Genomic DNA, 144179 nt, shown 5'->3' with positions numbered 1-144179 from the left:
AGATGCGCAAGAGCGAGCCAGGCTAGCGTAGGTTTTCGTTAAACAACATGGCAACATTAAAAAAACAACATGGGGATGGTGGCGTCTTGTCTGCCATGGAAATTGTCTTCTACTGCTAGGTCCAAATGTGGATTAACTAGTTCCAGTAGCTACCGCAGGATAACAAAAAAACAGGAGCTTGCTCTGGGTCACGAGTACTGCACGAAGGGGTTGGGCGCGGGGGAGGGGGAGTGCAGTACGACCGTTTGATTGCAACTCGGTGGCTATGGAAATCATTGGCTGGAGTTTTTCGAGCCCTGCCCGTTCCACAGATGATTGACTTGTTTAATTTTCATGTCAGTACTTCTAACTCAGTGGCTGTAAGCGGGTTATGATAAGGATTTCAAGTAATTTTGCAAAAATGGCCAAAAAAGCAAATTCCGTACCCAACCTTTAATAGGACGGGAGGGGACAGGCTGTTAGATCCGGTTAGCCCTTTAACATCGAGCTAGCAGAGCTTCTGTCATTCAAATAACTCGGGACATGTTGTTTAAAACCTATAACACCCAATTTATTAAAATATCCGGATTTAATCGGGCTCTCTCCCATAAGTACAGTTAATAGGACGGGAAGAGACAGGCTCTGTTAGCCCCGGTTAGCGCGATGCTAAAGAGCAGCTCTACCGGAGCATGCCATCTCAACAGGTGCAAGTTAGCCTCCGGTTTGATATTCGCCAGATATTCGGTTTACCACCCAACTTATGTTGACTTATATTCATCAACATAAGTGCAATACATTACGGGCTTAGTATGTTGAGGACGGTTTAGGACACCGTATCGCGAAAAATCACAAACACATGTTGGCGCCATCGATGTCTGTGCAACAACGACATTTACGTTCTGGCTGCTCCCTGTTTTAGGGACCGTCAGCAAATTACACTCACCGACTGGTGGCAGAGACGTTACCATGGAATTGTTTCAGGAAATTAATCACACAAATATATTGCAATATAGTTTTTTAATCATAATGCAGTTAATAGTTTAATATTCAACAAAAATCGACTAAACTATATTTGAAATTATTAATTGCATCCCGTTTAACAATAATGCAATATATTAGCAAAGTTACCTGCAGTAAGTAGCAGCCCACCATTGGCAACTACTACTACAATCAGGTGACAAAATGTATTTTTTAGTGATTTTTATGTTATTTTATATGATTTATTTCCAGAAACAATTCCATGGTAACGTCTCTGCCACCAGTCGGTGAGTGTAACTTGTTGACGGTCCCTAGAACAGGTAGCAGCCAGAAAGTAAATGACGTTGTTGCACAGAAATCGATGGCGACAACATGTGTTTGTGATTTTCGCGATACGGTGTCCTAAACCGTCCTCAACATACTAAGCCCGTAATGTATTGCACTTATGTTAATGAATCCGAATGGGTGGTAAACCGAATATCCGGGGAATATCAAACCGGAGGCTAACTTGCAACTGTTGAGGTGGCATGCTCCGGTAGAGCTGCTCTTTAGCATCGCGCTAACCGGGGCTAACAGAGCCTGTCTCTTCCCGTCCTATTAACTGTACTTATGGGAGAGAGCCCGATTAAATCCGGATATTTTAATAAATTGGGTGTTATAGGTTTTAAACAACATGTCCGAGTTATTTGAATGACAGAAGCTCCGCTAGCTCGATGCTAAAGTGCTAACCGGAGCTAACAGCCTGTCCCCTCCCGTCCTATTAACTGTATTTATGGCTATGCCGTTTTCTCTTTTCAATATGACCATACACAATGGCCAGAGGACCAGCATCCTTTTTTAACTGATAAACAAAATAATCTTTGAGTTCTACATGTTCTAGAAATTTTCATTAATTGACAGTCCTAATGTTTATTTTCTTGTCTTCTGATTCTTTATTACAGTATGGAAGGGGAGATTTGGAGGTACCTGGTCAGGTCTTGGTCAGCCTTCAAATCCCAGCTGTGGAGACGGCAGGGATACCTCACAGAGAAGACACTAAAGAGTCATCTCTCATTCATTGAGTGGACTCATTGGTTTGCGAATGACCACAAAGATGCTCCCATAGGCAGATTGCTGCATGGCATTCACCACTTATTCAAATTGAAGAGGTTGAAGCAGTCTTCCTTGTGGTCACTTGCCATAACAATGGCATGTGTTTTATGAAAACACCATCAGTAACATTTAAATTGAGTTGATGTGGACGGCTCTTTTTTTTGTCCGATTTCTTCAGTGTTCAGTGCCTGTTTGTGAGATATGCATTGTTTGAAAGGTAAGCCTTTGATTTTGTTTAATTTTAATATGCCTTTCATCAACAGTGGTTTGGGGTTTTATAACAACAATTAAAGTGCTTAACTACTGGTGAACGATGTTGCAGAACATATATGGTTTGTGTTGATTGCATGGAAAAGGGAATAACCAGTTACAACTTATATGTAAGAGCCTGGTAATACCATGGAAACAAACAAGGGTTCCTTTTACAGTACAGTTTCAGCTTAATTACTGGGTAAATTGTCGTGTTTTACTTGGTAACGTCGCAGAACGTACATGGTACAAGTTTGTGTTGACTGCATGGAAAAGGGAATAATGTATTACAAATTATATGGTAAGAACCTGGTAATACCATGGAAACAAACGAGGCTTCCTTTTACAGTACAGTTTCAGCTTAATTACTGGGTCAATTGTCGTGTTTAACTTGGTAACATCGCAGAACGTACATGGTACAAGTTTGTGTTGACTGCATGTAAAAGGGAATAATGTATTACAAATTATATGGTAAGAACCTGGTAATACCATGGAAATAAACGAGGCTTCCTTTTACAGTACAGTTTCAGCTTAATTACTGGGTAAATTGGTGTGTTTTACTTGGTAACGTCGCAGAACGTACATGGTACAAGTTTGTGTTGACTGCATGGATAATGGAATGTATCTATTATAAATTATATGGTAAGAACGGGGTAATACCATGGAAACAAACGGCTTTGTACCCAGTATTTAAGAAGATGTACCATAACACTGGAGGAAAACTGTTCCTGCAGAGGTTGTTACCAGTTAAGTAATTCCATAGTGGTAAATCGAATAAACCCTTTCTAAATGGGTGTAGCTACGAATAATAACTAAGAAAAAGTATTTTATTGGAAAGCACTATGCTAATTTCTAGATAGTACATCATTAAACTTGGGCTGTTAACAACATAAACCTTGGATAATAGGTGTTTATAAGAATTGGTTGCCTAATTTCCTAGGAAGTACACAATATCGGAGTTATTACCAACCTAAAACAGTTACAACTACACGCTACTTAGTTGAGTTGATGGGTAATAGTGGACGTTTTACTCAGTACTTCAGCTGTTATTCCTCTGTATTTACCTTCTTATTACCAGTGGTAATTACACAGTAATACACTATAATTATCGGATAATTCCTCTGTATTTACCTTCTTATTACCAGTGGTAATTACCCAGTAATACACTATGATTTATCATGTATTTGCTGGGTAACTACCTCTGTATTTACCTTCTTATTACCAGTGGTAATTACCCAGTAATACACTATGATTTACCATGTATATACCGGGTAAATACCTAGTAATTAGGGGACTGTAAAAGGAAGGGTTACTGAGGAAGTTTCTTTTGATTCGAGCACCACCTTTTGACTGAAGCGGTAGTGTTTTCTACGACAGCAGAGCATTGATTTAATATTCGGATTCGGTAAACACATGATGTCCCAGTCTGCCCGCAGTTAATTGTTCCAATGAGAAATCGGACCTGTCCGAAGGCATAAGAAAAACTATATAAAAATAGCTTTCTTTCATCCTAATGATCTTGCTTGCTGTTAGAGGTCATTTATGATCATCAGAGAACACTCATTTTTATATCTCTGCCCCTTGTGGGTAAAAGATCAACTCAGCTGCCAGATCGACTCGGGGTCCTAGATGCGCAATAATGACGCACTTCCTGTAAACGCTGTCTTTTAAATTTGCATGCACGTTTCATTAATTCCCATGGTTATTCTGCTCTTTCGGGAAGTATTAACGACCTTCTTTTGTTTTCTAATCTATGAATAATAATCTAATGTACAAATATTGATCAGATAATATTTTTGGCTTTAGATTGATGGCTAACGTGAGCTTATAAATGTTAGCGGGGGGGGGTGGGGGGTGGCTTTCATCAATATAGGATTCGTTTTGAAGGTGATAATTACCCTATCCCTTATACCCCTGAACTACAACTTTCTGGCCTTAATTCTGAAAACTTTCTTTGTCCTTGTTTATTACATTTATTTTCACAGAAATGGAAGCGCTTTGTACCGAAGTAAAGCATTACCTGAAGCTAAACCAACAGCCTTACCACTACCGCCCTAAACCCAGAAGGCGGGAAGGGCTACATAAGGAAGGTCTCAAAGACCTACCTTCTGGGGTAAGACACAGTGTCTCAAAAGCATATGAGACAGTTTATCTGAGGTATTCTGTATTGGCACTATTCCTTTGCTTTTTTACCTTCCAAGTAGGCCTACTGCCCAAAATATTTGCTTGTATTTAACCTATATTTGTAATAATGCACTTTCCATTGAACAATTACCCGTTACCATAAATTGACAAATTTTATATGTAATCAAAATTCTCACACACCTAGCTGCATTCAGTCAATTTCACTAGATTTCCTGAAGCTACTTGTTGTCATAATGTTACCTACAGACACATTCATAATTTAAGTAGGGCAAATTAGGAGTTGTATTATAGGCACCAAAACCATACGAGGTTGGTTGTGTGCACCAACGAGTGGGCTTGTGATGTCCTCGTGGAGTGCCACGACAACCTGGGTAATGGAGGTCATCCAGGGAGGCGCAGGACATTGGACAAGATCATGGCATCCTACCACTGGGCAACCTTGCGAGAGGATGTAAACAAATGGGAGAGTTTTGGGACTTTTTTGAAAGGTGAGTTATAAAACTGAATTAAGATGGATTTATTTAAATATTTGTATGACATTCTGTAGAATTTGTATCTGTCTCCTGTACCCTCCTTAAATTGCAACAAATGTACAGAGTACTTGTTTTTTTGCTTTGTCATACTCATGCAATACCATGATACCAGTAGATCTTGATGGAACTTTACTTTAAAGGTTGATGAATGTCCCCGCTGTCAGTGACATGAGGTGATGAAGACTGTGGCACCTGTCCTTCATCCAATTGATGTCAGCAAGGTAGTATATGTATGTATATATAACATTTAGAGATAGTCAATGCAAAAGATTTGGTTCAAACGAAAACTTGTGACAGGGATGGAATGTCTGTTAACGATTATTACTACATTTATAACATGCATTTTATGTTGCAGATTTATTCTGACAGCAACAGGCTCGGACTTAGATTTGACTAGTTAAGCAGACGTAAAACATGCATAAATACGTCACATAACAGTCTAAAGCAAAGGGAAAAGTCGAAAAAGCATGATAGGGTGATAGGGCACCCCTTTAAAAGTATATGCTAGTTTTTCATCCTGTGTTCCATCCTCTCTCTGTTGCTTAGTGACGACACTGTGGCTGATTCTCCCTCTTCCTGTACCTGCGGCTACTCCCTGTTGGTAAAGCAGGGCAGTAGAATCTAGTAGTCAAGAGGTTGGTCTCCCAGCCCAAAGGTCCCCAGTCTACTTGTAGGAATCATTCAACAGTAAGTATGAGGCTCACCTCGCAGGCACCACCAAACACCCCACTGCGGACACAGATCAACATGTCTAAACTCAAGCACTCATCTCTGAGAAGTTGTCACCCGCTGATCTTTTACACTGTTGTACTTATTTTCCAATTTATTTTTTTACTCTAAAAGAAGAGGTCAGCAGTCCGGACTTCGTGGGTTCAGAGTTTGCGTGGTCGTGTTGGATACTGAATCACTGGATGTATTTCTAATTTACTTTGTATTGCTAATAACTGAATGTGTGCCTGATGACTAAGTATAATGCTTACTAAATGTATTGCTGAAATACTAAACATTTTGCTTAATTACTAAAATAATTTGCAGTTATTAATATTGAAATCTGATCGTGTTTCATGCCTTCTCTGAAAATCTTACAACACAAACGAATTCTGATAAATAATTGCACTTAAACAGTAAACATCCAGCTTGCCATGTGTTCCTTTGAATCCATCCATTGTCTGACAGCTTGTTTTCGAATAGCAATGGAGTGCTAACCAGGGCTCAGAGCTGGGTGAACACAGGCCTCCCCTCTCTCAGCAGCAGTGCTAAGCACGGCTTCAACGGGTCTTATGATCTTCTGGATAGTACAAGGGGACTGCCAGTCCCCATAATGACATCAGCAGGGGGTTTGACTAGGACGGGTTTAGGAGGAGAGCACCCTGGATGATTAATGTGTGAAGGGTAGGCTATATATGGCCAGCTCATTTAGAGTATACAAAACCCCATTACTATATTGAACGCCCCTTACTCACAATAGGTGTCAGACTGTGTGTGTGTGTGTGTGTGTGTGTGTGTGTGTGTGTGTGTGTGTGTGTGTGTGTGTGTGTGTGTGTGTGTGTGTGTGTGTGTGTGTGTGTGTGTGTGTGTTCAAAACGTGTAGTCTTGTGGGTTAGATCCTGCATGTGTGCGACCGTTCTTCGTCAACAGACAAGAGGACTGGATCCTGCCACACCTCCAGGACAACTGGTTATACACAGAATGTTCTTACACACAGATTACTGTGTGTGTGTGTGTGTGTGCGCACGTCAGAGAGAAAGAAAGGAAAGGACTGCTCTATACAAGGGCTCACGGGCTCATAGCATGCTGGATATCTCTTTCTTAACTTATGTCTTTTTCTTCTTTTTATGTGCTGAAGAGCCCCTCAGTTGTCATGGTTATATTTACAACCTCGATGACGGAGAGGAAATCGTTTCTAATGTTGATACAAAGGATGGGTAGGCTAGAAACACTAAAGGGGGATAGTGTTTGTATGCTGCTAATTTCCTCTCTGTCATCGAGGTTGTAAATATAACCATGACATAGGAGGGCTCTAACTGACGGGCTCTTCAGCACAGCAACCTAAAGGACCGCTAAGAAAGAGACATCCAGCATGCTACGGGACCGTAAGGTAATGTATTGAGCAGTCTTTTTATCATTCTTAGAAATTTCGTATGATGTTTTTTCCACACAAACATTTCCATAATTGTTTCTTATGTTGATACAAAGGATGGGTAGGCTAGACACAATCAAGTTGGCGAACATTATTCACAACTATATAACAAGCATATAGTCTAAATATCAAAGTTTGTGAGGCTTCCACCTGTGAATGATTGTATACCTCAGAGCAACACCGAACTCTGCCTTCAGAAAACATCTGTTCACTATGTATTAGCTGATAAGTACGCAGCTCATCAACAAAGAGGTCAGCTTCGTATTGCTATGTTAGCTGGAGATTTTTGGGAAACACTCGTACTTTGGCTAGTGCAATGTACAACTGGGCTTCGTAATAAATCGGCAAAAAAATGTCACTGTTCTATGCCCCCTTTACGAACCATTAAACAGAAACCAGTCATTATACAAACAGAGAGAAACACACACACACATACTGTAGCAAAGCCATGTACTGCACGCACCTAGGTGGCTGCCCCTCGTCCCTCGTCCCCCCCTCAACCCTCCCTCACCCCCACCTCCTTCCTGCCTCACTGCTGATGACTTTGTTAACTACTTTACCCAGAAAGTGAAGGACATTAGTTCCTCTTTTATTCCTGCCTCCATTCTCCCTCCTCCCATCCCCTCCTCTGTCTTTACCCAATTTATCCCTCTCACGAGGTCAACAGAATAATAACATCTAACCATGCCACCACCTGCCCCCTTGACGCCATCCCCTCCTCTCTCCTCCAGGATGTCTCAAGCGACATTCTGCCATTTCTCACATCAACTATCAATTCCTCCCTCACTTCAGGCATTGTTCCAGCGTCTTTCAAGACTGCCAGAATAAAGCCTCTCCTCAAAAAACCAACTCTTAATACCACGACATCCAGAACTACAGACGGTATCTCTTCTTTCGTTCCTGTCTAAAACACTGTAACGTGCCGTTGCTAACCAACTGTCCTCCTATCACTCATCTAACAACCTCCTTGACCCTCACCAGTCAGGCTTCAAGAAAGCACACTCCACCGAGACGGCTCTCCTCTCGGTGACTGAGTCCCTGCGTGCTGACAGAGCCTCGTCCCTCTCATCGGTCCTCATTCTGCTCGACCTGTCAGCAGCATTTGACACGGTGAACCACCAGATCCTTCTTGCCACTCTTGCCGAACTTGGAATCGCTGAATCTTCTCTTTCCTGGTTCACATCCCACCTGACGAACCGCATCTATCAAGTGACATGGAATGGCTCCTTGTCCAAACCTTGCACGCTCGAAACTGGTGTCCCTCAAGGCTCTGTACTGGGGCCTCTTCTGTTCTCCCTCTATACCAGGTCTCTGGGCTCGGTAATTGCATCACACGGCTTTTCCTATCACTGCTATGCTGACGACACTCAGCTATTTCTCTCTTTCCCCTCATCTGAGAAAACCCTGATTGCAACACGCATATCGGAATGTCTGGCGGATGTCACCTGGACAACTGCCCATCACCTGAGGCTTAAACTCAACAAAACCGAGCTTCTCCTAATCCCAGGGAAAGACTGCCCACACATGGACTTACTGGTCACCGTCGAGAACATTACTGTATCTCCCTCTCCAACTGCCAGAAACCTCGGTGTGGTATTGGACAACGAGTTATGCTGCACTGCAAACATCACTGCGGTCGCCCGATCCTGCAGATTTGCACCTTACAACATCCGCAGAATCCGGCCAAGGGAAGCAGCTCAGCTTCTAGTCCAATCACTGGTCATCTCCCGCCTCGACTACTGCAACTCACTCCTGGCTGGACTTCCTGCCTCTACGATTAAACCTTTGCAGCGCATCCAGAATGCGGCAGCGCGCCTCGTGTTCAACCTACCAAAGTTCTACCATGTGACCCCCTCTTCCGGGACCTCCACTGGCTCCCTGTAGTAGCTTGCATCAAATTTAAGACGATGGTACTGGCATACAAGGCAGTCGATGGAACTGCCCCTGCCTACCTCCAAGCATTGCTAAAGCCACACACCCCTGCTCGATCCCTCCGCTCGACTACCTCAGCTGGACGACTGGAATCACCATCGCTAAGAGCTAGCAAAGGTCGATCAGCAAAGTCACAACTTTTCTCGGTTTTGGGGCCTGTTACGACCCACCCCGTTGGTGCCCAGGGGGAAGGGGGGGGAGCAACAATGAATATAATAACGGGCGTTTAAAGAACAGAAGAGAGTAGCGGAGCTTCAAACAATATACCATTTATTGCATAAATGAGTCTTGTGTTAACACAGAAAAGAACCACAAACAAACAACACTAACCCTCCACTGAGGGAGCAACAAACAACACTAACCCTCCACTGAGGGAGCAACAAACACTACTAACCCTCCACTGAGGGAGCAATGCCACGACGAAGAGCCCACGTAGCTCAGACTCGCGTCCGACAGCGAACCCACTCGGTTCGCCTATCTGGCCCACTGGCCACGTCTGCTTTCATCCCTGCAGCTTTATAGCAATCCACGTGATTGCTGAGGGGCTGCAGGTGTGTCTGATCAGTCCGATGGGGAGGGTGGTACCTGGAACAGCACACCAAACAGCAGGGGTAAAACACACACGTAACACCCCCTCCCATAAGTGCAAACTAAGTTTGCTACATTAAGCACGATCCCCGCTAAAACACACTACACAGAATCAGGACCATCAGAATTTGAAATTGCCGTCTGCTGCCTACGTTTCCACGCATTGCAGTCGGCAACCAAAAAATAAAAAGGGCTAATGCCCTTTGAAAAGGACAGTTTTATTGAGCTTCTGTCGCATGTTGTTGCTCTAAGCTTAGTGTAGTCATTTGAGCGATGTGGTGTAGCCTTAGCTAAAAAAAACGCAGGTACGCACCCGCAGGTACGCACACACGCAGGCACGCAGACACGCCACAAACTCCTCCACACTAAACGCTGTCACACCAGCCATCACGCCGACAATGGCGCTTAGCCGCTAGGCTAAGCTACCAACACTTTAGTGTGTCACCAACTCACTCCGGGGCAGACGTAACAACTATTAACGCCGGATGCTGCACACACAAACAAACCCAACCTTACAATAAACAAACATCCCCCAGACCCTACCTAACGAGAACTAACCTGTCTATCTTTTGGAGCGTGCCGGGCTCGAGGCGACTTGAAAGGCAAAACTTCAGCGACCGGAGTCCTGAAACGCCTACCTCCGTCGGGGAACTCTATCCCCGCCCAGGATTTACTCCGAAAATAATAAAGGAAAAACAAAAAACAAGTGTCCGAAGGAGGAGCCGCTGTGCGACCCAGCTGGACACTTCTGTCTAACTGAGGGAGTTGTTAGTAACCTGTGAAGGCAGGAGCGTGCACACCCGGACGCCAATACCCACCGTGAACCACCGGAAGCGACTTTTCACTTTGAAAAACAAACTAGTCAAAACAACTACAAACATCTCTACTAATTTCTTTAAACCATCCCGGACGAGCCCCCAATTGTTACGACCCACCCCGTTGGTGCCCAGGGGGAAGGGGGGGGGGAGCAACAATGAATATAATAACGGGCGTTTAAAGAACAGAAGAGAGTAGCGGAGCTTCAAACAATATACCATTTATTGCATAAATGAGTCTTGCGTTAACACAGAAAAGAACCACAAACAAACAAACAACACTAACCCTCCACTGAGGGAGCAACAAACAACACTAACCCTCCACTGAGGGAGCAACAAACACTACTAACCCTCCACTGAGGGAGCAACAAACACTACTAACCCTCCACTGAGGGAGCAATGCCACGACGAAGAGCCCACGTAGCTCAGACTCGCGTCCGACAGCGAACCCACTCGGTTCGCCTATCTGGCCCACTGGCCACGTCTGCTTTCATCCCTGCAGCTTTATAGCAATCCACGTGATTGCTGAGGGGCTGCAGGTGTGTCTGATCAGTCCGATGGGGAGGGTGGTACCTGGAACAGCACACCAAACAGCAGGGGTAAAACACACACGTAACAGGGCCTCAGTGGTGGAATGAGCTCCCTGCCGCTTTCAGGACCGCAGAGTCGCTCACTATCTTCCGAAAAGGACTCAAGACTCACCTGTTCAGAGTTCACCTCGACTCTGCATAGCCACCTTTCCTCTTCTGACCACCATTGTACACTGTATTGTAGTGTATTGTATTGTATTGTATTGTATTGTATTGTAGCACTTAACTGTGTAGCAACTTCAGCAGCTGCTATCATGTCTGTAATACGAGGAATTGATTAACCTAGCGATTGTGGTACTTGCACTTGGTTCTATGAACATCCTTTCTGTACCGACAGCGATATATTGATGCACTTCTTATGACAAATGTACTTATTGTAAGTTGCTTTGGATAAAAGCGTCTGCTAAATGCCCTAAATGTAAATGCCCCTCCCAGGGTGGTGTGTTAAATCTAGTTCATTGTAAGTTCTGCAGGTAATGAACATGGCAAGGAGGAGAGACCCCTCCCAAGGGCATGTGGAGTTGGACGGTAAACTGTGCACACTGATAACTCAATGTGCAACAGATTTGCAGCCTCACCATGTCCCAGAGTCCAATGAGACTGGGCCAGGTGAGCTTGCTTAAATCAGCCATCATCCACACAAACTCCACACATACATACATTCAGACAGACAGACAATTTAGATAAAAAATAATAAATATAATACTTAAATTACAGTTATGTAGTGAATATGGTTAAAGGTACAAACTCAATAGTGTCCGTGGATTTTGTTTGTTTATTCGGTAAACCTGAAACGAAAATGAAAATAGAATACTGCTCCATCATGGTTTACTTTAGTGTGTGTATGTGTATTTTTCTGTGTGTCTGTATATGTGTGTTTGTTTGTGTGTATGTGGTGTTGAGTAAGTGTGAAGATTCAGAGCAGCTTTGTGCGCGCTATGCGACACTCACTCAGCATTGTAGAATAGTCCTTGATGTGGAGAGGAAATTCTTGATATGCTGTCATAACAAGACCATAGCGGGACATCTGATGGACACAACGTCTTGTTCTGCTGCTTCAACATCCCGCCGGTGTGTGTTGTGTTGTTGCGGGGTCCATGTACGTGTTTGTATGTGTCTATGTGTGTGTGTGTGCATGTGGGAGAAAGAGATACAATGTGTGTGTCTATGCGTGCTTATTGGCTTGCCTCATGATGGTGTTTTCAGCAGAAGGTTAATATGTGTTTGATTAAACAGCAGGAGGGGATCAAGCAGGAAGGAGAGAGTCAGCCTTTAGTTGTGTCTTGGGATGCTGACGACACACAGTGAGAAATAGGCGTTTTGTTTTCCTTGTTAACTCGCTCTGTGCCTCGTTCCTTCACTCACTCAACAAGCAGGGCAAGAGAATTCCCATCAGTCAAACACTTGAGCTAAGCTGTTTAGCAAAATAACATTTTGTAAATGAAATCCATCTGGTTTTCTCATATATCATTGACAACATAGAATCATGAGCAGTTGTGTCTAATCGTCTGTCGTCTTATTCATATATTCAGAGAAAATGGAAAGATTGAAACTTTGATTTATTCAGGTTCTATTCTGACACTCTCTTATCTTTAAGCTCATTTATAAAACAAGAGAGTTGGGTCTGTGTGTTGTAGGGAAACTCTCTGAGATGACTAGAGCCGACATGCTGTCGAGACCACTCCTTCACTTTCTGCTGACCGGGGAAATACCAAAATAGTAATATGTAACTTATATGTAACCTCTCAGATATAGTTCAGCAAAGGTTTTCTGAAGCATGCATAATGCATGCTTTTAAAGCTTGTATTGAACAAAATATAGTAATTATTATATCTATATGGTGTATATGTGATTCATATTTGTACTGTTCAATTTAACTTTAATTTTTAATTGAATGTTGCATTTCAGATTTTCTGATTTCCTAAAACACTATATGCACATAACTACATTCATATATGAATGTTTATACAACGGGGGACCTAAATCCAGTGATCTGATTGGTTCCCAACTGTTGTATAATGAGCGTATACATAACTGCTATGACGCCCGATCATTTTGTGAAAGTATCACTCCGCGCCTTGAAGTGGAAAGTGTCAAAGAATACAACCGTATTTTTACTAGTGTGTGTGTGTGAAGTCATTTTGCCATAATTTTAACAGTTGTATAAAAGCAATAGCACAGTTCACTGAAGTCTAAAATCGGCGAGTGAACTGCTCCATAGGATAAATTGCCGGCGAACCGCTCTATCGGAGCCTTCTCTCGGAGGGACGCTAAAGTGTGTTGCATAGCGACCGTCGATGCATAGCGGCAGCCAGGAGGGACTACTTTTTGGTAGTCTTTAATAAAACGGCTACTTTGACTTTCTTGGTTTCTTTTTAAATGTAGTGTGTCTATGACTTTCGTTTCGCCATAACAGTAACCGTTGTATAAAAGCAATAGATCACTTCAGTCAGTGGCATGTGCTCATTATACCACTGTGAAGGGGGTCGCCGGCCCTCCGCTGCGCGTCGGGGCCGGACAACGCCCCTTAACAGTGGTATAATGAGCACATACCACAGCCTGGCGTGATCTATTGCTTAAATATTGTAGGGTCCACACACAGCCCAGACTCAAACCAACGGCCAACTGCCTTTCATCAACCACTCCGTAGCCTCTCGTCTGACCTGTTCGGCAGAAAAGTTGCAGTGAAACACACTGCGAAGCCTACAACCAACGACACAGTAGCGTGTACATTCTGCGAGATTCAATAAGTCGGGTGGCGCTAGTCTCGTGGCACTAGTCCAGCCCTCCCACACACTGCGCTGATTTGCTGGTTTTGACCTAGCAGCAACCCCTCCGGGTACAGAAATTGTTTTCTTCTTTTAATGTAGCTTCATAATGACCGTGGGACAATGAGCAGTTATTAAGGGGAGATATCAGAGTGAATCTTCTGGTTTACATCATAAACAGCCATTGGATATTTTGATTGGTTGTTTGCTAGCAGCACTCAACAAATCAAAGTATACAATGGCTCCAATCCTCAGACTCCAAACACTCTCAGACTTTGCATGTTGAAAACGTGGATGTGTCGGGCAAGACACATCGACGTGGTTCAAAGTTTCCACACACAGATGAAAACACAGAACAGATTTGTTCCCGAATTCTTCCAAGTCTCCCCAAACATTTCAGATGGCCAAGGGTCGGGCCATTGTGTTCCACGCCTGAACCCGTCACTTATATGTGCCGGATATCTGAAGGATGACAGGGAAGACTTGGTAGTGCTCTGGGGTCTCATTTATAAAACTGTGCGTGGGATCGTTACTAAAAGTGTACGTACGCCCAAAAGCCAAGTTTTGCGTGCGCCAAAAAATATTCTGATTTATAAAACCCTGCGTACGCACACCGTACGCAATCTTTGCTTTATAAATCACAGAGTGCCTACAAGTGTGCGCAGCTGAATCAGCTTCACGTTCCGTCCTTTACGTGCCCCTTTTTAACCATAAATGGTCAATGCAAATGATCTCATGAATGCGATCTGCATATAAAACAGACTCAGATGCAAGTATTATGTATTGTATGAAACAATGGCAGAATTACTGAGAAAAGCAAAAAAGCAAAATTTCACGGAGGTTGAAGTGGAGACACTTGTGGGTGAGATGGAGGCCCGAAAAGTAGTTTTGTTCGGCGGTCACAGGAGTGAGTGGCAACATGTTGCTGCAGCAGTGAACTCTGTCAGTAGCACGGAGCGCACAGTCCCAGAATTAAAAAAGAAGTGGTCTGGCATAAAGTTACATATTTTTATGTAGCAATAAATCGTTATGGTCCCTAAATACCCTCTCCCTCCGAATCCTGCCATTTGCATGGTCCGCCAGAAGTGCCAGATGGTGCAGCATTACCATGGCGCTCACCTCTGTATTTGGTTACGGTAATAAGACTGACCGAGAACATCCTGGATAATCAGTTTGTAATCACCCACGTAAAATGTTCTTGAACATAACACCTGATTTGTCATGAAAAGTGAGTAACGGACAACGATTGTGATGAGGAGTGTGGCTTGTTTTCCAAACTTGGGATTTAATTGACATTTGATTATGTGTTTACAGTGTCACATAAAAATATTATGTTATTGACCCATGTTGGACAGATGCTTTATTCCATGCAGTCGCGCCGTCAGTGGACAGTATGGAGTGACGGTGTGTGTGTGTGTGGAGTAAGGAGATGTTTCTGGATTTATAACTGAGAAATAACGCAGTTGACTTAAATTATTCTGATTACATCGATTTAATGATACGGGTTGAAATTAAATTTATGAAGAGCGATGATGAAACATAATCGTTCTTCTCACTCTACAATTCTTCTGTCTGACTTCAGTTCACCACCACACCATCTGTGTCGCCAATTCTCCTTTTCCTCCAAACCATACGCATGGGTCAGAGTTTGCTTAGGGCTGCGCACATTCTTCCGTCAAGTTGTTTTTTTATAGATCACAACCTTGGTGTGGAAAGTCACGTACGCCAATTTCAGCCCCGTTTTGTGCGTACGCAACGGTTATAAATTAGACCCCTGAACTCTTCTTAGTCACTTTGTGGCGACCCCACAGATCCCAGGGTCGGAGCGAGAGCTAAAACAAAGAACTGGCTGGGGCAGTAAACCTCTCACAGGCAATCCCACCCCCCCACTAAACCAACTGAGGCACCTCTCCCTCCCCCCCTGACGACTAACCAGCCAATTTAGGCACCTTGTCGGTCTTGTCCACGCCAGACACAGGGAGCGTAACGTCACATACGAGACATGTAGTCTCTCATTGTGTTCTATACAGCCTTTAAACAATTGCACAATAAACGGTCAAACTCTTGACATGAAAAATTATCATTTAAATCCACAAACATGTGTAATCCGGGGCATATAAAGAAATAATTACTTTGTCATGGTTTGGTACACAGAAAGCTAGGGTGACTCAAATGCGAAGCAAAAGCAGGATTTAAGGTAGTTTTAAGGTATTTATTCCTCAGACAAATATAGTTCCAATAAAGCTCAGAAGATCCAATAACAAACTTAGTCCCAGAATCCAAAAAGGCAAAGCATATTGACCGTAAATCCAAGGTGTAATCCAAAAGGCAGGGTAAACATACAGGCAAAGTCTTCCTTGAGTCCATCATAACCTGGCCCTTGTTTGATGATGAACCCTAGGAAGGCCACCTCAGTGACATGAAACTCACAATTCTCTGGTTTTACATACAAGTGATTCTTTAAAAGTCTCTAGAGGACCTGTCGCACATGTTGGCAGTGCTCATGTCTCGAGAAATGAAAAAAATCAAAATGTCATCCAAATAAACAAACACAAAATGATTAATTATGTCACGCAAAACATCATTCATCAGGGCTTGGAAAACAGCTGGGGCATTAGTCAGTCCAAAGGGCATCACTTGGTCTTCATAGTGTCCAGAGGGGGTGTTAAAAGCTGTTTTCCACTCATCACCTTGTCTGATGCGTACGAGATGATAAGCATTGCGAAGATCAAACTTAGAAAAAATGGTGGCCCCTTCTAGAAGGTTAAAAGCTGTGGAGATCAAAGGAAGGGGTTATCGGTTGCGTATGGTGATTTTGTTTAGACCCCTGTAGTCTATACAAGGACGCAAACCACCATCTTTCTTCCCCACAAAGAAAAAACCTGCACCATCAGGGGACGTGGAGGGGCGTATAAAACCAGTGGAGAGGGCATCCTTGATGTAGTCATCCATGGTTCCCCTTTCCGGTAAGGAGAGAGAGAAGATCCGACCATGTGAAGGGCTGGATCCTGACAAGAGTTCTATGGAACAATCATAGGACCGATGGGGTGGAAGTGTGCAGGCCCTTTGTTTGCTAAAAACCTCCTTTATATCCAGATACTCGGTGGGAACATTGCTTAGCTCTGAGGGATCTGGAGATTTGGACACAGGGGAATTTCTAGAAAGAAGACAGGTGGCATGGCAAGTTGGACCCAACTCAAGGATGGACCCCGTCGACCAATCAATATGCGGGTTGTGACGGTTCAGCCTCGGGAAACCCAGGACCACAGGAAATGCAGGGAAAAACTCATTGTGGTTCCCGACATGAAGGCAAAGTTGGGTGGTGGCTGAAGTAACCTTACCATCTCCAATAGGTTGGCCATCTAAAGCAGAAACAGAAAGTGGACTCAAGGGCAGTGTCAATAACATTTCCAGCAGCACCAGAGTCTACTAATGCCTGACAGAAGTGGCTTAGCCCTCCCCAGGCCAAGGTTACTGAAAGGTAGACTCCTGCACCTGGGAGCTCAGGAGAAAGACTGACCCCTGTCACAGCCCTCCCTCGGCTGGACGGGGTTGATCTTTTCCCAGGAGGTCGGGAAAAAAAGGCTCTGAAATGTCCTGATTTGCCACAATAATTACACAATTTCTCTCTTCGTCTGCGATCCTTTTCCTCCTGAGAGAGGTGTGCTCGTCCAATCTGCATAGATTCTGTGGTGCCCGTGGGGGCAGGTTGGTTCCAGAGGGGAGTTGTAGCTGTGGGTCGGCTCTGGAAGCTCGGCTGCTGGCCGCTGGTCTGGTCCCGTCTACGCTCTCGGAGACGATTGTCCAGACGTATGGCCTGGGGGATGATGGACTCAAGATACTTAGCACACTCAGTTGCAGCTAAACAGCCTTTCAGTGATTCAGACAAGCCATTTAAAAAAGTGGTGACAAGGGCTGTCCCAATTCAGCCACTCTCCGCAGCCAAAGTACGGAAAGAGATGGTGTAGTCCGAAGCTCGGTCTTTCCCTTGACGAAGGAACAAGTGTTTTTTAGCAGCCTCTTGTCCTGAGGCAGACTAATCAAAAATTTGCAGCATTTCATTAGTGAAAAGAATGATATCCGAACATTCTGGACCCTGTAACTGCCAGATTGCAGTGGCCCAGTCAATAACGCCTTGTCAGTCCATAAAGTTATAATGTAAGCTATCCTGGATCTAGCAGTAGGGAACAAAGTAGGTTGCAGCTCAAAAGTCAATGGGCATTGTGTTAAAAAACCACAACAAGCACCTGGGTTACCGTTGTATCATTGAAGAGCAGATAGCCGAGGTTCTGCACGAGGTGGTGGAGCTACCGGTTGAGTCGGAGCCAGCGGATCAGCGGGGTAAGGCTGCCCACCTGTGTCTGGCGGGTCATGGCCACTGGGTAGAGTGGGGCTAGGGCTCCCCGCTGCCTGATTGAGTTGCTGAAGAAGGTAGTCATGTTAGGCAAGAGTCTGTTGTTGGAGACCCAGTACCTGTCAAGTATCCATAGTGGAACCAAGAGCTGGCATGATCTTTTCAAAGTCAGAAGCAGCCATTCTCGTAGTATCAGGTGCTCCTGCAGATGCCGTCGCTGGGTCAGTCATGGTTCAGACAGGCAAAGGTTGGCAACAATATCAATCCAGAGAGAGCAAACAAATCCAAAGGGTAATCCAAAACTCGGAGGAGAGAAACAGTCCAGGGTCAACATACAAGAAGGCCATCAGCAAATCCAAAATACACAGTTCAAGACTAAGGTTTACTCACGGGGGTTCAGTGAAGACTCAACCGAGACGGTGTGAAAAGATCAGGCTTAAATACTGTTAGACAAAATGGCTGACCAAATCACATGACTAATTAACAGGGGGCAGGTGAGTCTGCTTAACAAGAGACATAATTAGACGGAAAGACACAGAACAGAAAGTCAGAATTGGCAATATCTAGTGGTCTATGACAAAAGTCTGACATTGTGACACTTTCTGCTTTGAATCCCATTCATATTTTTCGATCTCATAGGTCCCATGGGCTCTACCGGACTCTATTGAGGGTGTATGGGGATATGGGAGGAGCGAGGGGCAGAGGTGGACAGAGGGTGTATGGGGAGGGGGGAGGAGGAAGGTGGAGGATCTGGGCGCCTATGAATCTCTGCCCTCCTCTGGCTCCAGGCGCTGCGAATGAACCAAGTAGGCGTGGCCTATGTGAAGTGGGCGTGGCCTATGTGACGTTTTAGCTGCGGCTTCCGCGTCTGTCTAAAAGATGCTGCCTTTTGTGGCTGGGGTAGATATTACAGCTTGTACATTTGATCCTGCTCCCTTGTGGCTGTGTGGGGGTAATGCTTTCGGTCAGAGGGTTGCAAGGGTTTGGCGTACCTCTGTCTGTGTGTGTGTGTGTGTGCGTGTGTGCGTGTGTGTGTGTGTGTGTGTGAGAGGGGGATGCGGGGGGCAGGCGTATATGGGTGAAAGTTTACCGTAATCATGTGTGTGTTTGTGTGTGTCTGTGTGCATGTGTGTGTGTGTGCATGTGTGTGTGTGTGTGTGGCTCAGTGTGTCTATAGGGGGCAGGTGGCATCATAAGGTGAGATGCAGCGAGCATGGGGGTTGGGGAGCAGTATAAGAAACCGAAGTAGCTGGGGTTGACAAGTTACCGGACTACTGCAAGTGAACGGGGCGTTCCACGGCATTGAGAAGACCTGTGTAATAAAGGCCAATAATATTTCTGTTTATGGCATAGATTTCTCTTCAGATTAGGCCAATAAAACAATGATTTAAAAGAAAAACACAAACGCTCGATCAAAGGCCCGGCCCGAGGATAGTGGTGGGAAATATCGGCCCGCGGATCGGCTCGGGCAGAGAGTAAACTCTAGTGGGTGTGTGTGTGAGAGCAGAGAGAGGGGTCATGTTTCCCGAAGCTCCGCTAGGCATTGGAAAAAACTACTTGATTCATCGTTCAGATCTACTTTATCTTATTTTATTTACCTAACAGTATATAGTTTGTTTCCGTCGTCCTCAATCGCTCGATTCAACAATACATTTTGGCACTTTTTACTCCCGGATCAGACCGCAGAAAAAGCCTTGGACTTTCCTATCGCCAACATGCCTCCGCATTCGGATATCTCAGGCACGGAGACTGGGAAATGCACAGACTGCGCCAAACTGGAAAAGACATTGGCTTTAATTGAAACGAGACTAGCAGCAGTAGAAAAATGCAAAGGACTCCTACAGGATACAGTGCCGATGGGTGAGTTTGCTGAGCTCACTCAGATACAGCAAGATGACCAAAGCTACACTGTATCCTTCCCGAAGCTGGACCAGAGAGTGACAGTTCCAGCTGCGTCTCACTGGCACAGAGTCGGCGCTAAACCAAAGCAACATACCAAAGTGAATCAACAAGTTCACTCAACGCCAAATAATAAGCTACCCAAAGCTAAAGTTACATGTATCAGCCGGATTAGCCCGTCAACCCTGCCACTGAAGAACCGGTTCCTGCCACTTCAAGAGTCCAAGAACGCGCCTGCCACCGATGCACCCCTGAGCCCCGAGATGCGTCCGGACGGACAGTGCGGAAAGAGACGGAACAACCAGTCGCCACGGAGGCGGGCTGCGCATGTGTCTGCCACCGTCCAACAAGGGCCCATCTCAGAGACAGATGAACCAGACACTCTGATTATAGGAGACTCAACTATCAAGGATATAACCGGTAAGAAGATCAAAACATGCATCTTCCCATATGGAATGGTTAGTGATGTCAACCATGAACTAGCCAAAATCATATTGGAAAACCCCAAAATCTCACAGATTATTGTGCATGCAGGATTTAATGATATTCAAAGAGAACAGTCAGAACTTCTGAAGAGGGATTACACTGATCTATTGGATACACTGGACAAAATACACATCAAGTCTTTCATCAGTGGACCCATACCAACAGTTGACAGGGGAATAAACAGATTCAGTCGTCTACTTGCACTGAATACATGGCTTTCCAGAGTCTGCAATGAAAGAGGAAGGGACTTTATTGACAATTTCAACTTATTCTGGGGGCGCAAATATCTTTTCAGAGCAGATGGCCTACACCCAAACAGGTTAGGCTCAAAACTGTTGAGGGACAATCTTCTCTTCTCGCTTTACGCACAGGCCACAATCTTGCCATGGTCTGACGCACAGGCCACAATCAGAGCACAGGTTGAGAAGCGAGACTACAGCCTCCCCCACACAACTACTCTGCCACTATCTGACACACAGATAGCAGACAGCCCACAGACCTTGAAGAGAGACAACAGCCCGCCCGACGCCATCAACACTGTGCCCTCCCCCATCGCTGATGCTGGCTTGGCGAGGAACGGCCCCCTCCTCTGCATTCCCCCATCGACGATGACCTCCAGCCTCATCTCTCCCATAGCCACAACAACAACTCCAGCTGGGATAGAGTCTCCGATGTCTCCCTTTGCGATTTTCCAGCCGAATTTAAGAAACAGGAATATGCTGGCATCAAACTTGCATCTGTGTCAATGATAGCATCGCCACGTCATGGCCGCAGGCTGCTAACACCCAGGAGGATGGCGCCCCCCTCCCACCACCGTACTGATAGTAGTCCTGAGTATTACTGAGACAAAAAAGGGTTCAGCCGTAGACACAGTATAAAGGAAGTTTCACATAATCTGCTGAACCCAAGGTTGCTTACGTCAAAGCAGGGCAACTTTCGCATTCATGCTGTAACCACTAAGAGAGTAAACAAAGGGAAACTTAGACACACTGCTAACCTTACAAATCTCATATCTATTGCCTCCAAACCAAAAACAACCTTAAAGCCTATCAACAGCACCATCAGGATGGCTCTACTTAATGTGAGGTCTCTTAATAACAAATCATTTTTAGTTAATGATTTTATTAACACTTCTAAACTGGATTTTATGTTTTTAACTGAAACATGGCTGGAACAAAATAACAGTGCAACCGTTCTGATAGAGACAGCTCCTCCCGACTATAACTTTTGTAGATGTAGATCTGGAAAAAGAGGTGGAGGGGTTGCTGCTATATTTAAAAATGTATTTCAGGGGAAACAGATGTTATTTGGTGATTTTCCATCGTTCGAATACCTTTGTGCTGTATTGAAATGCTCCCCCAGAGTTCTCCTATTAATTATTTACAGGCCACCCACATATTCTGCAAATTTTTTCGATGACTTCACGGAATTAATGTCTAGCATCTCCACAGAATTTGACTGTCTAGTTATAACTGGTGACTTCAATTTTCATACTGATGATTTGAATGACAAGTGTGCAAAAAAACTTTTTACCATTTTGGACACATTTGAACTGTCTCAACATGTGAAAGAGGCTACTCATTGTAAGGGGCACACTCTAGACCTGGTTATCACAAAGGGCCTCAATGTTTCTGATCTCTCTGTGACTGATCCTTCCTTGTCTGACCACTTTTGTGTTTTCTTTAACATATCTTTTATTCCCGACATACAGACAAAATCAAACACTGTCAAAAAACGGTATATCAATGAAGATTCTAATGTACTTTTTAAAAAGGCCATCTCCTTGCTACCACCTCTAAACCCATGTTCTGCTGATGATCTTGTAGAAAACTTTAATTTGAAAATTTTGAAAGTCATTGCACCTTATAAGGTTAAAACGATTTCTGGAAAGCAAAAGGCACCCTGGAGAAAAGCTGCTTCTGTAACAGCACAGAAAAAAGAATGCAGGAAGGTTGAACGCATCTGGCGTAAAACAAAACTTCATATTCACCATGATATCTATAAAGAGAGCCTCCGTGCCTACAATTTAGACTTAAAAAATGCTAGAGAAACATTTTTCTCCAATATCATTAAAACCAACACTAATAATGCAAAAACCCTATTTGCAACTGTTGACAGACTGACCAACCCCCCAACACAAATTCCACCTGATCTCCATTCCACGCAGAAATGCAATGAGTTTGCAGCTTTTTATACTGATAAAATTGAAGGTATCAGACGCGCCATCAATATCTCCACTTCAAACAAAAATGTTGGACTACCACCCTGTTCAGGCAAAAATAACGTGGCAAGGATGGCATGCTTTAATGTTATAGACTCTCAAAATCTTGTGGAAACTGTGACACAACTAAAGACATCCACCTGTTGCCTTGATACTATACCTACCAACCTCTTTAAGAATGTTTTCGACTGCCTAGCAGCAGACATATTGCAGATAGTTAACAACTCTCTCCAGTCAGGCAATTTCCCAAAAGCTTTGAAAACTGCAGTTATTAAACCCCTTTTAAAAAAGCGGCGCCTAGATGCCTCTGTTATTAACAACTACAGACCAATATCAAATCTACCCTTCATGAGTAAAATCATTGAGAAAGTTGTCCTCCAGCAACTTAATCACTTCCTGGCATCAACTGGTTGCTATGACACCTTCCAATCAGGATTTCGACCCCTGCACAGCACGGAGACCGCCCTTATTAAAGTTGTAAATGACATCCGTCTTAACACAGACTCTGGCAAAATCTCAATACTAATGCTACTTGACCTCAGTGCTGCATTAGACACTGTAGACCATACATTACTTCTGGACAGGTTAGAAAACTGGGTGGGGCTTTCAGGCACCGTCTTAAATTGGTTCAGGTCCTACCTACAAAATAGGAACTACTTTGTTTCCATTGGCGACTTTGTATCAGAATCAACCAACGTGACATGTGGAGTCCCACAAGGTTCGATCTTAGGACCCTCTTTATTCAACATCTACATGCTCCCACTAGGGCAAATCATGCAAAATAACAATATTGACCATCATTGCTATGCTGATGACACGCAAATCTATGTATCGCAATCACCAAATGACTATCGGCCCATAGATCTGCTGTGCCAGTGCATTGAGCAAGTGAAAGAATGGATGTGCCGAAATTTCCTTCAACTAAATGAGGACAAAACAGAGATAATTGTATTTGGTTCTAAAACGGAAAGGCTTAAAGTAACCGAACACCTTCACTCTCTGTCCCTGAAAACCTCAATCAAAGCCAGAAATCTAGGGGTTATCATGGATTCAGATTTACATTTCGACAGTCACATCAAATCAGTTACAAAATCGGCATATTATCACCTTAAAAATTTAGCAAGACTTAGAGGGCTCATGTCCACCGAAGACTTACAAAAACTTGTACATGCCTTTATCACTAGTAAGCTTGATTACTGCAATGGTCTCCTTACAGGTCTCCCAAAACAAACTCTGAGGAAGCTTCAGCTTGTTCAGAATGCTGCTGCTAGAGTTCTAACAAAGACCAAAAAATTTGATCATATTACACCAATTCTGAAATCGTTACATTGGCTTCCTGTAGGTCAGAGAATTGACTTTAAAATCATGTTGCTAACCTATAAATCCCTACATGGTTTAGGCCCAAAATATTTAACTGATATGCTTCCACTACATCAGCCTTCTAGACCACTAAGATCCTCTGAGACCAATCTGTTAATTATCCCCAGAGTAAACACAAAACATGGGAAAGCAGGATTTAGTTACTATGCAACAAATAGCTGGAATAAACTCCCAGAGGATTTAAGACTTGCCCCAACTCTGAGCACCTTTAAAACAAGACTGAAGACTTTTATGTTTGCTATAGCTTTCTGCTAAATCTTAAATACATTTAACTTTGCCTTTATTTTCTATTTTAATCTATTTTATGTTTGCTTTAGCTTTCAGAAATACTTTACCTTTATTTTACTAAAATGCCTTTTTAACTTTCCCTTTATTTTCTATTTTTACCAGAAAAATACATGATCTGATACCAGAGAGAAAGGATGTATCTGGGTTAGATTCCTGGAATCTGGGTTAGATTCCTAGAATAGGTGTATCTGGGTTAGATTCCTGGAATCTGGGTTAGATTCCTAGAATCTGGGTTAGATTCCTAGAATAGGTGACACGTGTATCTGGGTTAGATTCCTGGAGTCTGGGTTAGATTCCTGGAATCTGGGTTAGATTCCTAGAATAGGTGTATCTGGGTTAGATTCCTGGAATCTGGGTTAGATTCCTGGAGTCTGGGTTAGATTCCTAGAATAGGTGTATCTGGGTTAGATTCCTGGAATCTGGGTTAGATTCCTGGAGTCTGGGTTAGATTCCTAGAATAGGTGTATCTGGGTTAGATTCCTGGAGTCTGGGTTAGATTCCTAGAATAGTATCTGGGTTAGATTCCTAGAATCTGGGTTAGATTCCTAGAATAGCCTGAGAAAGGACCAAGTTACTTTAGGTCGGTTTGTAGTCCCGACTTGGGTTCCAGAGAGACTGTTGATCTGATCTTAAATACACTGCACTTTCAATTTTACTTACTAAAAAGCCTTTTTAACTTTCAATTAAATTTTCTCTTAAATACATTGCACTTTACTCATTTCTTGCATGTTTTCTCTTACTTATCTATTATTTTATTTTATTGTATGACAATGTTTATATGTGAAGCACTTTGAGTCTGCCTTGTGTATGAAAAGTGCTATATAAATAAAGTTGCCTTGCCTTGCCTTGCATGACATCCTCCGTAGGCGCTCCAAGCTGGGTGAGTTTCACCACCTCCTCATCATTTCAGCACACACTGAAACGATTACTTGGTCGTCGATGTTCTTTCTGCTTCTGTGTGTCATCCGTCTCCCTGCCAGTGACATCAGGTCAAGCTCAACGCTGATTGGCTAAGCGTCACACGTTAAAAAATAAATAAATAAAAGTTCCATATTTTGAACTCTGCGCATTGCTGCGTTGGTGCATTGGGCCCGTTATTTAGGTGCGTATAACGCGTGTAACGCACTGCTTTAGCGCGTGTAACGCATTTAAGCGCCTAAACCAATGGTTCCCAATGCAAAAATGCAGATTTTCAACGTCTTTAACGCGCGTAACGCGTTCAGTGTGGCCGTACCTTTAGTCCGTGAGTATTAATGTTTAAAGCATCATTTCTGTGGCTTATGTAACCCAGTTGGAAATTGGGCCCTGATATATTATTTTATATCCCATATTATCCCCTTATTTCTCATAAAGTTTCCCCTTTGTTCTTTTTCTGTTATATTCCCTTAAGCCTTATATTGTTTACCTGTTGGGTTATTAAGCTGTCAATCAGTGATTTTTCTCATACTGGAGTCTTATTGGCTGTATCTAAGAATACAGACCTCCCAATGGTTAGAGGGAAGTAAGCCCCGCCTCTTCACGTGCTGTCGTCCATGCGCAGCTAGAACGCTAACACAATAGTGTTGGGAATTTCAACTCTTTTTACTGACTCAGATCTTTAACTCTCGGTCAGTAAATTGAACGAATCTTTTTTTGAGTCATTTCGTTCATTTTTACAGCAGGTGGCGCTGTAGCCCTCTTGTGGGCGTTGTAAAAAAGGCTGCGGTTCTTAACACTTAACACTGAAGGCAACATGGTTTGCTTCAGCTGAGCTGCTGAATACACACATTGTCACAAGCAATTCAAACCATGTGAAAACCATGTCACGTGAAAGCTGGTAGAGGACAAGTGAATGTAAAACTCACTCATTTTGACAATTAGTAAGACAATTAAGTAAGACAAAAAAGTATAAATTAATAAGTTCCTTAAAATGTCACATGGTGCATTTATTGTGTCCTATTATTATTATTATTACATTTGTTATTATCATTATTATTATTATTATTATTATATTTTTATTATTTTATGGCAGAGTATAACACAAAATCAATATGTTGATATAATTTTTCAAAAGTATTTATTTATAAACAAATTGATAAACACACTTTACATTATATACAAAACACTATACACATCTAAGGGACATCAATGAAGTTACATAAAACCAATCCAAACCAACAACAACAATATTGCACAATTAAGTAAAAGTAACAAGTATATTAAGCAGTTTAAGGCCTGCTCTAAGGCAAGTTGGCATTGAGAAACACAAGCTTGCGGACCTTGGAGGGGCTGAGCCTGTTCCATCTGTCGGTGATGATCTGCCCAGTCTTTGAGAAAATTCTCTCAGAGGGCACAGATGTGGCCACAATGCACAGTCTTGTCTTCATCACAGATTTTTAAATACTGGAGAGCACATCCTCCACCATGCCAGAGGGTCTGATGTGCTGGGTAGGAGTGGCTCTGCAAGGTAGGCCCGCATCTCCATCATGGCAGCCGTTGAGATGCTTGATGTGGCAGAATCGGATGAAGTGGAAGCCCTGGTGTTTGCTACCCTCTCATCGAAGTCTTCCCAAAACATGGCCCCTGCGCTGGCAGCCGCAGCAGGATCTTGACCCTCCTCCTCCTCCTCACTGTGACCAGGGTGATGGTGTGCTGCAGTAGCTGTAACCCTCTTTACAGCATCATCTGCTGCCTTGTTGTTCACAAAGGCTTGCTTTTTGAACCTTGGGTCCAAACAAGTAGCTTCAGCAAGCTTCTCAATTTGCTCCACCTTGCTGAACCTCTTCTGCATCTCTGCCATCAGACTGTCCACCCGTTTTTGAACTGGTTCATTGATAGATGGATTCCTTTGATGGTTGGCAACAATCCTCTGAAGACCCCTCGCCATCAGGATCACTTTGGAGGCAGTCACAAACCTACAGACAGAGTTCAATTATTCAAATGTTGTTCTTAAAAGCAGTTCTAACAGTGTACTATTACAAAGTCAATGTCATGCTTCTTTGTTAACAGTAAGGATGCAGTTAAAAATCCATCACTAACTATAATTTTTGTTTAAAATATGAAGTTTGTGCTTATTATGTGCATGTACATTGAGAGCAAAGTTAGTTTGGAGTCAAATTAATTGAATGTGTACACTGATTTATCCAATAAAACTGATTTTAATTTAATATAAACATTAATCACTTTATCTACATACCTCTCAGCGCTCACTTCAACGGTGACATCCTCAAAAGGCTTGATAATGTCCACTGTTTCTCGGGCAATTCCCCATTCCTCTGTGGAGAGTGTGGATAGCGGTGCATTGATAAGTGCCAGGGTGGAGATGACTGGATCTTTCGCTTCAATGAACCTTTTCAGCATGTAGAATGTTGAATTCCACCTTGTAGCCACATCCTGCTTCAAACGCAGTTGCTCCTGGCCCATCTGTTTCTGTGTGGCCTTCAGCTTGTCCGAAGCAACTGTGCTTCTGTGGAAATATTCAACCACAGCTTTTCTTTTTTTAATTGTGCCCTAAACCTCAGTGCAGCTCTAAGAATGAGGTTCAACACATGTGCAAAGCATGGTATGTGGTCCCAGTGCAGGTGGTCTCTCAGGGCTGCCACAATGTTGCTGGCATTGTCTGTGACACAAGCTACAACTTTGTCACTGACACCCCATTCGGTTGAAACTCTCTTCAGCTCACTTGCCAGGTGAGCTGAAATGTGTCTGTCTGTCAAGGCAAAACAGTCCAGGAGATGGGAGGTCTAGCAAAATCCTGAATATAGTGGCAGGTCACAGACATGTAACTTGTGGTCGTCACAGATGTCCAGCAGTCTGTTGTGAGACATACAGCAGGAGCACTCTTGATTTTTTCAAATAACTCAGCTCTTAGCTTTCCATACATCTTAGGCAGTAGAGATTGAGACAGTGTTTTCCTGCTAGGCAGAGTGTATGAAGGGTCCAGGGTCTTTGAAAAATCTTTGAAGCCTTTGTCCTCAACGATGGAGAATGGTTGATAGTCACTAGCTAGTCTGGCTGAATAGAAGTGGACAGCGTCTATTGCCTAGCGTCGGATTTGGCCGCGACTCCTCCCCTTCCGGTTGCTGGCGTTCCCGTATTGTGCTCCCCCTCAAACTCGGAAACTAGGCAGTATGGCGAGTTTTGAAGAGGACTTTGACGGCGCTGTAAAGTTGGCATGTTTTGCTCTTTCCGTCGAAAATTGCAAAGAACTGCAAAAGATTTGCTTACAGCATTTGCTGAGGAAGAAAGATGTTCTATTTTGCATGGACACCGCTGCTGCTTCCCGGGCTTAGCCCCGCCCTAGACGATTGCGATTGGTTTAAAGAAATAAAAACAGGCCCGCCCAGTTTCCCCACGGATTGACGGCTCGAGGTAGCGTAGCTCCAGACCATTCTACTTGCTGTAGTTTGGTCTGGCTTTGCGAGACTAGTCACTAGCTATAATTTTTATCAGTGCTTCATCCAGTTTGGTCTGCCTGAGCGGATCCATTGGCCTTGTTACATAAGTGCCCATCATTGTTTGTTGAGGCCTCCGTGGCCTAACTGCTGCTTGGGTGGTGGTGGGTGCTGCTGGTGTACTGGATGTTGCAGAAGCTGTAGCCAGTGTTGCAGCAGCAGCGATTGGAGGTCCAGATGAAGTGCTGCTGGTGGAGATATTTGAAGCTGCTGCAGTGGCTCCATCGTCACTCTCCACCCTCACTTGTGCTAACAGCACAGATGCATGTGCTGCTTTCAGGTGCCTTCTCAAATTCAAAGTGCTTCCTCCTTGCACTGATAAAAGTATTTTGCAAATATTGCACTTGGCTTTGGTGGCTGAAATTTCACTAAAGTGGTTCCAAATGTCACTTATTTTCCTTCCCCTCATTTTCCTGACCTGCTCAGACCTCTGTTGTTTGTGTTCTGATTTAAGGCCCCGTCAACACGAAGCTGAAACGGGTGAAACCGTTACGGTTTCGATCTATCCGGTAAAGATCTGTAGAAACGCTGCAGTACACATTCCAGGCCCATAAGGAGCGCTGCTTCTGCTACAGAAATCCAGAAGAGATAGGGTGAAATCAAAGGGAGGCGGGGTTATGGTCTATCTGAAGGATTGTATCCAATGTAATGAATTACTGCTGTCAAACTGTGATTTGGAATTTATTGGCTTGAATATCACTCTATCACCACAAATGTCTTTTATTCTTATTGTAATGTATCGCCCACCCTCCTCAAATAATGATTTTTATGAAAAATTCCAAAACATGCTCAAGGAATGTCATTTTAAGAAAGAGGTGATAATAATGGGAGATTTTAATGTAAATTGGGAAGATAGATCAATTAGAAAGAACCTCAAACAAATAACCGATGGGCTAGATCTCTCACAGCTGATTAAAGGTCCAACAAGAATAACCCAATCCACCAGAACTCAGATTGATTTAGTGTTCAGTAACAGACCGGAGAGAACCTCAAAAACGTACAACATGATAACTGGGCTATCTGACCACAATCTAACTCTTGTGGTCAGAAAGTTAACAAAAAATAGATTTAGCTCCTCTAATAAGGAACATGAAAGCATTAGAATCCCCAAGAACATGCAAGAGTCTTTTAAAAACACTATTCATAGTTTTAACTGGAATGATCTGTTATTTGGAAAAAACCTGAGTGAGGGCAGTCAAATATTCTCAAGTAAAATTCAGAGTATAATTGCAGAATTTTCCCGTAGCATTAGGAGTAGGAATAAAAAGAACAGTCTTCCCTGGATAAATGCAGACATTTTGAAACTAATGAAAGAACGTGATCTTGCATTAAAAAAGGCCATTAGAACAAAATTTTATCATGACAAATATCACTTTGCCATGTTAAGAAATAAAGTGATAACAGGTCTGAGGAAAGCTAGGGCTGATTTCTTTATTGCTATAATTAGTGAGGCACGGGGTAATCCGAAAGTAATATGGACTCAGTTAAAAAAACTCATGGGACAACATCATAGCGCAGGAAGGTCAATTGAACTTGACTTGAATGGAAAGCTGACCAAGGACCCATCTGAAGTAGCAGTAGCTCTTAATCGATACTTTGTTGATTCTGTAGCAACTATTGCAAAGGGCTTTTCGACTGATCATGTGAATGTGTCTTCAGTAAACACAATGGAGCCAGCCTTCAGTATAAACACTGTCTCAGAAATAAAAATCACAGGTATTATTAGATCTCTCAAACCCTCAAAAGCTAAAGATTCATTTGGTATGGACTCAACGATGCTTAAAGATATCGGTTCATCATTAGCCAATCCCATCACTAAAATTGTTAATCTTTCAATATCCCAAGGGCAGTTTCCAAGTATTTGGAAATCTGCAATTGTCACGCCAATTTTCAAATCTGGTGATCATCATTCCGCCTGTAACTATAGGCCGATCAGCATCCTCCCTATAATGTCTAAAGTAGCAGAGAAGTGTGTAGCTGAGCAAATCATACACCACCTGAACAACAGCTCATTCCCCCTTCATCCAATGCAATTTGGCTTCAGATCCAACCACTCAACCGAGACGGCTAATTGTTTTTTCATTGAGAAAATTAAATCACTGTTGGATAAGCGTGGCGTTGTCGGTGCTGTCTTTCTTGATCTCCGCAAAGCATTTGACACTGTGAATCACAAGGTTCTATTATCCAAGTTATCCAATTTTAATTTTTCTGTTGAGGCACGTCAATGGGTTGAATCATACCTTTTTAACCGAATTCAAACTGTTCGAATAAATAACCAGCAATCTGACACCCTCTCCTTGTCCACTGGTGTCCCACAGGGATCCATACTGGGTCCACTTTTATTTTGTTTGTATATCAACGACTTGCCGTCTGTGTGTCCAGAGGCCCACATTCAAATGTATGCTGATGATACTGTGCTGTATGTGCATGGATTGACAAAAACCGAAGTTGCTGCCAAACTCACAAAGGCCATGCTGAAAATTACAGCATGGCTCAATCAGTGCTGTCTCCAACTAAATGTGTCTAAGACTGTTGGTATGTTCTTCTCCAAAACAAATGACTGTAGTGAAAACCCAGATGTTTTTGTGTCAGGAGAAAAATTAGAAATTGTTAAGGAATTTAAATACCTTGGCATTATTCTGGACTCGAACTTTAATTTCAGGGCACATGTAAAAACTGTCTGCAAAAGGATCAAATTCAATCTTGCCAATTTCAAATTTATACGAAACTCTATGTCCACCCAGGCAGCCATGATGTACATGCATTCAATGATATTCTCTCACATGAGCTACTGTCTGACGAGCTGGTCTCAGGCTAATCACACAACACTAAAACCACTACAGTCTTTGTATAAACAAACACTGAAAGTTCTGGACAAAAAACCAAGGCAATTCCATCACTGTGCAATTTTAAGAAAACACAATCTAGTGAGCTGGGAAAACATGATTAAGCACAAAAATGCATGTCTCTTTTACAAAATCATACATGGCATGGCCCCTCCTCCACTTAGAGAATTTGTAACTATTAGAACAAACCAACATCGGATCACAAGAGGAGTCATGAGAGGGGACTGCATTATTCCATTTAGGAAAAGTACCTTTAGTCAGTCAGCCTTCTCTGTTGCAGCCTCACGTGAATGGAATAACATCCCAACATGTATCAGAGACCTAAACACATATCGGTCATTTAGTTCTAATCTGAAACAGTGGCTGATTGATAATATGATCTGCCAGCACTAAACTTGACCCGCCTGCTCTTGCCTCCTTGTGTCAGCGTGTCTGTGAATTTGTCCTGCAACTTACTTTGTATGCTTGCTTGTTTGTATGCTTTTTGTAGCTCATTCTATGTCTCTCCTGTGCTGCTTCATGTACTATTGTCATGTCGACTTTTTGTTAGTTTGTTGTGCATGTACTGTCTGCTTTGGTGGGCTACTGCCTCGATGTCTAACACATATAGATGTCCTCTATAAGTCCTAGTCTACCTTTTCAATTTGTGTTTGTTTGATGCTGACTCTTGTTTGTCCTGCATGCTTCATGTATTTTAATGCTTGAACTACTGAATACTTGTATGTGGTTATAATTAATGTTTTATCTGTTGCTTTTCTATGTTCTTTTTTAAACTCTTTCTGTTATTTGCTTATTTGCTTTTTAGGGAGCCTATTGTTACATCTGGCCAAGGACTGCAGATGGAAACTAACCTTCTGGCTAAATCTGGCATATTTACAGAAATGTCTATTAATATGCACTGTCCCTGTCAAATAAACAAACAAACTAAAAAAAACCTAATTAAATAAGAAGAGGCGAGCATGCGCATAAAAGGTGAGTTTCCGCGGGCTTAACAGTCATGATCAGGGGGTGGGGTGATGACGTCATGGTTTACGGTTTCAGTCGGTTTCAGGCGTCCACACGAATCCAAAACAAGACCTTTGCGGTTTCGCCATGAAATCGGCTTCGTGTGGACGGGGCCTTATTAACCTGGCACCTAATGTAAATGTATGGGGATGGCCGGGGGATGGGTCACTGCCCCCGCATGGAGCCTTGGATGTCAGGAGCACTCAATTTGTGGGACAGGATCTCGTCACTCCTAGTAGCCCAGTCTGTGCGACATTTAAATGTGACGAGGTGAAAAGCTGTCTCATGAGAGTCAAACAATTGACACTTTTCACACCCTTTCATGCCAAACATCAATTAGCTCATGCAATGGAAAACAAATGTAAATAATAACGTCAACTCGCTACGTAAATCAGATTTGCACAGCCGATGCTGTGCGAACAGCGACTGGCATATGCCGTGACCGAGCGCCGGGAGTTTTATTGTTTTCGGCCGAGTCTTGGTGAGTTCATGAAGCTAAAAGCTAATGCTCATTGCTAACTGTGCTAGCCATGCTGTGTCTTACCACGAGGCTCATTAAGAATGCTTGTATTTTACCGCTGATGCTGTGTGTGAACCTGACTATGTTAACTGTTCTGAGCTACAGTAAAAGCAGCACATTATTTCACTGATAAGCTGATAGAAAATAGGAAGCTAAGCCATTTTACTTTGCTGCTCAATTGTTTGTACTTTACTTTTGTGGTGTTTAATGTTTACAACTCCAGCATGTATGCTCTGTTATGCACTACTTGTGCTAATGGTATGTAGAATGTTTAAAAAGACTGTTCTAGATGCATTATTATAGCCTTGAATTTAATATGTTGAGGTGAAGCCTGTAAGATGTTTTTTATGTTACATGATTAAATACGCCTTAACTAAGGCGTATTTAATCATATTTCATGGTTAAAAGAGTTGAAATGATTTGTAATTCATGATATAGTTAAAAATAGAATTCTGCATTACTGCAATACTATTGTGTTTCAACAGTATGTTTTTCATGGTATCCATTATGGCCATAAAGAGTGTTATTCTAAGACCCATGTATAATAGCCTGTTCTTATATAGGCTAGGTTTTTTGGAGTCCTTGGAAACACTTTGAGATCTGGATCTGGATTGAACCCTTGACGAAGGGGAGGCGAGCTAGGGAAGAAGATACCTCCTTATCCAAAGCAGTGGACCGAGATCACCTGTGCCCAGGAGGAGCATATCCTTAATTTACCTGCATCACTTGAGTATCTCAGGTGAAAGCGCTCTGAAGCGCCACACATGACCCTTGACTTTACATTTCCCCTTTTGACTAACGCATGCTGAACTGGCCGAACCGAAGAATCTAAGGAACACTTGCAAGGAATTTATTTTGTTTTAAATATTAAATTTTTTCTAATGGATATTTTGCAGCCATTCTATGGTGGTTAAAGATAATTGGGTAACCCTTCCTTTTACAGTCCCCGAATTACTAGGTATTTACCCGGTACATACATGGTAAATCATAGTGTATTACTGGGTAATTACCACTGGTAATAAGAAGGTAAATACAGAGGTAGTTACCCGGTAAATACATGGTAAATAATAGTGTATTACTGGGTAATTACCACTGGTAATAAGAAGGTAAATACAGAGGAATTATCCGGTCAATTATAGTGTATTACTGCGTAATTACCACTGGTAATAAGAAGGTAAATACAGAGGAATTACACCTGATGTACCAAGTAAAACCTCCACTATCACCCATCAACTCAACAAAGTAGCGTGTAGTTGTAACTGTTTTAGGTTGGTAATAACTCCGATATTGTGTACTTCCTAGGAAATTAGGCAACCAATTTTTAGAAACATCTATTATCCAAGGTTTATGTTGGTAACAGCCCAAATTTAATGATGTACTATCTAGAAATTAGCATAGTACTTTCCAATAAAATACTTTTTCTTAGTTATTATTCATTGCTACACCCATTTAGAAAGGGTTTATTCGATTTACCACTATGGAATTACTTACCTGGTAACAACCTCTGCAGGAACAGTTTTCCTCTAGTGTCATGGTACATCTTCTTAAATACTGGGTACGAAGCCGTTTGTTTCCATGGTATTACCAGGTTCTTACCATATAATTTATAATAGATACATTCCATTATCCATGCAGTCAACAAAAACATGTACCATGTACGTTCTGCAACGTTACCAAGTAAAACACGGCAATTTACCCAGTAAGTAAGCTGAAACTGTACTGTAAAAGGAAGCCTCGTTTGTTTCCATGGTATTACCAGGTTCTTACCATATAATTTATAAAAGATACATTCCATTGTCCATGCAGTCAACATAAACTTGTACCATGTATGTTCTGCGACGTTACCAAGTAAAACACGACAATTTACCCAGTAATTAAGCTGAAACTGTACTGTAAAAGGAAGCCTTGTTTGTTTCCATGGTATTACCAGGTTCTTACCATATAATTTGTAATACATTCCCTTTTCCATGCAGTCAACACAAACTTGTGCCATGTACGTTCTGCGACGTTACCAAGTAAAACACACCAATTTACCCAGTAAGTAAGCTGAAACTGTACTGTAAAAGGAAGCCTTGTTTGTTTCCATGGTATTACCAGGTTCTTACCATATAATTTGTAATACATTATTCCCTTTTCCATGCATTCAACACAAACTTTTACCATTTAAGTTCTGCGACGTTACCATGTAAAACACGACAATTTACCCAGTAATCAAGCTCAAACTGTACTGTAAAAGGAAGCCTTGTTTGTTTCCATGGTATAACCAGGCTCTTACCATATAAGTTGTAACTGGTTATTCCCTTTTCCATGCAATCAACACAAACCATATATGTTCTGCAACATCGTTCACCAGTAGTTAAAGGTCCCATGACATGCTATTTTATGTATTCTTTAATGTAGGTATTAGTGGGCAACTAACACAGTATTCAAAGACGTTCCCTAAATTCAGCCGTGGTGCAAAGTTACAGCCACTCCGAGCCAGTCGCACATTGAGCTTCCCCCAAATGCGCTGTTTCGGTGGGCGTGTCAAGGAGGAGGGTGGGGGTGTGGCCCTGAGCAGCTTGCAGCCACCATGCGCTCTGTTTACAGTGGATGTATCGCAATGGCGATGCGCACACAGCCTTTAGCCGTGTTCTGTAAATATTCTAGAACACACGGAGCTCTATATCTAAATATTATCATATAGCCTACACAGATATCTATATCATATAATATATATTATCACGGCCAAAAGCTGTGTGAGCCGATATTATGAATCTCAAACGACCGCGTTGGGTTCTCCGACGTTCCTTGTTCTTCAACGTCCACATCAATGTGAATACACACACTGTAACGCAAGTGTTTCTTGTCGGTTCTTTGACGTGTCTTGTATTTCCACAACGAGACTGTCGTGGGGGTTATCTGAGCCATGGTTGAGAAGGAATTGGGGGAAAGGAACTTTGGTTTGACTCGCTGAAGTACATGAACTGCGACATGCTGCCGGTTGCCGCGAGGCACCATCGCCCGGCAGCGGGCAGCCGGCAGCAGGCAGCGCGCGGTTCAGTCGACTTCAGGTTGATGTGAAAGTGGAAGAACCAGAGACGTCGCAGAACCCGACAAAGTCGTTTGTGATTCATAATATCGTCTGGAGGCGCACACAATATGTTGTATGATATAGATATCTATGTATTATATGATATTATTTAGATATAGAGCTCCAGGACTGTAACGCAAGTGTTAACGCACTTCCTTGTTATTTGGATAACCGTTCTGCCGTTGGTGTGATGGCGCATAACACGTCGGACTCTCGTATCTGGTACCGACGTGTTATGCGCCATCACACCAACAGCAGAACGGTTATCCAAATAACAAGGAAGTGTAGGCCTACAACACTTGCGTTACAGTCCTGGAGCTCTATATCTAAATAATATCATATAATACAACATATTGTGTGCGCCTCCAGACGATATTATGAATTACAAACGACTTTGTCGGGTTCTGCGACGTCTCTGGTTCTTCCACTTTCACATCAACCTGAAGTCGACTGAACCGCACGCTGCCTGCTGCCGGCTGCCCGCTGCCGGGCGATGGTGCCTCGCGGCAACCGGCGGCATGTCGCAGTTCATGTACTTCAGCGAGTCAAACCAAAGTTCCTTTCCCCCAATTCCTTCTCAACCATGGCTCAGATAACCCCCACGACAGTCTCGTTGTGGAAATACAAGACACGTCAAAGAACCGACAAGAAACACTTGCGTTACAGTGTGTGTATTCACACACACACATGTGGCGCTTGCACGGTCGAGTCTCATTGGCGGGCCAACGTCTCTGGGCGGGCCAGGCAGAGTAAGGGGAGGAGCTGAGATTCCTGATGACGTCATGAGCACAGACATTCCAAATCAGCGCGCTTGAGCCTCCGTTTTTTCAAAGGCGAGCAAAACAGCTAGTGCTCGTTTTACACCAAACGCAAGTTTTAGCCACTGGGGGACCATAGGCAGGCTAGGGGAACTCATATTTATGTTAGAAAACCTCCCAAAGTGAGATTTTCATGTCATGGGACCTTTAAGCACTTTAATTGTTGTTATAAAACCCCAAACCACTGTTGATGAAAGGCATATTAAAATTAAACAAAATCAAAGGCTTATCTTTCAAACAATGCATATCTCACAAACAGGCACTGAACACTGAAGAAATCTGACAAAAAAAAGAGCCGTCCACATCAACTCAATTTAAATGTTACTGATGGTTTTTTCATAAAACACATGACAGTGTTATGGCAAGTGACCACAAGGAAGACTTGTGGCTTCAACCTCTACAATTTGAATAAGTGGTGAATGCCATGCAGCAATCTGCCTATGGGAGCATCTTTGTGGTCATTCGCAAACCAATGAGTCCACTCGATGAATGAGAGATGGCTCTTTAGTGTCTTCTCTGTGAGGTATCCCTGCAGTCTCCACATCTGGGATGTGAAGGCTGACCAAGACCTGACCAGGTACCTCCAAATCTCCCCTTCCATACTGTAATAAAGAATCAGAAGACAAGAAAATAAACATTAGGACTGTCAATTAATGAACATTTCTAGAACATGTAGAACTCAAAGATTATTTTGTTTATCAGTTAAAAAAGGATGCTGGTCCTCAAGCCATTTGTGTTTGGTCATATTGAAAAGAGAAAAAGGCATAGCCATAAATACAGTTAATAGGACGGGAGGGGACAGGCCGTTAGCTCCGGTTAGCCCTTTAGCATCGAGCTAGCGGAGCTTCTGTCATTCAAATAACTCAGACATGTTGTTTAAAACCTATAACACCCAATTTATTAAAATATCCGGATTTAATCGGGCTCTCTCCCATAAGTACAGTTAATAGGACGGGAAGAGACAGGCTCTGTTAGCCCCGGTTAGCGCGATGCTAAAGAGCAGCACTACCGGAGGATAATAATAATAATACATTTCATTTAGAGGCGCCTTTCAAGACACCCAAGGTCACCTTACAGAGCATATAGTCATCATACATTTTTTTAAAAACAAGACATTGTGAAAAAAAAAATAATAATAATAATAATAATAATAATAAAAAAAAAATAAACATAAGCAATAAGAAATAAATAAAACAAAAACAAGACAAAACAAAACAAAACAAAAAAAAAAAAAATCAAAACAGTGATCAGTTAGACGTTGTGTGCGAGTTTGAACAGGTGAGTTTTGAGTTGTGACTTGAAGGTTGTAATGGTGTCTGACTGTTTTATGTGTGGGGGGAGGGAGTTCCAGAGCCTGGGTGCTGAACAGCTGAATGACCGGGCACCCATTGTAGTGAGTCGTGATGTGGGGATACATAGTAGTCCAGCAGAGGTTGAGCGGAGGGAGCGGGAGGGAGTGTATTCTTGGAGGAGGTCGCAGAGATAACTGGGGGCTAGGTTGTGGAGAGCTTTGTAGGTGAGGAGTAGGGTTTTGTATTGGATACGGTAGTGTACTGGGAGCCAGTGAAGTTGAATGAGGACAGGGGTGATGTGGTCAGATGATTTGGTGCGGGTGATGATCCGGGCGGCTGAGTTCTGAATGATCTGCAGTCTGTTGATGAGTTTGGTGGGGAGTCCGGTGAGGAGGGCGTTGCAGTAGTCTATGCGTGATGTGACAAATGAGTGAACTAGGATTTCAGTGCTGGATTGGGTCAGTGATGGGCGGAGTCTGGCGATGTTGCGGAGGTGGAAGAATGCAGTCCGGGTGATGTTGTGAATATGGGGTGCGAATGAGAGGGTGTTGTCCAGGATGACGCCGAGGCTCTTGACTTTGGAGGAGAAGGGTACTGGGAATCCATCGATAATTATGAGTGGAGTTGGGGTGTGTTGTGATTTAGTGAGGGTGGATTTGGATCCGATGAGCAGGGCCTCGGTCTTGTTTCCATTGAGTTTCAGGAAGTTCCTGCTCAACCAGCTCCGGATCTCTTCCAGGCACGTGATGAGGGAGGTGGGGGGGATGGCAGCGGTGGGTTTGGTGGAGATGTAGACCTGTGTGTCGTCAGCGTATCAGTGAAAATGGACCCCATGGTGACGGAGGAGTGTGCCCAGCGGGAGGAGGTAAGTGGTGAAGAGGAGTGGACCCAAGACTGACCCCTGGGGGACACCCAGTGAGACACCTGAACACCCAGACTTGTGGTTGCTTAGTTGAACAAATTGTTGACGGCCGGTGAGGTAGGATGTAAACCAGGAGAGTGCAGCACCAGTGATCCCAATACCAGCTAGGCGGTCCAGGAGCAGAGGGTGGGAGATGGTGTCGAATGCTGCGCTGAGATCGAGGAGGATGAGAATGGTGAGTAAACCAGAGTCAGCTGCAAGGAGGAGGTCGTTGGTGATTTTGACTAGGGCTGTTTCAGTGCTGTGTTTTGGACGGAAGCCAGATTGGAACGGTTCGTGGAGATTGTTAGTGTCGAGGTGGGACTGTAGTTGTGCGGCAACCACCCTTTCAAGTGTTTTGGAGATGAAAGGGAGATTGGAGATGGGCCGGTAATGGTTAAGGTCAGTTGGGTCAGCACCAGGTTTTTTCAGGATGGGAGTGATGGCAGCCAGCTTGAGAGTGGGGGGTACAGTACCAGTAGTGAGGGAGGAGTTAATTATGTTGGTGATCATGGGGGAGATGGACGGAAGACATGCTTTGACAAGGGAGGTGGGAAGAGGATCGAGCTGACAGGTGGTGGTTTTGGCTTTGCGGATGAGTTCTGAAACGGTCTGTTCTGTTACTAGGGTGAAGTCAGAGAGGCTGATGAGAGGTTGGCCAGAGGTGATCATCCAGGGTGGGTCATCAGAGGGGGTGCGAGATGAGGCCAGTTGTTGGTGAATGGTGTTGATTTTAGAGCTGAAGAAGTCAAGGAACGCAGTGCATTGGGTGGTGGAAATATCTGGAGGGAGAGATTTAGGAGGCTGAAGTAAGTGGTTGACTGTTGAGAAGAGGACTCTGCTGTTGCCTGTACCAGTATTGATGAGGTTGGAGTAGTATGAGGTTTTGGCAGTGGTGAGGGCATTCTTGTAGTGATAGAGGTGGTCCGAATACATTTGGCGGTGTACAGTGAGTTGAGTCTTATTGTAGAGTCGCTCCAGTCGACGAACAGTGGCTTTGAGCTGGCGCAGATGAGGAGTGAACCAGGGAGCAGTGTGGGTGAATGAGACTGAGCGGGTTTTCAGGGGGGCCAGGGTGGTGAGGGAGGAGGAGAGGCAGTTATTGTAGTGAGTCACCAGGTCAGTCAGGGAGGAAGCTGGGGGAGGGTTGGGGTAGGAGCTGATCATGGTGGAGAGGTCTGTGGTGTTGATAAGTTTGATGTTTCTGAAGGAGATGGTCCGTTGTTCCTTGGTTTTGTGTAGTTGGGTATGAATGTCAAAAAGTACAGCTTTGTGGTCGGAGATGGGGAAATCAATGACAACAAGGTTAGTGGGAGTGATGTCAGTGCAGCAGATTAAATCCAGAATGTGACCTTTGTTATGGGTTGGGAGGTTGACATGTTGCGTAATGCCAAGACAGTCCAGAAGTGATGTGAAGTCATTAGCAAAAGTACAGGATGGGTTGTCAATGTGGATGTTGAAATCACCAAGGAGGATAACAGTGGGGGACATTGCACATACAGATGTAAGTAGTGATGAGAATTCATTGAGGAAAACGGCAGAGGGTTTTGGTGGTCTGTAAATGGTGACAATGATAGTGGGTTTGGGGCCTGAGAGTTTTACAGTTAGACATTCAAAGGAGGAGTGAAGGGGGACTGTGACAGTAGTGACTTTGATGTTATCACGATGGAGGAGAGCGAGGCCACCCCCCCTCCCATTAACCCGGGGTTTACTAATAAAAGAAAAACCTGGTGGGACAGCTTCATTTAGATGGGAGAAGTCATTTGGTTGTTGCCAGGTCTCAGTGAGGCAGAGAATGTCTAGGCTCTGGTCAACAATAAAGTCATTTATCAAAAGGGCCTTATTACTGAGGGATCTGGTGTTCAGCAGACAGAGTTTCAGACAGGTGAGTGGAGTGTAGCAGGTTGCTTTGAGCAGAGGGGACAGTACACTGTGATTGACGGGACTGACCGTACGGGCTGTGCGAGGAGGGGGGCGGGGCCCAGTGGACCAGAAGGAGCGTATGTTTTTGTTGCTGGTGTGAGAGTACTGAAAATTCCGTCCAGAGCCTCGGTGGATGTATTTTGGTCGTTTGAGAATGTCCTGGTGGGATGCAAGCTGAGGTGGTTGGGTCCTTGAGAAGATCCTGTTGAGGATGCACCTCAACAGGTGCAAGTTAGCCTCCGGTTTGATATTCGCCAGATATTCGGTTTACCACCCAATCGGATTCATCAACATAAGTGCAATACATTACGGGCTTAGTATGTTGAGGACGGTTTAGGACACCGTATCGCGAAAAATCACAAACACATGTTGGCGCCATCGATGTCTGTGCAACAACGTCATTTACGTTCTGGCTGCCGCTGCTACCTGTTTTAGGGACCGTCAGCAAATTACACTCACCGACTGGTGGCAGAGACGTTACCATGGAATGGGCCTATCTCACAAAAATCGGAAATGACGTCACACCGGGTACATTCTTCCGGCGTAGTCATTTTTGTATTGCCGTCAATGCAAAAATGGATCGTTTCTTCGCCACTTCCCTGGTGGGTTTTCCGAATTTGCGATTCGAAGATGTGCAGAAGATTGTGGAGACACACTCAGCAACACCACAGCCCAGGCTGACAAAGGGGTACAAGTTTTTTGTGGAGGTAAGTTGTCTAAGGTGTTTTGTTGTTGTCAGTAGGCTACTCAATGGCCGCCTTGCTCATTCATGTTTTGTGATGACAAGCAAACCATATACGATCCATATAAATCGTCAGAAATATTGTCTGTGTGTGAAATGTGTGTAAAATGATCATATTTGTTACGTGTAGACTATAATATTATGAATATAATTAGCCATGGTGGCTATGAAGTCTCCGTGTGTAGCGTTAGCATTTTAGCATTAGTTTAGCCAAGGATAGGTTCAGCTAGTTATTTGCTGACCAGTTTTCTTCCGATCAGCGACATATTATTAACATTATGTATATTAAAGTGTCAAATATAGTTGATGGAAAGGTGGTAGTGAGAGGTAGATGCAACCGCTCGATGAGGAGGAATGAGGAGCCCCACATACTACATGTTTCTGCTGAGTTAGGGCCCGTTGGCCCAAGTCTGTTAGTTTTGATAGTCTGTCTGGACTAACAACTGCAGTTGCAGTTTTCCTCTTCTTCTGAAGTTCAGATCATTTTCATTGTTCTTTCTTACAAACAGTAGCGTGCTTAAGACTTGGCCCACCTAGCTTGCTGCAATGTTGTGGCTGTACAGACCTATGTATTTTTCTTCCTCTTCATTAAGGCACAAGCCGTAAATAAAGGAAATTTGTTGAGTGCATTAAAAGGACAAACATCTAGTTCATGTTATAACATTGCTAAAACAACAGATGTAATGGTGGCCCAAGAGTTTTGCACGGAACTGTACATGGCTTTTCTGCGGTTGCAGGCTCCTTGCCAGTTTCCAATGGCCTTATATCAAGGTCCTACCTACTAAGTTCAGTAACTCAATTCTTATGGTGTTCACAGAACACCCTGGAGGCTGTTGGACAACTGGGTCTCTCAGAGCTGTAGCTTTGCTGCGGGCAAAGGCTTCTGTAGCCATATAACCGCTCTGCTGTTCCAGACAGCGCATTATGTGCAGCTGGGCCTTGATGTGGTTCCACCTTCCCTGGCCTGTACCAGTCAACCACAGATGTGGCATCGACCTCGAACCCACGTGTGCTGTTGTGTCCTCTGTTCAAATCATACACTTCAGTATTTGTCTAGAGTATATGAGCATTTCCTGTATTGTTGTTCGCCTCAGGGAATCCATCCAGAGGCTGTGAGTGACCTGGTGGTGAAGAAACCCAAGTCGGTGGGGAAGACTGGAGTCAAGTCCACACTCTACAGAGCGTATGCTGGTAAGACATTTGTTTTGCAATTTGCACTCTGTTAAACTTGCTCATTATGAAAAGATGCATATTAGAATACATCTGTTATCACTACAATATAAAAAAAAACAGTCACATTTTTATTTGACGTTTCGCCCTTTGATGTCCCACATCCTAGAGGGAATGTCCAGCTTGGAGTTGGTACCATCTCAGCTGTGCTGACCTGGAAGATGTCAGCAATGACTTGTTCTTTAAGGCCAGTTGCTACTCTACAACAGTAGATGAAAAACTCATCAATGGCTGGAATCTTCCTTGAAGGGCTTGGTGTTGGAATCGCCTCTTGTCCAATCCTCTGTGCTTTGCTCCAATAAAGAATATATTGTGTTGAGGGGCAAAACAGACTCCCAAAACACTTGAAACACTGAGATGGAAACCGAGTATAATATGTCGTGGTCTGATCAGACACACAAAATCTGTTGAGGACAGTTTGTGGCCCCATGGACATTTCTTGCAGCCTTGCCTCCAGCTCAGCAATATACTCCAGGGCATCATCCAGTGCACCTACAAAAAAAGAAGACAAATCAGTCTTCATTACCATTCATTCGTATTAACCCTTTCTTTTTATTGTATTGTTATTCTGTATACTTAAGTTTATTTATATTTATTATTATTACATTTATTTGTACTGTTTTCTGTTTTTCTTTTTTATGTATTAACTATAGGTTGAGTGTTGTACAAAAACCAAAGTCAAATTCCTCGTTTGTTCGCAAACCTGGCCAATAAAGCTGAATCTGAATTAATATGTAACCCCAGTTTAACAGTGCGTCTGATGTTGATTGAATGTTTTAACGTTAACCATGCCATGTTTGGCACAATTATACAATAGCCCAACAAGTGTTGAACAGAAATAACAGACATAACAGCTAGTTAGCACACATCTACTTACCGGCAGGGGGGCGTGTCGCGTAGTCATGTTCCCCGGTACCTCTCCGGTCCGTTTGTGTTTTGTCCTCTCCTTCAGCTTTTCGAGCTGACACCCGTTTATACACGGGTGTTTTTTTCGGGGCTGTGGTGTAGCTGTTCCAGTCAAAACGACTAGGAACAGCTCCAGTATTCAGCGTAGCACTCCCGTCGTCATAATCAGCCGCTGAGAAATGCCGACTACAGACCAGTGTACTCCCCTTCTGAATTACGAAATTAACTCCTTCATTCCGTCTGATCGCCACTGCTGTATTGGGTATTATTTGGGAAGTCGTGGAAATGTAAATACGGTTGTTTTTGTTTTGAATTGGCACATAGAGGTAGACAACAGAAGCTTTTGTTTTTTGACTGCGCCATTGTCAAATATCATGGACTACGCGACCGGAAGTCACTTTACCCGGTGAAGGCAAAATCGAACGCCGAACCAGGAAGTTGTGAGATAGGCCTATTGTTTCAGGAAATTAATCACACAAATATATTGCAATATAGTTTTTTAATCATAATGCAGTTAATAGTTTAATATTCGACAAAAATCGACCAAACCATATTTGAAATTATTAATTGTATCCCGTTTAACAATAATGCAATATATTAGCAAAGTTACCTGCAGTAAGTAGCAGCCCACCATTGGCAACTACTACTACAATCAGGTGACAAAATGTATTTTTTTGTGATTTTTATGTTATTTTATATGATTTATTTCCAGAAACAATTCCATGGTAACGTCTCTGCCACCAGTCGGTGAGTGTAAAGGCCTATTTAGGGTCGTTTTAGACGCAGAGACGTAAGCACGTAATTTACACAAGGGACTTGTTTTAGACAAGTTTTGATTTACGGTTCCCGTAAGGTTCCTTAAGGATTGCGCGTGTTGCAAGGGGATTCTCCGCCAGAACAGTAGGGGGAGCAACGAACGAATCTGTGGAAGTGGAAATCGCTGGCTTGTTTATATTTATAATCATAGCCGCGGAAACGTATTCTCAGCAGGGGGTGCTGGAAAAAAAAACTCAGCCTGGACTAGACTCGCAACTCGCTACATTGATAAAAAAAGATATATAGCAGCGCAGCTCAATTACACCAGTGCATGCGCGCACAGTCGAAAATCGATCGTTGTGTTCACACCATGGTTCACATCCAGCTGCTCACAGAACAAGTTTAGCGCGCCACCGCTCCCCTCACACTTTTTCATATAACTTTTTTTCAGCACTAGGTCATATGAGCATTAAATAAATGCTGCGTCTCAAAATGCCTTGGACAGCAGCGACGATGACCCGCTTTGCCACGGGCCGAAACAGTGCGGAGCGACCACAGCCAGAGCGAACACAGCGGGGCAGAGGAGTGTCAGGAATCGTCTTTTGTGTACACATCAGTACGGCCTATTTGCACTACTGTTTAGTGGCAATGCAGTGTTTTATTCTATGCCTTTTAATTTTCGTATATTATTTCAATGAATACAATTAATTTATTTATAAAAACAAGATCTGGTCTTCAAATCTTTTTTCCAAACATAGGTCGGGTTTGTGTTTATATTCGGACCAATACGGTACAGCGGGCGCTCACATGACGTTAAGCATTTCCTGGTGCATAATGTGACGCTTCAGAACCTAAAATCCCGTTTCTCCCTGTTGACACAACACATAACCGGCGTTTTCAGAAATCTCCACTTTGGCCGGAGTTTTTAGAAATAATCTTTTCTGTGATAAGACAGGGCCTCAGACAGGGGGTGCGGCAGCACCCCTACTTCCCGCGGTACTGTTTATAATTATCATAATTCGTTCTTGTGTTTTCTTCTTCTCCTTCTTCAACATTCTTCATTCGCTTCTGTCACAGCCTTTTAAAAATGGCGCTATTATGCTGTAAAACCGGAAATGTGAGACTCGTGAAAGGATGTGGTTAGCTGGCCAATCACAGGGTGTGTTCGAAACCGCGTACTTGCTTACTACTCCTACTAACTATGACGTCAAATTGAGTAAGCAGAACGTAGTAAGCGGGTTTTAGGTAAGCGAGTAGTATCCGAATGTCTTCTACTTCCGGAAAGATTTTGAGTAAGCATCGCTAGCTTACTAGACGTACTCAACTGCCCCAGAATGCACTGCGTCTATTCAAAAGAACAGTGGAAGCAATGGCGCTAAACGGGGAGCCGCAGCAGCAGTGCTTTTAATAATTGTTTTAACATATCACCGCAAATCCTTAGGTTGAAGGTGTACTGTGACGTTAAATGTGACGTTTATATATTTATTTATAATATTTATTAACGGCGCCCGGCCGGTAGGTTATTGACACGTCATTTGATTCACGTCATCTGAGGTGGTTAAGTAAGGACGGTCTTCTGAACGTCGATTACTCAAATGGATTACTCAATCATTATTTAAGGATTCGAGAAGTAAGCCAAATATTTAGTAGGTAGTAAGCAGTAAGCAAGTAGGCGGTTTCGAACACACCCACAGTCTTTGCGAGCTGCGTAGGGCCGTAGTGTTTTAGTCGCATAGTCAGGAATTTGGGCCGACGCACTTAAGCACGTAAGGGGGGATATTTTACCGCGCAAGGGGGGGTTATGTATCTTACGTGCTTACGCGTTACGTCTAAAACAGAGCATATATCGGCCTTAACTTGTTGACGGTCCCTAGAACAGGTAGCAGCCAGAACGTAAATGACGTTGTTGCACAGACATCGATGGCGACAACATGTGTTTGTGATTTTCGCGATACGGTGTCCTAAACCGTCCTCAACATACTAAGCCCGTAATGTATTGCACTTATGTTGATGAATCCGAATGGGTGGTAAACCGAGTATCCGGGGAATATCAAACCGGAGGCTAACTTGCACCTGTTGAGGTGGCATGCTCCGGTAGAGCTGCTCTTTAGCATCGCGCTAACCGGGGCTAACAGAGCCTGTCTCTTCCCGTCCTATTAACTGTACTTATGGGAGAGAGCCCGATTAAATCCGGATATTTTAATAAATTGGGTGTTATAGGTTTTAAACAACATGTCCGAGGTTTTTGAATGACAGAAGCTCCGCTAGCTCGATGCTAAAGTGCTAACCGGAGCTAACAACCTGTCCCCTCCCGTCCTCTTAACTGTATTTATGGCTATGCCTTTTTCTCTTTTCAACATGACCAAACACAATGGCCAGAGGACCAGCATCCTTTTTTAACTGATAAACAAAATAATCTTTGAGTTCTACATGTTCTAGAAATGTTCATTAATTGACAGTCCTAATGTTTATTTTCTTGTCTTCTGATTCTTTATTACAGTATGGAAGGGGAGATTTGGAGGTACCTGGTCAGGTCTTGGTCAGCCTTCAAATCCCAGATGTGGAGACTGCAGGGATACCTCACAGAGAAGACACTGAAGAGTCATCTCTCATTCATCGAGTGGACTCATTGGTTTGCGAATGACCACAAAGATGCTCCCATAGGCAGATTGCTGCATGGCATTCACCACTTATTCAAATTGAAGAGGTTGAAGCAGTCTTCCTTGTGGTCACTTGCCATAACAATGTCATGTGTTTTATGAAAACATCATCACTAACATTTAAATTGAGTTGATGTGGACGGCTCTTTTTTTTGTCCGATTTCTTCAGTGTTCAGTGCCTGTTTGTGAGACATGCATTGTTTGAAAGATAAGCCTTTGATTTTGTTTAATTTTAATATGCCTTTCATCAACAGTGGTTTGGGGTTTTATAACAACAATTAAAGTGCTTAACTACTGGTGAACGATGTTGCAGAACATATATGGTTTGTGTTGATTGCATGGAAAAGGGAATAACCAGTTACAACTTATATGGTAAGAGCCTGGTAATACCATGGAAACAAACAAGGCTTCCTTTTACAGTTTCAGCTTACTTACTGGGTAAATTGTCGTGTTTTACTTGGTAACGTCGCAGAACGTACATGGTACAAGTTTGTGTTGACTGCATGGAAAAGGGAATAATGTATTACAAATTATATGGTAAGAACCTGGTAATACCATGGAAACAAACGAGGCTTCCTGTTACAGTACAGTTTCAGCTTAATTACTGGGTAAATTGTCGTGTTTTACTTGGTAACGTCGCAGAACGTACATGGTACAAGTTTGTGTTGACTGCATGGAAAAGGGAATAATGTATTACAAATTATATGGTAAGAACCTGGTACTACCATGGAAACAAACGAGGCTTCCTTTTACAGTACAGTTTCAGCTTAATTACTGGGTAAATTGTCGTGTTTAACTTGGTAACATCGCAGAACGTACATGGTACAAGTTTGTGTTGACTGCATGGATAATGGAATGTATCTATTATAAATTATATGGTAAGAACCTGGTAATACCATGGAAACAAACAGCTTTGTACCCAGTATTTAAGAAGATGTACCATATCACTAGAGGAAAACTGTTCCTGCAGAGGTTTTTACCAGGTAAGTAATTCCATAGTGGTAAATCGAATAAACCCTTTCTAAATGGGTGTAGCTACGAATAATAACTAAGAAAAAGTATTTTATTGGAAAGCACTATGCTAATTTCTAGATAGTACATCATTAAACTTGGGCTGTTAACAACATAAACCTTGGATAATAGGTGTTTATAAGAATTGGTTGCCTAATTTCCTAGGAAGTACACAATATCGGAGTTATTACCAACCTAAAACAGTTACAACTACACGCTACTTAGTTGAGTTGATGGGTAATAGTGGAGGTTTTACTTAGTACTTCAGCTGTAATTCCTCTATTTACCTTCTTATTACCAGTGGTAATTACACAGTAATACACTATAATTTACCGGATAATTCCTCTGTATTTACCTTCTTATTACCAGTGGTAATTACCCAGTAATACACTATGATTTATCATATATTTGCTGGGTAACTACCTCTGTATTTACCTTCTTATTACTAGTGGTAATTACCCAGTAATACACTATGATTTACCATGTATGTACCGGGTAAATACCCAGTAATTAGGGGACTGTAAAAGGAAGGGTTACCGAGGAAGTTTATTTTGATTCGAGCAGCACCTTTTGACTGAAGCGGTAGTGTTTTCTACGACAGCAGAGCATTGATTTAATATTCGGATTCGGTAAACACATGATGTCCCAGTCTGCCCGCAGTTAATTGTTCCAATGAGAAATCGGACCTGGCCGAAGGCATAAGAAAAACTATATAAAAATAGCAGTTGATCATTGTGTTGTCATTTAATTCTTCCCTCCTTACGAACCTAGACACTAGTCCATATCTAGATATTCTTATGCCCCACTAGGGCTACATAAAACAGCGAGCTAGCCAGGAGGGATTTATTTGTGACAAAACTGCACTTTTGCAACCTTGACAATTAAAGTGAACCACATTTGAGCAACTTAAGGTTAAATTGCCATTAATTTGAACTGACTTTCACTTTTTTTTTTTGATAATTTTTTTTATTTGGAAATGTACATGAACACAGAATACACTGAGCATACATTTTAACAGGCATATCCATAGTTTTTTTTTGTTTTTTGTACATACACATACAAACAACATCCCACCCACCCCACCCACTTGAACATGTAGTACACACACCTAGAATAACAAAAAAAGAAGATAATAGGTAAAAAAAAAAAAAAAACTACTGTACGCTACTTGATATAGGGTCCTAGTGCAAGAAATATGCTATGGGGTATCAGGTATAGTTTTGAGTTTCCCAATGTATTTCAAAACCGGATCCCAGGTGGAGTAGAATTTGTCCCTTGACCCCCTAAGTGAGTATTTAATTTTCTCTAATTGTATAAAGTGCATCAGGTCACACATCCACAAAGACGCTTTGGGAGGGTTTTTTGATTTCCAATGTAATAATATTCTTCTGCGTGCAAGCAGAGTCACAAAGGCCAAAATGTTTTTATAACTTTTCCTTACTATAGAATGTCTTCGGTCTGTGATACCAAATATAGCTACTGCTGCATTGGGTTGGAAATCAGTATTGAGCGCCTCAGATATTGTTTTAAAGATCATAGACCAGTAAGTGACCAGAGCAGGGCATGACCAAAACATATGGGTTAAGTTGGCAGGGGTGTGATGGCATCTGTTACAACTAGCATCTGAATTAGGATATATTTTAGCTAGTCTTGCTTTGGAAAAGTGAGTCCGGTGTAGAACTTTAAATTGTATTATACTTAATTTTGCACAAGAAGTACTGTCATTCACTCTTTGTAAAGCACAGTTCCACATGTCATCATCCATGTCTTCCCCCAATTCATCTGCCCAGTCCGCCCTTATCTTTGCGATGGTTATGGTTTTAAGAGAAGCTATACAGTCATGTAATCTAGAAGTGAGCCTTTTTTAATTAAACGGGGATTCTAGCATATCATCTAAGTCAGACATTGAAGAGAGAATTGGAAAGTTGGGGTCATGGCTCTTAAGGAAGTGGCGTGCTTGAAAATATCGAAATAGGCTAGATCGAGGAAGGCCACATTTTTGTGATAAGTCGTTAAAGCTGGCAAATACACAATTTATGTACATATCTTTAAATTTAGAACTGCCTTGTCTTCGCCAAAAAGAGAATGTAGCGTCTATTTTAGCTGGGGGGAAGAGGTGGTTATTGCATATAGGGCTTAAGCTAAGAATTTGTTTGAAACCAAAGTACCGTCTCAATTGAAACCAGATCTTCAAAGTATTGATGACAATTGGGTTGTTTGTGAACTGGGAAATAGAAACGGGGAGACTGGAAGTGACCAGAGCCGTGAGAGATGATGAGATGCATGATGTAGCCTCATAGTGGCACCAGTCTGTATCTGGAGTATGAAGCCAAAACATTATTTTTTGAACATTTGCAGCCCAGTAGTAGTAGAACAGATTAGGAAGAGCTAGGCCTCCCTGTAATTTAGGCCTCTGTATAAGCTCTAAACGTACCCTAGGGTTCTTGCCATTCCAAATAAAAGAAATAAAAGCGCTATCAATACCTTTAAAGAAAGACCTAGGAAGGTAGAGTGGGATACATTGAAACAGGTAGAGGAATTTGGGGAGCACACTCATCTTGATGCAATTCACTTTACCTGCCAGGGACAAGTGGAGTGTTCTCCATTTCTTTAGATCTAATTTGACTTTATCAAGTAGAGGAGCAAAATTTTCCCGATAGAGGTTTTTCATATCTCTAGTTATGTTAATGCCCAAATATTTAAAGCCGTTTCTAGACATTTTAAACGGTAAAACATTCACCTGAATTTGAAGAGGCAAGTTGTTAACAGGGTAGCATTCACTTTTACTAAAGTTCAGTTTATACCCGGAGAATTTACCAAATCTTAACAGAGCATGGAGGATATGAGGTACACTAAGACTGGGGTCCGAGACAAATAATAGTAAATCATCGGCATATAAGCTTAGTCTATGCTCTTCTCCTCCTCTAAAAATTCCACTTATTGATGGCAATGATTTGAGTGAGATGGATAAGGGCTCTATGGCCAAGGCAAATAACAGTGGACTAATTGGACATCCCTGACGGGTCGCTCTCGACAGGGTGAAGTACTGTGATTGCCTGCCGTTTGTAATCACAGAGGCCTTGGGTGAGCTGTAAAGAAGTTTAATCCATGAGATAAAATTTGGACCATACCCAAATTTCTTTAACCCTCATAGGGTGTTCGTGTTTTTGTTACACAGGAGGTGCTGCTGGGTCTGGTGGACCCATTGCCTTTTAATTCAACATACTCAAGCTTTTTTTTTTAAATACTCACCAGATGGTTATTTCATCGCAATTGCAAGTAATATAAACAACACAATGGTTAAATTTGTTCACTTTACCTTTGTTAAATCACATTTATGAATAGAGGTGCCACTCGTTTTTGTTTCTTTTTGTATGAAAATGCAACAAAATAAGGACATTTCTCATAAAACAGGCATAACTGGGAAATAATCAACATCATTAGAAATTGAAACATACTCAATAACATCTGTCTGAACAACACATTAAAGCCTTTGAACACGGCCATTATACGTATATCAGACTATACCACATATGAGGGGCAGAGTCTCACTGTGTGTGTATTGCATATGTATTTTTTGCACTGGTTGCATGTATATTGTGTTTTTCTGTCCATCATGGGTCCACACACTTCACAGCGTTTCTTTTTGGCTGACGGGCTGGTCCTACATCTGGCTGCTTGCGGGTTGGTCCTGGGGCTGGCTGCTTGTGGGTTGTTCCTGGGGCTGGCTGCTTGCGGGATGATCCTGGGGCTGGCTGCTTGCGGGATGGTCCTGGGGCTGGCTGCTTGCGGGTTGGTCCTGGGGCTGGCTGCTTGCGGGTTGTTCCTGGGGCTGGCTGCTTGCGGGTTCGTCCTGGGGCTGGCTGCTTGCGGGTTGTTCCTGGGGCTGGCTGCTTGTGGGTTGTTCCTGGGGCTGGCTGCTTGCGGGTTGGTCCTGGGGTTGGCTGCTCGCGGGTTGGTCCTGGGGTTGGCTGCTCGCGGGCTGGTCCTGGCTGCTCACGGGATGGTCCTGGGGCTGGCTGCTTGCGGGCTGGTCCTGCCTGCTCACGGGATGGTCCTGGGGCTTGCTGCTCGCAGGCTTGTCCTGGCTGCTGAAGGGCTAGTCCTGAGGCTCTTTTACGTTTTGGAGCTGGCTGATGCTCATCCTCCTCTTCAAACTTGGTGTCAGACTCTGAAATGTTATCCTCACTTTCCGAAACTATTTCCTCTGCATCACCATCAAAACCCTCTGTCTCTTCAAATATCAACTGTAAGGCAGTCTGAACAGAGAATCGCTTTGCCCTCTTTATCAGTTGTGGTATGGAACCACGCTGACAGAGCTTTTTTATAGTGTCAGGTCCCCAAGCTTGATAGTGTTGGGTGCTCCAATTTTGCAACCTTGTGCGGGAACAGTGGGTGCACACTGTGGGTGCTCACACCAAGGGCCCATTCACCTGCTTTACTCTTTCCCCCTCTCTCTTTCCCTCTCTCTCTCACACACACACACACACACACACACACACACACACACACACACACACACACACACACACACACACACACACACACACACACACACACACACACACACAAATGTGATGGGGGGGTATACAGGGGGGGGTCATTGAAAATGTTTTCTGATTCATGTTCCTCACAGAAAATGAGCCAAAGCCAATGAATCTTAGTTCAAAAAAATAATTATTTGTATCACTTTTATAAAGCTAAAAACTGAAAACGGGTCCCACAGACCCGAACACCTTATAAGGGTTAAACACGTGAATAAATATTCCCACTCAACCGTGTCAAAAGCTTTCTCTGCGTCCAGCGAGATGACCACCTCAGGTACCTCACTGGACGCAGGGGAGTGAATAATATTCAAAAGCCGTCTGATATTTGTAAATGAGTGTCGACCCAAAATGAAACCGGTTTGGTCAGCAGAGATCACATCAGTCATTGTGGTTTCTAGGCGTAGGGCAAGAGTTTTAGCTAGGATCTTCACGTCACTGTTTAGGAGGGAGATGGGTCGATATGAACCACATTCTGTATTCTCTTTACCTGGCTTAAGCAGGAGAATAATCGATGCCTCAGTGAGTGTTTGTGGTAATGACCCACGGGATATAGAATCCATAAACATTTCAAGAAGAATTGGGGATAGTTTCATAGAAAAAGTCTTAAAAAATTCTATTGGATAGCCGTCGGGGCCAGGTGTCTTACCACTTTGCATTGCCATTATTGCGTTAATAATTTCAGACAGTTGCAATGGGAGTTCGGTCTTTGTCTTATCCGTTACCTTTATGGAAGGAGCCTCGGGATCGCAAAATAAATGTTCCATATCAGTTCTATCACTGGTCGCCTCTGATGTATACAGGTTAGAATAAAATAAGGTGAATGTTTCATTAATTTCTCCCGGATCAATAGTTAAATCACCATTTGGTTTCCTTATTTGTGAGATTTGTTGAGAAACAGATTGGGACTTAAGTTGGTGTGCTAAAAGACGGCCAGCTTTTTCTCCATGCTCATAGGCATATCCACGTGATTTTAACAATTTTTTTTCTGTTTTACCGGTTGACAACAGGTTGTATTGAGTTTGAAGGTCAAGCTTTTTTTTTATAGAGTTCAGGGGATGGAGACGTAGAGTACTGAGAGTCTACTGTGCTTATTGATTTAATAAGCTGGTCTTGTTCAAGTCTACGCATCTTATTGATTCTTGCTGAGTATGATATAATCTCACCTCTGATCACAGCCTTCAGTGTCTCCCAAAGCAATGAGGAGGAGATGTTATCTTTTTTATTGGATTCTATAAAGTTATCAATTTCTTTGTTTATCAAATCACAAAATGAACTGTCAGCCAGTAAGGTTTTGTCTAATTTCCAAGGAGGGCGATCCGAATTGTTAGGAGGAAACAAAAGATCTAGTAAAACTGGGGCGTGATCAGATTCAACTATGGTTGAATAATCTACATTTGTGACAAAGGGAAGAAGGTTTCTATCAATAAAAAAATAGTCTATTCTGCTGTATGAGTGGTGGACTGGGGAAAAGAAGGAGAAGGATTGACCAAGTGGAAAAAGAGAGCGCCAGGGGTCAACACCTCCTATTTGATCCATAAAAAAAGCTAAAGATTTGGACATTTTTGAAGGGACTGTAGATTTAGGATTAGAGCGGTCCAATATTGGGTTAATTGTGCAATTCAGATCACCCCCTAAAATGAATTGTTGTGAGTTTATGTCTGGTATTAATGAGAAAACTTTACCCATGAATTTATCATCATCCCAGTTTGGGGCATATATATTAACCAAAACGACAGGTTTGTGGAAAAGTAGCCCAGAAACTATGACAAAGCGCCCCTGTGGGTCAGAGATAACAGTGGTAGCACTGAACTGAATTTTTTTATGTATCAATATAGCTGTCCCACGTGTTTTGGAATTTAAACTTGAGTGGAACATATGTCCCACCCAAGCTTTTCTGAGTCTAATTTGATCTTTTAACAACAAATGAGTTTCTTGAAGAAATGCAATTTCACATTTTAAATATTTAAGGTGATTGAATATTCTAGCTCTTTTTACAGGTCCATTCAAGCCTTTTACGTTCCAGCTAATAAATCTTACATCAGTCTTTCTTACATTAGTTCTTTGTTCCATGGTTAATAAGAAAAAGGATAGAATTGCAATAATAACTGTAAAGCAAATAAATGGTCGCAACAAAAAAAGTGTACAGCTTCATGAATGACCTCACTAAGAAAGAGTGGGATAAAGAAATAATAAAAATAAAAAATAAATCTAGTGGTGTACCATCCCATAACCCTGTCCCATACCCCAGACATGGACATAACTAACACTAAGCCTATACTTGTTCCTCTCCCTGAGGCAAGCTGCAGGCATAACACAAAAACTTCCGGTAGAACATCATCTTCTTGCTTCTAGCTAAGAAGGCTCCCAGTAATGTATATTATAATAACGAGCTTAACACAAAGGCCATGAAGGCAAAAGCAGGGCTAAGGGGACAAAAATATTATAAAATAATAATTAGACGTTAAAAAAATATATATATATATGCACATCCATGTAATGGGAAAGCTATGTGTCCCCTTCTCTTTTGTTCCCCCTAAGTATATATTAGCCCATACATAACATGAACGTAAGCACACAGTAACACAAGATCCGGGCCACTTTTTTTCCCCCTCCTTCTAAACATGTTATCCCAAACGTAGCGTGGGTGAAAGCTCAGTACCTTAAAATCCAGGGCGTATGTCAGAATAGTTGCAAAGGCAGTTACGCACGTACACAGTAGAGCAGGGATGGGCAACTGGCGGCCCGCGGGTCGAATTTGTGCGGCCCGCAAGTTCATTTGTTGTATTATTGGTTTATTATCATATTATTGGTTTTTCAGTCGTCATTTGAACCAAACTGTAATTAATTATGTCAGCCGCTAGATGGCGCTCCCCGAAAATGTAAAGGTATGTAGCCAAGTGGATGGTCTTGGAATTACCACGTCGACCTCACCTCCTCTTTTAGCGGGATTTACAAAAAAAAAAGAATTTTACAAACATGAGCGCTCAAAAAAGAAAACTAGAAGCAGAAAATCGCGTTTTCCAGCCAAGATGGGAAACAGATTATCTTTTTACAGATTGCAAAGGAAAACCCATGTGTTTAGTGTGCTTGGAAACAAATCGGCAATGAAGGATTTTAACTTGAGCCGCCACTACAACGCCACGCACAAAGAAAAGTATGACAAGTACACCGGAGCTGCCAGAGCCGCTATCGTTGCTGATCTCAAGCGAAAAATACACCGTCAGCAAAGCTTTTTTACCAAAGCCACGACCACACAGGAATCGTCACTGAAAGCATCTTATGTTGTTTCCCTTGAGCTTGCTAAAGCAAAGAAGCCCCTGTCAGATGGTGAAATGGTGAAGCGATGTGCAGTTGAGATGGCGAAAGCTTTTGGAGACGACAACATGGCTAAGAACTTTTAAACGGTCTCTCTGTCCCGACGCACAGTGACCAGAAGAATTTTTGATATTCAAAATCATGTCGAGGGAAAGCTCAGGGAAATCATGAACGACTGCAAGTACTTTTCCTTAGCGCTAGATGAGAGTACAGATGTGATGGATGTAAGCCAGCTCCTCATCAACACACGAGCAGTAAACAGTTCATTTGAAGTGCATGAGGAGTTATTGAAACTGGTGTCTTTGCATGACACTACCAAAGGACAGGACATTTTCAACGCTGTTGAAAGTGTTGTGAGTGAGCACGGAGGCTTTGACAAGCTATCAGCTGTTGTTGCTGACGGTGCGCCATCAATGCAAGGAAGACGCACTGGATTCGCCGGGCTTCTCAGACAGAGTGGCGTTGACTGTCCAATACTGCACTGCATCATACATCAGGTTGGTAACGTTATTTTCAGCTATTGTTATCGGTGATAAATAGGGCTGCCCCCAACTAAAAACTTTCCTAGTCGTTGCCACTTTATTCCGGTTATCGACGAATGGTTCGCGGTGCTGTCAGAGATCGGCGGCGGAGACAGGCACGGAGCGGCCGGGCAAACGCTTGATCCGTTATTTTCTGACTGAACAGCCTCCTGGAAATTATATTTTATCATTCATAAAATTATAAACTGACGAAACTCGTTAAAGCAAGTCATTTGGTGCTTTAAAAGTCACGATTTTAATCTGAGACAGATTCCACTTCTCTTCCCGCGTCCTTTCTGGTCGACTAACGTTTGTTCGCCTGTGAGGCAGCCCTAATTATCAATGTGTTTGTCTTAGTGAGATTTAAAAATAAATAATGACGACAATGTTGGTGAATCCAATTTATTTTATATTGCAGGAGGCCCTCTGTGCCAAGTCTATGAACTTCAGCCATGTCATGGATTTAGTAACGAAAGTTACCAATCTCATTCGAGGAGGAAACAGGTCTCTTAATCATCGGAAGTTTGTAGCCTTTTTTGATGAAGTGTGCGCGGCGTACGGGGATTTACAGATGCATACGGAGATAAGGTGGATGAGCCGCGGGAAATGCTTGGAGAGGTTTTTTGCACTGCGCTCTGAAATCCCTGTATTTCTCGAGGAGAGCATACGATGTGACACCAGTGCGTACTGCAGTCAACTCAGGGACACTGATTTTCTCTGTGACATTTTCTCTGTGACATGACATTGCAGACATCACATCTCATCTCAATCGCCTGAATTTGCAGTTGCAGGGAAGAGGCCAAACTGTGTCGGATCTGTATGCACACATGAACGCGTTTAATGCTAAACTAGCCCTGTTTAAAGAAGGCTTCCAATCCGACCGTCCGAATTTGGCACACTTCCCCTCATGTGAAGAGATGCGCAAAGATGCTCCCGAATGCGAGGAAACCATGCAAACCAAGTACAAAGCAGAAATCAAAAAACTGCAGCAGCAGTTTAAGAGCCGCTTCCAAGACTTCTACGCCATGCAGCCACGCATCGCGTTGTTCATTGACCCGCTCTCTGCTGCTGTCGGCGAGCAGCCCCCTGAGCTGCAGCTTGAACTGTGCGAACTACAGGCAGACCCGTTTTTCCAAGCAAACCGCAACGAGAGGGGAATCTCCTTTTGGAGACTGCTACCAGAGTCCCGATTTCCAATCCTCAGGGATTTTGCACTTTCGATGGCCAGCATGTTTGGGAGCACTTACATCTGTGAGAGCAACTTCTCAATGATGAAGCACATCAAGTCCAAAGAACGAAACCGACTGACCGATGAGACACTCTTCCAGCTCATGCAGATTGGATGCACCAATATTGAGATTGACATTCAGTCTATTGTGCGCCAGCAGGAGAGGCCACAAGTGTCTCATTAAGACAGGATTTTACAGAGGTAACAATTTTAGAAATATCATTTGAAAAAAAAAGAATTGCACTATTAGAGATAGATATGTTTTGGTTTTTGTAGCAATATTAGATAATTGTTTGAGGCCCCATTGCACTGAAATAATATATGACTCAAAGAATGTGGATTTTTTCTTTATGTGTAAAGTTCACAACTCACCCATGGTGAAATGTTGATTTTTCTTATGAAAATATAAATGTTATTGTTGGAATATGGATTGTTCTTAAAAAATAAATATGTAAATTGAAATGTTCGAAATGTTGGCCCACTAGTGAGCCTTGTTTGGGTCATGTGTTCCTGACTGAAAGAGCCAAATTGTCTGTAATGTTTGAAAATTGGTATAATAAACTTTGATTGCCAGTATATTTGTTCTATTTATTAAATTAGTTAGCTATAGTAGGCCAATTAAGTGACAAGGTTATAATGGTGAAAGTGCATGTTGATATACGTGGCCCTCTGGTAGTGAGAGGAAAATTTGTGTGTCCCTCTGGTAGTGAGGTGAAAATTTGTGTGGCCCTCCCTTTTATCAAAGCTGCCCATCCCTGCAGTAGAGTATGCGTTATTTACCGTCCGTCTCCAGGCCAAACAGTGAAGACAAACACTGCCGCATTATTACTCTTTACCAATCCTCTGATCATAGAACCTCTGAGCTTCATCAGGTGAGTCGAAGGTGAGCACGTCGTCCCCGTGTGTCACGCGTAGCCTGGCGGGGTAGATCAGGTGGAACCGGACGTTCTTTTGGTAAAGGGCTTGCTTTATCCCGTTAAATGCAGCGCGCTTTTGACTTTCACTTTTATTGGTACATCATTCTTACAGAATGGAAGTTGTGAAATCACAGAATGTTAAGGTTCTGAACGCTGTTTAAGTCAGTGGACTTACTCGCATAGAGACAGACAATGAGGTTTTTGACTTTCTGACACAGTTTGGTCCTGTAGCAAGAATGATTGACGTGCCTTCCGTTGGTAAAGAAGTAACTGTTATTGTCGAGTTCCAACATGAGGCTACCGTTAAAGAACTTGAGAAACTATACTTCCCTTTTGAACGATCTTGCACTGCAAAACCAGAAATTGTGCACCGTATTCAAAGCCTATCAAGTGTCTATAGTCATGCAGAAAGTTCCTCAGTAACTGAACCTACCTGTCTGAGCTGAGAAATTTAGCAAAAATGAGCAACAGGTCTTTGGAAGACATTTTGAAGGAGGAGATGGGTAGGATAGGAGAGTCTGTCGGGAGGGAGGTCCCAGTAACTGTTGCTGAAACCCCTGTAGAACAAGAGACATTTCCCCCCACAGATGAGCCCCAAGCTACACCACCTTTCTCCCCTGCTAGTGAACATGTACTCCCAGTAAGTGTCACCCCTCAGCCTACTGAGACTTGCCCAGAAACCTTTTAATATGAAGGTAAGACAATGCAAACCTCTCAGATAACATCCGAACTACTCAGCACGCCTGAGGTGCAACGTGTAATTGTAGAGCACATCATAAAAAGCAGTGAGCTGGCATCTCATTCAAACTTGTCTTATAAACTGTGATGGAAAATCTACATGTTGTTACGTGGTCTATCTGTGAACTTAAGTTTTGTTACTATTTTGTCATCTCATCTCATTTTCGTCCGCTTATCCGGGGTCGGGTCGCGGGGGGAGCAGCTCGAGCAGGGGGCCCCAGACTTCCCTTTCCCGGGCCACATTGACCAACTCTGACGGGGGGATCCCGAGGCGTTCCCAGGCCAGTGTTGAGATATAATCTCTCCACCTAGTCCTGGTTCTTCCCCGAGGTCTCCTCCCCACTGGACGTGCCTGAAACACCTCCCAAGGAAGGCGCCCAGTGGGCATCCTTACCAGATGCCCGAACCACCTCAGCTGACTCCTTTCTAAGTAAAGGAGCAGCGGCTCTAATCCGAGTTCCTCACGGATGGCTGAGCTTCTCACCCTATCCCTAAGGGAGACGCCAACCACCCTTCTGAGAAAACTCATCTCGGCCGCTTGTACCCGCGATCTCGTCCTTTCGGTCATCACCCAGCCCTCATGACCATAGGTGAGGATAGGAACGAAGATCGACCGGTAGATCGAGAGCTTTGCCTTGCGGCTCAGCTCTCTTTTCGTTACAACGGTGCGGTAAAGCGAACGCAATACCGCCCCCGCTGCTCCGATTCTCCGGCCAATCTCACGTTCCATAGTACCCTCACTCGCGAAACAGACCCCGAGGTACTTGAACTCCTTCACTTGGGCTAAGGACTCATTTCCTACCCGGAGTAAGCAATCCATCGGTTTCCTGCTAAGAGTCATGGCCTCAGATTTAGCGGTGCTGATCCTCATCCCAGCCGCTTCACACTCGGCCGCCAGCCGATCCAGTGAGTGCTGAAGGTCACAGGCCGATGATCCCATGAGGACCACATCATCTGCAAAAAGCAGTGACGAGATCCTCAGACCACCGAACTGCAACCCCTCCCCACCACGACTACGCCTCGATATCCTGTCCATGTATATCACAAACAGGATTGGTGACAAGGCGCAGCCCTGGCGGAGCCCAGCACCCACCGAGAACGAAACTGACTGGCTGCCGAGGACGCGAACACAGCTCTCGCTTTGGGAGTACAGGGATTGGATGGCCCTGAGGATAGACCCCCTTATCCCATACTCCCGCAGCACCTCCCACAGTTTCTCCCGGGGGACCCGGTCATACGCCTTCTCCAGATCCACAAAACACATGTAGACCGGATGGGCATACTCCCAGGCCCCCTCCAGGATCCTTGCGAGAGTGAAGAGCTGGTCCGTAGTTCCACGTCCGGGGCGAAAACCGCATTGTTCCTCTTCAATCTGAGGTTCGACGATCGGCCGAACCCTCCTTTCCAGCACCTTGGAGTAGACTTTACCAGGGAGGCTGAGAAGTGTGATACCCCGGTAATTGGCACACACTCTCTGGTCCCCCTTTTTGAACAGGGGAACCACCACCCCGGTTTGCCACTCCTTTGGCACTGTACCCGACTCCCACGCGATGTTGAATAGGCGTGTCAACCATGACAGCCCCTCAACACCCAGAGCCTTTAGCATTTCTGGCTGGATCTCATCAATCCCTGGGGCTTTGCCACTGCGGAGATGTTTGACTACCTCAGTGACCTCCACCAGGGAAATTGACGACGAAACACCATCAACCTCGAGCTCTGCCTCCAACATAGAGGGCGTGTTATTCGGATTCAGGAGTTCCTCAAAGTGTTCCTTCCAACATCCGACGACCTCCTCAGTTGAGGTCAACAGAGTCCCATCCTTACTGTACACAGCTTGGACGGTTCACCGTTTCCCCCTCCTGAGGTGCCGGATAGTCTTCCAGAAACACTTTGGTGCCGACCGAAAGTCCTTCTCCATGGCCTCTCCGAACTTCTCCCACACCCGCTGCTTAGCCTCCGACACGGCAGCAGCTGCAGCCCTTCGGGCCTGTCGGTACCCTGCAACCGAGTCAGGAGTCCTCCAGGATATCATATCCCGGAAGGCCTCCTTCTTCAATCGGACGGCTTCCCTGACCACCGGTGTCCACCACGGTGTCCGAGGGTTACCGCCCATTGAGGAGCCTAAGACCCTGAGGCCACAGCTAGCCACCGCAGCTTCAGCAATGGAGGCTTTGAACACCGCCCACTCCGGCTCAATGCCCCCAACCTCCACAGGAATGCTAGAAAAACTCCGCCGGAGGTGTGAGTTGAAGATACCTAGGACGGGGGCCTCCTCCAGACGTTCCCAGTTCACCCGCACTACGCGTTTGGGCTTACCAGGTCTATCCGGAAATTTCCCCCATTCCCTGATCCAACTCACAACCAGATGGTGGTCGGTTGACAGTTCCGCCCCTCTCTTTACCCGAGTGTCCAAAACATGCGGCCTCAGATCAGATGACACGATCACAAAATCGATCATTGATCTTCGGCCTAGGGTACTCTGGTACCAGGTACACTTATGAGCACCCTTATGTTCGAACATGGTGTTTGTTATGGATAATCCATGACTAGCACAGAAGTCCAATAACAAACGACCGCTCGGGTTTAGATCAGGGAGGCCGTTCCTCCCCACCACGCCTCTCCAGGTGTCTCCATCGTTGCCCACGTGGGCGTTGAAGTCACCCAGCAGAACTACGGAGTCCCCTACTGGAGCCCCATACAGGACTCCATTCAGGGTCCCCAAGAAGGCCGAGTACTCTGAGCTGCTGTTTGGTGCATACGCACAAACAACAGTCAGAGTTTTCCCCCCTACAACCCTTAGGCGCAGGGAGGCGACCCTCTCGTCTACCGGGGTAAACTCCAACACCGCGGCGCTCAGCCGGGGATTTATGAGTATCCCCACACCCGCCCGGCGCCTCACGCCCTTGGCAACTCCGGAGAAGAATAGAGTCCAACCCTTATCCAGGAGTACGGTACCAGAGCTGAGACTGTGCGTGGAGGTAAGCCCCACCAGATCTAACTGATAGCGCTCCACCTCCCTCACAAGCTCCGGTTCCTTTCCCCACAGCGAGGTGACGTTCCACGTCCCCAGAGCCAGCTTCTGCCGCCCGGGTCTGGTCCGTCGAGACCCCTGACCTTCGCTGCCACCCATGTGGCTGCGCACCCGACCCCAACGGGTCTTCCCACAGGTGGTGGGCCCATGAGATGAAGAGACGGGGGGTGCCACGTAGTTTGTTCGGGCTGTGCCCGACCGGGCTCCGTGGCAAACCCGGCCACCAGGCGCTCGCCATCGAGCCCTCCGTCTGGGCCTAGCTCCAGACGGGGGCCCCGGGCTTCCTCCGGGCCGGGTCACATCTCCTCTATTTCCGTTATTCATTGAGGATTTTTGAACCATTCTTAGTCTGGCCCCTCGCCTGAGACCACTCTGCCATGAGAGACCCTACCAGGAGCACAAGGCTCCAGACAACACAGCCCTCAGGTTCACAGGGACACGCAAACCTCTCCACCACGATAAGGTGACGGTTCCAGGAGAGGTTGTGGCTATGTATAGTATTTACGGCTTATTTGTTTGGTCCTGCTTCCTAGTGGTTCTGTGAGGGTAATACAGCTTGTGTGTTTGAATCTGCTTCCTAGAGGCTATGTGGAGGCAGCTTATGTTCTTAAAATATGTAACATTATGAATAGGATGAAGAGTGTAATCATATGTGTTTTCATTAAATCCATGAATCCACTGGCTCACCTGGGATACGGCAGATATAATGTGAATGAAAAGGAATGAGAATAATAGCAGGGAAGGTCGTATCAAAGATCACACGGCTCATTAAATGAGCTTGCGTGTACGTGGATGTGTGTAGATAGCACGTCAGCTGACAGAAGAATAAGTGTGTATCGATTAAGCTGCTAGGGCTGAGGATGATGAGAGAGCATTTCTGACTGGAATTAATTTATTGATTGGCGGCTAGGTGCGTCCTTGGACCAGCCCAGGTCACAGGGAATAGGTCTGCAGCTGCCACACACACACACACACATGCACACACAAACAGACACAGCCACAGAAACAGCCGCACACACACACACACACACACAAACAAACTTAAGCAAACACACACATACACACACATATCCACCCACACACACACACACACACACACACACACACACATGCACACACAAACAGACACAGCCACAGAAACAGCCGCACACACACACACACACACACACACACACACAGGCTTGTCTTTGTCACGTTGTGGTACAACCTGACAGGAACCTACATTGTGGGAGCCACCCTTCCTAGACATACACCTCTGAAAAAAATCTGGCATGTTTAGATGCACTTGAGGAGCATGAATATCACTTCAAATTAACAATATTCATAACTTGGGTTCAGACCTGACTAGGACCTCCTATGTGGGAACTTCTCAGGTATAGCTATTCTTCTGGGGACCCTAAACACACATCTCAGGATTTGCTATTCTTCTGAGGAACATCTTAACACACACCTCAGGTATATCATTCTTCTGGGAAACAGCTGTTCTGACATCCCTAGACAGGACCACTATCTGGTGCAATAATCTCAGACAAACAACCACAAACAGACTGTGGGTTGACCAACAGTTGACACCTGCGCCACAGACCTAGTCTAAACGTGAAGGTGATATGGCCTACCTACGGTCATAAAATTAGAGTTGGGTGATAGTAAGTTTGGATCATGTATGGTGCAGGCATTATAGAACAGGTTTGTATGCTATGCTATATATATTTGATTCTCTATTCAGTACCTTTTGTATAATAGTACGACCCAGGAAGTGACGTCATGTTCTCGCGTCAGTACAACTCGGGCGACGACTTCACGAGACAAATGGAACGCAGCGTAACTGTTTTGTCAAGTGCAGTGCCAACCTGTCACAAAGCCTACAACTCCTGTTTGAAAGGGAATGCGTTGACGTTTTCGCCAGCCGGTTAAGTATTCACCGTGTAGCACAACACCTGCACGCAATCGTTGCGTATTAGCATTACTTCTGTGTTTATTTGGCACCTTTTGGGGCTTGCATGTAAAATCATTTCATAAAAGGTTTTGAATTTTTTTTTTTCAATTGAGGATGCACACCATCGGCCCATGCGCAAGCCATATCCGAAATTTTAGGCCGATCTGACATATGGTCAGAGAGATATACGAGCCACAGACAGACAGCCATTTATAGATAGATGATGTTTCTACACATGAATTAGAATTAGATCACCTGAACATACTTTAAAAGCTCTTTATTGAGTGTCAACTCAAATACAGTAGGCCTATGAACCGCCCGACAAGATTCTGAACAAGGAATCTCTATCCCCCTCTATCCCTATGGTCCCCCCTCACTCTCTCCCTCCCTATGGTCCCTCCCTCTCCCTATGGTCTCTCTCTCCCTCCCTCTCCCCCTCTCTCCCTCTCTCCCCCTCTCTCCCTCTCTCTCCCTCTCTCTCTCCCCCTCTCTCTCTCCCTCCCTCTCCCCTTCTCTCTATGGTCCCCCCCCTCCCTCTCTCCCTCCCTCCCTCCCTCCTTCCTTCTCTCTATGGTCCCCCCCCCCCTCACTCTATCTCCTGTCCCCCTCTCCCCCATTTCTCTCTATTGTACCTGATGAAAACTGAAATGTTTTACATTTTCCTTTTTAGTGCAGTAATTCTATTTTTGATGTAGAATTTGAGTGCCTTCCAGTCTCTATTTTTTAGTGCTTCTGGCTCTGATTTAAGGCACTTATCACAGTCTTCCTTTCTTGGAACATTGCAGGTCAAAATGAAGTTCCTCATGTGCTTTTCAACGGCATTTGTCTCCTCAGTTTCCCAGGGCCTCTTCTTCTGTGGCTTGCGAACTAAATAAGAAATGAATGAAAAGTTAGTTTAGGACATAAATGCACAGTAATTGTTAAGTCTGGCTCAAATAAAGTCCATTATACAACTTAGTCCCAACTGCGTTTTGTGATTGGCATTCAAAACTGTATTTTTGATGAACTACCATACATACGCATGTTCACTATTTGAAATTCCACACTAATGTGAGTTTTAGGAACTGCATTTCTTATGAGTCAAAAACTAAACTCAATACATAATATCAATTGAACAGCTAAACTATTGCTGTGCTGCCATAGGCAAGAGAGCATTAAAGTCGTGTTTTATTGCTTTATTGTTACTTAGACAATATAGCGCGAGTGAGTGAGGATGTCCGTCGCCCATGGCTGCGGCCAAACCACAGCCATGGGGATATCCACAGACCTCCTCACGAAAACGAGCGCTATATTGCTTTTATACAGCAATTCCTTTTACAACTAATTATTAAATAAACACCAGATAAAGTTTTCAAAAAGGTTAATTTCGTTCAAATACAGTCTGAATACGTAGCAAATATAGTTCCGGATAAAGCGCCCAGGATTCATGGTTGCCGCGTAACGCACATTGGAAGGTGCAAGTAAATGTTGCTGAAATTAACAGTCACATGTAGCTTATCGCACAGTGATTGCTTGTGATCAGTCAAGAGTTCTACATTCGGAGTGGATGTGGGATGTGCATGATATCCTCACTGAAAGTGCGTCATAGAATGCCTCTCGAACGTCTCATCCAATTGGAAAGGATTCTACATAAACAGACCTAACTGCTCTATAATGTACTGTATGCTGCTATGCTACTGTACACTAGTGTACTATACTTTATTGTATGCTATTGTACTTCACGCTAGTGTACGCTACTATACTGTGCCCTACTGTACACTACTGTATTGTCCTGCACTGTACTTTACCAATATAGTGAAATGTTTCAGAAAAGTAGCCTTGTCATCCTCTGCCTATGCCAATCCCCATGTACAATTTCACATGGATTGGGTGTGTTACTCAAGAGAAAAATGTAGACAGATGGATGGACAAACAGCGTTTTCATCATTATATAGTATAGGATAGTAGGATATCCTTACTGGTCTTGGACTTTTTCTTTTGGACAGGGATGTCGTCTCCATCGGAATTACTCTCCCCTTCATTTTCTTGTGGAGACCCACTTCGTTTCTGCTCCATGCTTCGTGCCAGACTGACATCAGAAACTATTGAATGACAAGATGATTACAAGTTCTCATTAAAACTTCAAAATTCATGTAGAATCCCAGCCGATATGTGAATCACAAAGTGGAATCTCTATCTACAATATTATACTGTTTATAGCTATAGCAGCCGTCTGTTTAACCTGGTATGAGAGTTGTGTGAGTGTTGAGGATGTATCAATTAGTTTGTTTTGATGACACAAGCAACATTTAGTGAATTGTGGCTGATGTTGTACGTATATATAAATATAAGGTGTGCTTGGATCACAGTATGATTGTGTGTTTGCTGTCTCTCTACCCGTGATGGAAATGTTTTGATGTGTGCCACTATCTTTTGAACCTTTAATTGACCTTTGGATTGCATGCAAGTAAAAGTGTTATTGATTATGATTGAAGGCATTTAAGCCTTTTTAAGGACATAGTTACCCTGATCAGGGACAAAGTTTTAAAGATGGATATATTTTTAAAAATACAGAACGCAAGATATGCTTGTAACCTAAGTGTGGAGGGTGTATGTGGAGTGTGTGTTGTTGATGGCTGGTTTACAGCCTCACCTGGCCTGAGTCAGACTGATTGGACTCTGGCTGGGTGGGGCTGCACACCGGTGGTGCAGAGCAATTATGGCACCCAGGATAAACCAGCCATCAACACACACACTCGAGGAGGAGCCACAGTCATGGCAGTTTGTACCATCAGCTCGGCGAATACAATCTGCCTTAATCTCAAATAAACATCTTGCACTACCATCTACCCGTGTCCTGTGTTGGAGGGCCCCAAAGGAAGCCACTTAGGTGGCGTGTGGTAAGGAGCAACCCTGCCACACTAAGATATTCATGTTCTAAGTAACACCAAAACACATACCTTCCATGTCTTGTTCATACACCTCCTCTGTAAGGTCATCTTCAGACTCCGTATGCTTGTCCAACTGGATTGTTTCTAAACAGGTGGTATGAAATACATTATACTGTAGTTATGGTGTTGTACCCATTTAAAGCTCAAAATGGCAAGAGTTGATTTAAGCAGAAACCACATACCAGTCGGATCAATGTTGATCTCCTCAAGGCTCTTGCCTTGAAAGTCTGCAAGGCGGCCCTGCTCCATGGCCATCAGAATTTTACTGATCTTGACCAGTTGAAGGGTGCCCTCCGGTAACCGATAGAACTGCCGATGCACTCTAATATCGTGGCCCATGAAATCCGCCAGCTGGTCAAGCTCTGTCTCCTGAAGGTTTAGTACTTTAGATAAGGTAGCCATGTGCTTCCTCAGTCTTGTTGAGGTGAGTGAGAGAGGATTCTTGACATCACAGAGTTGGACAAACTGGCGGATGCAATCTGACCCTCTGTAGTGCGACATCACTCCTGGTCTGGCAAACACATATGCGTTTTCTTTGAGGACGCCACACTCCTTTCTCTTTTGATGTAGCATGTTGAGTGCTTCATACATCACTGGGCTTAGGAGGATAGCAACTTTCCTACCTCGCTTTCCTCTCATTTCTATTCTGGTAAAATGATGGCAGAGCTTTTTCTCGAGCTCAGAGAGAGCGAGGTTGACGTCTTCGTGAGGTGCTGATGTGTCTCTTGATGTGAATGCAGAGAGGGACATTTTGGACACCTCACCTTCTCTACGCCGGTTGAATAAGATAACCTGTGCGAGAGTCACCTTTGCCAGGGTGGCCCAGTTGTGCGATGACGCCTCAGATTCTAAATCATGTTGGTACTGCTGTTGCTTCTCATCCAGCTAATTGTGCAACTTCTGCACATCTGCTGTGAAAGGCAGCAGCTGGGGGGCGTTCCACTTGGACTCATTGAGGCTCTTCAAAGATGTGACTGACACAAGCTCGTGCCATTTGGCATCATACAGATTTCGAAAGGCTCGAGCTTCTTCTGCGCCATCCTTGTCTCCTTTAATGATTGCATCACTCTCCAGGAGCATAGACATCCTCTTGAGGCTGTGTCCAAGTTTCAGAGGAAGCGATTTGGAATTACCTTTATTGCCTTGTGCTGTGTGTTTCACTGCATCGACTGTCTGCATGAAGTTCGCTGGTATGACATATTCTTTGATCGTCTTCATGTTTGTGACCTCTCCACCATGTAAGCAAAGTCTGCCAAGCTCCCTTAACTTTTGCCGGATATATTCGTGCTTATCAACTTCAAATCCATGCTTGTTGTAGAGGTGCTTCCCCATCTCCATGATGCACCAGTCATTTCTGACTGCATGTGCAACAGCATCCTGGTTCATGTTGTTCACCAGTTTCCATAGCTCTTCCGAAACTCCAGCAGGTGTGGGTTCTGCAAAGGCACAGAGGGCTTGGACTCTAGTTTTTCCCGGTTTGGGATCGACAGGTTTGAATTTGCAAATCTGAAAATGTCTCCACATTGTACGTTTCATAAATAACCCTTGACAGTAGAGACAGTGCATGTAGTCTTGTGCTTGGGATTCTTCTCTTGGCTGCTTGCGTGCAACCAGTTTTCCTGTGCCCGTTTTCAAAACTTCAGCATTATGTGCAAAATTACCTTTGTTTCGGAGACATTCTAAGTGCACGCGTCTTTGTTTTGAGCCCTTTGGGAAACTAAGTGCTTTTGCTACCTCCAGCTCCTTTTTGTGTTTACGCTCCAAATGCTTCACGATTTTTAGGAAAGAAGACCCGCAATACAGACAGAACTGTCTCTTGTTGTACATCCGAGATCCATCTTCTTTCTTTCTGACAGCAGGAATGGATACTGAGGCACTTTCAACATGTTCCCTGCTAGGAGAGCATGTGGTGTCAGGAATACAGACATTTGTTGCACTGCTTCTGCTACTCAGAGTCCTGTCTGACAAGGATGATGGTGACATAGATGGTGACATTTCACAGATCATGCTTCCATCTGTATCATCTGTACTTTCTGCAATTGAAGCTGGAACGTATTCTTCCCCACTATCAGTACTGGTGCAATAAAGCTCATCAGATCCATCAGGAATCCTGTCTTTCATCTTTAAGAAATATAAAATAAAACAGTTTAGATGCACAAAGGGTTCAAGGATACGCGTACTACCCGTTAGTGATAACTTTGACCACTGAAGTACATTTTGTCAACCACAAAGATGTCTACAGTACATGACGATGACTGACATTTGTTGGTGGGACTTACAAAGACGCTTTTGGTCCTCCTAAGCCTTGGCACAATCAATTGTCGGACATCATCTCCATGTGTCATACTGGAGTCAGAAAGATCAAATCCAACAGGAATCTTCTCTTTGCTCTTCAAGAAACACAATTAAAATACCAGTTTAAACAAACAATACACACGGTCATGGAGAGTTACTCTACGTGCAGGCTTTCAAAATGTCATCTAATACCTGTTTATTTAGGTTATTAAGGACCTGGCAAGCAGCTGATTGGAAGTATCAGATTGCTATGTTAGGATTGGAGAGAGAGCCTCAAGGTGAGTTGCTCTCCAAGACCATAATTGGAGATGGTCTAAATGTTCAGGGTATTACAGTGCAAACAGCAAAAGCAGCTATTTAGCCGACTTGCAAGTGTGCTTGCTTATTAACTAAACTGAGCAACAATACAACCAATTGCCAACAACTAGCCTGACCAGCCACCCCCTCCGACATTTGATTCCGGCAGAGGTTCTGGACCCACGTCTATAGGGTCTTGTTTACTGAACGTATTTTCTCACGTTCCTAAAAATATATAATAAAATCTAGCTGTAGGTCGATTTCTTTCAAATCCAGTCCAGTTTGATTGGAGCGTGAGGAAATAAGTTTGTAAATGAGACCCTACGGATGTGGGTCCAGATCCTCTGCCAGAATCAAATGTTGATGAGGCTAGGTGGGAGCTGCCATAATCAAGAGTGGAATGGATACAATAGAGGCCTGTCACTAAGCAACGGACATACCCACTTTTTAACATGGCCATCTTGGAAGAATGGAATGTGCCCATTCACTCCAATGTTAAAACAATGCAATTTCAAAGAACCAAAACAGTCAAAAGAACAGGCAGAATACACATGGAATTACAATCTTATGATGCCCTGATTTAGATTTGTAGATTCCATGTTTTTAATTGCATGTAAGTGAATAGCTTGATTTGGCTTTGAGTGCTTCGAGTTATCACTGAGTAGGAAATGCGCTATATAAATAAAAATGGATTGGATTGGCATTTATGCTGCGGTGCCAAAGCCTAACCAAGCCAAATCACATTCATGTATTTCAAAACACAAAATCTTTTGCAGTAAATAACAATAAAATAGTGAATGAGCACTTCAAAATTCTGTTCCATCAAGATGGTGGCAGGTTGAAAAGTGGGTGTGTCCATTGCTTAGTGACAGGTTGCTGAAATTACTAAAGTGATCTGGCTAAGATACCTGTATGGTGGATGAGGGAACATCTTCATTAGCGTTGGAACTGACGGCTGATTCATCCGAGTCTGTGTAGTTTACCAAGCTTAACTTGGCTTCTTTGGCAAACGTTGTGTCTTGTGACACCATGGTGGAGCTGCATACAGAGGAGCTGTTCTTTAAATATGTGTCTCCACTGCAAACCTAAGACATTAAAAGAAATTCAGATTATAAAGACTGCATGTTTCTAATCAAATCAAAAATAAATTGTGAGGGATCAAACAGTGGGTTTACACTGAATCGCTATCATAGAAGTGAGCATCCTGAATTAATTACCAATGCTTTTAGTTGTTGCCACAACATGATGCCAATGCTATCATTAGAGTCAGAGGTGAGTGATAATTCAATATCCTCACTCTCCCCCTGGTCATAGCATACAAACTGTACAGCTCTTATGAGATGTAGCCTGAAGATGTTGAGGGCAGAAGAAGGGAGGCAGCTTTGAGTGGCAGCTGGGTACGGATACCCCACAAGGCTGCACCTGAGAGCGTGTGCGTTAGCTGTATTATAAGTAACTATGAGTGAAAGCAGGTTAGGTATGAATACCCCACAATGCTGCACCTGAGACGGTGTGTGTCAGTTGTATTATCAGTAACTTTGAGTGGGAGCTGGGTGAGCTGGGTACGGATACTCCACAAGGCTGCACCTGAGACAGTGTGTGTCCACTGTATTATCAGTGGGATACCCGTACCCAGCTCCCACTCCAAGTTACTGATAATACAGCGACACACTGTCTCAGGTGCAGCCTTGTGGGGTATCCATACTCTGCTCCCACTCAAAGTGATCGGTAACTTTGAGAGGAAGCTGGGTACGGATACCCCACAAGGCTGCACCTGAGACAGTGTGTTTTATTCATTGCATTATGCCACTTCATGTAGCCTTCATCTGCCATGCAAGCCTCCCTACAATATCAAATGACAAAATGCAACCCATTGGTCTGACCAGTTAGCCAAGAATATTCAAGTGGTTTAAACTAACAACTGCAGCAATATTTATGTCCCAACTAAGTTTGTGGGACATTTGTACAGCTATTCCATTTTTTTATTAAGGAGCATTTAAAACAAGCATACGATATTCTGTTTCCATCAAGATGTCTGCCAAGTTGGTCTGATATTTTTGTAACTCCCTCCTCTCTCAACAACAGGCTGTGCTGATTGGTTCTCAGTAAAATCCTGATCCTGGGTCAGTGCGTATTCTAGTATCTAGCATGCCATTTCAAGCCAGTGTGTATAAGCAAGAACCGTATCTGAGCACACGAATCCTCACAAATGAAAATCCTCACAACTGGCATTACTCTATGACATGGACTTGAACCTCATTACACCTAGTAAGTGTGTATGTTTGCATGGCTCCTTATCACAAACACATTGACAAGTATCTAAAACACAATCCATCCATCCACAATCCTTTACCTGCAAGCTGGAGGGTGAAACCTCTTCTTCTTGCATCACTGGGTTGGAGCTGCATGGCAAGATACTATTGTCCACGGATATGTCATGAGAATCGCCACCACCACCCTAAAATATGAATTTGAATCAGTTATTCAGAATTTGTCTGTGTAGCAGTCACCATTTTGATTACAAGCATATAGTCTACACAACAGCTATACAGTTGCATGCGTCTTCTACTGGTATGAGACCAACGGCCAGTCAGCAACTAATTTTAGCAATCATCAGTCAAGCACATTGAGTAATAACCAACCGACTGTTTTAGCGGAAATACAACCCTGAAGAGAACATCAACATACAGATTATCTCAAGTCACAGCTAGTAGGCTACTGTCTCAGGTGGAGCCTTGTGGGATAGCCGTACCCAGCTCCCACTCAAAGTTACTGATAAAACAGGACACACACACACACTGCATCAGGTATAGCCTTGTGAGGTATTCATACCTAACCTTTTCCCACGCAAAGTTACCAATAATACAGCTGACACACACCATCTCAGGTGCAGCCTAATGGGGTATCCGTACCCAGCTCCCACTCAAAGTTATCCGTAACTTTGAGTGGAAACTGGGTACGGATAGCACAGTGGACAGTGTGTGTCCGCTGTATTATCAGTAATTTTGAGTGGGAGCTGGGTACAGGTGTCCCACAAGGCTGCACCAGAGACACAGTTTCTGAAATGGCATACTACAGACCAGAGCACACACTGACCCAGGAACAGGATCAGTGTTAGTCAAACTATGGTAAATGACAACACATTATGTCGGTTCAACATGTAATTTCTCATGTAGTGAGCTGATTTTGTTGGTTTTGTGTAGCTTAAGTTTTGCCTGGGTGACAGTCTAACTTCTGTTTAGTGAAGTTTTATTCATTGCATTATGCCACTTCATGTAGCCTTCACCTGCCATGCAAGCCTCCCTACAATATCAAATGACAGAATGCAAACCATTGGTCTGACCAGTTAGCTAATATTCAATATCCTCACTCTCCTCCTGGTCATAGCATACACACTGTACAGCTCTTGTGAGGCGTAGCCTGAAGATGGTGAGAGGACAGAAGAAGGGAGGCAGCTTTAAGTGGCAGCTGGGTACGGATACCCCACAAGGCTGCACCTGAGACCGTGTGTTTTATTCATTGCATTATGCCACTTCATGTAGCCTTCATCTGCCATGCAAGCCTCCTTACAATATCAAATGACAAAATGCAACCCATTGGTCTGACCAGTTAGCTAAGAATATTCAAGTGGTTTAAACTAACAACTGCAGCAATATTTATGTCCCAACTAAGTTTGTGGGACATTTGTACAGCTATTCCATTTTTCTATTCAGGAGCTTTTAAAACAAGCATATGATAATCTTTTTCCATCATCAAGATGTCCGCCAGATTGGTCTGATATTTTTGTAACACCCTCCTCTCTCAACAACAGGCTGTGCTGATTGGTTCTCAGTAAAAACCTGATCCTGGGTCAGTGCGTATTCTAGTATTTAGCATGCCATTTCAAGCCAGTGTGTATAAGCAAGAACCGTATCTGAGCACATGAATCCTCACAAATGAAAATCCTCACAACTGGCAAAACTCTATGACATGGACTTGAACCTCATTACACCTAGTAAGTGTGTATGTTTGCATGGCTCCTTATCACAAACACATTGACAAGTATCTAAAACACAATCCATCCATCCACAATCCTTTACCTGCAAGCTGGAGGGTGAAACCTCTTCTTCTTGCATCACTGGGTTGGAGCTGCATGGCAAGATACCATTGTCCACGGATATGTCATGAGAATCGCCACCACCACCCTAAAATATGAATTTGAATCAGTTATTCAGAATTTGTCTGTGTAGCAGTCACTATTTTGATTACAAGCATATAGTCTACACAACAGCTATACAGTTGCATGCGTCTTCTACTGGTATGAGACCAACGGCCAGTCAGCAACTAATTTTAGCAATCATCAGTCAAGCACATTGAGTAATCACCAACCGATTGATGGCTTATATATAAATATATAAAATGGCTTCCTTTCCACAATGTGAATATCATATGGTAATCACAACTATGCTAGTGATCAGATTTATTATTGTGTTTGCTTGAACAGAATGCCTTGTCTCTTTTTTGACCTTCATTTAACCCAGAAAAAAGGTTAACATCTAAACCTTCCTTTACAAGGGTCACCTGGTCAAAAGGGCAGCAGTTAGTCGAAAGATGTTGACGTATATATTAGATAAAGCATACTATACAGAGGCATATAGTCACTGACAAACCTTTTCTCTCCATGGCCAACTGCTATCTCCATAGTCATATGTTATTTCCTCTCCTCTGTTTATGTCTCTCGCAGCAAACAGACAGAGGTGTGGTTTTCCACCAACTAAAATTCTTTTCATCCTGCTGGTAGGATGGACATGATTATCATTGACCAGTCTTCCAAATGAGTCATCTTCCAACGCAGCATCAACGCTTCAAAGGAGACAAAAAGAATCACGCTAATGGCTTAGTCAAGCAGGACAATTAGGCCAAGATTATGTACTGAACATTGCAAGCTACCAGCCACCATACAGTAAATGCTTACCACCATTTTTTGCCATGCCACATGAAGTCAAACACGAACACCAAGCATTTGGAATGATAAATCCTCCTCCTTCTCTCTGATTCCTTAAAGTCAATAATTTCTCCTCTGTATTCAACTACAAAATCCCCCTTTTCAAAAGGGGACAGAGCAAACACACCCCTGCCTGTTGACAGAAGTAAGAGTTAGTAAAAGGTGCCATGACATGCTACCAGGTGTGGTGTGATTAGCCGTTACAAGCCGTTTTGGAAATCGGCCCCTTAGGTGTGCGTGTCCACCTAGATGTGTGACGGATAGATGAGCAACATTTGCTTCAGTCCACTGGGTAGGCTGGTGGACTGATTTATCCAGCACACATCTAGGTTGACGCACGCCCACTTCCTGCCCCATATGATGTCATATGGGGCAGATTTCCAAAACGGCTTGCAACGGCTAATCACAGCACACCAGTGCCCTATACCACGAAGCTCGCTGAACATACCCAGGCTTTCTTGGGAAAACCTGGCTCGATAGAGCCGCAACTCGCAATCAGAGTTAAATGGTACCACGAAGCTCACTTTAGATTCAATTAGTTGAACCAGGTTTTCCGCCTTAGGTTCAGTGCGCGTTCACGTGAAAGGGGCGTTTTTTGCGTCATTTTTCTCACCTTTACGATAGATCAAGCAGTCTATATGAGTATAAGTGAAAAGATTCTGCATATTGTCTGTAAAAAAACTATGCCAAATGCAGAATTGTTCGCCATTAATCCAAATAGAATGATGATGATTTAAAAATCCATAAGCAACGTCCATCCTGCCTTATTCTATAATTTAGGGAATTCACTTTAAATACACCCTATTTAAGAAATGTATCGCATGTTTTGGACCGCTGAGAGGTAGCGGCTGTAGCGTAGTGGATTAGTATAAGACCCGAACGCCAGCGACCGGGGTTCAAATTCGCCGGTCTATCATCATGCATTTTACCAAGATGTGGTGCCAGCACGGACTTGAAAATATGGGTTCAAGTTCGAAATAAGCACAAAAATATAATTCCATAAGCTTTAGTGAATAAGTATTCCATATGCATGACGAGAATTAGGACTTTTTAAGCTTCACATAAATTCACGTTATTGGGAGTCGAACCCCCCGCGCAGAAACTCAAGACTGACGCGCTACCTCCACTCTAGCACTCGGTCACTGAGACACAATGCGCAACAGTAATCATTGTCTACATAAGGTCCAAAAGGACGATCAAACAACGAACACCCTCTGATGAGAATCTGTATCTCTCATGAAGAACCCCAATTTCGTTGTTTGCACAATGACAATAAAGTCTGAAATCTGAATATCGTCAGACAATGCCAAGGGATCGGTTCTGTCCTGTAAAACCCTTGTCTCCGTAGAGACGCCTGTACGAGAAGTGCACCGGGGTCCACGGGAACACCCACAAATGGTGACGCCATTGTCAGAGGAGGGGCTAGGAGGCTGCGCACGCCGATTTAAGTAGCCGATCTCCGGCTAGACTAAGCTGATAAACTGCTCCCGACCAGGTTTGGTTGCGAGCATAAGTCACCATGGTGATACAGCGACGCTAAAAGAGATCGACTTTCGTGGTACAACTCAACATACCTCGCTAACCCTCTAAGCGAGCTTCGTGGTACAGGGCCCTGGTGGCATGTCATGGCACCTTTAGTAAACAAATGTATTGCCCATGTTGGCAACATAGTGCAGGGAATAAAACAAACTCTGAATTCACCTATGACACATAATTTAACGTAATAGTACTAAGACACACACTATGAAATATCAAAAGCAGATATCTTCAGTACTAAGTGCAATTAACACTACAGAGACACACTTGCCTTTGGTGGAGTTTATGTATTTCACCTCTAACATGGCAGTCTGGTCTGTGGCACTGATGGCATGTTGTTCTGCAATATGCTGAGGGGTTGCCCTCCTTCTCGCCATTTTGCCTGTAGAGAATAGATTTGATTTCTTTATTTAGAACATGTAAGCAATAAAAAAAGTTAAAATAGAAAATGAATAAATAAAACAAAAGCAAATAACAGACACTTGCCACATGCTTGAAAGGGGGAAGGAGGAAGTAAAAAACGTATCTGGTCCTACCCCTTAACAGATCAATTTAGCCTGTATAGTTAATATTATATAAAAAAAAACGAAGTTGTACCCACTTACTGAGATATAACGTTCAAATCGCATTTTAGGATTAAAAAGACAACAGTTGAAGTAAGGGTGTAGATAGGCTATATGAAACGTTTTATCTATTGCTTTCTGTGTAGGAAAGGAGTAAATTATTTCAATATAGTTTAGTTTAATGCCATGGCAACGAATGTCACGTAGCCGAAGAGAGCACCGCGATCCATCTCCGTTTGTGGATAACTACCTCTTCAGACTGAGAACTACCTCTTCAGTTTGCCGATGTTCGTAAACGTTTGCTTGCTTATGTTCGTTTAACGGAAAATGTTTAAAATCGTTCGCGAACGTTCGCCTATGTTTGCGATTCTGAACGCACCTCACGTTGGTGCAACCCACCCTTAGAATCGCCCCAGCCTGCTTCAAAATGGGGGCCACGTGTATGCACAACCCTGTCCTTAAAACAACCCTAAACATTCGTTTTCAGAAATGTGAAACCCATCGAGTGGTTAGTGGTGTTCGATGATGTTCTAAATCAAGTATCGTAGCGAAATAAAGTTTCTGTCGTGTTTTATTTGGCATTTTTTAAATCCATTGATTTCTGTTGGAAGACTCGTTGCTTGATGACCGGAAACGGAAAGGGGTGCTAGTTGTAGTCCTTTCGCTCGGTTCTAGCCTCTACTGTTGATACGGAGAACCAAGCGAAAAGACTACAACCGAACCTAATCATCCCCCCCCCCCCCCCCCCCCCCCCCAAGTACAAGTTCAATGGATATATAAAATGCCAAATAAAACACGATTTCGCTAGGATACTTGATTTGTAACATCAACGAACACCACTAACCACTCAGTGAGTTGCACATTTATGAAAAATAAGCAATACATTCTTATAATATTACATTTATAAATATATTATTTATATAATGTATAAATAAACGTTACAATGCAGCAAAATGACTGAGAAAATACCCTAGGGCTAAACGGGTTAAATATTTGATTCTTCTACCTTCAAAACATTTAAATAAATTGCATGTTAATCAAGTTAGAATTGCACATATCTTCGTATTAGCCTACCTTTGTCTTGACTTTTCGTCGAAGTATGGCGCCTCTCATCTCCCGCCAATGTGGATGATCTCACGTTTGATTGGTGGACGAAGTGATCATCTCACGTGACAGGCAGGTCAGCGTTTGATTGGTGGATGGAGTGTGTGGAGTGTGTGTTTTTAGAGCGAAAAAGTGAACCTGCAGTACCCTTCTTTAGTCTGTAGAGGGCCAGCCTCAAACACACTCAAACACACATTTGCAGGTTTTTGTGAAGTGTGGGGTTTTTTTTTTTCATTCAAATTTTTGCACTAGTCATATCAGCAACGTCAGTCCTATCCATTTCAAGGATTTCCCTGGTGGGGTCCTGGTTTTTGTTCCCCACAAGCATTTTGTTCCCCATACCGTGAGTGTGCTGTCAGGTTTTGTTCCCCAAATAGTGATAAAGACAAACACACACACACACACACACACACACACACACACACACACACACACAGGCACGAATACAAGCCCACACACATAGACGTGTGTGTGTGTGTGTGCCTGCAAATTTGAATGCAGAAATAAATAAATCAGAAGGTGATGAAGTGGTTGAGGATCTGCTCTGTCAGCAAACCTCTCATCACCTTGGACCATATTGGTGGGTTGAGTAAGCCTTCTATCCTTTCAATGTTTTATTTTTACTTCTGAATTCCATTTCCCCATCCAGGTAGAATTCGGATCATATTCCATAGAGTTGCCGTGGTTCCCCGATCTTGGAAGGTTTGCCCACCCAGCTAACCAATAGGTGAGCGAACTCCATTAAAGGGTTGACCATAGAAAGCCCATTTCAGGACAGACCTAGGGCTAGGATGTTCTCCTAATTTTCTGTCTTTCTTTCTACCTCTCTTTCAGTCTTTCTTTATAGTGTTCTCTCTGTCTCTCCTTCTGTCTCACTTTCTCCCTTCCTTCCTTTCTTTTTGGTTTCAGCCACCAATGTTGCAGAGCACTACCCTGGAAATCCAGAGTTCTTGCAAGAGCACAATTAGAATTTTCGCAGTGAGTCACTCAGGGAATGAGCAATATAATCATTCCCCGATTCCCTGGATACGAACATTAACCAATCACATTAGTGTATCTGATATAGGCGGGCCGGAAGCAAGCTAAATAGAAGACTAGCAGAGTACAGAAAGAGTCCTAACATTAGCTGTTGCTTTATTAATATGTGGCATCATGTCATCAGCCGGCCTCCACCCATTGTTCCACCCATGAGTATTTATTGCAGAATTGATGGTAATAATGGTACATGATTGACACATTGCATTTTCTTGTTTTGACAGCTCCCCAGAAAGGGAATATAAGCATGTCCTTTCAGCATTTTTACATCAGGAGATTCGACCCTGGGGGTGATTCAGACTTCGACATCGGTGTCGTTCAGACATTGGTAGAATCTCCGGGTGGTTTAGGGGGTTGGGCTTGCAAGAGGCGAGATAAGTGTGGCCGCTGTTCCTGTAGTTGGTTTTGGTTTGACCAAAGATGGAGGCAAAACGGGCAGAACTCATCGCGATCATCTTAAATGTTGCTTCAACGACGCATCATATATTCCATCGCATCCACAGCATCTGAAGCATCGATGAAAGATTGGAGCATGACTAACGGCCCGATTCCACCGGACGCGTTACGTCCGCGTTACGGCTGCGGCATGTCTTGGCCGCGGTCACCGCAGCAGATAGCTTCCACTCTAATCAATGAGACCATTTCCACCGGGCGCGCTGCGGAAACGTCTCAGCAGTGTCCCAGGACCGGCTCGCCGCGCCGCAGCGCTATCATTCCGTAGCATTTCTATTTTTGACGCAAGCCGTTGCTGAACCGCGTCAATTATAAGAGAGCAGATCGAGCCGGGCAGGAGGTGAAAAAGTAGAAGCCATAGAGCATCCGGTCAATTTTCAAAATAAAACACAATACTCAGCTCATGTAGCCTATCACAACTTCACATTAACATTATTACGTCATGACCGGTGGCACCAGGTCAGCAGTCAATCAATCAAAGGGTCTCAGAGGGTCGGCAACATGGACGACGAGAGACTCATTGTCGAAGTTCAGCAACATGAAGTCATTTATGTACCAAATCATCCTTTTTATAAGGACAATGGCCGGAAGGACAAAGCGTGGCATTTAATTGCAGTCGTTTTGGGAGTGGAAGTGGGCACATTAGGTTTAGGATTATCGCGTGATCTCGCGTTATTGCGGCTGCCGCTGCGCTGCCGTAACGCGCCCGGTGGAAATGCACGCAGGGCAAATGTCGCAGCCGTTCCGCGGCGCAGCCGTGCCGCGGCCGTAACGCGTCCGGTGAAATCCCGGCGTTAGAGACAAATAGAAGAAACGACGAAGAAGAAACGTGTCGCGAACGACTGTGTTATGGAGAAAGAGAGCGTTTCTGCTGTTTAACCTGGATCAACAGCAGGAAAGGATCTGGGAAGGCCATGACCCTATAATGTTCAGCCAACTGTTGTAGAAAATTGTAATGAAAAAAACTTTTTCGATATATGCGTGCAGCTGCAATATATTTTATATTGTATAACCACTCAGCGAACAAAAGGCAACAGGCTGATTATCATTTAGGGTGCCACGCAATGACATGCAAATGCAGACCGAAGCGTGATCAACACGCCCACTCATGGGTGTGAGAAATACCAACTTTCTACGCCTCATTCAAACATAAGGTTATTACATTTCCTCCGGAGAAAAGACTACCTCATGAATAGTACTTTTTCAGGAGAATTCCAGGGTACAAATGTCACGATAATTTATTCAGACATACGGCCCATCACGAGAATATCAGGAGAATATCAGGACATGCACGTATATCTGAAAGCAGCTATAGTATGTATACTGGCTACGTAGATCAGGAGGTAGAGCGGGTTCACTGGTAACCGGAAGGTTTATGGTTCAATCCCTGGCTCCTTGTCGATGTGTCACTGAGCAAGACACCTAACCTGACTGCTCCTGACAATCTGTCTGTCTCCCTGCATGGTTGACTCCGCCGTTGGTGTCTGTGAATGATTGGTTGTAAGCCGCTTTGGATCAAAGTGTCAGCACAGTTTGGATAAAAGTGTTTGCTTACAATACACACTGGGCAATCCAAAGTAGTTGTAGTTGTTTGGTTGGACACATTTCGCAGTAAAGTGATCAAATTCTTTTTTTTTCAGATCACACCACATGTGGATCTACGTTACCAGGAGCAGGTTGCTAGGGAAAGGTTAATACACTCCCTTTGATCGTCTGCACTTGTATGAACCATAACTCCTGGTTTCCTGCATTACATGGTAATAGTGTGAGTCTGGCTTCCTGTTCTGCCGGCGGTCGTGGTGTGCACGCTACCTAACCTTGTGAACACGCTTTGTGTACACAGAGCAAGCATTTGTGCGATTTAGCATCTCGATACATCTGTGTAGATGTTTATCCAGATGTTATTTACAAGGCATTAGTCTAGAGTGTGTTAACTATGCACAACTGACTAAGAATTCTAAAACCAAGTGACTGCCTTCATGATAAGCATAGCAAAATGTCACAACAGCAGCATATATTTCCATTCGGTTTCCAGAATCATTCTTTATTCCTAACAATTACAAACTGATATTAAAGCGTCTCCAAAATAAGCAGGGGCCTTTATTTCCCCAGTCAAGGCGCTTCTCTCCAGTGCTATGGTTTAACTAAATCGAACCTGTACTGCGGCCAGGGATCAGCCGGGGAGCAGCCTAGGAGCGAGGCCAGACATTGGCGGTCCCGGCGTGTGTTTTCTGCATTCCGGAGCATTAAGCATTCTATTCCCCCTCCTGCAGGCCGGCTTCCACTCCAGCGCCCAGCCGGTGGACCGCGTGGGACCCCGGTGCTCGTGCTGTACACTGGAAAAAGCCTTCTGTTGAACCAATCAAAAAAATCTAGGGTAATGGTTCACATCTATATTACATAACTTGAGCCAATGACAAATATATAGCTTGCCTCAAACAATATTTCCTATGTTCATAAAAACAAAATAATACAACTTGGCACCAAGTATAATTCTATTCTTTGAATGAAGTTAATACATTTAAATCGTATGTTAAATCCTAAACAAAAAAATATTGTTTCTCATTTAAGAAATATCTATCAGAAATAATTTGTTTTATCCAATCAAAAAGATTAAAATTTAATCAAACAATTGTTTCTCATTTAAGTCATAATATGCATCCGATATAATTTGTTTTATCCAATTTAAAAGATAAAAATCGAATCAAACAATTGTTTTTCATTTAAGAAATATCTATCAGAAATAATTTGTTTTATCCAATGAAAAAGATAAACATTTAATCAAACAATTGTTTCTCATTTAAAAATTTTTAAACATAACATATTTTTGTATACAATATATATTAACAATCTAAATGGCAGAGTTAGGCCTACTCCAGACCCAGACAGGCTGTACGTGCTAGCTCACAGAACCAGTGAGTCATCGTCACTGGTCAAGGCTCTCTACTGCAGGTTCAGCTGTAGGTGCTACCTTGAATGAATAAGCAGCTGATGTTCCAAAAAGCTTCAAAACATGATCAGGTAGCTGGTGCTCAAAGCAAGCATCACCTGACAGCTTTAATCCATATCGGATGTAGGATGGAGTTTAAGGTCTGCAAGGACATCCGGTTCCTGAGTTTGCTTTTTACCACGAGAACTGAGCTGCCTGTAAGTGCGTTGAGACGGGGGAGGGGCCGCGCAGGCACCCGGTGCTCGTTGTGAAGAGGTAATAGCGATAGTGCTTTCACCTCAAAAAGTCGCCAAAAGTCACCAATAGCAGCTGAAAAAGGAGCTAGATTTGTCGCTTGTCGCTGTTTTGAAAAAAAGTCGCCAAAGGGGTCTGAAAAGTAGCTAAATATAGCGACAAAATCGCTAAGTTGGCAACACTGCGGTTTGGTCCAGTAGTCGTAAGCATAGACATCTTATAGATAGACGGAGCATTGGCTGCTGGGACGCGAGAAATACGGCCGCCATCTTGGAGTGGTCAACCGGGAGCAGAAACAGCAGCAGAAACAGGATGCCGGGCTGTTGTTCAGCGTATTCCTGCTCAAATCGGCGGACAATCCATAATAGGAATCGGGGGATTACTTTTCACAAGCAAGATTTAACATTACCGTACTATTGGTATAATTAGTATCGAATAATAAAACACGCCAAACCATGTGGCCTTTATCATAGCTACACGTATGACAAAAAACTGCATGAAAATCAGTGGTATTCAGTGAGGTGTAGTGCCGGAGGAAAGGAGGACGTAGGCAACTTAATTATAACTATTTATTCCAATAAAGCAGAACAGAACAATCGGTCACAGTGCATGGTTCGTACTCTAGTGCAACACTCTAAAGCGTCCCCCTAGCCCCCGTGACTCCTAACCAGTTCCCTCCCACTCGATCCGTAAGAGGGGAACACAAACCTATAATGTAGTCACTACACCAGCCCCCCCAGTGTTCACCTCAATACTCAAAATCCCAGAGGCGAGGAGGGCGTATGGCCCGGCCCCCACGACTGTAGGCATAGTCAGGAGGTGCAGGAGGAGGCGTGACATCGTCCATCACATCCCCATGTTGGGCTGGGCGGGGGGCCGCGACGACCGGAGGGCCGCAAGCTGTGGGGGCTTGTAGGGGGGAATGGCCACGGCGTGGCAGGGGGGGCAGGACAGGAGGGCGGCCCCTGCGCGGTGGCAGAGCCAAATCCGGGGGCAGCTCAAGGTCCAAGTGAGCCGGTTTGAGGCGATCAACCGACATACACTCAGGCTTACCCCCCATGTCAACCATGAAGCTCTTGGCTCCTGCCTCGATGACACGGAAGGGTCCGTCATAGGGAGGCCGTAGCGGAGCTCTGTGGCCGTCGTGGCGAATGAACACATAACCCGCAGCCTGCAGCTCCGGGGGCACCCGCGAAGCAGGGACGCCATGCTGCGTGGTTGGGACCGGGGCGAAGGTCCTGGCGCCGTCCAGCAGGGAGGCGCGCTGAGCGGAGGCGGACCAGGGCTCCGTCGACTTGGGGATGAAGTCACCAGGGACCCGCAGCGGCTGTCCGAACACCAGCTCGGCCGACGACGACCGGAGGTCCTCCTTGGGCGCTGTCCTGAGCCCAAGCATGACCCACGGCAGTTTGTCGAGCCAGTTGCTGTCTGTGAGGCTGGCTCGAAGGGCGGCCTTCATGGAGCGATGAAAGCGCTCAACAAGTCCGTTAGCCTGCGGGTGGTAGGCGGTAGTGCGGTGTAGCTTGACCCCCAGATTCTCCGCCACCGCCGCCCACAGCCCTGAAGTAAACTGCGGGCCACGGTCAGAGGAGAGGTCAGCAGGAGTGCCGTAGCGGGAGACCCACACCGCGATGAACGCCCGGGCCAGGTCGGGGGCTGTCGTTGAGGAGAGCGGGACTGCCTCCGGCCAGCGTGTCGTCCTGTCCACCATGGTGAAGAGGTAAGTGAAGCCATGCGAGGGGGGTAGGGGTCCCACCAGGTCCACGTTGACATGGTCGAACCTCCGCTCTGGCACCGAGAAGTGTTCCAGGGGGGCCTTGACATGGCGATGCACCTTGGCGCGTTGACAGGCAGTGCAAGTGTCGACCCAGGCCCTCACATCTCTCTTGAGTCCGTGCCAGACGAACTTCTCGGACACCAGCCGCGAGGACGGTTTCCGACCTGGGTGAGACAAGCTGTGTACCGCCTCGAAGACGGGGCGTCTCCAGTTGGCGGGGACTACAGGCCTTGGCTGACCCGTGGAAACGTCGCATAGGAGCTTGGCCCCTGCATCACTAAAGAGCACCTCCTCCAGACGCAGCCCCGTGTCCGACGACCTCAGAGCTTGGACGGAGGGGTCGGCGGCCTGATCCACAGCCATGCGGGAGTAGTCCAGGTTCAGCTGGACTGCACCGACCACCGCCCTGGAGAGACAATCCGCGACCACGTTGGACTTCCCAGCCACGTGCTGGATGTCTGTGGTGAACTCGGAGATGTAGGAGAGTTGGCGCTGCTGGCGGTCGGACCACGGCTCCGCTGCCTTGGACATGGCGTGTGTGAGCGGCTTGTGGTCCACGTAGGCAGTAAACTCACGGCCTTCCAATAAAAAAGTGTCTGACCGCGAGCCACAGCCCGAGGAGCTCCCTGTCGAAGGTGCTGTACTTACGCTCCCTGGGAGACAGCTGGCGGCTGAAGAATGCGAGTGGCTGCCAGGCATCCCCAACCCACTGCTCATACACTGCGCCCACGGCAAAGTCTGACGCGTCCGTGGTGAGAGCAGTGGGCGCAGAGGGTGAGGGGTGGGCCAACATGGCCACGCGGGCCAGGGCCGCCTTGGTGTCCTGGAAGGCCTTGACACGTTCCGCCGTCCAGTCAACCTGTTGTTTCAGAGCTTTGCCCTTCTGGGCCTCGTACAGCGGCTGCAGGATGTGAGCTATGTGGTGGAGGAAACGGTAGTAGAAGGTCACCATCCCGATGAACCCCTTGAGCTCGCTGACCGTGCAGGGGCGTGGGAAGGCTGCAACCGCTTCCACCTTCGAGGGGAGGGGGATCACACCCTCCGCGGAGACCTGATGCCCGAGAAAGTTAAGGGTGTCCCTTCCGAACTCACACTTTGCCGGATTGACAATCAGCCCATGTTGGCTGAGCCGCGTGAAGAGGGTCCGGAGGTGGGACAGGTGTTCCTCTTCCGTGGTGCTCGCAACGAGGATGTCATCCAAGTAGACGAAGAGGAAGGGCAGGTCTTGGAGCACCGAGTGCATGAGGCGTTGGAAGGTCTGCGCCGCGTTCCTCAGGCCGAAGGGCATCCGCAGAAACTCGAAAAGACCGAAGTGGGTGACGACGGCTGTCTTAGGGACGTCCTCTGGGTGCACCGGGACCTGATGGTACCCTCGTACCAGGTCTACCTTGGAGAAGATGCGTTTGCCCGCCAGGTGCGCTGAAAAGTCCTGGATATGCGGGACCGGGTAGCGGTCAGGCTTGGACGCGTCGTTGAGGCGGCGGTAGTCCCCACATGGGCGCCACCCACTGTCTGGCTTAGGGACGATGTGCAGGGGAGACGCCCAGGGGCTGTTAGAGCGTCGAACGATGCCCACCTGCTCCATGTGCGCGAACTCTGCCCTGGCGACGGACAGCTTCTCCGGGTTGAGGCGCCTGGCTCTGGCGTGGAGGGGAGGCCCATTGGTCTCGATGTGGTGCTCCACTCCGTGCTTCACCGTGGGCGCGGAGAAGGTGGGCCTAGTAAGGTCAGGGAATTCTGCCAGCAGCCGAAGGTACTGGTCACTTTCAGCGAGCGTGTTGGACAACCCGTTGTAGACCGCCTCCCCCTGCGTACAGGCGAAGGAAGTGAAAGTCTGTGAGTTCACCAGGCGCCTGTTCCCCACGTCCACCAACAGGTTATGGACGCACAGAAAATCTGCGCCAAGGAGGGGAAATGTAACAGCTGCGATGACAAAATCCCAGGTAAAGCATTGCCCTCCGAAGCACACGTCGACCGCTCTAGTGCCAAAGGAACGGATAGGCGTGCCGTCCGCACCCACCAACTGCGGGCCGTGCTCCCCCTTCACCACCTCCGATCCCCCTGATGGAATGATGCTCCACTGGGCACCTGTGTCACAGAGGAATCTGCGACCGGAGACGGTGTCTTGGATGAAGAGCAGCCTGTTGGTGACACCAGCGCTCAGGGCTACTACTGAGCGCCGGCCCTGCCGTTTCCCGTCCGTCCAAAGGAGCAGGGCGAGCGGCAACGTTTGGCCTTGGCGCCAAAATTGGCGTAGTAGAAACAATGGCCCGCAGCGTTACCCTGCTGGCCAGAGGGTCCGGCGTCGTCCTTCGCCCTCCTGCGACGGTCCGGTGGCGGGGCAGCCGCGGGAGCAAGCAGGTCGGGGGACCGTTGAGGCATGGCCAAGACGAACCGGTCCGCCTCCCTGGCCAGGGCGCGGGGTCCAACGATGGTGGTGTTAGCCAGCGCCATCCTGACCTGAGCTGGCAGCGTGCGCATAAACAGCTCCGTGAAGAGGATCATGGGGTCTTCTGCACCGAGCAGGTTTAGCATCCTCTCCATACGGGCCGAGGGCCTCTCATCACCCAAGTCCGACACGTCAAATAAGCGGCGCACCCTCTCTGCGGTGGAAAGCTCAAATGTCTCCAGGAGCAGGGCCTTGAGGCGCCCATATTTGTTGGTCGTCGGGGGGGCGGAGAGAAACCCCACCACACGCGCTGCGGTGGAGCTGCCCAACATAGCCACAGCATGGTTGTACCGGTCGTCGTCGTCGGTAACGTCGCTTTTATTGAAATGTGCCTCCACTATAGCGAACCATGCAGCGGGTGTTGATTCCCAGAACTCCGGCAGTTTAAGAGTGGGGGTGCGCACGGCCTGCGTCATCCTGACAGGGGACGGTGATGTCTGCCGCCGTGAACGTCTTCCTCGGGCGGACATGTTGATAATCGCAGTGTTCTTTGTTTTCGTAAACAAATAAATAACAAAAACGAACGTCGGGGTCACCAGTGTAGTGCCGGAGGAAAGGAGGACGTAGGCAACTTAATTATAACTATTTATTCCAATAAAGCAGAACAGAACAATCGGTCACAGTGCATGGTTCGTACTCTAGTGCAACACTCTAAAGCGTCCCCCTAGCCCCCGTGACTCCTAACCAGTTCCCTCCCACTCGATCCGGAAGAGGGGAACACGAACCTATAATGTAGTCACTACAGAGGTATGATTAATTAAATGCGCTGACAGTTCATTGCTCCAGCCAAACGGATTACACTGAGTGGAGCGGATGACCACTCCAAGATGGCGGCCCCGCGTCTCGTCAGCGCCAGTAGGCGGTAGCATTCGATGCTCCGTCTATCTATAAGATGTCTATGGTCGTAAGCGTCTTTGTAGTTAATGCGCATGCGCAGGCTTGTACGTAACCTTGAAATTGTACATTTGTCTAAACAAATATTTCTAAATTGAGCTCCTAATCAAATATAACAGTGTTTTAGGAAGAAAACAAAAAAAATGTATTTGGATTGAATGACAAAATTATTAATCAGTTGAATACACAACCTTAAAATTTGTCAAAATGGATATTTCTTAATTGAGCTCCTAATTAAAAATATCTATATTTCACAGTATTTTTAAATAAAAAAAAGTTATTTTAAAAATAAAACATTTTTTTTATTTGAATTGAATTACAAAATAATAATCAGATGATGTACGGCTTAAAAACCTTTTTCCAGTGTAGAAGATAAAGCTCCATAGAAGCGGAGCGTTTTATTATTTTGCTGGTGCGGTTGGCAGAGCAGAACCCCACGGTACATAACACAGAAACAGAGAGCGGGTAAACGCAGTAATGCCCTCAGCACACGGGCTGCAGGAATGGAAACATTTTGGAGGAGCCGATTCAGCACGTCAGAGGCGGTGGAGTGGAGGGCTGCTGGGAGCCACTGCAGAGGAAACAGGAGACACCACTGCTGCTACAGCGGGAGTAGGAAACCTCCCATGAGCTGAGAGCTGGTACTGTGCTGCAGCATCATTTAAATAAATAAAGCACATGGGAAACCATGAGGCCTGGGTCACTCTGTTACGCTCTCCAAACCTGACCTGCTTTTTTTTGGCTTTTGCCAAACATCCATCTTTTAATTACTTATGGGTAAATGAGAATACATTTTTAAACTAACTTTAAAAGCTAATTAAGGGGGTTTCTAGGCATAGGTCGCCTAGAGTGCCACCTGCAGGGGGAGGCTATATATATATTTGTATTATAAAAAAAATCGAATATGATGTAATGATATATCAGATCCTTTTTACCCCGTTTTCCCTCAACGTTAATAGTTTAAATTCCCAATTTATTTATTTGTAATCTGGGAGATGAAGAGGGGACAGTTGGGAGGATCTGCATTGGGTATGTCACTGGGTTTGAGCTGAGATATTATTATATAAAACATCTTGTTAGTTTCTGCAGAACTCCCAGAGTACTCAGTTAAACAAACTACCCAGCCTGTTCAAACCATGAAGTAATCATCTCTACACACACGCGCACACGCACGCGCACACACTCTCACACACACACACGCACGCCCATACAGAAAACACTGGCAGAAACAGACACACACACTTTAACCCTCATATACACACTATGAATTTATTTCCCAGACTCCGCTAAGCTCATTGCACAGTACCTATTTTCCTGCTGTTGTGTCGTTGCCCGCTAATAGCATTAGCATTACGCAGCAATCAGTTTGAGATAAAAGACTGTGAATAAAATCTTTACCTTTTAACGTAGCTTTCATATTTCTTTCATATTTCACAATAAATAATATTGATAGTAAAGAAGGAACAAATCCGCTTTAACTTTACACCCACAAAATTCTGGTAAGCGATAATTTAAAAAATGTGGCTGATCCAGGCGTATTCCATCCATTTGGAATAAGTTCCCTTTATAATAATAATAATAATAATACATTTAATTTAGAGGCGCCTTTCAAGACACCCAAGGTCACCTTACAGAGCATATAGTCATCATTCAAAACTATGTAAAACAGACTAGGAATAAAAGGAAAACAGAGGTTAAACATGAAGAATAATAATAATTAATAACACTCAAAGACGCCTAAAGTGAAGGGGGGACCTCACTAACCACCACCAATATGTAGCACCCACTTGGGTGATGCACGGCAGCCAATCGCTGCCAGAACGCTCACTACACACCAGCTTGAGGTGGAGAGTTAGAGATGAGGTGGAGAGTGAGGGAAAAGAACATATTTAAACACTATCGACCACATTTAAACACTATCAACCATATTTAAACACTATGGACCACATGTAAACCCTATCGACCACATGTAAACACTATCGCCCACATTTAAACACTATCACCCACATTTAAACACTATGGACCACACGTAAACCCTATCGACCACATTTAAACACTATCGCCCACATTTAAACACTATCGCCCACATTTAAACACTATGGACCACATTTAAACACTATGGACCACATGTAAACCCTATCGACCACATGTAAACCCTATCGACCATATATAAACACTATCGACCACATTTAAACATGTAAACCCTATCGACCACAATTAAACACTATCGACCCCAATTAAACACTATCGACCACATTTAAACATGTAAACCCTATCGACCACATTTAAACACTATCGACCACATCCAAACACCATCGACCACATTTAAACACTCTCGCCAACACCTACACACTATCGACCACATTTAAACACTATCGACCACATGTAAACACTAGCGACCACACTCAAACACTATCGACCACATTTAAACATGTAAACCCTATCAACCAGATTTAAACATGTAAACCCCTCTCGACCACATTTAAACCCTATCGACCACATTTAAACCCTATCAACCATATTCAAACACTATCGACCACATTTAAACTATCGACCATATTTAAACCCTATCGACCACATTTAAACACTATCGACCATATTTAAACACTATCGACCACATTCAAACCCTATCGACCACATTTAAACCCTATCGACCACATTTAAACCCTATCAACCATATTTAAACACTATCGACCACATTCAAACACTATCGACCACATTTAAACACTATCGCCCACATTTAAACACTATAAACCATATTTAAACACTATCAACCATATTTAAACACTATCGACCACATTTAAACACTATCGACCACATTCAAACACTATCGACCATATTTAAACACTATCAACCATATTTACACGCTATCGACCACATTCAAACACTATCGACCACATTTAAACCCTATCGCCCACATTTAAACACTATCGACCACATTTAAACCCTATCGCCCACATTTAAACACTATCGACCACATTTAAACACTATCGACCATATTTAAACACTATCGACCACATGTAAACACTAGCGACCATATTTAAACACTCACACAATTTGATATATATCACTATATAGATATAGATTTGTGCTGATTATATTATTACGATCTATCCTTGTATTTAAATTGCGGATCCCCATAAAGGGTATAAATTGCCATCCCCGTATTGGGTTCCAATAGGTTGACTGACTCTCCGTCCATCCTTCGTATCATCTGCTGTTCCAGCGCCAGACAAACGGCGGTGACACTACCGACGGAAAAAGCCGTTACGTCCCATTGTTTGGAGTGAAAGCAGTTTCTCCCTATCCATATAATATATATATATATAGATCTACACATATAAATAGTTTATAAAAGAGTTAAAAGTTTACAAAAACACACTTAAATTACTTAAATTACTAAAAACAACGCAACACGCACGGAGCTACTGGATAAGCGTCCTACTCGCGTCGGCGCCATGGCGCCATGAATTTATGAGTGAATTTATGAATTTATGAGTTGAGCGATCTTCTCACTATTGCACAAAGGTCACTTATCTCTATGTACACAGACCATCAAGAATGTCAAGGAAATTATGGGGAGATCAATAGGAAGTAATCACCATGTTAATGCTAGCCAAGATGGGACAGCCCAGGGGTCACGGTGGGGAGTCTGGTTCAATTGCGGCTTGAAGGAATTTCATTAATTCTGGTGTTTAGGCTCTATGTTGTTGAACTCTAAGCTCAGAATGGGTCTGATCCCCTCAGTCTGTGGCCTCACCTGTAGTCACCTGGAACAACATGTCTTCCTAACCTCTACCTGAACCACTGGCGGCTGATGGTTTATAAAGTGAGGGAGGAAGGACTGCGCGCTTGGTTGCCATTGGCCTGCTTGCACTGATAGTGACCTATTGTGGCATAAGTATGTGACACTCAAGTTGTTTCAGGGTGTTTTGATGAACTACAACATCGCAGGATGGGATAATAAGGGCCTATGTGAATTGATACATATCCACAAGTGGCAGCATTGTACTTTGAAAGTTGAGGCCTGTTTCAGGTAGCTGGTTTAACATACTCTGAGTTTAATCCTGCGCTCTGAGTTGGTTGACTCAGAGTTCAGGGTTGAAAAGCAACTCTGGGTTTTCGGTTTCAGAACAGGTGATCAGCGTTGGGTTAATCAACTCTGAGTATGTTCACTCTAGCCGTTTCTCAATTCGCGTACTTGTGCGTGCTCGTGTGCTCGTGGACTCGTGAAACGTCATCAGTCGTTGCCCGAGCACTGTTCCAATTTGAAGCACGCATCAAGCGAGTACTGTCGTAAAACCCGGAAGTGTTCTTGATGCGTGCTCGATCTCGCCGTTTCACCCAGGCCCCCAGGATAGGGGCTTACTTCCGCAATCCACCAGTGCTCAGAGGCCAAGCCTGGTATTGCAGCTGTTTAAGCTGGCAGTGGACGGGGGTCCGTCATTTCATGTGGCCCAGAAGTAGATATCGCCGTCCACTCCAATACAAGTGGGGAACAGGATTGTGTCTCCGCAAAAAATGTCTGGATATCAATCAAAGGCTCATAATTATAATTCTACCCTGTTCTAAAAAAATTTAAGTTTTTTCTTTTCAAAACGCCTCCTCAAGCGTTTTATTAGCAGTCTATGTTGGGTGGGCAGCTGAAAGGAGCCGTACTGAAACAAACGGCTCCTTGCTATGGACCTATTTTGAAGTGCACGGCTCCATTAACTTCCGAATTAAATTAAATTCCGAATTAACTTCCATTAACTCCATTAACTTCCAAAGTCTGAGATTTGTCCTTTTACTTAACATGAATGGCGTTGAACACGGATCTATAACACACATATCATTGAAATAGCTGTAACAGGCACGGACGTATTGATTATCTGAATGATTATGGGAGACCTACGTAATTCTTATAATATTGTTAATTGTCTAATATTAACATTTCAGTTGCGTTGGTAGGTATTACATTTTCATTTGCTTGTTTAGCTATGTATGACAGGGTTATGGTTAGCTATGTATGACAGTTGACAATGTTGGTGTATTACAATTCATTATTTGGGTAGGCTGCTCCAACTTCGTTGCTGGTCGATATGTAAACATTTACTTTTATATAAATTATTGATTGCATTTTTCGTAAATAGTTAGTTGGAAGGAATCTGTTTCTTAAGCAATAACATTGAACTGAATTTTTTAGGCCTACATACGTTTACTATGTTACTATGGTATTATATGGAGCAATCTTACATATTTATGAAGTTTCCAGATCAATAAAGTTCTATCTCTTTTTATTTGAACTGCCTGTATGTCCTCTTGATTATAGTATTACAGTGTGTACCTTGGTTATCAGCTATCATAGAATGGTGTCAATGTGGTATTGGCATATATATTCCAGAATTTGAAAAAGGATATGGATATAGAGTGGGTGACTTTATCAGTATACTCAATCGAGATGGCCACAATAATAACCGCTCTTAGATGGGTTGTAGATACTAAGTTGGTGACAATGTGGTATTGGCATATATATTCCAGAATTTGAAAAAGGATATGGATATAGAGTGGGTGACTTTATCAGTATACTCAATCGAGATGGCCACAATAATAACCGCTCTTAGATGGGTTGTAGATACTAAGTTTTATAACAGATAATTCAATACGTGAAGATTTGGTGATAGAGGTAAAGCATCTTCTTTTAAATATTATAAGCCTTGGTTTAGTTATTCAGTTCTGTTGGATTCCAGCCCACCATGGAATATATGGCAATGAAATTGCTGATAAATTAGCTAAAAGATACTAACCTAATTAGAAGAATTTAACCTTAAGTATATATATATATATTTTTTTTTTATTATTTTTTTTTGTTAGTTTGTTTTATTTTGTTTATTTTGTTTCGTTAGTTTGGTTTTTTCTTTGAATTAATTTTTATGATTTAAAGTATCATTTGCCAACGTCCTTGTCACAAACTCCTGTGTAGTAGTCCAGTAGGTGGCGGTATATGGGGAAAAACTATGATCCTCCACTAAACTAGAAGAAGAAGAAGATCTCTGCATCCGGTACGTCACGGATTAGGTCACGTGTCTTGGCCACATAACGCGGAAGCAAATCGCTCCTGTATGATGCCCTGTGCCACTGAGCAGTTTCCATAGGAATGAATGGGCGGCCATTTTCGGTCTGTGGTCCATCCTTTAATATGTCCATGGTTTCACCAAGCATGCATCGGAGGTGGCTTGTGTGTGCTTGCAATCGCTATAAATCCCAGGATGCATTTCGCACTCGCAGCAGTACGATGGCGGACAATATGGAGAAGACGCACAGCTGTAGCTTAAGTTACTCTTAACTTATATATATATTTATATAATATAATAATAATAATAATAATAATATAAGATAATATATAAATATATATAAAGTCATGTGTGTATAGCTTATACACATGACAGGACACGCATATCTTTTCAATTTTTATTCATTCAGAATATTTACATACTATTTGAAAATGAAAGAGGCTGGGATTTTGTTTTATATCATTTGTTGATATTGTTCAGTAGTATATGCCTAAATGAGGCCGTAGCACAGTTAACGGACGAGCAGAGGTGGTGACGTCATCGAGTCCGCTGCTGTTCCAATCGCAGGTACGTACTCGCGTGCTCGCAAGTATGTGCTTGAAGTACAGACTGGCCAAGTACGTGCTTGCAAGTCATCGAGTCCGTAGTACGCGTGCTAGGAATTGAGAAACGGCCTCTGGGTTGAGGGCGTGCCTGTTGACTATAAAGAGCCATCATCAATGGATTTCTGATAACATGATCAAACATGGACCAAAAGCGTAGATCCACTTACTTTTCCCCCATGGAATTGGAAATTCTAATGAACGCGTATGCCGAACAGTTACCCATTTTAACAAAAAAAAGCAACTCCGCCGCGGCAGCGAGAGCGCGAGAGAGAGCTTGGCAGTAAATAGCTGAACAAGTCAATGCGTGAGTAAAATAAATTAGTAAAATAAAATAAGAGGAAAGTTTAATATCTTCTACTTATTCAATATGTAAATTGTGTGTGTGTGTGTGTGTGTGTGTGTGTGTGTGTGTGTGTGTGTGTGTGTGTGTGTGTGTGTGTGTGTGTGTGTGTGTGTGTGTGTGTGTGTGTGTGTGTGTGTGTCAATTTACGCAACCCCGAGTTGCCCCACGAGGACTTGGCAGCAAATGAAGATGAAGTACAAAAATATAGTTTAAACAGGTAAACTAATGTTTAATTTAAATCAAATCAATTGTGCTGTTTTGCCTGCTCGACCTAATTTAACAGCTATATTCAACATGTGATGGGCCTATATTTAAGCAGTAAATGTAAGTAGGCCCCTACATCAATCCACACTCATCGGTTTGACCGTTTTGAGTATACCATCCGGGTCCTTTCACTACACTTCCTTTCGCCCTGATCTTAATTGCAACGCACTACGTACTCAAACTATATAAAAAAGAAGTCATACTAAAATAAAGTATAATGACTGCGGATAGTATGGATATTGGAACAAAGCAATAGACTATAGCTCTATGGCCACCTAGAAGGCTAGGCTATAACTACCGTCACCGGAGCAAGTCCGGCTGTTTTCAAAAGCATCTGTCATTACAAAAGCAACAACAAACAGATCGGAAATATCCTAACAACAGCACGGACGAGAGAAACGTGTAAATCCCTTTATTTACGGCGTTATGTTGTGATATTGTGTCAATAAATACCAAATATATATACCTTTACATTTATGGCAATACCTGTCTTGAAATTACACGGAGGAGTTATGCTGGTGTCACATACCATTGTTGGGAACTGCAGTTACCGTTCGACCTGAACGGCAGTTACCGTTTCAGAACGGCAGTTACCGTTTCAGAACGGTAGTTACCGTTCCAGAAAGGCATATGCCATGGCATTACCGTTTCAGAACGGTAGTTACCGTTTCAGAACGGCAGTTACCGTTTCAGAACGGCAGTTACCGCTCCAGAACGGCATATGCCATGGCATTACCGTTTCAGAACGGTAGTTACCGTTTCAGAACGGTAGTTACCGTTTCAGAACGGTAGTTACCGTTCCAGAATGGCAGTTACCGTTCCAGAACGGCATATGCCATGGTATGTCAGTGGTCGCGGTGGCACATGCCACAGGCCAATAAACGATCTCGGCCCTACTGTATCATTGGGCCTATTTTTGCCCTCAATGACTGAAGCTATTGGTTGTAATTTGGCTGTGTTTATTTTCAGCTACAATTGTTTTAAGAAAAATAAACAATATACAATACCAAAAGTGATGCCATTTAAAATGCATCATGCTCTGAATCATTCACTAACATCCTTTCCACAATATCAAACAGAACGGTCAGAGTAACAAATAATGAAACGGAACAAAAAGTACATTATTTCACAACTATTTACATGGGCTGTAAGCCTTCATTGTTTGAGGCAAATGTGGATGTTAATGGATGTTTCAGAATGTTGGTCATGGCGTTAAGCCAATTAAGATTGAGGGACTTCATTTATAGATCAAGTCAACCCTCCTGGCGGGCTCCACCGCTCGGTCGCGGCTGCCGCGGCAGCCCAGCCGGAGGCTCCGCAGCCCGGCCGCGGGTAACCCTGCCTGGCCGCAGGCTCCGCCGACCGACCGCGGGCAGCCCTGCCGGGTCACGGGCTCCACAGGCAGCCCTGCCCGGACGCGGGCTACGGTAACTAGGGATGGGCATTCGATTAAGTTGTCTTTGTCGATCGTCGGGAGAATTAACAATCAATTAGTCGATTAATCGTTAATAATTTATATAAAAAAATAAATAAAAATTATATTCAAAATGAAATGAAAATACAAATGCAGCGTGTTTTCCTCATTGGGATCTTTATTATTAGATGAACAACTCAGTTAACCAGATCCGTTCAATACTTATGCGCTACTCTGCTCTAAGCAACGGAGCATGCAGCTTGAAGCCGGTGCCCATAAACTAGGGATGGGAATTGATAAGAATTTCACGATTCCGATTCCGATTCTGCTTATCGATCCGATTCCTTATCGATTCTCTTATCGATTCTCATTGGGTGAGAAAATAAGTATAAATGTGTTTGTTTGCATTACATCTCTTTAATATCTGATCAGAAGTGCTTCTAGTATTAGGAAATTGTACATTTTCAAATCAATTGGTCTAGACGAAAAAATATATCGCTTTTTAAGCCCAAATGCCATCATTATGTGCCATACAACTAAAAACACAGACTGAAAACAGCCAAGTAAGAGCTTGTGCCTTTTGGAATTCTAACAGTGCTCATTTGCATTCAACTTGTAACAAAATTAAACTGACATAAACAAAATGAAGCATTGATTAGACAGAGATTTATTAGATGGGCCTACCTAATAAACCGTTGGAACACACAAGACCGGAAACCATAGCAATGCCGGTAAACAAACCCCGAGAAGCCCAATCCCTATGAGAGCTCCCCACGCTACGGCCATCCGGAGGCGAGAGAGCTGTTGGCCGTGATATTATGTATACAATTATAATATAGTATATAATATATTATATACTATTATATATAGAGATCCGGGAGTCGCAAACTGCAACAATCACTTTCTCCTCCATTCCGCGGTTCACCCGGACTGCACTGCACTGAGTTTGACGGCTGAACGCTGATTGGCTGTTACGTTACACATGTCACTCAGTTATCACGCTGTTGAACGCTGATTGGCTGTCATCACGACAAAAACTTGTCGCCGGTTTTCTCCCGCGACAAACTCGCCCTTATACGCGTCTCTACGTTCACTTTGTATGGGATCTTGTCGCCCCGTCGCGTTTGGTTTGAACGCACAATGCGATTCTTCCTCGGCGGCGACATGTTTGCTGCGTTCTGAACCAAATCAAAGCAGCGTGTGTGTGACGTCACAACGCATTTGCCGCGACCGGAACCGATAAGCGGAATCGTTAAGCAGGCTTGCTAACGATTCCAAGGAATCGGTTGACTCGGAACCGGTTCTGAACAAGAACCGGTTCTCGATTCCCATCCCTACCATAAACATAACTAAAAATAAACACAACCCTAGTTTCTTCCCATAATAATAACAATAATAGTATAAAAAAAACAATCATGTTATAACTTAACCAACCAGTCTACGGATTTTTGTTCGAGAAAGATGAGCATGTTGACATGCTCTGGGGTCAGACACAACCGCAGCCTGGTGACCGTCAGTCCAGCCGCCGAAAACACCCGCTCTGAGAGGACCGACGTTGCCGTGATGCACAAATACCTCCGTGCTAACTTGGCAAGGCGGGGGAACAACTTTCCACAATCCAGGGGCTCAGAAAGTTCTTTATTTCTGCTTCGATGCTAACCTCGCCTTGAGTGGTAGGCCTATAGTGCTCCCCAAGAAGTCATTTTTTAAATCATAATGGTCCCACACCAGACTTCGCCGTGGCCTCGTCCGCTTCATGATTACATCGCCGTGTTCCAATATCCACACTATCCGTACTTACTAGTCTAAGGCCCCGTCCACACAAAGCCGAAACAGGCGAAACCGTTACGGTTTCGATCTATCCGGTTTCGCAGTATCTCTGTAAAGACGGAGTCAAGCGAAACCGGGTAGATCTGTAGAAACGCTGTAGTATACATTCCAGGCCCATAAGGGGCGCTGCTTCTGCTACAGAAATCCTTGTTGTTGTGAGTTCTGAGACTCCGTGGGCTTAACAGTCATTGGCTAGAGGGTCGAGGGGTGGGGCGATGACGTCATTGTTTACGGTTTCAGTCGGTTTCAGGCGTCCACACGAATCCAAAACGAAACCGGGTAGATTTGAAACCACCTCCGAGGGTGGTTTCAGAAGTTTGCGGTTTCGGTCAGCGGATTCGCCGGCTTCGTGTGGACGGAAGGCTGAACCGTACAAGACCTTTGCGGTTTCGCCATGAAATGGGCTTTGTGTGGACGGGGCCTAAGTTTGAGTACGTAGGGCGTTCCGATTCAGATCGAGCGAAAATAAGTGTACTGAAAACGGTCAAATCGCGAAGTGTGTGGCGATGGACACTTTTCGTACTCAACAGCAGTGATCTTAGCTACGTCGGCGCATTTTTTCATAGCCTGCATTAAGTCGGCGCATTTTTTCATAGCCTGCATTAATAGTCATTTTGTAGTTTTTATAGTTTTTATAGCTGCTAGGAGTAAAGAGTTCACCGTTCAAAGCGGGATGTTTATTGCGGGGGAGGAGCCGCAAATTTAAATATTGCACCCGTGTGATAAAATGTTTAATTGCACACTGCATTAGTTTAATCGATGAAAAATGTACGTAATCGACGAAATTCTTAACGATCAATTAGTCGATCGTCGATTAATCATGCCCATCCCTAACGGTAACGTCAATATAGGCGAACAGAGCCGCACTGTATCTCAACAAACAGTCGTGCAGCGGGTTCATTGGTTCTCGTAGCATAGACTTGAGGAGATAACCCCTCCCTCCGGGCTGCTCCACAGCCAGGACTCCTGCTTATTAGTTCATAGCGCAACCAGGGGCCTGTACTACAAACCTCGATTAGAGGGTAAGCGAGGTATGTTGAGCTCAAAGCCTGGGTAGGTGGACCATGTAAGTCGATCTCTTTAGCGTCGCTGTATCACCATGGTGACTTATGCTCGCAACCAAACCTGGTCGGGAGCAGGTTTTCAGCTTATGCTGCGTTTTATTATCCATCCGTCTCTGAGGTCCGAGGACGTTGCCTAGCGACACGCACAAACACGCCCCTTTTCCTTGGACGGTGAACACGCCATCTCGGTTGAACTCAGTGGTGACCGAGCAAAATTCCGAGACAGAATTCAAGATGGCTGCGCCCAGTGTGACTTGAAGTATGAACCGTTTTCATTGTGCTTGGACCACTTTGGTGGTTTAAATGGCAATTTCAATCACTCGTATTACTGCAATACCTTACTGCGTCCGTATCTCTGCCTATGGCCTATAGCCTACTTATTTTGGAGCGCTTGGTCCTCTGCCAATGCTACCGCGACAACAGCTTTCCGGGTGGCGTCCATGTTTTCCTCCAACGACCGAGCGAAATAATAAAACGTATGTGGGCGTGGCGTCAGATCCGAGATCCGAGTCGGTTCGCAGAGAATACTCGAACGCAGGAGATCGGCTACTTAAATCGGTGTGCGCAGCTTCCTAGCCCCTCCTCCGACAATGGCGTCACCATTTGTGGGTGTTCCCGTGGCCCTCGGCGCACTTATCGTACAGGCGTCTCTCCGGAGACGGGACAGAACTGATCCCGCCTTGGCATTGTCTGACGATATTCATTATGAGAGATACAGATTCTCATCAGAGGGTATTCGTTATTTGATCATCCTTCTTGGACCGTATGTAGGCCATGCAATGCTACACAAAGAAGCCGTGCACTTACTGTTGCGTAGTGTGTCTGTGTTTGAAGTTCAAAGGTGGCCCCACGTTCACGTAACCTTGGATAGTCGTGTTGTCCATTATCCCTTACATAACCGCTATGTCAGTGACACAATAAGGCCTAGGTATTTCTTATTCTACAAATTCATATTATAGCTGTGAGAATTGTTAAGAAAAATCACCTCCATAGTCACCCTGGAGTCACAGGGCGACAGAGTCTCCTGCAAGAATCAGGGAAACCTAGACATTCTTTCCAAAAATTAAACATTTAGAACAGGGGTCCTCAACCTTTTCAGCACCAAGGACCGGTTTGATTCTCCAAAAAATTTCAGCCCAGCCCTGCCGGGCCCGGACCTCTATGTTGCGCAGAGGTTGCCAATTTGTTGATATTTTCATATAGTGTTGTGCATGCATTCATTTAAAATAACTAGTTCCAGTTATTTATGAACAGTGAAGGTAACAAACTCTTAAAAAAGAATGTGAACTTGAACAAGTGAAAAATTAACAACTATGAACATAAATATATTGAACCAAACTTGAAGTAACATCTATCAAGTGTAAACATTCACAACGCAAAATGTCAGTAAGGGAACTTAACACGCGTTTGTGAGGCCACAGAATAGGCTACAATTCATTTTAATCAGTGGGAGCCCTGTGCTTGTTTCCCTGCAACAAGAAGGTTCCATCTGGGGGTGATGAAAGACAGTGACACCCTTAGCGTGTTTGAAATGTCCAATCGATTGCGCAATTTTGTTTTAGTTGCAGTCATTGCCGAAAACCCGGCCTCGCATAGGTACGTGGTGGGAAATGGAAGCAACGTTTTCAGCGCTTTTACGGATATCTCGGGATACTCCGCTTTGGTTTTGATCCCGCCAGAGAGATTTGCTCAAACACACTTTTAAGACCACCATCATTAGCTATTTCGATCATTTGATCTTCCTCCTGCATTGACAAGTGATTCGGGACATTGACCAATGGGTTGCGGATCCACTCATTCGTTTGCTGTGGATCTTTGGAGGATGGGAAGTAACGTTTGAATTCATTTCAAAGCGCAACAAGGTGATCGCGCGCCAGCTGCGAGAGAATAGGCCCTGCCTCAGTCTCTCCCAAAATCCCCACTAATGTTTGGAACATATCGAATACTCCCCTGTCTCCACTCGTCGTCCCCACAAATCAAGCTTGGCTTTAAATGCAGCAACTTTATCTGCCAGTTTAAAGACAATCGTCATTCTCCCCTCTGGAGTGTCAGGTTGAGCTGAGCTCATAGTGTGACACTATTGTTGAACTAAACAAGTGAAGTGAGCTTAGGCTGCGCGCGCAGCCGCTGAAGCCAATACGTGTTGAGGACGGGACAGACAGACAGTTATGCCTAAGAAAATAAGTTAAGACCTTGCCAAAAATGCAAACATGTTATATGCAATCTAACTAATCTAAGTGACAGTATTGCGAAGTAAATTGAGTTTATTAGGTGTGCATGTCATGTCGTAGCCTCGTTAACCTACGGCCCGGTTAGGAATGTCGGTGGTTGGGGACCGCTGATTTAGAAGAATACGTGATACTTTGCTTTGATAGTTATATACCTCTGATTGGAGATTGATTGTCGGCGGCTCCTCCAAAATAATGTTTGCACCTTCAACTAAAAATGACACAATTAATTTACACTCAATCATTTCACATTTGATTAGCAAGACAATTATTCATGTCCATTGCCAATACATGAATACATAATAATAATAATAATAATAATAATACATTTAATTTAGAGGCGCCTTCCAAGACACCCAAGGTCACCTTACAGAGCATATAGTCATCATTCAAAACTATGTAAAACAGACTAGGAATAAAAGGAAAACAGAGGTTAAACATGAAGAATAATAATAATTAATAACACTCAAAGACGCCTAAAGTGAAGGGGGGACCTCACTAACCACCACCAATATGTAGCACCCACTTGGGTGATGCACGGCAGCCAATCGGTGCCAGAACGCTCACTACACACCAGCTTGAGGTGGAGAGTTAGGGATGAGGTGGACATACTCATTACAAACGCCTTGGATGTCGAGGCAGTGGGGTCAGAGGACATCCCCCCTTCCACCATCATTGGCCGACCTTCGTTATTGGCGAGAGCCAGCTCCTCCGAAGTGGTGAAGGTCGGTGGAGCGGTCCCCCTCCCAGTCGTATTAATTTGGGTATTTTTATTTGCTACAGGTAATCAACATGAGATTAAAGGTTGGAGCCTAGGCCATTGCAAATCATAGGCTAGATTCACCTGAAATTATTCAAATGGATGCTTACAATTTACCACATTGAATAATATTTTTATATTTATTTTTGACTTGGCCCCAGGTTCGTAGGAGCGTGCTTGGCACCACATCTATGGGGGTAAAACGCATGATGATGCATGATATTTTTTAGACAATATGCAGAATCATTTCACTTACGAATAAACACGGTTGGCTATTTTTTGCCAGCACGCCACCCTAGCCATATTATGGGCAACCGTGTTCCCCTTGGCTGTGATTTGAACTTTGAATTCCTCGTAGGAGTTCATAATAATACACTGCTCGCCTTGGGTGAAATACACCGCTCTCGCTCGATTCATTTTGCGTAAGGGTGAGTAAAATGACACGATAAGCTCCCCTTTTATGTGACCGCGCATTGAACCTAAAGCGGAAAACCTGGTTCAATTAATTGAATCTAAAGTGAGCGTCGTGGTACCATTTAAAACTGATTGCGAGTTGCGTCTCTGTCGAGCCAGGTTTTCTCAAGAAAGCCTGGGTATGTTCAGCGAGGTTCGTGGTATACCCCCCAGGGATTCAGCCTATTTGTGAATAGACGTAGGCGGGATCCAGATCCCTTAGCTAGTCCAACCCACTCAGAGGAGGACTTTCCTCCTCTCTCCCATTGAACCCCATGTTATTCACCGGCCGCAAACACTTTCGGGGAAATTAAAGGGAGTCAACGGAGGCTGAGGGAGAAACGTCCTCCCTGAAGTAATTGTCAATAGGCGATAGGGGGTGCTAATGTCCCTTTACCCAGGGACACAAACATAACATATACAAATTAAAGTAGTCCTATTTAAGGGCATTAATTCATTTTGACGTAATAAATAATACTACACACTGCAATACGATGAAACAACCAATCAAATCAAACAACAAGCATCAACGGTCATCATCACTTATGCAAAGGAAGATACAATTTCATAGTTTTGCTTTGTTACATATAAGTCAGTCCGATACTGCGACGGATCCTGGGGTCAGCAGCACCCCAGCGGTGGTGGTTCAGATGTGTGCGTGTGGTGTGTTTACATAAAGGCATCTCTCAGGTTTGTGCGGAGTAGGGGCCACGAGAGTTGCAAACTCCTATTACTTGGGCACCCGTCTGGTCATTCCCGTGCTGCTCGCCACATTATTAGAAAAATATTATTTCTATAAATATATTTCATCACAAAATGTCTGGGAGTTTTGGGAGGGGGGGCTTAGAGGGGGCTTGTTGTGCGTAAATAAAGTAGTAATGAAACCAGTTGGTTTGCAAAAAAATCCTGAACAGGCCAATCACAATGGGTCATTCCCGTTCCTCATTAAAGGTCCCATGGCATGCTACTTTATGGATGCTTTAATATAGATATTAGTGGGCCCCAAACACAGTATTTGAAGATGTTCCCGAAATTCAGCCGTGGTGCAGAATTACAGCCACTACGAGCCAATCGCACTTTGAGCTTTCCCCAAACACCCCGTTTCGGTGTCTGTAGCTTTAATGCAACTTGCGGCCACGGTACCATGCGCTCTGTTTACAGTGGATGTATCGTAATGGCGAGGCGCACACAGCCTTTGGGCGTGTTCTGTAAATATTCTAGAGCACACGGGAGTCCTGGAGCTCTATATCTAAATAATATCATATTATACATAGATATCTATAGCATATAATACAGTTTCAAAGTATGAGAGAGTGAGCCCCCCCTCAGAGAACAAATTTGAGCTGAGCCCCCCCCCCCCCCCCCAACACATTTTTTTTCTAAATCCCTGTGTTTTGAAAGATCATTTAATTATTTTACACATTTTAAACATCTCAGATCATATTTTATGCATTTTTTATATCTCTGATCATATTTTCGAAACATTTTAATGATATTTTTGAAACATTCTAATCATCTTTGTGGATTTTTAAACACATTTCTTGACACATTTTAACACCTTTATCTAAGCATGTTTTTGCTTAAGTTTTTTTAAATACATTTGAACAGCTTAATCTGTAAACTGCCAGTTTAGCCTCCTTTTTAGCTCACCTCTACTTTAGTGGGAGCAATGAGTTTGCGTCTTTAGCTGTGCTCGAAATCGTTCCTCACGGAGATAGTACACTACATAGGGTGCTCGCAATTTTGTAGCGGTGTTCGAATTCTCAGTGGTAAATTTCATTCACGATATAGTGGACTTAAAATACCCAAAATTTGAGTGAACGTACGATGTTCCCTACACGTTAGCCCCGTATACGACAGTGCAATGCGGTCATGTTTGTCCGGAGGAGAAGAGAAGCTGAATAACCGTGAAAAAGTATACATTTAATGATGGAGTCTCCGGCTTTTGTTTAGAAATGTCAATAATTTATTTGGGATTTAACATAGAAAATGTTACATTAAAAATGTATTAAAAAAAAACTTGATCAAGGAAATGTAACAATCAACACCAATACAACCTCCAGCTTTCCTCGTGAGTGCCCGGTTTGTTTACATGATGTCGGCGCATCTGTCTGCGTCACAAAAATACCCGGCGCATTTACTGACGCAAATGAAGTTTAGAAATGTTCAGCGTAGTGTCCGAATTCTCGTTTGTTCGCTCCCTATATAGTGCACTATATCATATACACTATATAGGGAATAGTGAGTGAGTGAATAGGGAACGATTTCGAACACAGCTTTTGACTTTGCGTCTTCGTCGTTGCGTTTCTTTTTCTGGTTTATTATTTTCTCACGTTGCGCCCCCCCTGGAGAACTCTGGCACCCCCCAGGGGAGGCACGCCTCACAGTTTGAAAACCACTGATATAATATATATTATCACGGCCAAAGTCTGTGTGAGCCTCCAGACGATATTATGAATCTCAAACGACTGCGTCGTTCTTCCACGTCCACATCAATCTGAAGTAGACTGAACCACGACATGGAGGAGAAAGGGATTGTTTATAGCGGTTGCCTCCAGCCGGAGCCTCGCTGCCAAGGGACCACCGCCTCGGCAGCAGGCAGCGCTTAGGCACCACCGCCTCCTGCAGTGTGTGTGTGTGTGCTCACACACACACACACACACACACACACACACACATTTGCACGGTCGTATCTCATTGGCGGGCCAAATTCTCTGGGTTGGCAAGGCAGAGAAAGGGGAGGTGGCATCTCCCCTTATGACGACATACGGGGAAAATTCCAGAACAGCTCGTCTGAGCTTCGTTTTTTCAAAGGCTAATATTTCTAGCTACTGGGGGAGCATAGGTAGGCTAGGGGAACTCATATTAATGTTAGAAAACCTCAGAAAGTGAAATTTTCATGCCATGGGATTTAACATTTATCTTCCCGCCCTTTATTTCCAGAACATCACAACACATATTAAACACACTTATTAAAATTACATTAAAAAGTTTGCATATTAAACATCTTGATCAGGTTAAAATCTCTGATTAAAATCCGTTAAACGCCTTGTTTATTATCCTGATCATAAACCCGATATGATTTACCACATGTGTTTAAGAGATGAGCCTTGTGTAACCAACCTTTGTTTAAACAATAAAGCATGCACTGAAATAGTTAACAATACCACTATGTGTGCCTGTGGTATATATTCATAAAGCCGATAGTGTCTGACCCCAACCAACCCTGTCTCATCAAAATTACGTTCCCAGAGAACTATTCGGCATTCTCAATTACGTTTGGCAAAAAACGTATTTTGTCCGTGATTACGTTTTATTGAACGTATCGCAAATACGTTTGTTCTCAGCCTATTTTTTGCCATTTATTTACTTCCAGGATTATGTTTGGTTGAAACGTATCCCAGATATGTTAAATGTCAACGTACAGCACATTATTGTCATTAAAGGCCCACTATGCAACTTTTTTTGCCAAAATTACATTAATTATGCTGGTTGAGAGTTATTCTGATGGTTCTGCAACCATTTCTGGGTCGTTTGGTGGGTTTGTCATTGCCCCATGTCACCTCTCCAAGGAAAAAGCGCATATGCAACTTGCTCTGTTCGGACCGACACATCCGGATGTGACGCAGCGGAAGTATCCAATCGCGCCTCGAAAATGTAGTCAGATTGTAGTTTCGAAAATGCTTTACGGCACAGACACACACCCAAACATGGCACCGGCTAGATATAAACAGCCAGTTGCGAGGCAATTGTTGCATTCATCATGGATCAATCGACTGATAAGGGACCCAAGAGGCGACTGTTGGTGGAACAAAAGAAGAATGGACCAGAAAAGAGATCAGACACGAGTGAAAGGGGAACTATGCAACTTTTTTGGCTTGATTTACCTTAATATAACAGGCTAAGAGTCATTGCAATGGTTCTATTATACATTTTTGTTCGACTGTTCGTTGTTTCGACTCCCCCTTGCGCATCTTGGCGGAGAAAAGGAATATGTTTCTGCCGGCGACCCGCCGCCCACTCTCGCGGGAGTCTCGGGTCTCGCGAAGTAACGAATTGCTTTACGGCACAGACCCCCAAACACGGAACCGGCTCGATATAAACACAAGTAACTAAGGGATTGTTACATTCATCATAGTTCAGCCGATTAAAAAGAGACAGAGATACCCAATGTCGGAGGAACAGAAGAAGAGAAAAGGGAGACTGACCGACAGAGAGGCCAGACACGAGTAAACGTTGGGCAAGCTTTTCAGGAATAGCGTGAACTGAAAGAAAAAGAAGACTGCAAATCAGACGCCGACTTGGCCGTGTTGCTTTTGAAATTGAAAGTACCCTTGGGTGAACTTTGTCTTCGTGGTATTCTTGATGTTGATAGTCTCTGTACAAATGTGTTTGCTCAACCATTTTGTTGTGAGCCCTGTAATTTTCTAGCTTGCTTGGTTGCAACCATATAAACACCTTTGGGTGTTTTGCTGTTCGTCTGTCTCGTCCCCCAGATACAGACTGAACCCCCGAATCCAGGTTCTTGTTTATTTAGATTATTATGTTGGCCAACACTCTTACACAGATTGTTCTGTTCAACCTAAGATAAAACAATTATAATCTAGGGTATAAATTCTCCCCGTCAACTATAAAAAATGATGGATTTATGTTTATTGCAATACAAATACACCATTTAAAAAATTTATAAACTTGCCTACACTTTATGAACATCTACTTCGGACATGGCTCCGAAGTAGATGTTCGGCTTCTTTGAAAACAAATGCACACGGCTCGCGTAGAAGTGCATGGGGAAGGGTCGTAAACGAGTTGTTACGACAGTGTTGTAAAATATCTACTACGAAGCTGTAGGGGGCGCTGTGTAGAGAAATGTGCGTGCCAAAATCAAGAAAACAGCGAAGAAATGCCCGAAGTTGCATAGTGGGCCTTTAAGGCATGTTTCCATTTCGGGGAACGTTTCATTTAACGCATTTTTGTCTGAAACACGTATCTTGGCCGTGAATACGTTTTTTTGAACAACCAACAAGGTTATAAAATACATAAATTCCTGGTTATATACAATACATGAATTATAATTATTTGGAAACTTCCAAACACTGCCAGTACGGCGAAGGTGACGGTGATGCAGGGTTGCAAGCTTCACGGGTTGTTTTAAAAACAGAGTCGCGGGTGTAAACCTCAAAGGCGCGGGTCACGGTTTTCTTGGGTATTTCAAAACCCAGCGCAGAAACAGTTGGGGTGTAATATGTATTGTGTAATCTTCTTGAAAACTCAGTCAGAAATATTAAAAACCAGAGGATGGGTGGGGTTGGGCAGTGGACACACACACACACCAACCCGGTATCACGCCAAGGCGTGAAATAGATACGTTGGTCCACATCGCAAGGCGTGTTCAGGGTCACGCTTTGCCTGACCAAAGCGTGAGGAGTACACGCTTTGTTCTCCATTCAAAATGAATGGAGGAATAGCACCAACGCGAGACGTTCTCCTAGCATTTGGAATTGAAATTGTTACGTAGCCTATATTAATCTTTATTATCTGAATGGGAAATGCAATATTTTAGGACAGATACACACACACACACACACACACACTTCTTCTTCTGTTGTCCATCGAGTCCGATGATGACGTCCATCTTTGTCTTTTACCGGTGAGTTCTCTGATGGCTAAATAGCCCAATCCTGGATCCACAGGCTCTGTTGCAGGTAGGGCATGTATACATGGTATTGGTGTTGCTGGCAGTCATGGGTGTGGGTGTGTTTCTCCTGAGCCTTCTTTGATGTCTTCTGGCAGTCCTTTCTTCCTCCAATGTATTGGTCCCATCTAGACACAGCTGCCGCCAGGTGTTGCGGTCAGCAGCCATGTTCTCCAGGTCTCCAGGTTTTATTTTGCACTTTTTAAGCGCCACTTTCATCTGGTCTTTAAAGCGTTTCTTTGGACCTCCAGCAGAGCGCTGGCCTTGGTGTAGCTGGCCATATAACACTCTGCGGGGCAGACGGTTGTAGGGCATCCTTGTCACATGCCCCAGCCAACGCAGTTGGTGCCGAGTGATTATGGCCTCAATACTTTGGCAGCCTGTCCTCCGAAGGATCTCAGTGTGCAGCACTCGGTCACGCCAAGTGATTCCTAGGATGCGCTGCAGACAGCGGATGTTAAACTGTTCCAGGGACTTGATGTGGCGGCTGTAAGTAACCCAGGCTTCACAGCTGTAGAGGAGGGTGGTGATGCAGATTGCTTGGTAGACACTGATTTTTGTGTTTAAATTAAGGTTCTTGTTCTGAAAAACCCGGCGCCTGAGTCTCCCATAGGCAGCTGATGCTTGATTTAACCTGTTTTGGACCTCACTGTCAATGCTGTTGTCTCCAGATATAATGCTCCCCAGGTATTTGAAAGATGGAACAACTGACAGTTTTTCCCCTGCTACAGTGAAGATGGGGGGTGTGGGTGGGATGTTGGTACTCCATTGGCAGATTACCTCTGTTTTGGCTGTATTGATGGTCAACCCCATCCTGCTGTATGCCCTAACTGCTGCATCTAGAACAGACTGGAGGCCTTGTGGAGAGTGAGATACAATAGCACAATCATCTGCATACTGCATCTCAAGTATCCTTACTTTATGTAGTTTGGTTTTCGCCTGCAGCCTCCTGATGTTAAAGAGGTTACCATCCAGCCTATACTCTACTGTCACCCCACTGTTTTCTTCAATACCCTTGTGCAGAAGCTGGGTGACGCATAAGAGGAAGATGTTAAAAAGCATTGGTGCCAATACACACCCTTGTCTTACCCCTGTGCACACTGGGAAAGGATTAGACACTTGACCTCTTATGGACACCCTAGCAGTCATTCCATCGTGAAATTGACGGAGGATGTTGACGAACTTGATGGGGCAACCAATCCGCATTAGGACATCCCACAAGAGATCTCTCTTCACAGTGTCGAAGGCTTTGGATAGGTCGACAAAAACCATAAACAGGTCTTTATGTTGCTCCCTGCACTTTTCTTGGAGTTGCCGAGTTGTGAAGACCATGTCGACTGTGCTCCTGTTCTTTCTAAACCCGCACTGTGACTCGGGTAGCATTGAGTCTGTGATGTTGTTAATGAGCCTTCGAAGCATCACCTTGGCCAGGACCTTGCCTGCCACAGCAAGAAGTGATATGCCCCTATGGTTACCACAGATGGCCTTATCACCTTTGTTCTTAAATATGGTAACAATGCTGGCATCTCTCCATTGTTGTGGGATGTTTTCATCAGCCCAAACCTTGGTGATGTACTGGTGTAATGTTCTTGTGCACAGATACCCTCCCTGTTTAAGCAGTTCTGCAGGGATATTGTCAGAGCCGGGAGACTTGTTATTCTTCAGGGTGCGGACAGCTGACAGAACTTCCAGGAAGGTTGGAGGTTGGCTGAGGTGGTCCATAGAGGGAAATTCAGGCAGTTCCTTCAAGATAGTGAAGTCTGCATCAGAATTCTGATTCAGCAGTGTATTAAAATGCTCAGCCCACCTCCCTAGGATGCTATCCTGGTCTTTCAGGACTTTAAGCCCATCTGCTGATTTCAGGGGAGTGATGCAGTGACTTCTTGGGCCGTAGATATACTTCACTGCGTTGTAGAAATTGTGCATATCATTTATATCGGCGAATGACTGAATTTCCTGTGCCTTCTCCGTCCACCACTCGTTCTGCATGGTCCGCAGAGTTTTCTGCACTTCCTGTCGAGCTTTCTGCCATCGCTGCCTGGTAGTGCTGGATGAGGGGTTATTTAGGGTTTCCTGATGTGCTTTGTGCATGTTGCTTAGCAGGTTATGGATTGACTCAGAGTTGTTATTAAACCAGTCTTGATGGTTCTTGCTTTTAAAGCCAATCGTTTGGGCTGCTGCTTCATGAAGGGCTGCAGTAACAGCGGTCCACTGTTGTTCTGTGGCATTTTCACCACTCAAGAGAAGTTCCAGCTCCCCTAGTTTCTCTGCCAGGGAGCGACGGAACTCGTTCCTAGTCATGGTGTCTTCCAGACGGGCACAGTCTAAGCGCCTCCTACTGGATCCACGTTTCCGCATCGGGGGACGCACTTTCATGAGGACCTTGGTCATTATCATGCGATGATCTGTCCAGCATTCTGCACCTCTCATGGCCCGGGTTAGACGAACATCTCTGATGTCGCTACGCCTCACGATGATATAGTCAATCAGGTGCCAATGTTTTGAACGTGGGTGCATCCATGATGCTTTAAATTTGTTCTTTTGCTGGAAGATGGTGTTAGTTATGGTCAGGTTGTGCTCAGAGCAGAGGGTGAGTAGCCTCATGCCATTTGAGTTGGCCTGACCAATCCCATGCCTGCCAAGTACTCCCTTCCATATACCACTGTCCTGCCCAACTCGAGCGTTGAAGTCCCCAAGCAAGAAGATCTTATCGTTCTTTGGGACCCGGTGGAGAGCCTCATCCAGTGCTTGGTAAAAGGAGTCTTTAGAATCACTATCGGATGTTAGGGTTGGAGCATACACGCTGAGTAGCGTGGCATAGCGGTTCTTCTCCAGGGGGATACGGATGGTCATCAGTCTCTCACTGATGCCCACAGGTGTTTCAGTGAGTTTTGGCAGTAGTGTGTTCTTAATGGCCAGTCCCACACCGTGCAGATGTTGTCCACCTTGGGGATAGCCTTTCCAGTAGAAAGTGTAGCCCATGCCCTCTTCTGTTAGAGATCCCTCATCAAGTAGCCTGGTTTCACTCAGGGCAGCGATGTCGATATTATAGCGGCTCAGCTCGGCCGCAACCAGGGCTGTCCTTCTATGAGGTCGATCAGATTTGCCAAAGGAGTCCAGGAGGGTTCTTACATTCCATGATGCCAGTTTGAGGTTATATTTGTTTCTTCTGTTTCGACCGCAGAAGTGGAATGACCCGACAGGTGCGGTAGCCTGTCCAGGTGTAGGCTGAGTGAGCAATTTTTAGGCCACCTTTTCTAGGCCCTTCCTCGCTTGAGGTGAGCAGTGCGGTCCCTAAATAGGGGCTGCTCAGTCGCACAGGGGTCTGCCGAGAACAGCTGCCACTCAACCCCAGCTGTTGGCGACCCATACCCTGCGCCGCTGACGTGCAGGGTTTTGACTAAGAGCTCCCAGTCTATTCAAACCTGCTCCCGTCGTCAGACACCCCAACGCCGCCAGACTTCAACCAGATGTAGATCCAGGTAAAGATTCACCGTTGGTCAAAGGTGGAAACCTGCGCAAAAGAGCATTTTAAAGTGCTGGAGGAGGTGCGCTATCTCCAATGGCACTATCTTCACCAAGATGGGGTGGGTATGGTGGCATGGGTAAGCCCAGGACGACCAGCTCCCCATCCTAGCTGCAGGAGGCTGCCGGGACCTAGCTCATATTTAGGCCCGCCTATTGCGCACCGCCAGCGCATGATTTTCTGTTGGGGGATGCTCCCTTAGCCTTTGTCTTAAGAGACTAACCCACAAGGCAGTGGGGCTATTTGCCCATAGCTGGGGCAGTGGTTGACGGGCGTCAGGGCATATCCACTACATGGTGGGCCTGCACACCACATCTCTGGGGCCCACTGCTGCTCCGAGATCCCCTGCAGTTTAGCCTGGGACTGCAAGGTACCCAGTTACCGTGTGTGGCCACGAGGAGGCACTGCAGAAGTCTTGGTGGTGGAGAGGCTGTGTACTGGCGGAGGAGGCTTACGCACTCGGCTCCTCTTTTCACCTAACTACAAGCACCTCTACACTACTGCACTAGGCGCTTCACACACACCCTGTGTGAGGCTCCATTGGCAGATGGAGCCACACACACACACACACACACACACACACACACACACACACACACACACACACACACACACACACACACACACACACACACACCTCCAAGCCTTCAGTCAAAAGACAATTTTCTAGTATGGCAACATACTAGACAATAAAGCTTTTTGAATCTTGAATACACCATTAAACGTGTTTCTAATAACATTTCTAGCGAGAAATAGACCTTTTCCTTGCATAATCTCCAGTAAGTGAATGTGTATGATCTTTTTCTTTATTAACTGAATGGGAAATGCAATATTTTAGGACAGAATCACCATTAAACGTGTTTCTAATGACATTTATAGCGAGAAATGCACTTTTTCCTTGAATAATCTTCAGTCAGTGAATGTGTATGATCTTTATTATTAATCTTTATTATCTGAATGGGAAATGCAATATTTTTGGACCGATGCACCGTTAAACGTGTTTCTAATAAAATTTCAAAAATAAATGATGCAATTTAAAAAATATATTTGAAAATGCAGTTTAAAAAGAGAAATAAATAACTGGATTCACAAATTGGATTAAGAATACAGATTTTAATCAGACATTTTAAAGGGCGATTTCCTTGACATTTGCACTTCCATTTCCCCGTTGCTTTTCCTTTTCCTATTAGCTATTCGATTTGCTTAGTCATTTAGCTTCTCCTTTTAGCCTCTCCATTTAGCCTTTCCGTGACACATTGGGCCTTGCACTAGTAAAACAATGCAAATGAGCCATGGGATGTAACAAGCTCTCTGAATGGCTAGAGAGCCGCACCCCCCTAAACACTGTTTAAATGCGGCTGGCATATAACTTATCTCAGTGATTTTCAACCTTTTTTGAGCCGCGTCACACTTTTTACATTTACAAAATCCTGAGGCACACCACCAACCAAAATGACACAAAATGACACTCTAACACTAATAATAATAATAATACATTTTATTTAACAGCGCCTTTCAGGTCACTCAAGGACACTTTACAAATTTAAAACAATTTAAAACAAGGGCAAACAAATAACAAAACCATTAAAAGTGCAAGTAAAAAACATGACAACTACAGTGAAAATGCTATCCTGAAAAGGTGGGTTTTGAGAGAGGATTTGAACTGAGGGAGGGAGTCAATATTTCGGATGTGAGGTGGGAGTGAGTTCCAGAGTTTGGGAGCAGAGCGGCTGAAAGCTCTGCTCCCCATGGTGGTGAGCCGGGCAGAGGGGACAGTGAGGTGGATGGAAGAGGAGGATCTGAGGGAGCGGGTGGAGGTGGCAGTGTGAAGGAGATCAGACAGGTAGGGAGGGGCAAGGTTGTGGATGGCTTTAAAGGTATGAAGGAGAATTTTGAAGTTGATACGGAAGTTGATTGGAAGCCAGTGGAGTTGTTCTAGGATGGGGGTGATGTGGTGGAAAGAGGGGGTTTGGGAGATGATACGGGCAGCTGAGTTCTGGACCAGTTGGAGCTTATGGAGGGATTTCTGGGGGAGACCAAAGAGGAGAGAGTTACAGTAATCAATACGGGAGGTGACAAGGCTATGTACAAGAATAGAGGTGGTGTGGGGGGTGAGGGAGGGACGGAGGCGATTTATGTTACGAAGATGGAAGTAGGCAGTGCTGGAAGTAGGTGGTGATGTTGATATGGGATTTGAAGGAAAGTGAGCCATCGAGGATGACACCCAGACTCTTCACCTGGGGGGAGGGGGAAACTATGGAGCTGTCAAATGAGAGGGAAAAACTGTCAACTTTGAGTAGAGTTGATTTAGTACCAACTAAAAGGATTTCTGTTTTATTGCTGTTAAGTTTGAGGAAGTTTGAGGTGAGCCAGGTTTGTACTTCAGAGAGGCAATCTGTTAGGGATGAGGGAGGGAGGATGGAGTTGGGTTTGGTGGAGAGGTAGAGCTGGGTGTCATCCGCGTAGCAGTGAAAAAGAATATTAAATTTACGGAAAATAAGGCCAAGGGGAAGGAGGTAAGTAATGAAAAGGAGGGGACCCAGGACAGAGCCCTGGGGGACACCAGAGGAGACAGGGGAGGGTTGGGAACGGAAGGATTTGAGTTGGATGAACTGAGTGCGGTCTGTGAGATAGGAGTGAAACCAGTCAAGGGGGGTGCCTGTGATGCCGATGGAGGATAATCTATTGAGGAGGATGTATGGGAAATTGTATCAAAGGCCGCACTCAGGTCAAGGAGGATGAGGATGGAGATTAAACCAGAATCAGCTGCAATAAGAAGGTCGTTGGTGATTTTCAGAAGGGCCGTTTCAGTGCTATGACGGGGACGGAAACCAGATTGAAACTGTTCATATAGACTGTTTTGAGATAGATGGGAATGGAGTTGAGAAGCAACGATTCTCTCAAGTATTTTGGAGATGAAAGGTAGGTTGGAAATGGGACGGAGGTTATTAAAGTTGTTGGGATCTGAACCAGGTTTTTTGAGGATTGGGGAGACAGCAGCAGTTTTGAAGGGTGAGGGAACTGAACCAGTAGTGAGAGAGGAGTGGATGATGGCAGCAATAAGAGGGAGCAGTGAGGGGAGGCAGGATATGACCAGGGCAGTAGGGAGGGGATCTAACTGGCATGTGGATGGTTTTTATTTACAGATGAGATCAGAGATAGCAGAGGGATCAGGGAGATGGAAAGAGGAAAATGGCAGACTGTAGGGGAGAGGTTCAGAGGAGGGGGAAGGTGAGGGAGTGGGGCACAAGTGCTGGTGGATTTTTTCAACTTTCTGATTAAAAAACAGAAGGAGGGAGTCACACGTGTCCGAAGAGTACAGATGGGGGGGTAGGAGATCTGGGGGTTGAAGGATTTTGTTGAGGAGTGAAAAGAGTGCCTTAGAGTTGCCATGGTTGGAACAGATGAGACTGGAATAGTAAGTAGATTTGGCTGAAGCAATAGAGTCCTTATACTGTAAGATATGATTTTTGTACATGTCATGGTGGACAGTGAGACCAGTCTTATTATGGAGACGCTCAAGTTGACGTCCTTTGGACTTGATGGAGCGGAGTTCAGGGGTGAACCAAGAGGCAGAATGGGAGAACGAGACAGACCGAGTTTTAACAGGAGCGAGGGAGTTGAGAATGGTAGTGAGCGAGTTATTGTAGTGGAGAACCAGTTCATCAGGGGAGGAAGAGTAGTCCGGGTCCGGTATAGATGCGATGGTGGAGGAGAGGGAGTGAAGATTTATGGCCTTGATATTACGGAATGAGATGAGACGTGGTGGCTTGGTCGTAGAGAGGCGGAGTGTGACATTAAATGAAAGGAGGAAGTGGTCAGTGATGGGGAGTTGTCAGCTGTGCAGTTGGAGGGAGTGAGACCAGAGCAACATATTAAGTCCAGAGTATGTCCTTTAATATGGGTAGGGAAGTCGGTGAAGATGTGGTAACCAGAGCTCTCAAGGCAGGATGAGAAGTCACAGGTGAGGGGGAGAGTGGTGTTGTCCAGGTGGATATTGAAATCGCCCAGCAGAATCACATTGGGGGAAAGAGTGGAGAGATGGGCGAGTAGAACAGCAATGTAATTTAAAAACTCAGAGTGGGGCCTAGGTGGACGGTAAACACTGTACATATAATACATATTGTAGTGGCGATTTGTCCTCAATAAAACAATAACTTGAAAATTAAGAAACCAAACAAAGCAACGTAATCAAAATAGCCTCTGAGGCACCAGGGGGGACGAATCTTACGCAGTGCAGGGGAAAGAGTCAACTGTCCAGTTGTGAATTTAGATTTCTGCAAGTTTATTTTCCGATCTTTCAAGCAAACAAAACAAATGTGCAACAGTGTGAACCAGCAGCCTCACTCCTTTGTCTCTCTCGTACAGCTGGTAAGAAACCATGACCCTTCCTAGTGCCTGTCTTACCTATGCCCGCCACCTCTATATATAGGCTAGTAATAACTTCAAAACAAAAGCATAAACAAACTCAAATTAACTATTTTATAATACAAACGAGAAAATAAACATAAAAGTCATTTTATATTAAGCAAACAAACTAAATAAATGTTTTACAATTAAATCTAAAAACTGCGTAGCTCCAACACATATAGTTAATTATTTAGTTTCTAAATGTATTTATACTCACTTAGTGTGAAGGGGTCATCCCTATGTTCCCCGGGTCCTATGTTCCCCGTTTTTCCCAAAAAGGGTCCTATGTTCCCCTGTAGCCATACATACCGGGGAGCATAGGACCCTTTTTGGGAAAAAGCGGGGAACCTAGGACCCTCTTCTGGGAAAAGGGTCCTATGTTCCCCGCAATCTATCAATCTTCAAAAATAATTAAACTTTGACGCAACATTCGCGTGATGACAGTCAATTGGCGTTCAACAGCGTGGCCACTGAGTAACATGTGTAACGTAACAGCCAATTAGCGTTCAACCGGCCAACTCAGTGCAGTGCAGTCCGGGGTGAACTGCAGCATGGAAGAGAAAGTGATTGTTGCCGCTTTCGACTCCCGGAGCTCTTTATATAATAGTATATAATCTAATATAATTGTATAATAATATCACGGCCAAAAGCACTGTGCGCCTCCGGATGGCCGCGGGAAGCTCTCGTAGGGATTGGGCTTCTCGGGTTTGATTACCGGCGTATGAACAGACTGCGTCAGGTTCTCCGACGTCTCTCCCTCTTCCACAAAAGGTAAAGACATGAAATGGTAGTTATCTCGGCCGGAGTTTGGCAGTAATGGTGAGAAAAAGTAACAGACCAGGGAACATAGAACCCTTTTTTTTAAAAAGGGTCCTATGTTCCCCGGTCACATACATATCGGGGAACATAGGACCCTTTTTGGGAAAAGCGGGGAACATAGGACCCTTTTTAAAAAAAAAAGGGTCCTATGTTCCCCAGTCTCATACAAAGAGGGGAACATAGGACCCGGGGAACATAGACACGCTCCCTAGTGTTAAACCTGGGCCTGTTTCGATGAACACAAAATGGATATCCTGGCAGGAATGGTAGAAAGACACACACGAAGCTCTTCCTCAACAGCTCTCAGTCTCTCTCTGTTTTAATGTTTAATACCATTAGGGCTGGCGCGAATGCCATTTTTCAGGCTTCGAATACTCGTTGGTTTTCCGAGCGAATATTCGAATACTCGTTCCAGAAAAAAACACCATCAAAAACAACATTAATAATCCGCATATTTGGTTGAATATTTAATAGCTTTTGAACGTTAATTAGTAGGCCTAAGTAGGTTGAAGTTCTTTAGTTTTTCCCCGTGAAAGCGAACAGCTGTTGTTCCTTTCCAAATCAGCTGTCCTCTGCCATCTCAGCCCTTACGGGAGCTTAATTCATCCTGGAACGTGCATCTTTTGAGGGAATTTGTACAATAAATCCATAACAAATACAGAATATTGATTGTCTTATGTGCCCATATTATATCCATTATATTGACCGGGTATTCCGAAGACGCTCACGCTCTGCAGCAAGCCATTCACAGTTAATTGGCGCGGCGCTGTACAGCGAAGGTAAACAAACAACTAAGGTTAGCATTTCGTCAAATATTACTTTTCCTCCCGACATCCCGCTAATGTTGTGTTATAAAGTAAAGGGAAACAAGATATCTATTCTTCCTCCACCTCTCTCGCTTCTCTGCTTGGTGTCGCTGACGCTTATAGTTTGCCTCCCTCGCTCTTGTAACGTCACGTAGGCCTACGTGGAAAAAAAACAACGAAGCTCTGAATACTGATTTCAGCTTCGAATACTAATTTTCCGAGTAGCCGTAAAAATCCATAGATTATCCGCACCGTTATATGAGCCGCAGAATCGAAAAATGGGAAAAAAAAGGCGCGGCTTATAGTAACACACACACACACTTATATGTGTGTGTGTGTGTGTGTGTGTGTGTGTGTGTGTTTCTATTCCATTCTCGCTCGTTCGTAATTCTTATATCAATAGCCTAGGCCTACTCTCCAATAATATAATAATAGGCTATATAGGAAAATTGAGAAATGGCAATCTCATAGCCAACAATCTTTTTCAAACCACTGATTGTTTATATGTAGGGTACAGCTGGCTTGCCGTGTGAATACGCATAACTTTTCATTTATATTCATTCAAAATATTAATATAGCCTACTATTTTAAAACTAAAGAAACTGGTGTCTTGTTTTATATATATTTTTTTATATTGTCTCATCTCATTTTCGTCCGCTTATCCGGGGTCGGGTCGCGGGTAGTTATATGCCTACATGAGGCCGTAGCACAGTTAACAGACGAGCTGAGCTGGTGACGTCATCGAGTCCGCTGCTGTTCCAATTGCAGGTGCGTCCTCCTGTCCTCGGAAGTGTGTATTTGAAGACCGGACTTGCCAAGTACGAACTTCCAACTTTAGGAATTGAGAAACGGCCTAATTCTCAACACAGGCACGAACACACACACACACACACACACACACACACACACACACACACACACACACTTGACTAAGTACACGGTATGAGGTATAAGTTTGACTAAATCAATACCAGCGAAATTATTTAGGTTAAAAGCCTACTGTAAACACAGTAAACAACACATAGGCCCACACACAGCTACTAAAGATAAAAATTGTATTTGTTTTTCACTCACCGTTTGACTTCTTTACGGGAAAAGTATTAGTCCTTGTATAACGTGCGCTTCATAAATGTACCTCTTGTGACCGTTCAAGCCCAAAGCAACAGTCTGGCTTGGTGAAGTGCACTGCTGGAACTTAGCCTATCGTCTTCGCCTTGGCCTATTCGGCATATTGAACCGTCGGCCTAATGCGCCTCCTTTTTGAAAAGTCGGACAAACGGACCTTCGGACCAATGGGTTCCGTTTTCGGAACATTTAACCGTCGGCATAGTGGCATGTCGATCTAATGGGAAATATTTTGGACCATTGAGACGTCGGAACAATGAGGCGTCGGAATTACGGCATGGTACCGGTCATCATGGCGGCGCGCATTGTTTAACCTGGAATACATTATGGTGTCTCAGCATGAGTGCTTAAGCCGAATACATTTTAGACAGTGCCCCAAAGACGCCATGAAGTTTAACCGGTGGTTAATGAAACCAGGCCTGCTCCAAAAATCAATGAAATTCCCTTCCTGCTCCCATGCCATGATTTTGAAGAAGTCATACAGCAGAAAAAACTGCTGTATGACTGCATGGTGAGTAGTCCACACAGACACGCGCACGCACGCACGCACACACACACACACACACACACACACACACACACACACACACACACACACACACACACACACACACACACACACACACACACACACACACACACACACACACACACACACACACACACACAATGAGCAGGTCAAATTTTGGAATACTGTTTCCAGATGTAAACATGAAACTAGATCCCTTAAACAGTTGCAAAGATATTGTTTCAATCTGTGGTGTAGCCTAATATATTATGATTTCATGAGATCAAGTTATCATTATGATGGGGAGATAAGGCCCATTTTAAGAAATGACATATTATTCCTGTGCTCCTCTTCCTACATTCTGGAGAAATCACTTGAAATGTTGAGCCTTGATTTATTCCCTCATCTTTTATACTATGATTACAGTGTAGTGAGTGCAACCTTTCATACCTATGTTGTTAAGTGTTGTTCTGTACACTGTTGTAGGCATATTGTAACTAACCCAAATCGTGTTTTTGCTTTAAACAAGAGAAAGCCCTGTTAAACAGTGTATTTTTGTTGCTTCATAACGTATTGGTGCATGGTCTAAGCTTTTATTGTCTTACTTCCTGCTTTATTAGCACATGGCTTTCATTTTGAAGCGTGCGTTTTTGTATTTTCCTGTTATCCTGCGGGATTTTGACTGCAATGATAAGTTGAACGGAGATTCTGTGAAAGCGGCAATATAACTGCAGATATGCCGACGGTTAAAGATATTTAGCACCCTCCGAAGAGGTACAAGGTTAGTAATGCTGTAATTCTGTGATATAAAAATGTGGCTTATGTTTAATTTCGTTTGTGATAACTTTATTGGCACCTGATAAGTTTAATTTATGCTATCTTAATGTGATGAGAAGACTGAAAACCGAATGTAAAGTAAGCTAACGATTTATTGTTTATGTGTCTTGTAACCAGCTCTTACGTTGGATTTTTCTTTTTTTTTAAATAAATCTTAAAACCATCAGTCAAGGGTGAAACCATCTTTCGTGGGAATGCTACACATATCGTTTACTGTCTTGGTTGTTCAGGGATCACTGTCCCTTTAAATGTTAGGAACGTGAGCCCCATGCGGGATTGTTTTTACGAGCAGTGCGTTTTGACTTCCTGTTTTGACCTAACGAAATAAACGAGTCGGTAACCCTTCCTTTTACAGTCCTCTAATTACAAGGTATTTGGTATAATTACAAGGTATGATAAATCATAGTGTATTACTGGGTAATTACCACTGGTAATAAGAAGGTATATACAGAGGAATTATCCGGTAAATTATAGCGTATTACTGTGTAATTACCACTGGTAATAAGAAGGTAAATACAGAGGAATTACAGCTGAAGTACTAAGTAAAACCTCCACTATTACCCATCAACTCAACTAAGTACCGTGTAGTTGTAACTTTTTTAGTCTTGTAATAACTCAGATATTGTGTACTTCCTAGGAAATAAAGCAACCAATTCTTAGTAACACCTATTAATTCAAGTTACAATTGTAGCTATCCAAGGTTAATGTTAAAGGCCCACTATGCAACTTTTTTAGCCAAAATTACATTAAGCATGCAGGTTGAGAGTTATGCTGATGGTTCTGCATCCATTTCTGGGTCGATTGGTGGGTGTGTCATTTACCCATGTCGCCTCTCCAGTGAAAAAGCGCATATGCAACTTGCTCTGTTCGGACCGACACAATCCGGATGTGACGCAGCGGAAGTATCCTCGAAAATGTAGTCAGATTGGAGTTTGGAAAATGCTTTACGGCACAGACACACACCCAAACATGGCACCGGCTAGATATAAACAGCCAGTTGCGAGGCAATTGTTGCATTCATCATGGATCAATCGACTGATAAGAGGCGACCGTCGGTGGAACAAAAGAAGAATGGACCAGAAAAGAGATCAGACACGAGTGAAAGGGGAACTATGCAACTTTTTTGGCTTGATTTACCTTAATATAACAGGCTAAGAGTCATTGCGATGGTTCTATTATACATTTTTGTTCAAATGTTCGTTGTTTCGACTCACCCTTGCGCATCTTGGCGGAGAAAAGGAATATGTTTCTGCCGGCGACCCGCCGCCCACTCTCGCGGGAGTCTCGGGTCTCGCGAAGTAACGAATTGCTTTACGGCGCAGACCCCCAAACACGGAACCGGCTCGATATAAACACAAGTCACTAAGGGATTGTTATATTCATCATAGATCAGCCGACTAAAAAGAGACAGAGAAACCCAATGTCGGAGGAACAGAAGAAGAGAAAAGGGAGACAGACCGGCAGAGAGGCCAGACACAAGTAAACGTTGGGCAATCTTTTCAGGAATAGCGTGAACTGAAAGAAAAAGAAGACTGCAAATCAGACGCCGACTCGGCCGTGTTGCTTTTGAAATTGAAAGTACCCTTGGGTGGCCTTTGTCTTCGTGGTATTCTTGATGTTAATAGTCTCTGTACAAATGTGTTTGCTCAACCATTTTGTTGTGAGCCCTGTAAAAATTGTTTTCTCGACCGTTTTGTTGTGAGCCCTGTATGTTTCTAGCTTGCTTGGTTGCAACCATATAAACACCTTTGTTTCCATGGGTGTTTTGCTGTTCGTCTGTCTCGTCCCCCAGATACAGACTGAATCCCCGAATCCAGGTTCTTGTTAGATTATTATGTTGGCCAAACCTCTTACACTGATTGTTCTGTTCAACCTAAGATAAAACAATTATAATCTAGGATATAAATTCTCCCCGTGTGTCATTTACCCATGTCGCCTCTCCAGTGAAAAAGCGCATATGCAACTTGCTCTGTTCGGACCGACACAATCCGGATGTGACGCAGCGGAAGTATCCTCGAAAATGTAGTCAGATTGTAGTTTCGAAAATGCTTTACGGCACAGACACACACCCAAACATGGCACCGGCTAGATATAAACAGCCAGTTGCGAGGCAATTGTTGCATTCATCATGGATCAATCGACTGATAAGAGGCGACCGTCGGTGGAACAAAAGAAGAATGGACCAGAAAAGAGATCAGACACGAGTGAAAGGGGAACTATGCAACTTTTTTGGCTTGATTTACCTTAATATAACAGGCTAAGAGTCATTGCGATGGTTCTATTATACATTTTTGTTCAAATGTTCGTTGTTTCGACTCACCCTTGCGCATCTTGGCGGAGAAAAGGAATATGTTTCTGCCGGCGACCCGCCGCCCACTCTCGCGGGAGTCTCGGGTCTCGCGAAGTAACGAATTGCTTTACGGCGCAGACCCCCAAACACGGAACCGGCTCGATATAAACACAAGTCACTAAGGGATTGTTATATTCATCATAGATCAGCCGACTAAAAAGAGACAGAGAAACCCAATGTCGGAGGAACAGAAGAAGAGAAAAGGGAGACTGACCGGCAGAGAGGCCAGACACAAGTAAACGTTGGGCAATCTTTTCAGGAATAGCGTGAACTGAAAGAAAAAGAAGACTGCAAATCAGACGCCGACTCGGCCGTGTTGCTTTTGAAATTGAAAGTACCCTTGGGTGGCCTTTGTCTTCGTGGTATTCTTGATGTTAATAGTCTCTGTACAAATGTGTTTGCTCAACCATTTTGTTGTGAGCCCTGTAAAAATTGTTTTCTCGACCGTTTTGTTGTGAGCCCTGTATGTTTCTAGCTTGCTTGGTTGCAACCATATAAACACCTTTGTTTCCATGGGTGTTTTGCTGTTCGTCTGTCTCGTCCCCCAGATACAGACTGAATCCCCGAATCCAGGTTCTTGTTAGATTATTATGTTGGCCAAACCTCTTACACTGATTGTTCTGTTCAACCCAAGATAAAACAATTATAATCTAGGATATAAATTCTCCCCGCCAACTATAAAAAAGGATGGATTTATGTTTATTGCAATACAAATACACCCTTTTAAAAATGTATAACCTTGCCTACACTTTATGAACATCTACTTCGGACATGGCTCCACGCATTCGCCGGCTTCTTTGAAAACAAATGCACATGGCTTGCGTAGAAGTTGTAGAATGTTGGTGTATTTTAGTGTCTCTCTTTTGTTCACATTTCTAGTCTAGGAACAGGCCAGGGCCTCTCATACTGATACAAGGTGTTATCCCCAACATTCTGCCATTGTTATGTCTCAACAAGGTTGAACCGACCTGGTCCTCTGGGACATAGCTAGGGCCAGATACCTTATCAAGGCTGAGAGTGCGTCTGTTCACGTGTTATTCATGTATCCCCTTTTTGTATAATACTCGCCCCAACCCTTTGGTTCGACGAGTAGAGGGTTTCGACAGCCAAGGAACAAGTCATCGACCACCGGGTCCACTTTAGATTATTCAACCTAAGTCTGTATCTCGCTGTATTCCTGGAAAATAAACCATCTATTCAACCCTCTAATCCAACCTGCCAAGCTGCTTTGATTTCGACTTCAAGAATTACTACTACGACTGAAAATACACAACGCAGAGTCTGTCCGAACAGTTTAGAAATAAGATGAAATCTAACATTTGGTGCCGTGACACCGTCTTGAAGAGAGAGGAGTGAGAAGACGATTGCCTCTGAAGATTGCCCTGTGACCGAGAAGAGCGCGCGCCCTGCCTGGGAAGACGTCTGATCAACGCCTGCCCTGCCGAGGGACCCGCATCCACAACGCGGCTGAACCAGCGCATTTCTATGCACCACGTGGGAATCAACGGTGACTGAATCTCATTCCACACTCTCGACCAAGGGAAAAGAACAAGAAAGTAATCTTAAAATAATCTACACACACATAACTGTGATTATTATTATTTGTTTTACTATTAGGCTGCACTACATTTGCTGAGTAATGAAGTTGTGTCATTAAGAGCTTGACGAAGTGAGAACCTGTATTAGTGTTTAAGAGCTCAATAATCACTGAATATACGCTGTATGAATGGGAAAGACACGTGTATCTGGGTTAGATTCCTAGAATCTGGGTTAGATTCCTAGAATAGAAATTGTCAAGTGATTTGTTCATCTTTGCTAGTTTGTCAATGTTGATACGTGTCCTGAATATAACTTAAGACGTTTGGTTTGCTCAGGGGTTTTGTTTTACGACTTGCTGGACAAGGAGTGAAACCGTATTTGTATTGAATTACTGGTGAGGTTACATGAATCGCTAGGGTTTTTATTTGTGCTATGTTGTTTTGATCCCCGCCGAGGAATCATCTGTATTGTTTTTTTAATCGAAGAAGGAAAAAGTGTGCCATCATCTGTTGTTGGCATACCGAGCTCCGTGGGAGGCGTCTATTTGTTTCTTTCTCAGCAGCGATTGGTCGCTAGTTTTAGTTACTTTACAGATAGAAAAAGATAGAAAAATGCCGAAAGGTAAAGGCAGGAAGAAGGCAGAGGATAGCAATCTGAACCAATGGAACAAGATTCTTTTGAAGTGGAGGTTAGAGAGATTGATCTTTATTCAGTTAGCGAGACTCTGTAACAAAAAGAGAGATGAATTGGAAAAGACAACTGCTCTGAAAAAAATTAGAGAGCAAATCAAACTGCTTGCCGACGAAATTCGTTTGTTCAAGGATGAAGCGACTCGGAACAAAGAGCAGAGGAAGTTCACAGACCTACACACGACGCTAGTCGGAGAAGGACTGATAGCGGCCCGCCCCCTCGACTCAGGGCCCCCAAGGGGGGGTGACCAAGGCAAAGGAGGAGGAACCTTGGGAGCCTATGGTCGCATGTACCCCAAACTGCCATTGTGTGGCCCAGATGGGGAATACATCTTCCCTGGTGGTTTACAGGAGTCGAGACACAGTGTTCTCTCAGACATCAACAGCTTTATAGGCGAGTACCCAGTCATCTGCAGTACCCCCCACGTGCCACGGAAGGGAAATCCATCTGCCCCACCTGACTATGCTAATCATGATGCGATCCAGATCCCACAGCAATTTCCCCCTGTTCAACACACTCTGTGTGTTTCACAACAATTTCCCCAATTCTCCCCTGTCACACCACATTCCTCCATCCCACAACAATTTCTGCATCCGAACCCCCCAACACAACAACCCCCCGAGGTGAGGCCTGGAACAGTGACTAAGAATGAGTCAATCAATGGAGGATTTGATGACAACATACAACCACACATGAAGACCACAGATGAGAAGAAGGAAATGGCCAGGGAACGAGAAAGATTCCCCCAGTCCAACAGGGACAGAGGACGATTCCTCCCGCCAGACAGACAGAAAGAACCTCGACCATGCCACAACTATGGACAAATTGGACACTGGATGAGAGAATGTAAAGCCCCTCGAAAGATGTACCGTGACTGCTCCAACGAGAGAGTAGGGGAAGAAAACCGCTCAGGCAAAATGAGGGAACGATTGAAGAAGTTACAGGCGAAGAGTGTTGAAGAACTCAGCCGCCTGTGCGATTCAGTGTTGGAAACCAACAATAACACCAACTTGGAATGACACTCGTTAGATTTGGCACGCAAACTAACTGATACGGGGTGAAGAGTAGGGAGTGTTTTAGTGTTTGTTATTTTCATTCCTTTATTTTCACAAGAGGTTAGTCTTCGAAAGATGCTAGGACTTTTGTCACTGCCTATCTAAGTTCATGTTGGTTCCTTCTTGACACAACTGCTCAGCTTTAGAACATTTTGTTTGTTTTATTTTATTTTTGAACAAAGGTTCAATCATTCATTCATTCACACAAGGTTTATTGAGAACTATGATGACTGATTACTGATATAACCATTTTTGAATCAAGCGATTTATTTTTGTATGATCATTTTTCATTGTTTATCGAATCATTAAGACAATTACAAACATAGTTGATCATCATTAATGTTGGAGGCTGTGACAATGCCTCCCCCATGACTGATACTGCACTTTTTCTTTGTTTCATGTTTCATCGTACCTGGGAGATCCAGGAGACACGGACACTTGATGAGTCCTTGAACTGAACTGTGTCTGTGTTTGTCCTGACGCCCTACTACGAACTTTCATCCTCATCCCCCATCACACCTGCGGTGGCCATCAACTGGAAAATAACTATTTTTTCCAGTTTTCCAAAATAACTGCTACTCAAAACCAACTGAGTCATGCAGTATTGTCTGTGATGTTGTTGTGCCAAGCAGAGGGAGGTGTCTGGACAGTTGACTTTCTTGATTCTTTAATTTTTTTATGTTTTGATTTAATCATGAGTAACCTAATGAGTTTGTTATTTTCTTTATTATAGTGGCCTACACCTGGTTTACTTGTGTATGATTTGAATTTACTTGTCTATTGCCTTTTATGCTTCCTTTCATTGATTTAGTTAATTATTAATGGGAAACCAGAAAATACACTGAATTCTCTTTTTGTGGGTGATCTTTAAACTACGTTTAGTATGATCAAGAGGGAGGAATGTAGAATGCTGGTGTATTTTAGTGTCTCTCTTTTGTTCAAATTTCTAGTCTAGGAACAGGCCAGGGCCTCTCATACTGATACAAGGTGTTATCCCCAACATTCTGCAATTGTTATGTCTCAACAAGGTTGAACCGACCTGGTCCTCTGGGACATAGCTAGGGCCAGATACCTTATCAAGGCTGAGAGTGCGTCTGTTCACGTGTTATTCATGTATCCCCTTTTTGTATAATACTCGCCCCAACCCTTTGGTTCGACGAGTAGAGGGTTTCGACAGCCAAGGAACAAGTCATCGACCACCGGGTCCACTATAGATTATTCAACCTAAGTCTGTATCTCGCTGTATTCCTGGAAACTAAACCATCTATTCAACCCTCTAATCCAACCTGCCAAGCTGCTTTGATTTCGACTTCAAGAATTACTACTACGACTGAAAATACACAACGCAGAATCTGTCCGAACAGTTTATGTGCATGGGGAAGGGCCGTCAACGAGTTGTTACGACAGTGTTGAAATATCTACTACGAAGCTGTAGGGGGCGCTGTGTAGAGAAGTTGCATAGTTTGCCTTTAACGGCCCATGTTTAATGATGTCCTATCTAGAAATTAGCATAGTACATTCCAATAAATTACTTTTTCTTAGTTATTATTCATAGCTACACCCATTTAGAAAGGGTTTATTCGATTTACCACTATGGAATTACTTACCTGGTAACAACCTCCGCAGGAGCAGTTTTCCTCTAGCGTCATGGTACATCTTCTTAACTACTGGGTACGAAGCCGTTTGTTTCCATGGTATTACCAGGTTCTTACCATATCATGTATAATAGATACATTCCATTGTCCATGCAGTCAACACAAACTTGTACCATGTACTTTCTGCGACGTTACCAAGTAAAACACTCCAATTTACCCAGTAAGTAAGCTGAAACGGTAATGTAAAAGGAAGCCTTGTTTGTTTCCATGGTATTACCAGGTTCTTACAATATAATTTGTAATACATTATTCCCTTTTCCATGCAGTCAACACAAACTTGTACCATGTACGTTCTGCGGCGTTACCAAGTAAAACAAGACAATTTACCCAGTAAGTAAGCTGAAACTGTACTGTAAAAGGAAGCCTTGTTTGTTTCCATGGTATTACCAGGTTCTTACCATATAATTTGTAATACATTATTCCCTTTTCCATGCAGTCAACACAAACTTGTACCATGTACGTTCTGCGGCATTACCAAGTAAAACAAGACAATTTACCCAGTAAGTAAGCTGAAACTGTACTGTAAAAGGAAGCCTCGTTTGTTTCCATGGTATTACCAGGTTCTTACCATATAATTTGTAATACATTATTCCCTTTTCCATGCAGTCAACACAAACTTGTACCATGCACGTTCTGCGACGTTACCAAGTAAAACACAACAATTTACCCAGTAAGTAAGCTGAAACTGTACTGTAAAAGGAAGCCTCGTTTGTTTCCATGGTATTACCAGGTCATTACCATATAATTTGTAATACATCAGTCCCTTTTCTATAAAGTCAACACAAACGTGTACCATGTACGTTCTGCGACGTTACTAAGTAAAACATGACAATTTACCCACTGAGTAAGCTGAAACTGTAGTGTAAACGGAAGCCTTGTTTGTTTCCATGGTATTACCAGGCTCTTACCATATAAGTTATAACTGGTTATTCCCTTTTCCATGCAATCAACACAAACTTGTACCGTATATGTTCTTCAACGTCGTTCACCAATAGTTAAGCACTTTAATTGTTGTTATAAAACCCCTGTAGGAGCCAGAATGAAAAAGGAGAAAAGTTTATTTTGTTTCTAGTGGCTGGACCATGCGGGTGACCTTGACATCTATATAAGGGCGACCCTACCTGGGGGGAGGGGCTTGAGCAGGAAGACACAGTCTTTGACCTTGTGCCAGAGAACCAAACTGAACCCCATGATTATCTTTGCAATCCTTATGTTGACCTAACTGCAAGAACTTTTGAGTTTTGTATTTTCATTTAGTCTAATTAAACCTGGATTTCTTTTGATTTAGTACATCTGGTATAAGCGTCAGACTTTCAAGCTCAGCCACACAGTGGTTAACAAAGGACTAGAGTTAACCACAACCCCAAACCACTGTTTATGAAAGCATATTAAAATTAAACAAAATCAAAGGCTTATCTTTCAAACAATGCACATCTCACAAACGCACTGAACACTGAAAAAATCGGACAAAAAAAAGAGCCGTCCACATTAGGGATGGGCATTCGATTAAGTTGTCTTAGTCGATCGTCGGGAGAATTAACGATCAATTACTCGATTAAAACCCTCATAAGGTGTTCGGGTCTGTGGGACCCGTTTTCAGTTTTTAGCTTTATAAAAGTGATACAAATAATTATTTTTTTGAAGTAAGATTCATTGGCTTTGGCTCATTTTCTGTGAGGAACATGAATCAGAAAACATTTTCAAGGACCCCCCCTGTATACCCCCCCATCACATTTATATTACACACAGGGTGTTCGGGTCCGGTGGACCCGGAGCTAGTTTAAGTGTGGAATTCATAGGTTCTGTGCACCCTCATTTTCCCTTCCTCCTCTGTGTGTGTGTGTGTGTGTGTGTGTGTGTGTGTGTGTGTGTGTGTGTGTGTGTGTGTGTGTGTGTGTGTGTGTGTGTGTGTGTGTGTGTGTGAGAGGAGAGTAAAGCAGGTGAATGGGCCCTTGGTGTGTGGTGTGTTGGTCAGTGTGCACCCACTGTTCCCACACAAGGTTGCAACATTGGAGCACCCAACACTATCTACACCCATATTCCCACACATTTCACCCTCTGTCTTGCGGGAACCAAGCTTGGGGACCTGACACTATAAAAAAGCTCTGTCAGCGTGGTTCCATACCAGAACTGATCAAAATGGCAAAGCGATTCTCTGTTCAGACTGCCTTACAGTTGATATTTGAAGAGACAGAGGGTTTTGATGGTGATGCAGAGGAAATAGTTTCAGAAAGTGAGGATAACATTTCTGAAAATTCTGAGTCTGACACTGAGTTTGAAGAGGAGGATGAGCATCAGCCAGCTCCGAAACGTAAAAGAGCATCAGGACTAGCCCTTCAGCAGCCAGGACAAGCCTGCGAGCAGCCAGCCCCAGGACCATCCCATGAGCAGCCAGCCCCGGGACCAACCCGCAAGCAGCCAGCCCCAGGAACAACCCGCAAGCAGCCAGGACCAGGACCAACCCGCAAGCAGCCAGACCCAGGAACAACCCGCAAGCAGCCAGCCCCAAGACCAACCCGCAAGCAGCCAGGACCAGGACCACCCCACAAGCAGCCAGCTCCAGGAACAACCCGCAAGCAGCCAGCCCCAGGACCAGCCCGCAAGCAGCAAGGACCAGGACCAACCCGCAAGCAGCCAGCCCCAGGGACATCCCGCAAGCAGCCAGCCCCAGGACCAACCCGTGAGCAGCCAGATGTAGGACCAGCCCGTCAGCCAAAAAGTAACGCTTGTGAAGTGTGTGGACCCATGATGGACAGAAAAACACAATATACATGCAACCAGTGCAAAAAATACATATGCAATACACACACAGTGAGACTCTGCCCCTCACGTGTGGTATAGTCTGAATACGTATAATGGCCGTGTTCAAAGGCTTTAATGTGTTGTAGACTTTAATGTGTTGTGTTGTTGACAGAAGTTATTGAGTATTTGAAATTGAGTTTCAATTTCTAATGGGGTTGATTATTTCCCTGTTATGCCAGTTTTTTTGATGCATTTCCTTATTTTGTTACATTTTAATACAAAAATAAACAAGAACGAGTGGCACCTCTATTCATAAATGTGATTTAACAAAGGTAAAGTGAACAAATTTAACATATGTGTTGTTTATATTACTTGCAATTGGGATGAAGTAACCATCTGGTGAGTATTTAAAAAAAAAATGTTTGATTATGTTGAATTAAAAGGCCTAAAATGCAATGGGTCCACCAGACCCAGCAGCACCTCCTGTGTAACAAAAAAACGAACACCCTATGAGGGTTAATCGTAAATATTTTACATTAAAATTTAAAAAGAAAATTTGATAAAAAATGAAATGAAAATACAAATGCAGCGTGTTTTCCTCATTGGGATCTTTATTATTAGATGAACAACTCAGTTGAACCAGATCCGTTCAATAGTTATGCGCTACTCTGCTCTAAGCAACGGAGCATGCAGCTCGAAGCCGGTGCTCATAAACGGAGGCTAACTAAAAATAAACCAACCCGGTATCACGAGATTGCGTGCTCCTGCGCACGAACGTTAATCTATTGAAGCGTGTTCCAGAGCACGATAGTCCGACTTTTTGCGTGCTACACAGAACGAAATGTAAACCAATGCATTCTAAATGGGAGTGTTCTCAGACAATTAACGTGCTCCACAAAACGGTACGAGAGAGAGAGAAAGAGGGAGGGACAGAGAGAGAGGCTTCAGAAAGGGTGTGCGCAGATAGTACAGCGCACCCTAGTTAGGTTTATGCCAAAACCACAAATGCTATATATATATATTGCCTAATTATATATATTGCCTATATATATATATATATAGGCTATATATATAATTAGGCTATAATTATATTATTTAGCGTGTAATGAGACAATCTATAGCCAAATTGTCGAAAATGCCCGAGAATCTCCGGGGATATCAGCATGGGAAATCGGCGAATCAGACCCATGAACCTATAAAGAAAGACGTCATTTCAAGCGGGAGAGAACGTTTGCGGTGCAGGTTTGTGTCACGTAAGTACAGGGCTCTCATGTCTCATGCATTCGGCGTGAGACACACGCAATTCAACCCATGCACACGCTCGAACCTGGTCTCACAAAAATACGTGACACTGTCACGTTATTTAATCTATCGAAACGTGATCAGGGACACGTAGGCCTATTTTCTAAATTTTGTATTTCATTTAGAAGTAAGCTATTTGTCGTGTCACTAAGCACGACTTCCAAACTAAGGTTCTGTCCGGGAGCGTTCTCCCTAACGTCCCTTATGGAGCTCCGTGCAGATCATTCATTGTTGAAAATTGTCTGTGATAACTAACAAATGACAGCTTTTGGCCACCCGTTTCTACTTAAAATTGTCTGTGATAACTAACAATGTGACAGCTTTTGGCCACCCGTTTCTACTTTCACCTTTGATACTGAGAAATTGTGACAATACACGGATATATTAAATGCAGTTGCGCTGCTCTGTAGGCAAACCGCGAAGGAAAAAAGGGTAGCTGTTTCATCTGTTCTTTTTAGAATTGTATGTCTTGATGTTTATTTTATCTAGCCATCTATTCTCTTGTTTTTGGCTATGTGAATGAACGTCCGCGTCGATGCCTCGCAAGTGATACTCGGAAGTTGCCATGACATCTAGAAATCATGCCGTATTTAATGGGTTATCATTAATATTGATGTGTAGGGGTTGATTATAACTCGTGAATAATATTGTTTAGACCACGGTCTGGGGGAAAACTCGTATTCTGATTGGCTGCAGTGCGTGCATTAACTCCTGATATAGCCCTTCAGACACCTGCTAAGTAGTTTCAGTCAGTGTTTAGATTCTCTGCCCGAGCCCGAGCCCGACGCGGGCCGGGTCGGGCCGATATTTCTCACCACTATACTCGGGCCGGGCCTTTGATCGAGCGCTTTTATTTTTATTTTATCATTGGTTTATTGGCCTAATCTGAGGTGAAATCTATGCCATAAACAGAAATATTATGGGCCTTTATTACACGGGTCTTCTCAATGCCGTGGAACGCTCCGTTCACTTGCATGGGTAGTAGTCCGGTGACTTGTCTGCCCCAGCGTCTTCCGTTGCTAAGCGACGTCACCGTCTTTGCGGACAAATTATTTCTCTGCTGATCAACACTACGAATGGCCAAAATACTTGTATCCCCCCCCCCCCTTAAATAAATACTATGGCAGAATTATTATTATTATTATTATTTTATTTTTTTTCATTCAACTTGAACATGTGTTTTTACAGTAGAGTGGTGGAGGGATGACGTATGTTGGCCAACCCGGAAGTGAGCGTCGCCCTGGATTCCCTCAACAAAAAGCCAACGGGTTTTGCCATTGGATTTTGGATTATTGCAGAAAAATGTGCATCTTTGAAGCACCTCCTCAAAAACTGAAAATAAATAAATAAATAAAAATATCCGTGCTCCAAAGAACGAAATGTAAACCAATGCATTCTGAATGGGAGTGTTTCTCCGATTTTTCCATGCTACACAGAATGAAATGTAAACCCATGCAAATAAAGACTTCATGTTCATAATAAATTAAATATCATTATCATCTCCTGAGTGTGTAGGGTTGTATTCTATTTTTTTCAACGGGGCTGCATCCAGTCACTTGACCGTCATGGTTGCTATGGTGGTTGCTATCGACCGCCCCCTCTAATCCTTACATGGTTCTAAAAACCACGCGGCAAAGGAGCTGCCGTCAATTGTGTTGTATTTGTCGTAAACTAGGGTCCGATGGTTAGAAAATAGACAGATATTCCAAAGTATCCTTAAAAGGCAGCTTGGATGTTTTTATTTTCTGCAGTTAAGACTTCTTCTATAACCTATTTTTGAAAGCAAAACACCAAGCTCATTGATTTAACGAGGCTAGGTTAGGTTATTTGAAACAATTTCTTAAATAAATATTTATGAGGTCATTCCTTCTCCTGAGTTTGCTTCCTATTTATGTCTAGTGTACAACCCTACTGTCCACAAGCATCACCCCCCCCATCCCATATGGATTTGGAGAATTGTTGCCACGTCCCAGTGGTGGAGGTATCATATATATGAAAGAGGGCATTAAATGATACTACAATGATCAATTAGGAGGCCGAAGCCCTAAAGGAAGTGATGCAATAGGTGACTGGGTCGACAACATTTAAAGGGGTAGTTCGGAATTTTGGACATAGGGCCTGATTCCCAAGTGAGCATTGGTATTCTATATCACTGGAGACAGTTTTCAACACATTTCATTCAGTCCTTCTAGTTGCAGAGTTCGCTCGTGCTAGGCTAGCGCACGGCAACGGGCAATGCTAACCTGCTATTAAAAACAGTCTTACCCACTCCACAGTACACCCGAGGTAAATCAATTATAACGCCAGACTATAGATTTAAATGTCTGTGTTGATAGAATAATGTTAGAAATAAAACTAACCTTGCATCGCATGAATCATCGAGGGACTACTTTCTCAGCAGAAGCGGAATTTTAATATGCGCTGGTTAGGTTTGTAACCGAATCACGACAGAAGAACGTAAACAGAGAAGCTTGGGACAGAAGCGCAATTGAACGACTAGGCAACATGATGGTTCAGTGTGCTTTTAGAAATTCTAGAAATAAACGGTACAGATATGCACCACAAAGTTTCCACCAATTTCCAGTGCGAGATCCAGAAAGGACTCAACTGTGGCTTGTTGCTGCTGGCTTGGACATCAAAACACCGGCTCGTACATGTACAGTTCGTTGGATACAACAAATTCCTCATAATCGTCTTCAAAAGCAGATGCATCGCTAACTCCTCCAAACGTGGGCATATCTTGTTAATTGAATACGCTTATAGAATTCCTTCGTTCACTGTACTCTGCGTTTGTAGCAATGACAGCGGCAGGTAACCTAGGTATCAGTCCGCCGCTGCCGTAGCCTACGTACAGGAATATTAACACTGCTGCTGAGACCCCGCAATTCCCTCAAAATGCAATGCAATGCAAGGTTGGTTTTATTTCTAACATTATTCTATAAACAGACATTTAGATTTATAGTCTGTCGTTATAATTGATTTACCTCGGGTGTACTGTGGAGTGGGTAAGACTGTTTTTAATAGCAGGCTAGCATTGCCCGTTGACGTGCGCTAGCCTAGCACGAGCGAACTCTGCAACTAGAAGGACTGTATGAAATGTGTTGAAAACTGTCTCCAGTGATATAGAATACCAATGCTCACTTGGGAATCAGGCCCTATGTCCAAAATTCCGAACTACCCCTTTAAGTAAGCTGTACCTTGGGGTCTCTTATATATCAAAGGGGGTCTCAAAGGACGCATATACGCTTCAACCTGTGGCTCCAGCCATACAGGAAATGACTCAGCAAGTGCTCCATCTCGTTGCACCTCACCCAGCGGCTCGCTTGCAAGATTTTGGCCTGAAGTTCTTCCCAGACCTACACCGTAGCCATCCAACCTGCATATCTGAGAATCAGGCCTCTCTTTAATAATGACAAAAAGTTATGAGAGAAATACACATGAACTTTTTGTTATCTCATAAGCGGCGTGGTGTCGGCTCCTTTAGACCTTTTGACCCCAGACTTCAAAAACGTGGCCACAGGCCTGCTGTGTCTACACACCTTAAAGGCACCCAGTGCAACTTTCGAGGCAAAAATGAACATTCAATTTCTAGTCTTTTTTACACGTAGTATATTTCAATAACTCCCTACCATTACATATCGACATTCAAGGAGCGAAGATGAGACGTCGTTGTGTGGCGAGAACTGATAGAAAATCGTAAACAAAAACAATGGGCGACATCTTCTTTATTTATTGTAACCTACAAAAAATAACCCAGGATTCCAGTCGGCATGCCTCAGAGTTTTCCGAACACGTGACGTCGCTATTTGGGAGCGCATGGTTTTATCTACAAGATAGCCAGCATCACCTTTATTCTATTGACTCTGCCATCCCTTAGTCTCTGGACCCTGTGCCTTTCCTCCACCGATGCTAGTGGGGGGTTGTATTGCCTTCTTCCTCCTCTCCTTGCCCCTCGTCCCCTTGCGCCACTTCTTGCACCTCTTCCCCTTGCTCCTCTGCTTTTTCCTCTTTCACTTTCTCCTCCACTTCTGGCACTGTCGAGATTAATCTCATCACTGTCCATCTCAAAGGACATATCCGCAGAGGACATGTCCATGTCTAGAAGTGGTTCAGTGGCCGGACCTGATGATACACTCTCTGCCATGTGTCGGGCAAATGCCCTTTGTGGCCCCAGATTGTCCTAGACCAGACAGTAAAAGATGAATGAGAAAGGGTACTAGAATGATTCAAGATGAAAAGTAAGGCCCGCTTTACACTTTGAAATTGCTGTACGATGTGTAGAACAGTAATGTAAATCGGGCCTAATAAGTGATTATCATGTTTATAGGTTTTCATCTATAGTTACTAAGTTTGGCGGTCGGATAAAGGGCAATATGCATTCTCTTGTTTTTATATTGGTGTGGTTCAGATCTTCCATAATTAGCACTCGACCGAGAAAGGTGACAGGGTCATTGAAATGCTAAACTCCACTGTTGTTTACATTAGGTTCGAAGCGTAGACTTTAGGGAATATCGGCGGGTAAATTGCCGCCTGGCTTCTATTTTCCACGGTAGATGCTAAAAATTCCCCCCCAAAAAAAGGCTTGCTGGACGCAAAATTCATCAAATCGGTACTTCCATGAAAACAAACTTCTACAAATGGGAAAACTTATCAAATCGGAACTGAAGGTGGTTGACAGGTAAGTAATCTACTTTATCTACTCATATCTATTAGAGAATACTAAGTGAGACCGGTGATCGATGACAACACATAACGTTACGGTCCACGCAAAAGTTAGAAAACAAAACTTTTCTACATACCTCGTTGCTGGAATCTTCCTCCATCAGGTGAAAACCCTCCAGGGCTTTCTGCTTTGTTGCTCGGGGAGGACGATGTGCCATCCTTACAGAAATGAGAAAACCACGGGCGCAGAAAAAGCAGCACAAAACGGTACAAAATGGTACAAAATTTTAATGTGGGTGCGTATCGTAAAGTATGTACACACTTAGAAAACAATTCGCGCATTGGCAAACAAAACCAGTGACAGGATCACATTTTGGAAGCGTTCGGGACTCATCGGTCTTGTTCCGAGGATTGCCGACTGGAATCCTGTTTATTTTTGTGAGATCGCAATAAATAAAGAAAATGTCACCCATTGTTTTTGTTTACGATTTTCTATCAGTTCTCACCACACAATGACGTCTCATCTTCGCTCCTTCAATGTCGATATGTAATGGTAGGGAGTTATTGAAATATACTACGTGTAAAAAAGACTAGAAATTGAATGTTCATTTTTGCCTCGAAAGTTGCACTGGGTGCCTTTAAGCCACAAATGTACACCTCCATCCCACAAAAAATGGGGACTAGAAACTAAACTCTGTCTTGCACAAATTTACTGTACTATTGGAGGTCACGCCCCTTTTCCGGCCTTTTCGAGATAGCTAGGGATACTAAAATGTTTACACACATTTCCCGGGGCCCCGAGAATGACATATCCGAGATTTGGAGTTCTAGCCCTTAGAGAAAAAAAGTTTTCCCAAATGGACTGTCATTTAGACAAAGCCCCTCAGATGTGTTGCCTGCAAGACCTAATGGTTCAGAATGTGGTGGAAAAACTGTTTTTGAGATAGGATGGTCCTACCGCCCTGAAATTTGAATACCTTGTTCTAGGGCCTAACTGGGACCCCCGGACCGAAACTTGGCCCGGTCGGACCCCGAGGGCAGGAAGGGGGGGCCTGGACTTTCATAATCTTCGCTCTGTGAATGTGAAGGATGTTTGGTCGGATGTTATGACAAAGAATCATAATGTGAATGGGAATATTCTATAAATGTCTTGATATCATCTTTCGTCTCAACACTTATGACAAAGAATCATAATGTGAATGGGAATATTCTATAAATGTCTTGATATCATCTTTTCGTCTCAACACTTTAAGCGGCTGCAGCCGCTTAAAGTCTCACTCCGAGAACCTTAAAATATGAATCAATCCATTAGAAGTATAATATCTTCCCGGTGGCGTTACGGGGCAAACAAGGTGTCCTTTGACATCTACGTTTTGAGGCGATTGCAACAGTGCCACACATGATCATATTTGAATATGTTTCGGGTTAGTAATTAGCTGTCGATTTGGGAGGCCTTTATCAATAATGACCAGCTATAGATTTGCTTCCCGATGGAGTTTTTTGACAAATTACATGTTATTTAGCATCTACACGTTAAGCTGAGGTGTATAACCCTAACCATAGGTGTACCATGTAAAATACATGTTACCATTTGCGAGAGTGTCATGCTTGGTGTCATTGGTCAACGTGTAGATGATAAATAACATGTCATTTGTCACAAATTTCTATCTGGAAGCAAATCAATAGCTGCTCATTATTGATTAAGGCCTCCAATTTCGACAGCTAATTACTACCATTAAACATATTCGAATATGCTCATGTGTGGCACCGTTGCAATCGCCTGGAAGCGTAGATGTTGGCGGACACCTTGTTCGCCCTCTTACGCCACCGGGAAGATATTTACATGCTTCTGATTGACTAATGAATTGATTCAGCTATTCCCCCAGAAGTCTGGGGTCAAAAGGTCAAAAAGGAGCCGGCACCACGCCGCTTATGAGACAACAAAAGTTAATGTGTATTTCTCTCATAACTTTTTGTCATTATTAAAGAGAGGCCTGATTCTCAGATATGCAGGTTGGATGGCTACGGTGTAGGTCTGGGAAGAACTTCAGGCCAAAATCTTGCAAGCGAGCCGCTGGGTGAGGTGCAACGAGATGGAGCACTTGCTGAGTCATTTCCTGTATGGCTGGAGCCACAGGTTAAAGCGTATATGCGTCCTTTGAGACCCCCTTTGATATATAAGAGACCCCAAGGTACAGCTTACTTAAATGTTGTCGACCCAGTCACCTATTGCATCACTTCCTTTAGGGCTTCGGCCTCCTAATTGATCATTGTAGTATCATTTAATGCCCTCTTTCATATATATGATACCTCCACCACTGGGACGTGGCAACAATTCTCCAAATCCATATGGGGAGGGGGGGGGGATACTTGTGGACAGTAGGGTTGTACACTAGACATAAATAGGAAGCAAACTCAGGAGAAGGAATGACCTCATAAATATTTATTTAATTGTTTCAAATAACCCTGCCTCGTTAAATCAATGAGCTTGGTGTTTTGCTTTCAAAAATAGGTTATAGAAGAAGTCTAAACTGCAGAAAATAAAAACATCCGAGCTGCCTTTTAAGGATACCTTGGAATATCTGTCTATTTTCCAACCATCGGACCCTAGTTTACGACAAATACAACACAATTGACGGCAGCTCCTTTGCCGCGTGGTTTTTAGAACCATGTAAGGATTAGAGGGGGCGGTCGATAGCAACCACCATTAGTGGTGCCGAGATGATGCCTCATGAAATGTCAAAGCCTCTCAGCCAGATGAACCACCAAAGTGGTTCGTGCTCGAAGCTTCAATTGAGTACGCTAGGGACATCTAGTGGTGAATGAAATTATGACAACCCAACCCAAAATGTGATTTTTGCTTTGTGTGCCGATACAACATTAAATCATTTGAGAATTGAAGTCATTTCAGTGATACATTGTGACATACATTGAGTGTGCCATTCATAAAATGGCACAGAGCTCATGCTAGAAAATAGATAATTTGGCAAAAGCGTGTCTTAGCAGACGCTTTTATCCAAAGCGACTTACATCTGTAAATACACACATTGACACACCGACGGCAGAGTCAACCATGCAAGGCGACAGTCAGCTGTCAGGAGCAAAGTAAAAGGGACACAACAACACTGAGCTAGGAGGAGCTGGGGATTGAACTCGCAAGCTGGAGCTAAGCCGACCCACACTGCATGATAACTGAGAAGGACTGATTAATTTAATAGCCATTAAAGTGTTCTGGACAGTGGTTATTGAATTTTTTTGGCAGAATGATAGAACTGATTTTGTAAAAGGGGAAATGAATAATGAAAGTGATATTTCGATTGATACTACAGAAAATGCAATGCTCAAACTACTACGATCACAGACTAGTGGTATATTGAATATACCACAAGGTTGTGATCATATACGGGACATCTTTATAGTCGAAATCTCCCGCCAATACTGAACCCATATTTCGAAGCAGTAGACCGAGGCGAAGCCTCGAACGTCACACCCTACGTCATTTCGCCAACGTGAATCCTACTCGAAGCGGAGCTTCGCTGGGGGAGGAGCCGACATACACGACACACGCCCCGATGCCTCGACGCAAAACGTAACATCACTAACCACCATAGCAACCATGACGGTCAAGTGACTGGATGCAGCCCTGTTGAAAAAAATAGAATACCAACCTACACACTCAGGAGATGATAATGATATTTAATTTATTATGAACATGAAGTCTTTATTTGCATGGGTTTACATTTCGTTCTGTGTAGCATGGAAAAATCGGAGAAACACTCCCATTCAGAATGCATTGGTTTACATTTCGTTCTTTGGAGCACGGATATTTTTATTTATTTATTTATTTTCAGTTTTTGAGGAGGTGCTTCAAAGATGCACATTTTTCTGCAATAATCCAAAATCCAATGGCAAAACCCGTTGGCTTTTTGTTGAGGGAATCCAGGGCGACGCTCACTTCCGGGTTGGCCAACATACGTCAACCCTCCACCACTCTACTGTAAAAACACATGTTCAAGTTTAATGAAAATAATAATAATAATAATAATAATTCTGCCATAGTATTTATTTAAGGGGGGGGGGGATACAAGTCTTTTGGCCATTCGTAGTGTTGATCAGCAGAGAAATAATTTGTCCGCAAAGACGGTGACGTCGCTTAGCAACGGAAGACGCTGGGGCAGACAAGTCACCGGACTACTACCCATGCAAGTGAGCGGAGCGTTCCACGGCATTGAGAAGACCCGTGTAATAAAGGCCCATAATATTTCTGTTTATGGCATAGATTTCACCTCAGATTAGGCCAATAAACCAATGATAAAATAAAAATAAAAGCGCTCGATCAAAGGCCCGGCCCGAGTATAGTGGTGGGAAATATCGGCCCGACCCGGACCGCGTCGGGCTCGGGCAGAGAATCTAAACACTGACTGGAACTACTTAGCAGGTGTCTGTAGGGCTATATCAGGAGTTAATGCACGCACTGCAGCCAATCAGAATACGAGTTTTCCCCCAGACTGGGGGAAATATTATTCACGAGTTATAATCAACCCCTACACATCAATATTAATGATAACCCATTAAATACGGTATGATTTCTAGATGTCATGGCAACTTCCGCTCGCGACACTGGACTTGCGAGGCATTGACGCGGACGTTCATTCACATAGCCAAAAACAAGAGAATAGATGGCTAGATAAAATAAACATCAAGACATACAATTCTAAAAAGAACAGATGAAGCAGCTACCCTTTTTTCCTTCGCGGTTTGCCTACAGAGCAGCGCACCTGCATTTAATATATCCGTGTATTGTCACAATTTCTCAGTATCAAAGGTGAAAGTAGAAACGGGTGGCCAAAAGCTGTCATATTGTTAGTTATCACAGACAATTTTAAGTAGAAACGGGTGGCCAAAAGCTGTCATTTGTTAGTTATCACAGACAATTTTCAACAATGAATGATCTGTACGGAGCTCCATAAGGGACATTAGGGAGAACGCTCCCGGACAGAACCTTAGTTTGGAAGTCGTGCTTAGTGACACGACAAATAGCCTACTTCCAATTGAAATACAACATTTAGAAAATAGGCCTACGTTTCCCTGATCACGTTTCAATAGATTAAATAACGTGACAGTGTCACGTATTTTCGTGAGACCAGGTTCGAGCGTGTGCATGGGTTGAATTGCGTGTGTCTCACGCCGAATGCATGAGACATGAGAGCCCTGTACTTACGTGACACAAACCTGCACCGCAAACGTTCTCTCCCGCTTGAGATGACGACTTTCTTTATAGGTTCATGGGTCTGATGCGCCGATTTCCCATGCTGATATTCCCGGAGATTCTCGGGCATCTTCGACAATTTGGCTATAGATACACGCTAAATAATATCATTATAGCCTAATTATATATACAGCCTATATATATATATAGGCAATATATATAATTAGGCAATATATATATATATATATATATATAGCATTTGTGGTTTTTCAATTGACCAACTACATCTGTACAAAACTGTTGAAATTTTATGCCACTCCCGGCTTATTTCTTGATAATGGGCATCCCTTCACTGATTTGTTCAGGCCATCCATCTGGTTAATCACCATATGGCATCACCATAGCAGCCCCACAGGTGGTGAAGGCAAAACTTGCGTATTTTCAAAATACTATTTCCAAAAAATCAGCTTTCATTCTTGTAGTGCTATTTCACAGACAAATGCCATCATATAATAAACCAACCCGGTATCACACGATTTCATGCTCATGCCCACAAACGTTAATCTGTGCGCATCGCGTCCCAGATCACGATTGTCCGACTTTTTTAGTGCTGCACAGAACGAAATGTAAACCAATGCATTCTGAATGGAAGCGTTCTCCGACAATTAACGTCGTTTTTGAGGAGGTCTGCTTACAAATCAGAAATGTTGACATATATATAACTAGATAATAATATATACAGATATTTAACTAGAGGGTGCACTGTACTATCTGGACTCACCCCTTCTGAAGCTTCTCTCTCTCTCGCTCTCTCTCTCTGTCCCTCCCTTTCTCTCTCTCGTTTCGTTTTGTGGAGCACGTCAATTGTCGGAGAACGCTGCCATTCAGAATGCATTGGTTTACATTTCGTTCTGTGTAGCACTAAAAAAGTCGGACAATCGTAATCTGCGACACAATTCAATAGATTAATAACGTTTGTGCGCATGAGCACGAAATCGCGTGATACCGGGTTGAAAAAACAATGGGAAAGCAATGAAATGAGATGACAATATAACAAGACATGTGCGAGTGTGTTCATCTCTCCCGGGGTGAATCCTTTCCCTGGCGCTCTGTGAACATCCATCTTGTGGGGGTCTTCCAATAAGACCTTATGAAAATTGCCAGTAAAACTTATTGGACCAAGATGCTTAACTGTATTTCTGAGGTGAGTTAGAGCAGAGGTATGTCTCACAGTAATGCCTGCCTGTCACCTGGACCACCAATTAACTTAAATGGTTCCATACCAACCATACAGAATGGATCTCTAGTGTGTGTGTGTGTGTGTGTGTGTGTGTGTGTGTGTGTGTGTGTGTGTGTGTGTGTGTGTGTGTGTGTGTGTGATGAGGAGGGTCTGTGTTGGAGTGTGTCTGTGTGAGTGCATGTGAGTGTCATAAGTGGGAAAACATGTGATTGTTTGTGTGTGTGTGTCTTTGTGTGTGTGTGTGTGTGTGTGTGTGTATGTATGTTTGTGTGTGTGTGTGTGTCTGAGTTGAAATGCTGTGTCAGCACAAATATAAGCTAGATTTATGCTCACTTGACAGGCTCACATTTTGGCCCGAGCTCTCTTGAACCAGCAGACACACACACACACACCACACACACACACACACACACACACACGCACTATTTCTATGGTCGTATATGTTTATATCTTTATCCATATAAATCTCTGCTCTCTTTCTATTCTGCTCTCTTTCTATCTCTCAATATGTCTTATATATCTGACTTCTATCTCTATATGTCTGTCAGTCTGTCTATTTATCTATCTATCTATCTATCTATCTATCTATCTATCTATCTATCTATCTATATCTCTATGTCAGTATGTCTATCCATGATCTATATATCTACCAATCTATCTATTCATCTATCTATTCCTATATATCTATATCTCTCTGTATGTCTGTCT

The 144179-nt window shown here is 43.8% G+C and overlaps 3 protein-coding genes and 1 long non-coding RNA gene across 5 annotated transcripts; 2 read left to right on the top strand and 2 right to left on the bottom strand.

Moving 5' to 3' along the window:
• Positions 1-24570: 24570 nt before the first annotated feature.
• Positions 24571-127941, top strand: LOC132447845 (uncharacterized). Its single transcript, XM_060038841.1, has 4 exons — positions 24571-24694; positions 125152-125974; positions 126008-126112; positions 126230-127941. The coding sequence occupies exons 2-4, from the start codon at positions 125528-125530 to the stop codon at positions 126623-126625; spliced, it is 948 nt and encodes a 315-aa protein (XP_059894824.1). The 5' UTR covers positions 24571-24694; positions 125152-125527; the 3' UTR covers positions 126626-127941.
• LOC132447846 (uncharacterized) lies at positions 41992-44588 on the bottom strand. The gene is given in 3 exon segments (XM_060038842.1): positions 41992-43712; positions 44098-44375; positions 44377-44588. Coding segments are annotated over 3 exon segments (861 nt in total). The 5' UTR covers positions 44490-44588; the 3' UTR covers positions 41992-43242.
• On the bottom strand, positions 64852-76623 carry LOC132447543 (uncharacterized). Of its 2 annotated transcripts, XR_009523104.1 has the most exons (10): positions 75263-76623; positions 74958-75150; positions 74388-74492; positions 72662-72766; positions 71217-71393; positions 69996-70106; positions 67899-69837; positions 67726-67800; positions 66745-66867; positions 64852-65653 (listed from the first exon to the last, which is right to left on the bottom strand). XR_009523104.1 is itself a non-coding variant. In XM_060038367.1 (7 exons), the coding sequence occupies exons 1-7, from the start codon at positions 75283-75285 to the stop codon at positions 65588-65590; spliced, it is 792 nt and encodes a 263-aa protein (XP_059894350.1). In that variant the 5' UTR covers positions 75286-76623; the 3' UTR covers positions 64852-65587. The 2 variants fall into 2 exon arrangements, 1 of the variants encoding a protein (XP_059894350.1); XM_060038367.1 differs by lacking the exons at positions 67726-67800; positions 67899-69837; positions 69996-70106.
• LOC132447743 (uncharacterized) lies at positions 117648-118156 on the top strand. The gene is made up of 2 exons (XR_009523190.1): positions 117648-117802; positions 117894-118156. It is a non-coding gene; the product is annotated as an uncharacterized LOC132447743 (long non-coding RNA).
• Positions 127942-144179: the final 16238 nt, after the last annotated feature.

Source organism: Gadus macrocephalus, chromosome 19 (genome assembly GCF_031168955.1).
Source record: "Gadus macrocephalus chromosome 19, ASM3116895v1".
NCBI classification, from domain to species: Eukaryota; Metazoa; Chordata; class Actinopteri; order Gadiformes; family Gadidae; genus Gadus; species Gadus macrocephalus.
This window is presented reverse-complemented; position numbering and strand designations above follow the sequence as displayed.

Coding starts and splice junctions, on each gene's coding strand:
- LOC132447543 (XM_060038367.1), bottom strand. CDS start 75,285: ATGTGGCATGGCAAAAAATGGTG. Junction 74,493..74,957: donor GTTGGCCATGGAGAGAAAAG/GTTTGTCAGTGA, acceptor TTCATATTTTAG/GGTGGTGGTGGCGATTCTCA. Junction 65,654..66,744: donor AAAGAAAAAGTCCAAGACCA/GTAAGGATATCC, acceptor TTTCTTATTTAG/TTCGCAAGCCACAGAAGAAG.
- LOC132447845 (XM_060038841.1), top strand. CDS start 125,528: ATGCCGAAAGGTAAAGGCAGGAAGAAGGCAGAGGATAGCAATCTGAAC. Junction 125,975..126,007: donor AGGAGTCGAGACACAGTGTT/CTCTCAGACATC, acceptor ATAGGCGAGTAC/CCAGTCATCTGCAGTACCCC. Junction 126,113..126,229: donor TCCCACAGCAATTTCCCCCT/GTTCAACACACT, acceptor CAACCCCCCGAG/GTGAGGCCTGGAACAGTGAC.